General features: G+C 42.5%; 3 protein-coding genes across 4 annotated transcripts in view; 1 reads left to right on the top strand and 2 right to left on the bottom strand.

Annotated features, from left to right (window-relative positions):
* The window catches only part of LOC147904616 (coiled-coil protein), a 19388-nt gene extending 296 nt beyond the window's left edge, over nucleotides 1-19092 (top strand). The window contains exons 2-7 of the mRNA XM_087394947.1: nucleotides 1-254; nucleotides 514-617; nucleotides 12785-13033; nucleotides 13222-13380; nucleotides 13652-13744; nucleotides 18662-19092. The exon at nucleotides 1-254 is cut by the window's left edge and continues 112 nt beyond it. Of these exons, the coding sequence (XP_087251073.1) occupies nucleotides 1-254; nucleotides 514-617; nucleotides 12785-13033; nucleotides 13222-13380; nucleotides 13652-13744; nucleotides 18662-18867 (1065 nt within the window). The 3' untranslated portion in view covers nucleotides 18868-19092. The remainder of the gene's footprint in view (nucleotides 255-513; nucleotides 618-12784; nucleotides 13034-13221; nucleotides 13381-13651; nucleotides 13745-18661) is intronic.
* A 20079-nt stretch (nucleotides 19093-39171) lies between these two features.
* Nucleotides 39172-86989, bottom strand: LOC147904615 (Glutamyl/glutaminyl-tRNA synthetase, class Ic). Its single transcript, XM_087387592.1, has 7 exons — nucleotides 86888-86989; nucleotides 86034-86203; nucleotides 85762-85858; nucleotides 56582-56735; nucleotides 41454-42544; nucleotides 40908-41375; nucleotides 39172-40578 (listed from the first exon to the last, which is right to left on the bottom strand). The coding sequence occupies exons 2-7, from the start codon at nucleotides 86180-86182 to the stop codon at nucleotides 40345-40347; spliced, it is 2193 nt and encodes a 730-aa protein (XP_087243718.1). The 5' UTR covers nucleotides 86183-86203; nucleotides 86888-86989; the 3' UTR covers nucleotides 39172-40344.
* A 23162-nt stretch (nucleotides 86990-110151) lies between these two features.
* Nucleotides 110152-139434, bottom strand: ALF4 (aberrant root formation protein). Of its 2 annotated transcripts, none has more exons than XM_087394928.1 (13): nucleotides 139090-139434; nucleotides 138861-139010; nucleotides 138711-138780; nucleotides 138450-138616; nucleotides 134167-134226; nucleotides 133913-134066; nucleotides 133724-133780; nucleotides 133312-133592; nucleotides 126555-126626; nucleotides 113451-113531; nucleotides 111174-111377; nucleotides 110985-111036; nucleotides 110152-110814 (listed from the first exon to the last, which is right to left on the bottom strand). In XM_087394928.1, exons 1-13 carry the CDS (start codon nucleotides 139270-139272, stop codon nucleotides 110591-110593), a joined length of 1755 nt encoding a protein of 584 aa, XP_087251054.1. In that variant the 5' UTR covers nucleotides 139273-139434; the 3' UTR covers nucleotides 110152-110590. The 2 variants fall into 2 exon arrangements, with proteins under 2 accessions (XP_087251054.1, XP_087251061.1); XM_087394935.1 differs by having other exon boundaries at nucleotides 133441-133592.
* Nucleotides 139435-144179: the final 4745 nt, after the last annotated feature.

Below are 144179 nucleotides of genomic sequence, written 5' to 3'. Positions count from 1 at the left end.
GATTGGACTACAAAACTAGAGGACCTTCTGGATGACGGAGACTCCCCTGGGGCTAAGAAGTTGCTGGAGAGCATCATCTCTCATTTGGAAAAGCGGGACGACGCGCCCACCAATCTTCGATTGGCTGCTGCCCTCAATGATCTAGCAGCCTTGTATTGCAGCGAGGGCCTTACCATCAAAGCGGATTCTCTTTCCAATTCGGCTCTGCTTATCAAGAACAGGGTGGGAAATTTAGCAGGACCGGAGGAGCAAAGGCAAGCAGTCTCCTGTAAATTCCCTATGGCCGGTTTCCATGTGGTTTCGTTCGCTAGAGCTCTAGAGTCGTGCCTTGAGTGTGTTTCAAGGCTTTCAAAATGTCTCACAACCCCGGAGTTGAACTTCAGAGAGACAGTTGTTTTGAGTAATCGAATGTTTTTTGACGAGATTAGGGTCTAGCGGTTCCATTTTTGCATTGGAATTTCCAGAAAAGCAAGAAAGAATTTCTGTTGATAAGTTAGTGTTTTGGCAGAACAGTGTAGCCTTTTCTTCGGTCAATTCGTTAGATGTCGAGAGGACATCCTGTGAAGCACAAAAGAGAGCGGGAGAACCGTCTACATCTGCGGCAGGTCACGAGGAAGGTGATTTTTTCCCCTATCGATAAACCTAAAATTTCAAGGCCTGAACTTAGTACTTGATAAGAGTATCTCCCTCCAAATCTATATAGATCCAACGGTACGGTGCCTGGTTTTTGTTAGAAGATTTTGGCACATTTTGAGTTCTGTTCTTGAGACAATACTTGTTGAATTATGGGTAGTCCTCTCGAATTTTAGCAGTTAAGCTGTATGAGCGTAAGCTTTGTCCCAAGGATTAAGGTTTGAGCATGGGGAAGTGAGGTGGCTGGTCTGCGGTCACTTGTCAATGTTGTTTGATCTGTCAACCACCAATATTAGAAGAGTCAATGCTTAGACTTTTGTTTAACAGGCCACGATGACTTGTTTTGGGGTAATGATTTATTGTCCCTTTCTGGTAATGTCACTGCATCCATCTACATCATCTCAAAAGAGGGCTGCTCTGCAAGTTACCTTCCAGCCACAGGTCTCCCAGAGAGTTATCCTTTGTTGAGTTCTCTCCTTCCAACTTTTCCTCAGATGGATTTCTCTCTAAAAACCTCCCCCATGCCTAGTGCTTGCCACTTGGCTCGCTCGTTTGGTGCCACATGTCCTACATGAGCCTTCCATTAAAGCCCTCTCAATGTGGCTTCTGAAGATCAATGTTGCACAATATACCAGCGACACTGGAGTCCAATGATGAAGTGCACTATGTGTGTCTCTATCTTCCCTAGTATCAGAATTTAAAATGAATCGATACAACTAGATAAGAGTCTGGTCATAAGTGTCATGTCAAGGAGTATTTGGTAGACGTCTGGTCATAAGTGTCATGCCAAGGAGTATTGGTAGACATATCTTCTTCTTTCTCCCCCTGGCCAGCAATTCTACTAATCCACGAAAGCTGAAAGAAATAGCAGTAGCTCATCTGCATTGTATGTGAACCCCCTTGTCGAGTTCTCTCCTTCCAGCTTTTTCTCAGATGGATCTCTTTCTAAAGACCTCCCCCATGCCTAGTGCTTGCCACTTGGCCTGCTCATTTGGTGCCACATGTCCTACAGGAGCCTTCCATCAAAGCCCTCTCAATAGGGCTTCTGAAGATCAATGTTGCACAATACACAAGCGACACTGGAGTCCGATGATGAAGTGCATAATATGTGTGTCTCTATCTTCCCTATTATCACAATATAAAGAATGAATCAATACAACTAGATAAGAGTCTGGTCATAAGTGTCATGTCAAGGAGTATTTGTTAGACAAATCTTCTTCTATCCCCCCCTGGCTAGCACTTCTACTAATCCATGAAAGCGGAAGGAAATAGTAGTAGCTAATCTAATCAAGTAGCCACATACTTTAGTAGAGCTATCTGATGGTTGCCATGTCTCTCATCCCAATGGAGAGGCATATGAAGAGATCTGCCACATTCTCTGATGTGGCACATACATTGTATCCACCTGTCCAGTATCAATCATCTCCCACATATAGCAATAGTGAACATCTATGTGCTTCGTCCTACAGCAATAGCACTCTGACTGTCACATAAAATGTATGTCACTCTATCTTGCTCGTGAAGTGTGCTACCAACAAGCCTCTTGCCATATACACTCCTGCGTGGCTGTGAATAAAGCATTGTGTTCTGCTTCACATGATGATGTGGATACCGTTGCTTTCTTCTTACTGCCCCATGAAATTGCCGAAGATTGAAGCAAGAAACAGTACCCTGTAATTGGAGTCGCTAAAGCCATCCAAGTATGGCTCATCTTCTCTACCGTAATGCATACTCAGCTGTAGTGCTCCCTTCACATATCGAAACACTCTCTTCGTAGCTGTCCAATGTGATTGCTTTGGGCTGGCCATGTATCTGCTCAAGCATGACACTGCATACTGAATGTCAGGCCTGGTAAAACATAGGTAAAGCAAAGAACCCACAGCCTGTCTATGAGTGTAACATTTGCATCCTCTTCGTTATCACACAACTCCAATGTGTGACCAACCTCCACAAGTGTCTTGACAGGTTTATAGTCCAGCATTTGAAACCTCTTCAACATTCCAAGTGCATACTTATGCTGTGACATAAAAATCCCTCATCGCCATGCATAAATTCAATGCCCAAGTAGTGAAGCAATCCCATATTTGTAATGTCAAAAGACTTCTGCAAATGCCTCTTGACTGCTTCCACTATGTTTTCATTGTTGCCCATGACAATTATATCATCCCATCTGAGTCCAAAATGACTCTTTGGCACGAAAGGCATACTCTGCTCTTTAATCTAAAAGTGGCTGTTGCTGGTCTGACATGCAAGTCAAGATCCATCCAATGTCCCGGGCTCACACATGGCTTCTCCTCATATGGGGGCCTTACAACTTGAGCACCTTGGACCACTGGTGGTTACCAGGAGGGTGGGGCATTGAGCATATGTAACAGTGGAATCTTAGCCACGATAGACATTGCTGATGATAGCCACCACCATCGGGCAATAATTCCCACAAAAGTAAATCATGAAGCCTAATCACCTCTAATCCCTCATTACCATGCACTCTAGTACTCTCCTGAGCATGCAAGCCCGGTGACTGGTAATTTACTGCACTTGTAGTAATCATGCATGCAAGCCCGGTGGTAGTTACTGGAAGCTGAGTAATTGCAGGCCACTATGATTGTTGGTAATTACCTACATGCCTGGTGGGTCTTAGCCACCACCACAGACGTGGCTGGGAATCTTAGATGCCACCACCATCCCTTGCAATCGGATTGCAAACTCAAGCCTCCACTATTCCATTTTCTTCACTGTTTCATCTTCTATCCCTCTCAACCATATCTATCTCCCTTGCACTCTTCCTGCAACTTATATCCCCTCTTGTAATGGACCCTGCACAGTCCGGGAGCTCCTCACACAATCTTTCCTCCCCCTCTGTAGCACAGTTAGAGAGCCCCTCCTCCCCTGATCTTGAAATCGTGACATATGGGAGATCCTCTCTCGTTCTTCAAAAGCCCAATTTGGATGCTCTCCAAAACTTCACCAGGTTGGTACAAAAGGTGAATGTGAAGGAGGGGCAACTAGTGTGTCAAGGTCAGAAGATTACCATCAATGAAAGCATGATTGAAAATGGTCTAGGAATTTTTGGAGGCATTTTGCAAGCACACTTTTTCGAGAAGCAGTGGAAGAGACAAGTTATTCTCGATGTATACCCCAACGCTCAAATTAGTAAAGATGGTGGAGTGATTTTGAGCTTGCAAAGAGACCTCCAAGATGTGCTGAAGAAGACCATTTACTTCTTTCCTGATACGAGAGGAACCTACAAGTTATGGCAGGTTCAAGCAGCAATATATCTTTCTCAAGGGCGATCTCCAAGAGTGTGTTAACCAACTTGAAGAATCGCATGGATGGCAAATCTCAATTATCATCTCAATCCGCTGGAGTTGCAATGCACTTGATAGTATCTACCCTGAAAGGGATTTTGCAACATCACCATCAATGAGCACATAAAACGTGCTCTCCGTTGGACTCTGACGGAATCCAGGGTTCCATAAAATGTATATGTATCCACTGATAGGCGCTTGTTTTAAACCATATAATGCCTTTCTCAATCTACACACCTCATCTTTCATACCCTGTGCTGCATAACCAGGTGACTGCTCAATGAACACTTTCTCTTCCGACTATCCATTTAAAAATGCTGTCATTGATGCAGTAGTCATCTGTCTAGTGGGAGCAGCAAAGTCTGATCATAATCAATGCATTGTTTCTTTGCATATCCCTTCACCACGAGTCTAGCCTTGTATTTGTCGATAGTACCATCTGCTTTGTACTTGGTTTTGTAGACCCATCTAGTTGCAATGATGTTCTTTCGTGATGGTCTATTAGCAAGATCTCAAGTGTGATTTCTAGCAATGGCATCCATTTCTGCTCTCATAGCATCATTCCACTGCTCATGTTGACATGCATCCTCGTAAGAAAGAGGATCATTAGGCTCCTCCACGTCAAGCAAGGCATACTCCATAATATAAGCATGGTGTGTTCTGCCTTTCAATGGCTCTTGCAGTTTGCTATCCTTTGTGGTTTTTGCCACCCATCCAGGCATGGATTTTCACGGTGTGTGCCCATTACCATTCCTCTTATCTGGCACGTGTACTTACTCCTTTTCTTTCTCTTGTTCTACACCTCTTACATAGACGGCAAGTCATTGCTATCATTGAATGGATCATAAACATCCTGCATCTCGAGGTTACCAAACTCATCAGAGACAACATCTCTGTGATGAATAGCTTCCTTGTGTCAGAATCGTAAGGCCTGTAACCTTGTCCATCGGCGCTCACCATAAGGTGAATTGCACTCTTAGCATCCGACTTTTTTCTCATCTGATCTGGAATGTGAGCATAGCCCTTACTTCCGAATACACGAAAACATCCAACATAAGGTCTCGTCCCATACAGTACCTGATATGGTGTCTTGTCCTGCAAAGCACGTATAGGACACTTATTAGTGATATGCGATGCTGTCACAATGGCTTCTGCCCACAAAAATACCCAAAAGGCCCTGAGCCTTGAGCATAGTCTTGGACATCTCCACTAACTTCTTGATCTTTCTTTTAGCAAAACTGTTCTGCCACGGGGTATGAGACATGTCTTCTCTTCATCCCCCTATCACACATGAACCTTTGCATATCATTAGAGAGGTATTCCCCCCTTCTATCCGATCTCAGAACCTTAAGCTTCTTTCCAAGCTGATTTTCTGCCACAGCTAGCCAGTTTTGGAACATGCCAAATACATCTGACTTGTTCTTAATTGGAAATACCCAAGTGAACCTAGAGCAATCATCGATGAATCACAAAATATTTTGATTTTCTAATTGACATTGGCAATGGACTGACAGCATCTCTATGTACCAGCTGTAATAAATCTCTAGCATTCACTTCCTTATGTAGCTTCGGGAATGGGAGTCTATGCAATTTTCCTCTCATGCATCCATCACACGTCCTGCTCATAAGCTTAGATTACAGCGGGAGTTTAGCTAACCCCCTAACCATATCATGCTTTTGCATGTACAATAATCCGTCATAGCGCAAATGACCAAACCTTGCATGCCATAAGGACATCATGTCATCATCTGTCGCTGCCATAGCAAACGATTTCAGCTCAAGCCAAAGCAAGCCTAAAGCTTTACATGCTGCTTCCTATCTCTATCTAGCAGCTGACAGTCCATGTTCTCAAAGTATACCCACAAATTTGACTTCATCAGACCATTCACAGACACCATAGATTGCATACGTGCAGTACATCATGCAATGCTAACTGTTTCCCATTCGTGAGGCAACACAACCTCATGTTTCCCCTTCAAATGCATGTAGGGATCCATTCGCACATTGCATGTTTCTATTCCTGTCATCAACTACATCCATAACCTGGCTATCCCTCAATGGTTACAATTCCCAAATTCTTGCCATCTTTCTTCTTTCTCGGTGAACTCATGGAATCATTACCCTTCTTGCTACTGCGTGATGCATCCCCATTCTTCGGCATATAACCTTGAAAAGGTTTGTTGCCTTCTCAAGTTTGTACCTACTTGCATAGGCTTGTTTCCCCTCCCCATGGGAAACATCGAAGTTTTCATGTGCTGCTCTTCTTGTAGAAGCAAACCAACCATGCGATCAAAACTCATTGCATCATTGTCCTTTTGAATCACCATAAGGCTGAGCATTATCACAAAGGTAGAAAACAATTGCACGGTGTTATTGAGCATAGTGGAAACCAATGTCTTCTTGTCTATGTCCTCACACAATGAAGCCAATTGCTCTACCAAGTCATGAATTTTTGTAACATAATCCGTGATACTATCATCCTCAAGGATGTGAGTGTCCGGGAACAACTTGTTCCACAAGTACACAGTCTTGATTCCTCATTTTTTACATGAAACATGCGTGCTAGCGTGTTCTAGGGATCCCTTGCTGTTTTGCTTGATCGGATTTGAGTTTTCTCCTGTCCCACTTTTTCCGCTCATCTGTAAGCCTTGCAAGCACGGCTGCAGCTCTTCTGCCTTCACGCGCAGGAGTGCTAACACTAGCAGCCTCTACAACCAGCCTAGTCTTATCTCTGGAGACTAGATCCCATAAACCTCTGCCAACCAATACATTTTTCACCATGAATGACCACGTTGGGTAGTTCGAGCCATCCAGTTTATCCTTGTTTTACAAAATTGTATTAAATACATCCGACCCATCCTTTGCATTGCACAAAGTGACAAATCATGGCCAACAAAATGCACAAAAATATGCCCAGAAATTGGCAGCAAGCTGTCCAAAAATGCACCAAAAACTATCTACAGGATGCTAAAATAACATATGAACAGCTAACATGTCTCACGCATCCAAAATCCTGTCAAAAAATAGCATTTTCCAGTTGCCAGCACATGTGACAATTGCTTCCAAGCGTTTGATACAACAAATAGCGCCACAACTGTAGACCTGCAATGACACTCAGCCTGTAATGCAATAAAAGTGCCAATGTGGCAATCACACAAAGTATGTGTCAAGTTCCTGCAAAAATCTCGACTTCCTGCTGTCTGACTATCAGGTATAATTCGGCGTACAAGCTATGTTCCCATGACTCAGCATATGTTCATCACAATGTCCTGGCGTCAAGTACTGCAACACTGCTAATCTCAATTGCCTCAACCGTTAATCGCTATCCAAGCATCAAGGACTGCAAACACTACCAATCTCAATTGCCTCAATTGCCAATCGTTATCCAAGTTTAAGTACTGCAAACACTCTCAGCTGTCCACTATATTTAGATGTAAATCAGCGTCAAGCCGCCAAGGGCATATGTCCAGCCTCGGTGTAACAATCCCTGCAATGTTATAAGCGCCTAACGAGGCAAAAAAGCAATCCTGTCTTGATGTCAAATCCCACGAATCTGAGGTTCTTTGCCGTAATCACAGATCAGTGACTTATTTCAGTCGTCATGCTGTTTGAGCTTTGAAACTATATCGCAGCTCGAGATTGCATCTGCATTACCCGTTTGCACCGGATTCGAGCAAAATGCCTAAATAAAATTTGGATGAAAATGGGTTGATCTTATGCATTGAGGAGTAAAATATGGATGAAAAATGAAGAGATTCTTCACTCACCTTACAGCCGCTTAAATCTGTTCGTCACTAGGACATTTCCTTGTGCGTCCCTGTAATGGCTCTTCTTACGGATTATCAGAATGTAAAAAAATGAACCAATACAAGTAGATAAGATACACCTAGATAAAAGGATGGTCACCAGAGGCTGGTCATAAGTGTCATGCATGCCAGTCATAAGTGTCCAACGAGTATTTGGTAGAAATTTCTTCTTCACCTTTCCCTTGTTGCTTAAGCGTAGTATTAATCCTGGACCTTAGTCCTCTAAGCCCCCATTAGTGGAAGCATTGTCGAGCCCTCTGGTTTCCTGCCTCAACACAACCAAGCCATGGGCTTCTACGATTATGGCTGACGTAACATTCCCTTTCCCTTAAGGATGCGTACATCCTCGAAAACAAAATTGGGAAATTTCCTCCGGAGATTGCTTACCCTTCACCGTATTGAACTCTTGCCATATCTATGTTTCCACTTATCCAGACATTCTTGATACATTGTATGTCTTGTTCTTTTTCCTTTTCTATCTATATTTTTGTGTGATTAATTTGGTAATGGAGCAAGCTTAATGAGTTTAACTAGGACTTCATTTGCAATGGGATTGTCATCATCTCCTCACTTTCTGTTTAGCCTATTACATGAAAACCTGGATGTACACTACTTTGGATATTTACTTGTCTTTAGGGTTTTTGAAGATTTGAATACCCTAAGATAGACTTGCTTGTTTTCTTCAAACTTTCTATAGCGTGGGTTTTGTTTGGTCTATCTTGAGTCTTTCTAATGCTATCTTTAGGTAATTTAAGCATTTGATTAATATCTTCAAGAAAGTCTCTGGTTGCTTGAATCTTCTCTTTTTTGAGTCCCACTGTAGTTAGGACTCTAGGTTGAAATCCATACATCATCATGAATGGACTAATATTTGTAATTGAATGATTGGCACTATTTATGCAAATTCTAATATGGGCAAATACCGTTCCCAATTAGTTTGCCTTTTACTTACATATGTTCGAAACATATCTTCAATGACCTGATTTGACCCTTCTAGTTTGACCATCACTTTGTGGGTGATCTGCAGTGCTCATATTCAAAGTAGTTTCGAACCTCATAAATACAATCCTTCAAAAATGACCGTTAAATTTGCTATCCTAGTCACTAACAATCCCGGTTGGTAGCCCACACAATCTATAGATGTGCTCCATATATAGCTTTGCTAATTCGAGAGTGTTAACCTCTTCATTCTTTGGAATAAACTGAGCCATCTTGGTAAGCTGATCCACAATTACCCACAGAGAGTCGTGCCTCCTCTGCGTCCTAGGTAATCCATGGAGATACTTTCCCATTTGCTAGACAGGATCTCCAAGGGATGTAGGAGACCACCGACCTTAGGATGTTGAACTTTGTTGACTTGGCATGTTTGGGACTTTAATACATAGTCTTGGATGCCCTTATCTATTCAAGGCTAAAAGAATTGTCTTTTCAAAAAGTGCATGTCTTTTGAATTCCCGGGTGTCCAGCACTAAGACTATCATGAAACTCAAAAAGAATTTGGTACTTAATGTCATTATTATTCATGACACATACTCTACCTTTGTTGAGTAAGTAGCCATCTGGATACTATATTTTTCCACTTGATTTCTTTATCACCAACCTGTAGTTTGTCACTAGTTCCATGTGACTTTCAAGGAAAGCTCCTCCAATGATTGGATCCCTCCCCATAATTGCTTTCTATATTGTAGAAAGTGAGGATCAAGCTCCATTTTCCTTTTAACAGCTCTAGGAAAGCATTTTGGGATTGTGTAAAAGTCAATTCATAACCATTGGCATTCAGCTTAGGGTCTTTGCTGCAACATTAAATTTTCCTTTCCAATATGCCAATAAATCAAACTCCTATGTTATTTTAGCCCACCTTAGGTTTTTTCATTTAAGCTCTAGCTGATTGCAAATCGATCTGATACATTCCTAAGAAAGAATGATCTTAAACTTAACACTATACAAACAATGCCTCCATTTCTTTAAAGCATAAACTATAGCATACAGATCCTTTTCATATTCCGAATAATTTCGTTGAGGGTGGTCTAACTTTTTGCTTTCAAAAGCTATCGGTGGATCCTTTTGTAAAAGTACTGTCCCAAGAGCAAAATCACTGTGTATGTTTCAACCACGAATGGTTCATTGGGATCCACTATCTTTGAGATAGGAGCTGCTGCTATAGCTACTTTTAACTTTCCAAATCTCTTTTTTAAGGTTCATCCCATATGAAGGTATTTCCCTTTCGCTTAAGCTGGTCCGTCATCGGAACAACAATTTTTAGCATACTCTTAGATGAATCTCTATAAAATCCAAAAAAACCTAAGAATATCTGTAATTCTTCTAGGTTTGTAGGATGTGGCCATTCCAACATTGTCCTTACCTTTTCAGGTGTCACAAGTACCTAGCTTGTTTGCAAAGAATATCTTTTCAGGTGTCACAAGTACCTCACTTGTTTTGCAAAGAATTCACACTTGGATACTTAAGCAAAAAGAGAGTTGTCTCTAAGCACTTTTCTCAAATGTTTCATATGCTTTTTTCTTGTTTTACTATAAATAAAGATATCATCTAAGAAGACTACAACAAAAATTCCTAAATATGGCCTCAAGACACTATTCATATAAAAGTTGGTGGAGCATTGGTTTTAAAAAATATTATCAATCTAAATTGATAATGCCAATACCTAGTACGAGATGCTGTCTTAGGAACATCCTCTCCTCTTATTTGAAATTGGTGATATCTTGATCTTAATTCAATTTTAGTAATATACTTAGCTCCCTGCAAATGATCAAAGAGCTCATCAATGCGAGGCATAGTTACTTATTTTTTTAATTGTGATTTTATTTAAAACTCGGTAATATATGCATAAAGACATAGTTGTGGGAAAAAGATGGTTAATTCCCCACCTTTGAGCTCCCAAATGAGGAGAGTGAAGGGGGCTGACACCTCACCATGTATATAGGACCTGTAGGGGGATGGACTAGGGCTGCCATGTGGGCAGTAAGATGGCTGCCATATGGACAGCAGACAGGGATCTTATATAGGATTCATATGGGGCAGATCAGAGGGCCTCCAAAGATAGCCTTCTTGGGTTGGCTGTGGAGCTGCAAAGAGCCCAGCCGTGAGCCCAGATGGAGGGTACAATGTCTGCAAGAATGCACAGCAGCAGCAAGATTGTGGCTGCAAGAAAGAGAGCTCACATGGTGAACAGCGGAGGCAGGATCAGGTGCAGCAGTACGGCAGTCTGTACGGGTTGTCACAGGACAGTGCAATGGACTGCAGCACACTGGCAGAGGCTGGAGCAGACAGCAGAGTAGCAGAGACAAGACGGGCTGCAGTCCGGACAGGGTCCAGGTGTGCGCAGGGCCTATTTACAGGATGAACGTGCCAGAGCAATGCAACAGACTGGTCGGCCCAGTCTGTGGGCTGGTCGGCCAGCTCAGCCGGCTGATGGGGCAATTCCAGGGGCGTAGTGCCCTATAAAAGGGCTCCTACAGGGGGTATTCTACATTCCATTGTTCTAGGGTTCTGGTGCCTCAAGTTGAGGGAGGTCCAGATCTACAGCAACAAGCCTTCACAAGTGGCTGCTTAGCCTCAGCAAGGGAGGATGGAATCTAGGGAGACTCATGCATCATCATTGGCTGTCGACACAGCAGAAAGGAGGTCAAGGATCATTGGAGCAAACACTGCCTTACGATAGGCTATCCAAGGTAGCAGCAAGAAGATGTGTGTGTGAGGGACCATTATGAGGTCCACACAACCTCTAGGAAAGCAATACAGGCTGAGTGTTTTGAACGTGCCATGAGGAGGTAGGAAAACAAGTTGTGTGTGTCATAGGGGTCCATATCTAGTTATCTCCTTGCTGTTACAAGGTCACAGCAGAAGGATCCATGAACAAGCTCAGACTGTGGATGGCAAGTCCCAAAACAAAGACAAGAAAGACCTGCATGAGCAAGAGAGTTGGTGCAGGGCCTATAATGAGCACAGCCGTCTAGGTTCTTATTGGGCATCTAGCCTTGAGTCACAATAAAGTTCCGACTGTGAACGCTACGTGCGACGGGAGCCAAGATATCTCGAGTCTAGGTGATTGTCTGACTTGAGGAGCGATACGTTTAGTTGTGACATAGGTGTCCGATTGGAAAAGCCTAGTGACCTTGAGTCGACCTGAGGGCGTGGTGGTAGACCAAAGGCAAGACGATGAAGCCCAGCTCCACTTTGAAATCCTGGAATGCCACTTTTTGATGAGCTGCACGGATTTTGGTTTAGATGCTGTAGCCTCAAGGCTCCTTGGTCTCAGTTGTTTCACTTTGGCTCATTAAGGGCTCCAAATTCTGCCTCTAGTATTCTCATAACCAGATGGCCTACCCTTTGGCCTGTGCCTAGCCGCGGGTTGTGCATGTCAGCAATCATCACTACGGACATGCTGAGAAAGGGACCCTTTAAAGGTGGTCAATTTATACTTTATAACTTTCCCAGTGTATGGATGCCATTAAGTTAGGTACACCCCTAAGTGAGTCTTTATATTTGAGCTGAGGGCTCATTTGTGGGGTTTTGTCTCTTGGATTAGAAGGCCTAGGTGCTTCGATACAACATTGGGCTCCCTTTTCTGTTTTGTTTTGTCAGTGAGAGTTTCATCACTATGTGCAAGGTATACAAAGAGGGATGTTACATTTGGTGGGCTTTGGCAAGTGCATATGTGTTTTTTGTAGTGCACTTGATTGGCTTTCTAAACAAACTAACAATATTTGATATGTGGCGGGTGTTCTCTATCCTTAAGTCATGAGGTTCTATTTATTGTTTTCACTTTATTATACTTATCTTCAATTGTGTTTCTTACCAGTTTGTAGCATACATGTTTCAGTTTTCAACGTAAAATATGATCTCTAACTTTCCCATTAGTCAACAACAAAGTCCTGGTGCCACCGGTGTGTTATGGTAGCTGTAGTTGCTCACATTACAGGGCGAAACCAACCATTTTTCTTCTTGTTTGGCATGAATTGTGATGTCCTTTTACATGCGATGTCTTGTTTAATTCCTCATTCATCATTCGGGGGGCAGAGTGGGAGGCTGTCTTATGTGAAGGTGTAGTAAAGCTTGATGGCCTTGCTACTGTAAGGAGAACTCCAGAGCTGGTTCGTCAAGAGAAGAATGTTCCCAAACAACGTGGACGGGGGGCATTCACCTTTGGAGACATGGGCATGTACAGTGACAGGGTGAGCACGTTTCCATCAAGTGAAGGATCACAAACAGACTTTTCATCAGAAGAAATTGAGTGTGAAGAGACTCTTGTAGGTGCTCATTCTAAAGGCAAGTCCTGTAACAATTAGCATTGGAATTCATACCGGGGTATTAAAAATTTTGATGGTTAGTTTATATGTTTTACGAGTTTCTTCTTGTAAAACTAGGATTTGGTTATTTGATTTATCATGAAGTATGAGGAACCATTTTCTTACATGGTCTACTGACTCTTTAAGAGACTTTTGGTAAATGTGCAGTGATCTTTGGTGTCAGACATGTGCTTGTGATTAATTTCCCCCCTAAAGTCACTGCCAAAGATCTGGAAGATCTTTTTGAACCCTTCTCAGTAGATGGAGTTGTGATACGCTGGATTAATGACACTACCGCTTTGGCAGTGTTCCGAAATCCAGACACTGGTAAGTTTTTTCATCGTGTGCCATTCCAAACGTAGTTATTGTATGCACCTTAGATTGGCTTTAGGGGACTTGTTCATATCTGTAGAACGGCATAGAGTTCAAGTATGAAAAGGAGGAGTTTTCTTAAGATTAGGGGAACCTTAGGGCAGTTCTACATTGTGCAATCTCAGCAAACATAGCGAGATGGAAGCATGAGAGCGGAAATCTGGTCTTATGCATATCAAGGGTTATTACCAAAGGTCATTTTCTCACCTAGACATATTTTCTGCAGCCAGAGAAGCTTTACGATGTACTCAGAATCCACAGTTTAACCTTCAAGAACTGGATGAAGACAGCGAGTTGTGTGGTTTATATACTGAGAAAGGTAACGTGTGGTTTATTATTCCATGTTGTCAAGTTATTTGATAAATTTTGATTTTGTCATTTCAACTAAAGTGTTCTGTAGAAATGTAGCAAGTTTTAAATGGCTAATTTGGAAGCTGTAAGTGAGCCTTTCTTTCATGCTCTTGTTCGAGTGGTCCCTTCTTACCTGGGGCTGCAATGTCGCAAACCTTGTCTGTGAATGAGGAGACCAACATAGCTGGTGACGGTTTTTCATGGGGTTGTAGAATTTTTTTTCTAAAAATAAGCAATTAGGCTATGTAGCTGGTGGGAGGAAGTGACAAGGTAATGCAATACCTAACTTGTGACACTATTGCATAGCAGCAGAAAAAAATTCTAAAACATATGGAGGCCATTTACAACCGAATTTACTTTATTATTTATTTGATCAGAAGATAGTGATGCAAGGGATGAAAATATTAAGTGGATGGAGAAAATGCTGAAAGGAATGTAATGCCATATGATGAGACCAATATTAAGTTTTTCAAGGGATTTTGGGACCACAAACGTGGATCAGCTGCAAAGAGTCATCTCAGGTGGGCAACTTCACAAGGATACACTGTGCATATGCATAGTTAGATTTCTTGGAGGACGGGTATATTGGTTTGATGAATGTCAGGATTTACTCTGTAGGCGAGGGTTATGGAATAGACCTTTGTAGAAGGATAAGCTGTGCATATGCATAGTTAGATTTCCTGGAGGATGGGTGTAGTGATTTGATAAATGTAGGGCTTTACTTTGTAGGCAAGGGTTTATGGAGTATACCTTTGTCGAACGAGGTGGTCATCTCCAAGATCTCCTGCAGTTGGTTTGAGTAAAGCTGTCCGTCTTCCAGTGTTTGTGTCCTGTCTTCCTTTCGAATCCATTGGGCACGGGATGAATGATACGAATACTTTGCTCGTCCAGCCTATATGGCCTGCTGAACCTCCTCCTCCTGATAGAGTGCATTCAGAATCTTCACTCCCTTATGAGGGATTCCTTGGCATGGATGCTCCAAGTGTAAGACAATGGGAAAGTGATCTGACATCATTGTACCTGTCAAAATCCTAGTGGACCCTCCCCTGTGCAAGGCCCGATCATCAGTATAAAACATATCGAGTCTCTCCAAGAATCCTTTGTGGTGGCGCTGGCCAAAGGAACACTGAGGCTCCCTGGGGTCCTAGTGAATGTTGCCTCTCATTAAGGGTCCCTGCCTCAATGGAAAAGATGAACTGCTCCCATTTTCCCCTCGAGGCAGGCCCCACCTTGCTTATCCTCCTGGAATTCTATGTTCTTGGAGTTCCCTTCAAAGAATCCAAGAATCCATATCTTTTGAATAATGTGTGCTGGCGCCAAAGGGTCCATCTGCTAGTGGCACACAACTGCATAAAGGATTTGGCACCTGGTTCCCAAAGACGGAGGCCAATCCAAATGGCACCGCCTCTAAGAGCTCCCTTTGATCATGTATCTCAAAGGCCTGTCCAATTGAAATGCATACCCCACTTCTCTGTCCCACAACCGGAGACCATTTCTCATGGCCACGCTCAATGACTCATCGCAACTCTTGTCTCAGGATCAATTTTTGTGGCTACTGATGCACATACTCATGTAGTCCATGCATGTTCGCACACACAATTGTCCAGCTCATGGGGAGGTGAGATGGGTGGAGAATGGAATCCTTTAGAGTTGGGGGTCTATGAGGAAGATTCTGAACGGCTGGTCTTGTCAGGTAGTTAGATGACGAGTTCTCCCATTTGTCTAGCGTAGCAATAGAGGCTTCACACGCGGCTCTCCAAACCTATGGACCCATGTCAACAAACTTGTGTAGGAGGTACTTAACAAATTTGTGTAGGAGGTACCCAACTATGCAGCTACCACTTGTAGGAGCCAGAGCAACACAAGGTTTGAGAATGGGAAGGTTCTATGTGTTGCAAAAGGAAAACTAAGGTTGGGTGGAGCTCTATGTCATCCAGCATGTCATCCTTCTTGGGGAGAACACACTCATCATAGCCTCTAGTTTGTGCGGACAGCTAGGTGGAACGCCCATGAAGTTCCAAGAACCAAATTTCTAGAACTAGGGAAGGAGACCCAGAATGTGGCCTAGCAATTCCTCCCCTTGGTTGGGAGGGAGAGGAGGAGGGGGGGAGGAATTAGTGGGGGGGAGGGGCTAGAGGGGAAGAAGTTGGAGGGGGGGAGAGGAAGGGAAGTGGGGAAGCCACAAGGGTGACTATTGGATCAGAGCGAGGGGGGGAGAAGTGTCTTTGGAGAGGTAAGGCACATGGATCCGCATTGGTTGGCCGGCCCAATGCCGATTTGGGAGCTAAGAAATAGATTTTGAAGTGGTTGTCTTGTAGGCTGCCCAAGACCCTTAGCAGGCTGAGGGATTATCTGTCGTTGAATGGGGCTAAGCGCCTAGCGTCTCTTCTCCTCATGTTGGGGAGAGGTCTCAACGGAAGACTCACCGCATTGCTTCAAACTATGTGGGGATTCCATTCCATGGATGTACTCGTTTGTTCATGATGCATGGCTGTCCTCATTGCACTCTTCTTGGCATGTATTCTCTTTTCTTGTTAGGACAAGTACCCAAGCCATAGTAGGAGGGACATTGTGGTCTTGCGTTGTACGGGTGGGGATTCTGAAACGGGAGGCTGAGTAAGTTCTTGTTGTTGTGATCTCCCCTCCCTGTTCCTCCACTTGGCATTTAACAAACTTTGGGCAAAGCCTTGGCAAGACGACTATCTCTTGAAAACAAATTCCTTGGAAGGCCCGCCACCTCTACCGGCTCAAGCACGTGCCCTCCAATGTAATCCACGAGGACAATAAGGAGGGATCCGAAACAACCATGAGGGGCTTTTACACCCCATCATCCAAAAGGTTTGATGCTGTCATCTTGGAGGACCCAAGGCCACCACAAACTGAGCACCAATTGAAGAGAGGATGCATGTATGCTCCTGTGGCAAGCTTAGAATTGCAGGGTCACTGGGTACTTGGGGCTCTAGTAGCCTGTTTCCATGTCACCGGCATGGTACCGGGGGATAAAGGGAGTAGATCAGGGATCTCTTTGTAGCAACATCTGGCCCGTTTTGATGCTGGAGCAAGGCTCAATTGTACCTAATCTTGGGTGTCTCTTCAACTAGAAGTAAGACCCACAAGGCACCCGATGATGGCTTTGTCATTTAGTTCCTGAACCGCTTTCTCAACTTGCTTCTTGCCTTCAAGTGAAAGCAAGGTGTGATAGATACAGGATTCAAGGATGCTGCCATTTCAGCTCCTTTGACCAGACCCTAGGGGTCACCTATTTATTTCGAATCCACTAAGGTGCACATTGCTAGTTCCAAAGAAGAGAGGATGGAGGGAACTGAAAGGGGAAAGGTAGTGCAAAGGAAAATTAAGGACAGGGGAGAGAAGAGAGTCTTGAAAGAGTCAAAAAGGGTTGGCAAGGAGGGGTGGGGCTGAATTGAAGAGAAGGGAGGATGAGGGAATCCCAAAAAGGGCTGAGGCACAGACGAGGAAGTGCAAGGAGAGAAGTTGGCTGTCAATGACAGCCTGTAATCTGCCAAGGAATGGGAGAATTGCCCCCTGCTAGCATTAGACCTGTTGACCCAGAGTAGCAAAACCAGGCCAAAACGGGCCAAGAAGGTCTGCAGACACGCTGAGGAGAAGAACAAAAGTGTCGGAAAGAAATCGTCCAATAGGGGAGGTAAAAAAGCCAGACCTGTGAGCAGTAGCTCATGGGTTGAGCCAGCAAACAGAAGAGGGAAGGAGGTCAACAAGGAAAGGGATCTCAGGTTTCCCAAAGCCAGATGAGGGGCTGGTGAGGGCCTGGAGAAGGAGCTGCCTAATGTGGAGCTTGAAAGAGCTTAGACGAGCTGGAAACAAACAGCAAATGAGCTTAAAGGTTGACAAATCAAGAGGCGAACCTTCGGGCAAGGAGGGAGGAGTGGAAGATGAGGGAAACAGAAGCGATATAGAGAAAAAGGAGGGAAGTTTGAGGGGGAGAAGGGACAGGTGCTAGAAGGGAGTGGAGCGCTCTCAGCAACCTGCAATAGTCAAGCCTTCATTTTTACTGGTTCTACCTTTGCCTGCCCCCACACAGGACTGCTGTTGTGGTAGGATACCTATGTGGCAGCCAACTCTTTCGATTAGCTGCCTCAAGGCAGCATGAATGCTTGCTCTTGCTGCTTGTTAACTGGCTGTCCATGTGGCAGCCCTATGACATGGCATCCATGCGAGGATGCATGTGACAGCTTATGAGGAGCAGTTATTGCACTGGGATGCACAAGATGCAATGTTTGTATTTCCCAAAAACTTTGGTAAGTGCCTGAAATGCCCAAACACTCAGGCCCAAAGGCAAGATAGACAGAGGTGTGAAGTAGTTATGGCAAATTGCAGACCTGAAAGATCTTAACCAAGGGAAAGGACATGATACTCAACCTCAACCATAACATGTGTCAAGTACAGAAGCCCATGCAACTAACAGTGCCGCCTCACTCTACTTTACCAGGCATCCACTCGGATGTCATAGCCATAGCATTGACCTGGCACTATTTCATTAAACAGCAGACGTATAGGGATACTGTGGTTTCAGAACAGAATTTATGAGGCTCCAGGCGCCACTTGTATAATGCTGGTGTTATAAGAGATCTACTCTTCTCATGGTAGGACACATGGGTATCACAAAGACTAATGAACGTTTCAAGCAAACCTTGGCGTTAAAACTTTTGAGATGGCTTATTGTGCAGACCATTCCAGCGTATATCCATGGATTTTGTCTAATGGATTAGTAGTAGAGGTAAAAGCTGTGTAAAACCTTGTTAGAAGCTATGTACAATAAATGTTGCAGGCTTCAATTGTGGTTGTGTTAGGCTTTGGGTATTTACATCTGGAAGGTAGATAAATATTGATAATTATTTCTTCACAGATCTTGAGCCACCGGCTCCACGACCTGCAACCTCCTCACATGCAGCACAGAGGATGATCATGGGTGCACTTCGAAAGCAGGGGCTTAACAAAAAAGTCCCGTCAAAAGGCAGCTTTCCGAACCTGCAGAAACAAGAGGATGAGAGGAGGCAGCGGTTGCTTACACGGCAAAGACTTAAAGATGAAGCATGGGGACCTGATGGCTGAGATCTGCAAGTATTTCCTTGAACCTACCATCTTGTTGAGGATTTGCCTCATTTTCTTTCTTCGATTCTCTCTTGTTATCAAAATCTTTGAAACTTCACTAGATCTCTACTGTGCTGAGGCCATTAAAATTCCTCATTTGTTAATACTAGCAGCATGCCAATGAAGTACAGAATGTTTGAATATTACACCAGATCTCCCTCCTTGTATAGGAAGGCAGTTGCAGTCAATGCATGATGAGGCATGATAATTAAATGATATAACTTGTGATCCTACTTGGGTACAATGTGAAGTTGATTGGTGTGCTAGGCCTTTTTCTCAGGAGCAAGGAAATGAACTTCTATTGACTATGACCAAAGTACAAATATCCTATGAGAGCCTCACACACAATCATTCAGATAGGAAAAAGGCTTTCAGGATTTGAAACGAGCGGAAATGCCATGAAACCTGAAGTCTCTCTGAAGGAAGCTTTTCTGGCTACTACGGTGCATGAGGAACCCGAATCTTGCCCCAAGTGGTCATGACGGTGTGAATAATGTCTTGTTGATAACTGGGAGGCAGAAGTATTGTTAACAGAAGTATGTGTTTCTAGCAGAGGTTTGGTTCTTTTGGTGAAAACGATGGGTTTTCCATTGCCAATAATATGGTGCCTTTCAATTAACAGCTTACGGGGCTATTTATAGAGGTACTCATCAGTGTAATTTCAGTACTTATTCTTTAACTTTTTCTGATTTTTGCAAGGCGAATGTTCTGAATCGTAACACAAAAATAGATAGATACAAAGGATGGAATTGTTTTCTGGCTGGCCTTCCTAAGCTTGATAGAACGCTTGATGAAAGGTATTTGAACTCACACAACAGTGTTGATGGATGGATTGGTAATAAAATAAGAATTGTTGCTGCTTGTATGGTAGTAAGGTAAGAGAAAGGGTTAGGAATACACAAGGCTCTGGTTTGTTTAATGTGAATGGCTGATTCTTAAATATTGTACTTAAAATAGTTATTAGCACTACCTCACTCCAGAGTGTACTGCTTGAGGGAGGGTTTAATACCTGTTATTGCATGTTAATTGATTGCCTTTTACCCTTTTCTAGTTAGTATTTTAATCTCTCTCTCTCTCTCTCTCTCTCTCTCTCTCTCTTTCCCTCCTCCCTCCCAAAAAAAGACTCTCCCTGTTACCCTGAACCCTTGCTCTGATCCCACCATTCTTATACTCAATAGGACCTAGTCATGCCCATGAGCTTTATGTTGTCTTGCTTAATATGCCATCAAAGGAAGAATTTTGTTTTTCCAGCCTAGATTCTTCAAAAGATGAGAACATTCGCTATCAAAGGAAAATTGTGTCGAAATATCCTTTTCTAAAATGAATCAGGTGTTCTTATATGACTCATTGATTTTTGTTCCCTTGTTCTTGAAATATTAGCATGTATATGATAGATTAGTTGGGAGAAAAGTCTAAGCATTTTCTTACATGAGTACCTACACCAATATGATGGATCTCTTTGGAAAAATGGAGAATTCATTAGCATGATATTATTTTAATAAAAGGAGCAATCTTTTATGTATTACCAAAGTAAGGTGGAGATATGTTCATCAGTATGCCTCTTATCACTTACGAGAGTGCTCAATCTACAAGGCTGACATGCGGTTCTTGGGGTATGTAAGAGAAAGTGACACTTATTTTGTGTGTTAACAATGAACACATAACTTTAGTGCTACAATGCATTCATATGGAAGGTAATGTCAGGGGTGGCGAAGTGCCCTTTGTACTAGAAAGAGGATTGGGATTGAGCTTTGTAGGACATTGATCATCGCTTTACACAAATTTAGTGACGCACAAATGTGTCCATATCTCCAAACATAATTAAGATTACTTGACATTGAGCTATGGTTTTGAGCTATGGTTTGACTATGTCGATCCGTTCTATTGATTAGGAAAATTTTAGTAGAGAAATGCACGTCAATATTATATAAGTCATCCTAGGAAGATATGATTCAAAGAGCAAGAGGAAGATTAAAAAAACCTTTGACAATTTTATCACTATATCGGAATGCATGATAACAATTCTTGGGGTGCATATTTGCATCCAAACTATTTGATGCCCCATCAAAATTTGATTGGAAGTCTCTCTCTTCCTTTTACTATCATTTTTAAATGATGAAGTTGTTTTTAAGTGAAAAATGATGATCCACACACAGTGATTTCTAAGATGCAAGATCTTTTTGGGAGGCAAGCATCTCGTTTGTTACGAATGAAGAGGATTTATGTAACTATTTTGTTTGCCCATCGTCATGACATTTGACAAAAAAGCTAAGAACGTGTCTTGTATGAACTTGGATCACAATCCTTGAAAATGACCCCATAATGGTCGATTTTATTCATAGAACAAATTGAGAACTTGTCAGATGATGAAACATTGTTACACTTATAAGAGGGAAATGGATAAACACACAAGGTCTTTGGGACCACAATTAATCTTAATTAATGTAGAGTGGTGCATGCAACCTAAGAATATGATAATGTTAATGATTGGTAGACTTATGAACATTTGTAAGGACATTTAACATGCATAGACAATAGCTCAAATCCTATTATAAGATAGTGTAGAAAAGATTTTGTTGACAATAGAGTGATTATAACCATGACGCCAAGCTACATATTCATATTACTTAAGAAGCAAAGCAAAGACATGCAAGGAAATGAAATGAAAATTAATATTTTAAAGCCTAAAATCAAAGTAGGAAAGCTCAATGTTGTTTCTCTAATCATAATTGACCTTTAACCACCAAAAATTGAAATGACAATGCATGGTATAAAGGCAACAACTCTATCTTATGATTGTAACCACTACCAAGAAGCCACTTTTAATTATTCTCGGTGCCAAGCTTTGAAAAAGCTAGAATGTTATAGAAAGTGATCACAAAACCCAAGATAGATTATTGTTCATATGACTTGCAAAGCATCAAATCTTAAAGCAATAGAAGATGCTTTTATCAACTACATACCTTATCATACTCGTGACAAAACTACACACAATTGCATTGCAACATTTCCTAAGGCACTATAATATGACATTTGAAGGATGAGGCCTCTAATAGTGACAAGCTTGAATGCTCCAATCTAGTTTTTTGTGTATCTTTTTTGTATTGCTTTAGAGACTCTGTGAGCATGGTAGAAGGGCTTATTTTGTTTGAGGGAGTGAGGAAACTAACTAAAAATATATGTATGTATGTATGTGTTTTTCATCAGACTTTTCATGAGAGAAGAAAGGAAAGAAAGAGCTTAGTGGATGTGAGGAGAATATGTGATTAGGATTTACATAACACCCTCAATTTTTAATTCAAAGAAAACCCTTATGTAAATATTACTTTAAATTTTGTAATGGCACTAAAGCTTAATAAGCCACTATTAGCTCCATGTTATTTCAATATCACCTTGACCTTCACAACAACAATTGATATGAGAAAATTTGTTGGTGTTTGTTTCGTTTTAAAAGCAATAACTCAGCGTTTCTTCATTAAAGGTTTCAATAAAAATAATTATAACACAAAAAATTTTAATAATAAAAGGTAAAAGTTTAACTTTACTAGTATTGCAAAACCTTTAAATTTTTGGTGCATGGTATACCCGATTTTATATAAGGAATATTTTCACTCTTTTTCTGATATTTTTTCCTCTTGAAATGCTAGATATTTCTTGCAAACATTAGAAGCTTTAAAATAAAAATTTCCATGCACATATCTCAAAACCATTTCTATTACTAAGTTCTAAGAAACAAACCCATCATAACTATTTCCAACAAATATAAAATCCTTGTCTTTCTTCTCTTCATGAACTACCAAAAAATATTGGATGCACAAGGAGTCTAATTGTCATAGATAAAATAATATTAAACCTATTTGAACAACAATTTTCAAAATAGTGCTACATGCATATTTCTTCTTGTAAGTGTAATTATTTATGAAGATACAACTTTGTAATAAATATGGAGTTCTTTAATTTGGCCAAAGATGTTTTGACTTGATATTTTCCATTATCACAAGTAATGGATTTGCTATGAATGGATTATTGCTTTTACAAAACCACTACATCAGCAATTATGGAGCTATCATTGTGACTCTTCTAAAGATTTAGTTGTGAGGTCCCACATAATGGATTGAAATCATGCTTTAATCGACTTTTGCCATTGTTGGACATATATCTTGTGTAATTCGGACATTTCAATATGTAGTCTTCATAAAATCTTTGCAACACAACATGATGCCCTCTCCTGAGTAACATAATCTATGCAAAATACCATGTGGAAATATACAACACTCAAACTTTGAGCATCAAAGAAGGACCTATAGAGAAATAATAAAACAAAGAGGGTAGATAGGGAACAATGACATTTAGGGATGCTATGAGTTGGGGCTTCCTAATTCTAAGGGAAGAATGAAATTTAGGGATGTGGATGTTGGGAAGTTGTGGGAGAGAAGAGATGCATCATGATACGAGTTGAGGATACAAGAGAAGACCAAAATGTGTGTTCCATTGATTGTGAGAGAGAAGCCTCTCATTTATAGAGTGGGAGAAAGGGTGTCCTAGATCATAGGCACCTCTTCTACATTAAAGGCAACCGATCCTGCATCATAGGGATTTCCTAAATATTTGGCTCCTCCTCAAGAGGGCGCCTTGTACTACATCACCACCTATGTCATGGTTATAGACACCTCATAGCACTAAGTGTGCTATACTACACACACACACACACACACACAAAACATGTGACCACTATGTAAATAAGATTTTGGAATGAAAACCCCCAAATTTAAGTTGACTTGGTCAACCATAAACAAAGCATTCTTCTAAAAAAGTACTTGTAGAAATAGCATCAAAGTGAAGAGCTCAATTAACACTGATAAATAGACCATTAAAAGGGGATTCTTATGTAGAATAAAAGGTCTTATTCCAAAGAAGAGCCACCAGAGAGGAATTGTGCAATGTTGTGCCAGGTCACTTAGGAGAGCTATGCCATGTTCAACTAATTTTTTGCTTATTTCTCCTCATCCACTAAAGCATTTGAGCTCCAAATTCATTAGGAGCTTTGTTATAGTGTCTTCCAACTTCAAGTAGGAGGGCTCATCAAAATTCTGCGTCTACAGCTTGAATTTTGAAAAAGTGTGCCAGATAGAGAACGCATTGGTACGAGTAGTAGAAGGACAATTCTATGCCAAGCTTGGAGCTGGAGGTGTGACCTAATGAGAAGGTTCTTCAGCCTAAAGGGCACGTAGAATGGTTGCCAGGTTGAAGAGAACAAGCTCTCACAAGAATTTTCAAGAAAGAGGCAAAATGGAGAGAAGGAGGTGGAGGTGAGGAAGCCTAAGTCACCCTTGTGAGACCTCATATTTTTGTTCCTAACCATACAACCATGCTCATGTTTTCCTTGTAAATTTCTTAGAAATTTGAATCCAAATAAATATATCTTAGTCTCCCTGCATTTGAAAACATTTTCATCCAATACACCTAAAAAGTGAGCTCTCGTCTCCACCTTGTAAGTTATTTTGATGTCACCTCACTTTTTACTATTGGTTCATGCCTTTTCTCTTTCTTCTTCACATATATTTGTTTTCTAAATTTCACATATCTTTGTCTTAGTTGTATCAAAGCTCTATGTAGACATTTTGCTTCTTTGTTAAGGTATCATCTCTCTCTCTCTCTCTCTCTCTCTCTCTCTCTCTCTCTCTCTCTCTCTCTCTCTCTCTCATATTCTATAAATGCATCATTATTGACACCCACTCCCTATGCAAAGACTCATTTGAAATAGCACATCATCTCAGACCCATATTAACATATCTATTACTTGCAATAAGAAATTAGAGAGCTCTTGAGCCCTTGGGAGGAAAGTGCAGGATATGGAGAGAAATGGAAAATAGGAAATCATTGCAGAGGTCATACACAAATGTAATGCATCTCCATTGGCACCAACACTTATCTCTATGTTTAAGAATATGAAGGGAGCTTAGTCAAGTAAGGAATGGTATAGTTGATACCATCAACAAAGGCAATAGAGTGGATCTTTATGTGGAGCTAAAAGAGAAGGAAGCCAGAGTATGCATCAAGACAATCCTCTGCATTAGGGAGCTAAAAGATGGTTGCCTTCATGATGATGAGAAGAAAGACATAGATGGCATAATGATGTATCTTAATAAGGAAGTACCATAAGTTGAATGGGGCTAAAATAATATATGTAATATCAATCAAAATGACACACAAGCATCGGTTTGCTTTAGAGGGAGGGTAGAAAGAGTTAAGATCCTTAGACAAACACATAAGTTGAAGCTGAAGGTCTCTCTCTCTCTCTCTCTCTCTCTCTCTCTCTCTCTCTCTCTCACGTTAAGATGCATGCAGGTTGCAGGGTGTTTGTAGGGTAGGGGTAGGTTGTAGGTACTTAATCTTCCAAGATTTGATGGGTGGGAGGTGTGAAATTTTAAAATTTGCAGGAGTAGCAAAATTTTCAGCCGCCACCTATTTTCCCCCCTCCGGTGATACATGTTAGCAGAATTGGATATCCCAAACAAGTGCAATGTGGCCTAAAATGCCTCAAAACACAAATAGGCCAAAAGACATGCTATCGGGTTTGATGTTGTGCATTATGAAATGCAATGACCTTTGGCATGCTTATGAGCCATATAGCAACAAGTACATGCATGGAAAAAGAAACAATTCAAAATTGTAAATAGTGTTGGATTTATTAAAAGACCTTTGCACATACACAAATTGCACTTTTTCAACTTCTTCCATTTTAGGGTGAATCTAGATACCAATACCAACACCTATTAATTTTTTAAGACCACCATGCAGTAGTTCCACTAGTTTGGATTCCAAATTTTTAATCCATTTTGGTTTTCAAAAAATCAAAATAAAGTTATGGAGCGTGCCCTCAAATGGGTGTGCATCACTTTAGCACAACATTGGAGGCCCATTAATCCATGCCTAATGTTCTCTTTTAGGTGTACCCTTGGGTTGAGGAGAGCTCACATAGTGTACTTTTGAATGATCACTTGGTTGCATGTATGTACATAATAAAATTTTGATGTTTTTGAATAAACTGGCTATATCCTATAGTCTTTAGGATGCATGCTTCACATGCAACATAGCATTTATAATGCTTTAACGGTCTCGTTACAAATCTTTATTCCATAATTTTTTGGTTTCATGTTCAAGTTTGGAATGTGTACTATAACTTGAAGACAAATTTTGTCGAATTCCATTGAGCAATGCATAAGTTATGGGTCATGCAAGATACCTATATACAGAAAATTCCTGAACATCAACAAAAATGGCTACACCCAAGCAAACAATGACCCTTGGCTTGCATGGGCAAATCCGCAACAAAGGGCGGGCTTTGGGAAGATAATTTTGTTGCTATGTGAATATCATCGTTCTTAAAAAGCCCACTATACATATGTCATTCTCAAACAAGAGAATTTGTGTAAAGCATGGGGAAAACTTCAATGCACGGCCAATGTAGATACTATATGAGACCGCCCTTCACATGCACCTCACTTTGAGCCTATCGTTAATGTGAATCCAAATAAAGCAAATGTACCTCCAATTACACTCCTAGGTACAAATATCCATTCTATAATTGAAGAAGAAGTCATAATAACGAATGTAACACACCCTCCATCAGTGGAATCAGATATCAATTGAGATCAAATAGTTGATGCTATGTTGTATGAATAACATTTACATCGCATAACAAATTTTAACTACGTTCCAGGTGATTTCTTATCATAATAAAGTACTTGGTCAACCTACAATTGACATTAGAGCAGCTCCCTAAAGCAATAGTCCAACAATTCCTGAGTTCTTTGAGCCATAATGAAAAGGTAGCAATAGATTGCTCTTGGATATATCTATCATTGGATAATTTGTGGACTCTACATGATGTGAGAACCTGTGATGAGTACTTGACTCAAATGAGCAAGTCAGCAACACAAAATGGCCATTGGGGAGATCATTTTGATATTTTATGGGCATCATCCTTTTTGCAAAGGCCTATTTATGTATGGTCACTTTTGCGTAAAAAGGTTTATGCAAAGTATGGTAGCCACTTCAGGACATCACTGTTGTAGCTTCTATACAATGAAAATGCATTGCACTTTGAGCCCATCATTGAAAATAGGGAAGCACCTACTTCAGCTATAGATGTTGGCCTCACAATCATAAATTACATAAAAAACAACACGATAGTTAATCCATGTACCATTGCAACCAATCATCAATGTGAAACAATTGGCGACGTGCTATTCAAACAAAACTTAGACTGTGCAATGGCTTACAGGTATATACCTGCTGGTGATTTCGTGTTTGGTATAATAAAACATTTACTTGAAATCAAGCTAGCATCCAGTGAACTTTAAAAAGCAATTGTGCAGCAATTTCTTACTTGCTTGCATGGTAGTGAAGAAGAAGCAATATAGTGTTTGGAAACACACTTGCTACCCAGTACTCTCTAGTCTCACTACATGGTGTGCAAAGCTATGACGAGTATTTATCATGCATAAGCAAACTTGTGACACAAATGGTCTTTGGGGGGATGAGTTTGCTATTTTATGGGGTATTGTTTTCTTGCGAAGACCTATTTATGTATGGTCATCATTTTACAAAAAAATTTGTATTAGGCACATGGCCAACATTTTAGCACTTCTCCATTGCAATTCTTTATGATGATGACCCCTAGCACACACCTCATTTTGAGCCCATTATTCAAACCAAGCCTGCATCTACAAATGATGATTAGGCTTCTGATCTATCCTCCATCACATCAGTTAAACTAAGCATGAAACCAAAACTTAAACATGCAATAGCTACTACACAAATCTTACTTAAACATGCAATAGCTGCATTCACAAATGATGCTTAGGCTACCGAGCTATCCTCTATCACATCAGCTGAACTAAGCATGAAACCAAAACTTAAACATGCAATAGCTTAATTTAGAGAAGCAAGCAACATGTTTGGTTAACAGAACAAAATTGCTTGATAGAAAAAAATTTGGATGAAAAGTCCACATTAATAGTAGACATTAGTAGAAAATACTAACATGGAAAATGTTCAAACTATGCTACCATAACAACTAGACAATTGCATGACCATAGGAATTGCGATAACAAGGAAATTGGAAGGCCACACCACAATGGAGGCACTAAAATAGCTCGTCAGAACATCCTTGTATAAGCAAGAAGGTGTGACAATATTGCGCCTTTGGCTCCCACATTTCCATCTCAAAACACAAGCATAGCAAGACGATGATGACGTATGGCAACTGCTTTACAGATAATCAAACAACAAAACAATAAGATGAAATTGACGATCCATTTACAGATACATTAGTACATGGATACATAGATGCAAATGAAATTTTTTATAGAGCCTCAAGTGTTACGGGGCGATTGCTCCTAGAGAGAACCAAAAACCTTTAGTTATATACAAAGACAAATACTGCGAACAGTTAAACTACCCAATGTTGTTCTTTGGCCAATCGAGAAAAGAGCACATGCTTCAAATCCTAAGCTACCAAAAAGTTACACAATGGAAGATAATGCAAGAGGACCGGTGCTTTGCAATGCACATTCAAAATCTTTTCTTCAAAGAAACAAAAATATTAATTCATTTCATTGCTAGTTCAGTGTGGGATCCGGATGCAAAAAGCACAATTACACGATAGAGCTATAATTGTTGTAGATGTTAAGACTAAAACCAACTTGAATTTGATTTTACAATCATACGTGGCTTATTGTGAGCTTAAAAGCATTAGAACATCTCTGCACTACTTGCAATGTCAACATAAACAATTATTTAGGTCAATTTGCCAACTGGACCCCCAATATTCTTCGTGACATTCACAAGCAAAGAAAGTAACTAGGTGGCACTAACAAATGCATTGAAAAAGTTGTTCCCAACCCAACGCGGCAGTATTAGCGACAACACCCTAGTCCCCCAACTTATACTCGATGATCTTGTGATGTATGCATGTTATTACGATCACCATATCAAAGCATTAAGGAAACTCCTAAAAAATGATAGTCAAATTTTTGAGCAAGTACAAGATTTTTACTTTGCAATTGAATTCCAAAATTTTGGGAGCGAGCACGACCATCGTTTGCTATGGATTAGAAATTCCCCTACTTATAACAAATAACCAGATGTTGTTACAAATTTGGTTGACCAATACATATCCTATGATCTCACATTGCTCCTTGAATTGTTACACGTAGCACAGTGTCAAACACATGCGTACATGTAGAAAAAGGTGAAGAGAAATCTGCAAATTCCATTTTCCATTGCCACGATAAGAACCTGACAATTTCTATAGAGAGCAGCTCATGCTTTATACACCTTACCGTAATTCAGAAGAAGCCCTAAAGAAAATGGAAGAAATTGGGCAAGATGCTTACTATAGAGCTGCAGACCAGACTTCTAAGATCAGAGAAAAGATGCTTATTGGAGAGCTGCAGACCAAATTTCTAAGATCAGAGAAAAAATCAACTTCCATGTAAACTTTAAAAACCAAGATGACGAGGCTTGGCAAAACTTAGAGAACCAAATAGATGAGATGGCTACAACAGCAAACAATGACATATGGGCCAAAACATTTAACAACGCTATTTTGCTAGATCATCTGACATGGCCGACATAACACACCACAACTACTCAAAAAAGCGATCAATCGACATCTCATTACCCCAAGCTCAAAATAGGCTAAAAAGAGAAACTCATGCTCCCTTTCAGCTCCTGCAACCTATAGTGAAGTTGATATTGGAAGAAGAACACTAGTCACAAATGTGATTACTAAACCCAGAGGAACGGCATATATTTGACAACATAATGTGGAAAACAAACAACCGTGACAAGCCCATCTACATATTTTCAACAGGAGGAGCTGGAACAAGTAAAACAACTATCATGCATGCTCTCAATCAAGAACTACTACATTGGTTTAACAAAAAGCCCAATTTAGATCCACTAAGGACTAAAATATTAAAAATGGCATTCACAGGAAGAGCTACATACAATAGAAGTAGTGAAACTCTACATTCAACATTAGGCATACCAATAAATTGCAAAGAGATAACGGAGTTATCCACACTGAGAAATTAGACTCACAAAAGAATACATTGAGGTTCAAACAATAATTATCAATGAGATATCACTAATTTGTGAGAAGATGTCCAGCTTCATCGACAGTAGACTCCGCACCATTAAAAATGTTCATAATTTACCGTTCAGTGGCTTGAATGTCATAATAATACGTGAATTATATCAATTACCTCATGTACATGACAAATGGGAGTTCCAAGAAGAAAACCCTTTGAAGCAAAGTTTTTGGAAAGAAAACCTCAAATGTTACCAACTCAACATTGTTATGTGACAAGGCCTTTTCTTCTTTACTAGCATTCTAAAACAGTTTCAAACAAACATGCAATAGTCAGAAGACATTAGCGCAGTCAACTCTGTATGCTTCGACAAGGTGCCACCGGACTTGACATTACCTTACTCTATACTCTTTTGCAAGGTGCCACTAGACTTGACATTACCTTACTTGTTCTATATGAACAAATTAGTATGCATGCACAATGAATGCATATTCCAGCACATTGACGGTGATGTTTACATTTTCCCTACCATAGACAAGAAAAACAATAATTGTCCTCATCCATTGTCTCTCTCGGATGATCCCAATAAAATTGTTGGGCTCCATAAAGAAATAAAACAAAAAGTAGGCATGGGTCTCGTAAATGGAGACAGTGGGCAATTCAAAGCAATAACAACGTCTAATTCACTTATAGTTGTTTGGATACAAATTTCAAATCTCAACATAGGAGCATGGGCACGGTAACAAACTCGACATCTATACAGGAATTCTATCAAACCAACAATGGACTACGATACTTCCAATTACAAAAGAAATCTAAATAGGAAATAATAAAAACCGTGTTGTAACACAAATGCAGTACCCAATCCAACCAATCTCAGCAAGAACAGTGCATCGTGCACAGGGTTCAATGTTGGAATCACTATGCTTCGATCCCATGGGCAAGCCACATCTCGGCATCACATACACATCACTTTCAAGAGTCCATGCCAAGGAGAATCTCAATCTCATAAAACCCCTAAACAGTACTCACTTCCACATAGATTCGACTGTTGCTATGGAAATACAAAGACTTCTTACATCTGCAGCTTGGCAATTCGATGTACTGCAGAGTAAAACACATGTTCATTGTAATTACATGCAGCCAATTTAAATGCAAATTATAACCTCCAAGCATTTAACTTGCTCTATCTTACAAAACTAGAACTGCATGGCCAACAGACTACATAAACAAGCAAAAGTTGACTGTAATAATGACATTCCAAGGAATGGGTACATCGCTCCTATACAAATGCAAACTTTCCTTGTCCTCATAAAATTTTCACAATCCCTAGCCTCAAAATGATTACATCGAATTTCCAACCAAATCTAAGGCAATCAATGGTCAATCTTTCAATATACCGAACTGAAATGTGCCATCTCTACACTTTCTTAGGTCACTTACCACAAACATTACTCACAAAATTGTCTACTTATCCGACTTTTGCTTTAGGAGATTTAACATCAAATGGAGCAAAATTATATACCACTGGCAAACAGAGACCCCAATGACAATCTATGGAAATTATCACAGAGACCCCAAGTACATAGTAAAGAAATTATCATAGGTTTAAATTTCCTTTTGAGCAAAAGCCATTTCTTACGTGCACTTGTGCTCTCTTGTTATTAGTACTCCCCTATTCTATCAGTGTTGTAAAATTGCAATCCAAATGCATTGAGCATAAATTCAGGTTGAATATGGAATTGAATTCTATGCACTTTTGTTGGTGCTTCAATTTTCTTGTAAAATTACGATCATTTTGCCCTCCCATTTGCAATCAAGGATGGACTGTTGAACATTAAAATCGTAGGTCCTTGCTACCAGCACCAGAGGAAACGACCAATCATGCCCTCAAGCCAACACCAAAGAAAAATGAAAGATGAAGAGACCAACCGAAGGAGACCACTCCCTAGGAGAATGGATGAGAAGCTCGAGCCATTAAAATGAATCACCCACAGAGACCTCATAGCCACAATTCCTGCAATCCTTGGGAACTCCACAGAGAGCCGCACCAATGGGACACAGAACTTTGATGTGATAGAAAATATGATAGCCTCAAAAAACTCAACCAGAGAAGAGGAGCACCTAGGTCTCCTAACTCAAGAACAAACTTGTCTTTGGTAGATAGCACAGGAAGCACGAAGGAATGTAGACTTGACAAGAAGCTCTGTTGACGTTACGAACTATCATGCTTCATGGAAGACCAGTGGGGGAAAAAGAACGGTAGGAAAACAACCATCAAGCCATGGTAAAAACTAAAAGACGTCCTAATTGCTCCCACTAGATTCATCTCAAATTATCTATAATGTTCTTATTGTCCATTCCATTAAAACATATTCATTCAAGCATATTTCCCCACACATCATCAAAGAGTAATCCTTTCCTAAAAAGGAGCATCTATTTCTACACTAATTTATAAAAGGATGTAAAGAAAACCTAACCAAGGAATCAATATGCAAATTGTCTCCACTTAAGAATTAACTTTTACACAAAAAACGTTTGAAGTTAGGACCTAATAGCATGTCAAACACTCCTTAATCTCTCTAGATTTTAATAATTTAAAATCTTTGGAGATAAGAGCTCGTAATCTAGCTAAGCATAATATCAATACTACTCCTTAGTACCCACCTATCAACATTTCATTAGGCAAACCAATTTGACCCTAATTCCCTCTATCTACCATAGCAAGAAAATCATCTCATTAACAAATAACCACCTTCCCCTCTTAGACTAACCCCTCAATCTTTTATACTACGTGAACAACATACCACCGTTCATTTTATTAAGCCTATAACTAGAGAAGAAGAGCAATGAGTTCCAATCAACACGCGCCAACAATCAACAAGCAATTGTTACTAAGATTCAAAAATCTAATTAAAAAATGCCATAGGATTTAGACTTATTAGACCTCACACACATAAGAACCAAAATGCCAACCATATAATATCTCCATGTAGTAAATCGTGGTGTAGTAATATGTAGATGAAATATGTTTTTAAAAATATGTTTATGGAGCAATATGTGCAAATTATCTGTCATTCATGTAGTAAGCATGAAAGTTTGTTGAACTTTGCAAAAATTCATAGGGTGGACTCTAATCCTTCATACCCCATGACACACACTCGGTCATGGTCTTTTGTAGCTGCATTGTAGTCTCCACATTTTTTTGGCATATCAGTTTGAAGTTAGTAGTATCCTGGTATGTCTTTATTTTTTAATCTTGGCTTGTGTGTGTGTGTTTGTCCTAACCATATCTACATTACTCACAATTACCATTCTCATTGTCATTTCACCATGCTCCTTGATGGGATAACATACCCTCACCAAGCTGTCAATGTGCCAAAACCAATTTAATCTTGAGCAAGACCCCCCATTTTCAAGTATCATCTTACAATAATAAGTGCAAGGAAAATCAATCTTATAAGGACAAAATGCCCCCCATAAGGTACTCTTCTCCATGTTTATTCCATATAAGTAGCTATTTGACACCTTGCAAAAACAACCTTTAATCCATAAGATCCCCATTCTCTATATAATTTTAGGCCAATTCTTTTTCATGATTATTGACTGTGCAGAATGTAAACCAATATTTATAGCCATAATCATGTCCAAAACTAATAGTAAATAGAAAAAGTAGGCGCACATAATGTGATCCATAAGTTCACTGATCTTTTGTTGCCCCAACTAAGCTCTAGTAGAGACCACCTTTTCAAAGTATAATAGTTTTTTCAAAAAAGACAAAAAATACAACACAAAAACCCTTCTAAGGGCTATTCCTTCAGGGAAGACTACCCCATCCATATTCAAAAATTTCTAGTCATGTGTCCTTATGAAAGTCTTCTCCCATTGATGCCAAAAGAGCTACCACCAGCGTTTTCAGAAAACCTTGTGGAAAAGTGCAAGGACTCAACTACCACCATCCAAAAAAGACATCATCAGTTAGCCCTTGACGGGAAGGTAGGCTAAGGGCTTCACAAGCCTTGCATAGTTATTATCCATGTCATTCTACAAGATCACTTAAAAACATCCTAAGAGCTCTATGTTTCTCAAATAGGAGCATAAACACTTGACTAAGAACGACGGAGACACAATCTCCAAGTCAAATTATTATTGTGAAAAGATTGAAGTGGTCCATGTTGAATTGTTAAAAATGCAATGTTTGTTGAAAATTATTGAATTAATTAACTTGGATGCATTGATTGTTGAAAATTATTGAAGTAATTAATGTGGATGCATTATTATTGTCATACTTTGAAGTGGAATTATAAATAATGCAACGACTACTCCACTTAAATAGGGTCCACTCGAGAAACTTTAATAAGAGATCACAGTTTGCAAATGATAATTTTGTAACATCCTTCAGTCAACTTGCAAAACTAGGAATAAGTGCAATTGCTGAAGTAATTATTATGAGAATAATTTAAAGTGAAATAAAAATCCAATGTTAGTTTCACCATATTCACCCTTTGCAAAATCAGTTTCACCACCCGTCTGTCGCGGTTAAGATTCCACCGGGCTGGTAGTTAATTACTAGCCACCGGAGTGGCCTTCTCACCCAAAGACGGATGTCAAGTGGGAGTACATATCCAAGCAATGCAAGAAAGAGGGAGTCTTCAAGACCGGCCCCGAGTGCCTCTATCGATGGAGTAGGATATCCATCCCCTTACATTACAATTGGATTTGCAGAAAGAACTGAAAGACCTGATAATGCAGATCGGAGCCCTCCCGCCCCCCCTCCCAAATGCGGCCAAGATGACGATGACTTGTGCTTTACAAGTGGCTACAAAAGGAAGCAGCTAGGCAGAGTTTCAGTTGTTAAGAAAGAATTCAAGGAGACGACAAAGCAATTGATTGGTTTTTTCACAGACGTGGACGACTCCCGAGCCAAATAGCAAAAAGGTAATTTATTGGTTTTGAAGTATGAGAACCTTGCCAACCTACATGTTGAGAGATCTTGGGGGCCATAACTCTAGTGGAAGAGAGGACTTAAGTCAAGATGCATGTGCTTCCTCATGAGGATGTGTGTAGGGAAGAAATAAAGTCCAATAAGTTGATTCACTCCCTTGCCTAGTCATTTACTCCCCATGAAAATTGTTCTCTTACTCATGACTCATTGAGATTCAATTATTCATCATTTATAGTCTTTTCATAATGTGCTAAACTCAAAGCTTAGAAGTCCAATAATAAACCTCCTTTCACACATAAGTTAGCAAGATATTTATGTTCTCACCTTTGTATTAGAAAAAGAAACAAATACGATGTTTTATTAGAATGTGCATGGGGCTCTAAGTAAGTGCCATAAGCCTTGACTACTTATTATCTCGGTCAAGGGTAAAACTAGCTAGGACCATGCTGAAGAGAAAAAAAGATGAAATGAACACTATGGGAAATTGTTCACAATGCTGATGGAAAAAGCAAATTCTAGGCTCAATTATGATGCATATCATGCCATTAATAGGTAGTGTGTTGACCAACCAGGTGCCCTCTCAAGCAAGCAACACATACGAGGATCATGTAGTGAAATGACCTGTTGACTCTTAAGTATATATCCCATTTTATGAATGGAAGTCCTAGTAGTCACATACAATCTCATTTAAAAAGTCACATATCAATGCAAGAGAGGCTATCACATGATGATTCCATCCGTTGGGCTACTGTGTGAGAATAAATAATTAAATGGGGATAAGGTTTCTCCCCCCCATGTGGGCATGTGAGTGGGAAAAAAATAATGGATACGGATAAGGTTTCTCTATTCCATGTAGGCATGTGAGTAGGGAAAAAAGATGAAAAAAATGACAAACTAGAAAGACATTTCAGCTGACAAGTAGATAAGAGCAAGAAATTAGCAAGCACATGAGCGTGAAAAAAGAAATGTTTCACTATAAACCTTTTAATATAACACTAGTCTTTATGAGTCCTGATAAGCATTAAAAATAGACTTGTAACAGTCAATCTCTAGCACAAAGTACCACTTTTGACTTTCACACGATAGGTATAGGACTCATTTTGAAGCAAAAAGCAAGCAGATCGAGCTAACAGTGATTGGAACCACACACACACACACAAACCAATCATGTTACATTTATGCAATGTTGAGTTGAGATATACTTCTCTTGAGTCTCACTAGAGCCAATGTTTTTTACTATTCTTCAATGATCTGCCATCCTTTAATGATCATGAACAATTTTTAGGTGAGTGCTTTTATTTGCTATGGTAGCCCAAGCATATGGTGGGGGGGGGTGCATGTTTAGGTGTTCCAAATGATGGTATCCTAGACAGAGCACTATTAGTGACTACTACTATAGAGACTTAGGGTAGCTGCAACATAAGTTGACACAAATAATTGTCATTTCAAGAATATTGTACCCAATTGGTCCAATATGCATATTTCTTCCTGCAAATTGACAATTGAATGTCAATAATTCCCATTATTGGATTGTATTCTTGTATGATTATGCCAACCTTTATAGCATGCTTTATAGCACTAAGACCGATACCTATAGGATGTATAACTAGTAGTATCTACATTAGAACAAAAAGGATGTATTAACATACCTAGCACCAATTCATGCATACATTTGTAAGATCGCATCTGTCTCAACACGTAGCACTTTACAAAACCACTCATAGGAAAATTCATGTCATCCCAATGGCCATCATTCAATTCTCCTATAATCTAGGCATGGAAATTATCCACACAAATCATGTTTCCTAATTCAACCAAACCAGCATAGTCTGTGCACCAGAAGCACCACCACAATGCCATATAAACATTTTTGTCACCTATAGATGGTAGACACAATTGTAGTAAATTTGCAACAAAATCTAACTAGTGAAAAATTTAACTAGAGCCACCTAGTAGTCAAACCACTGCAGCCTGCATATCATGTCAACACTGAGATTAGCAATTGTGGAAGTCTTTATATGAATGATCACGAAGCTAAATTATTATCCTTTGAACATAAAATTAATAAAGTCTACATGATAGCTATGGCTATGATTGAGAGACTTAGGCTCTCTCACATTCTCTCATAATGAATTTGCAATTTTGAGTTTCGGGGTAGGCTTGTACAAAGCCAGGCGTGCACAAGTGACCTTTTATACCTCTAACCCTATGACCAAGATACACATAGATATATAACATTTATCACCAACCTTTTATACCTCTAACCCTATGACCAAGATACACATAGATACATAACATTTATCACCATATGTACATGACATATACAACTAACCAATTACATAACAAGTGTGGTGATTTGAATAGATAAGGTGAACAAATGGAAATGTGAGAGGAACATGAAAGTATCCCATCTCTATGCCCCTGCCCCCCCCCCCCCCCTCTCCGCCCCCTCTCCCCCTCCTTCCCTCTTCAACTTCAGCACACCTCTCCTTTCTCCTCCCCATGATTCTCCTCCTGCCTCCCCTCGCTTTCTCCTCTGCTCTCACCTCCAGCCTGCATTTATGCCTTCTCCTTCCCTGCTGTCACGCTCTTATGACTACTTTCTAGTCAGCTGTGGGAAGCAATAGCAGCCTTCAACTTAGGTCTTGCTGCTGCACCTAGTCGTGGGGTTCTAGTCAGTTACAGAAATAGTAGTAGCCCCCAGCCTGGGTCTGCTGTTGCGCCTAGTCATGGCTTCTCCAGAAGCTATTCTCCTCGCTGTCTGTCAGCACATATTCTATACATGAAGGACTGCTCTTGCTGAGCATAAATAGCATTCAAGCTGGAGTGAAAACTGGCCTCCAAATCACTGCATATATCATGCATTCAACAGTGCTATGCTACAATGTCAATGCATTCCAAAATCATTCCAAGGCAGGCTTATTGTTTGAGCATTAACTATCCGAAAACTACGAGTGCAGCATGAACCATAAAGATATACAAGGGTGCCTGTCAATGACCTCTGAAAGATGTATTTGCTCCAGCCAATATGTTTGACCTTCTTCAAACCTGAGTTTTGACTCCGTGGAATAACACCAAACAATTTTTAGACAGTACCCAAAACAAACCTCCTCCTGATAAAAAGAGCACTTTTAGTATTGAACTGTAAAAAATAGTATGCACGAATTTCCAGCCAGCACTTATGTGACTAAAACTGCGATATGAACCTCCTTCAAGGTTGTAAAAATTCTCAAAATTATCGGGCAAGCCTCCAACTAACCTCTAAAGGTTTTGGACAGCTCAAATAAGCTTCTACATGCACAATAGAGGGCTATATACCAAATATATTTCAAGTGCAGTACCTTACGTACAGCCTGGATTCTCCTACCCCTCTTGCTCCTCCTGCTTTCCCATCCTTTGCTACTGCAATGTTGCTCTTGCTCAATCTACCTGCTGCCCTTGCAGGGCCTGCTGCTGCCAGCACCTCAGCCCCAATCCAGGGCCCTGTGCTGCTCTCAGGCAGCCCTTGCATGCAGTCACATGCCCTGCTCTTGATGCCCACATGGCAGCCTGCACGTGTACTCAGATATGCTCACATTGCAGCCAATGTGGACTCTCTCAGATCCCAAAAAGAGTTGAGTATATGTAAACTTAACAATGGGCCGGACCATAGAATTCATCTCATGAAATGAAATGACGCCCTAGATCTGGTTCCTGGGTTCTGGCCAGAGTGTTCACACATCAGAGCTGTCTACCATGACTTGCAACATTGCATGGATCCATGTTTGACTCATTGGGCCCCATAGAACACATAGAAAGGGCCTTGTAATGGACATGCCTTGGAGCATCCTATCTACAGGCATTACTAATAGAAAAGATTTTAAAAAGACACCGCATCTCACATGCTTTGTTTTCCTCACTTCTATTAACTGTAAAGTGTGGCATTGGATGGGTTAAGGATGAATGCCCTAAGTGCTGAAATTTTAGTACCAAAAACCTTCATATTATGAATATTACTCATTCCCGATTTCTTATTTGTACTTTTTCACAATTCTACTCAAGCTTCAATATGGGGAAAATTTTGTAACATGCATTTACCACCATATGACAACAAAAAGATAAGCCAAACAATCCTAGAATCGCGTTCGTTGCATCTATATTGCATGTTTCAAGTTTTGTCCTCAAAAAGTACACCTAATTAGCACCAGATATGCACCATACTGGGACAGTCACCAACACTTGGCATTAATCATTGTCAATTTTATTTGATGCCCAAATACTGAGAAAATGTCAAGTTTAATGTCGATTGGAAAATCAGATGGAAATAGTAAAAGATGCTTAAATGTAGTGGAGAATGTTTTTGTGGTATGCTCTCTTGGCAGAAAAGTGTGAAACACAATCCATCCACTAGACGGGGAGCCTCTAAAATTGGATCATCTCAATATCTAGAAATAAGTTCTTTTTTAATAACGGGATACTTTAAACCCTGCTTGGTTCAATAGGAGGAAAAGAGGGTCGAGACTTCCATCAAATGGGTTGCGTGTTCCATCAAATGGACGTTTTGAGATACAGGCCTTGGGTTCCAACAAGAGAGTTACGAGTTCTGGGTTCCATCAAATGGGCTTCAAATTCCAGATTTTGGGTTTTGACTAGAATATTTTGGGTTCCTGGTTCCAACAAATGGTTCCAATTTACAAGTTCCAACAGGAGTGTTCCAAGTTCCAAGGTCAAAACAAATGGGTTTCACATTCCGTGTTCTAGGTTTTGGGATCTGGCAAGAGGTTTACGGGCTTTGGGTTCCATCAAATGGATTCTGGGTTCGGACAAGAAGCTTCTCGGTTCTAGCAAGGGAGTATCAGTTTCCAAGATCCACGCGCTGGGTTCCAACAATGGTTCTCGGTTCCTGGTTCCAGTAGAGGTTATTGGGGTCAGAATCCCAATATTATGAATTCCTGTGTTACTGGTTTCGGCTTTCTGAGGTTCTAAGCTCCAGTGAGAGGGTTCAGGGTTGTAGGAAATGGGTTCTGAGTTCCCATTTTGAGGCTCCATTTCCCAAGTTTCGTTTATGGACTCCATGTGACAGCTTATCCTCTTGACGGAGGCCGCCTTCCGAGATTATGTTGGTTGGCAGTAGTTTGACATAAGTTCATCTTTCTATTGACTGATCCAGCTGCATAAGTGAACCAAAAGTGTCACCTATATAATAAAAGATCACTCTTTTATGATCCCCCCCAAAAAAAAACTTCAGAGAGCCAAAATGAGTTGGAGTATATGTAAACTTAACAATGGGGCAGTTCAAACAAATCAGTCCCATGCTTTTCCATGGTAAACATTGCCGAGACTATTTCACCAGTAAATATCTGGAATGGCAGAAGCATTTGGAGTCATGAAACACGCATCTTTATCCCAGCATCATTTTGGCATACATTGTCCAGGAGGTGGCCGTTGCCTTCCATCAGGGATTGCAAGAAGAGAAATCGGCTTTGATGAGCGCAGGAATGGTGCATCACATATGTAGTAACCTTTTCTCTCCAGCTGTATGATTTCACCTCGCTTGAGATTTCTCATGTTCGCATCACCCAAAGCTTGTATTTCCCATCGAGTTGTGGGGTTCAGGACTGAAGTAAAGTCATCCTCTTCCTCAAGCTGCACAACAAAAACATCACCAGGATCCTAAGGAATTTATTTCCATATCAATTTTTAAAATAATTATAGTTTCATTGATAAGCGTTTGTTAAGCAGAGAACAGTACTTGTACAACAAAAACATCACCAGGATCCTAAGGAATTTATTTCCATATCAATTTTTAAAATAATTATATTTTCATTGATAAGCGTTTGTTAAGCAGAGAACAGTACTTGTACAATGCATAAGAAAGATGAGATGGGACATCAAAAAATCAAAATTTATAATTTATATAGACAGTATGTGAGGTGCAAAATGGAATTACTCATGCAATCTAAATCGCTTTGTACCTTTTTCTTCGTAATCAGATAGTCCAACTCAATAAGAGAGAGGTTCACAAGCTCAGGGAAGTCAGGCAGCCAGGTGAGTTTTAATTTTGTAGTTTTCACAGATCCTTGCAGGTGAAGGACTCCCACCAAGCCAACCACATTCCCCTCTTTGTCCTTCTCTACTGTTTCAACTATGGCGTTTCCCCAATCCATGAGAGTAACTTCCTCTCCTTCTGACACAGTTGCTGCATCAGCAGCATCTAGCCATATCTGTCTAGTAAAAGTTGTTGCCTTTTGCCCTGCACCATTAAATTTCTTGTGCCTTGGGATAATGCGCACAAAGGGATTTTCAGGCCCATTTTTGAGATCAAAGAGCACACGTCCATCCTTTACAACAGCAGTGTGCCGAGGACAAATCGGATCGATAATCTTCTTATTTATGGTCCAGAGCTTGTCCCACTCCATTAAATTCAGATTTTTTGATGCGCCCTGCAGAGACAGTCAACGTGTGAGTAGAGCAACACAGGAGAAAAACTTTGCTGGAAAATATTTGAGACAGAAGTTCACCTGCGATAAAATGAATTGTCTCAATGCTTCCACTGTTAAACCCCTTCTCAAAATCCCCCGCACTGTTGGAAATCTAGGATCATCCCAACCTTCCACCTTCCCGTTGTCTACAAACCATTGTAGCTTTCTTTTGCTCAGCAAAGTGTAAGTCATATTTAGCCTGCTGAAATCCCACACATGAACCTTGCGTAGACCCATGTCCTGCAGCACTGTATAATATTGCTCCTGGCGATCATGATATTCACTTGACCGGAGGGCATGTGTAACCCCCTCAGTGCTATCTACATATGGACATGCAAAATCATAAGTTGGGTATATCTTGTAGTCCGCACCTACTCTGTGATGGGGAACAGGATTGCACCTATAATACACGGGGTCACGAAGAGATTTATTCACAGCTTGCATGTCAAGCTTTCCTCGAAGGCAACACTGCTTCCCCCTTTCACTTCCAACAACCATTTCCTTCCAGAGGTCTAAATTTTCATGGACTGTCTGATTCCTGCATTTGGATTCAATACCTTCCATTCTCTCCTTCCGCATCTCGTCTCGTGGAGTATCATCCACATAAGCTTTACCCTCTTGTATCAATTTCTCTGCCATTTTCAGTAGTTCTGGAAAATAGTCAGACGTGTATGTCACAATGTCAGCTTTTATTCCTAAGGTCTCAAGATCCATAAGAATACTTTCAACAAACTCATTATTTTCTTTTGCAGGGTTGGTGTCATCAAAGCGAACAATAAGCCGCCCCTCATATTTCTGAGCAAAATACTGATTCAGCAGGGCGGCCTTGACATGCCCAATATGGAGATATCCACTCGGCTCTGGTGGAAATCTAGTGCAGACTTTTCCAACCTCAGCATCTATCAGCTCAATATCAAAAGAGCCTTCTACTTTATCCTTTTCACTCTTAACTGCCCCCTTGTCCTGGTCCTTGATCGTGTTCACATCAATTCTACCAGAGTTTTTTTTGCTTGCATACTTGGAAAATATATCAAGAATGATTTTATTCTCATTCAAGATAGAATTATACCATCGTGTAAGATGTGGAAACTTCATGGCCTTTCGCAAATTGTCCCATCTTTGTCCAGAGGCTGTCATTTTCCAAGTAAACACAGGCAAACATACCCAAAGAGAGAATCAGAATGCACCCAAAAGCAGAGAAATGCTATGATTAAACTATGAATAAACACAAGCAAATGTACCCAAAAGAGGTAATAAGAATGCACCCAAAAGCAAAGAAATCCTATGATTAAACTAAACACGCCAAAAGATCTCATATACAACTGTCGGCCTAGCTCTACCTAAGTAATACACAAGGAGATTGTTCCTTAGAAACATTGTGCAGTTTTATTGCAATTTCTTGAGATCTTGAAATCCAACATTGACATATTCATCTATGTCTTTCAAAAGTGTATTTTCTTTTCTCCCACCTCCCCTGCCCCCCCCCTTGCCCCCATGTTTCCATGTAGGAAACATGGTGGTTTTGAAATGTTTCTGAAAGAGAGAATCAACTATGAATAAACACAAGCACATTTACCCAAAAGAGATAATAAGAATGCACCCAAAGCAACAAAATCCTATGATTAAACATAAACTCAAGCAAATGTACCGAAAAGAGATGATACGAATGCACCCAAAAGCAAAGAGATCCTATGATTAAACAAAACACGCCAAAAGAGCTGAGATACAACTGTCACTCCCAACTATGCATAACTTCTTGCAAGACAGGACTTCCCCCTTAAGGCCAAGCTCTGGCTGAGTACAGTGAACAATACACAAGGAAATTCTTCCTTAGAAACATTGTGCAGTTTTATTGCACTTTCTTGAGAACTTGATTCACTCTTGAAATCCCACATTGACATATTCATATGTGTCTTTAAAAAGATCATTTTCTATTACCCTCCCCCCCCCCCCCCCCTCCGCCCCCAAACACACACACACACATTTCCATGTAGGAAAAGTGGTGGTTTTGAAACATTCCATTTAAATTAATAGGAAACGGCACAGGTAGGTTAAAGTACATTTCTAATCACATACACAAGCTAGCAAAAACATACACGGATGTAAGCTCAATGTGCGCAAGATAAGTATGCATGTAGGTCACCAAGAAATTGTGAAAACCATCTACCATCCAATTGTTGATGGATTGAGAGGGCGATATGTTAGAAATGCAATTATTGGAGAGCACCGACCAATCAATGGTTAAGCAACTGGATTCTTGGCGAACATGGAACATATGATCCTTGAATATGCAATTCGTATAGTGCATTATGAATCAATCATCACCAATGCAAATACTTCTCAAGCCTTGACTATGCACCCACCACGATACCTCTGTTACATGCGTCACCATTGTAGAGGAGAGCTTAATTGATGCAAAAGCCTTCCATCATCTCTTGTCAATACCTATTCCCTTTTCTTGTGGCGCAATTGTAGATCAAGCATTTCCATAACGTTTCCGTGTTTCGAAAACACCCCAAATGTTGGAAACATTCGGAAACATGGTTTCCTAAGTCTTTTGGATGTTTCTTGCAACTAAGGTTTCCAATAGTGCTAATGTGACAGCCCAAACCATTTACCAGTTCAATTTCATGTAATATTATTAAGACTTTTAATAGTTGTGCAATGGTACCAACACTTTGTGTCACTTCTTTTGGCCTTAATATGCATAACAAGGGATCACTAGGAGAAGATTGAAGATATGAGAAATCTATTGAAGACAGACTTTGATATGATTGACCTCAGTCTTCTTCATTACTTTTTCGGCATCAAGATCTAGGAGAAGCAGGGAAGGGCGTTCATCTTGCAAATTAAATATTTCCTAGAGATATTTAAGTAATTATGGAGGATTGCAAGACAGTAGGCACTCCAAAGGAGGTGTTGAGCATGAAAGATGTTACTCAGCCAGTAGACTCGACTAGGTTGGGAGTATATTGTATCTCGCCAATACCCATGCCCACCATCGCATTCTCTATCCAATTGCTCTCTGCCAAGGAGACACATTGGCAAGCCTGCTTGGGTGCTCTCGTATTTGAAGGGTACCACTCGATATGGAATCACCTACCCCAGTGGAATCGATTTCCACGAGTACTGTGATTCGTACTAGGCCGAAGATATGGACACGCAGTGATCCACTTCCGGATATTGATTTGTGTGAAGCGCAAGGGCCATCTCATGGCTCAACAAGAAGCAGGCTATTGTTGTTCTGCCCTCAACAAGGGCGGAGTATCCATGCGGTATGGCTCACCTAGATCCTCGAAGACATGAAGGTCTTCCAAAGTGATGGGGCAATGGAGATCTATTGGGCAAGGGTGATAGAGGATAAGCCATATTGGCAGATGTGAAGGTGTTGCTAATGGACTTGGGCTTGATGATGAAAAAGATGTATTCTGTAATTAGTTTCATTTTGCTTATGAGGTAAAATCTCTCTTTTGCTCTTTTTATTATTTGGCCGTGCGCACCAAAGTTGCGCAGAGATCACTAAGAGCCCAGTCTCACACACTAGGACGAAGCACGTCCAGGAGCATTAACACTTCCTCAAGGAGCTAGTTAAGGATGGGCTAATAGAGTTGGACTGACAAGGAAAAATGCCCTGATATTTTCACCAAGGCTCTATCTTGCATCTCATTTGAAGTTTGGCATAGGCCACATTGAGTCGGTGAGAGGGTCTGTTAGAGATCACACCCTCGTGTGAGCCCCATATGAGAAGGCAGGTGATGAAAGAGGCTAGATCTAGAGTGGGAGGCCAGATTTTGGATAGGCAGCCCAATCTTCGTTCCGTAGGAAACCCAGAGTTGATTACAGAAGGCAGGAGTCCTAAATTGGACCTAGATGACACCTAATTTTGTAGGCATCCTTTACTTTAGAGTTGACTCACTAATGTGAAATCAAGGGATAGCATCCATGATTACTCAGAGTGATTTGAGGGATCAGTCAATGGATTGACATGATCGCCGTTTACAAGACGACAAGCAAAGAAGAAGCTCGACTCAATACGAAAAGATTCATACAGATCCTAAAAAGATGAGGATCATAATACAATGACTACATCCAACATGACTAGTGCCAAGTATGTTATCACTTGTAACATAGTCGTAACTCCTAGTCCAAAGCCAAGAGCTGCTACATCATGAAGAAGTTATGCAGCAAGAGCAAGAAGCAAGATGCTACACAACATGGAAAGGTCCAACAACTACAAATTTGAGAAAGCACGCGGATCCCACTGAAGCCCTCTTTGGAGGCACACACGGTCCACACTGTTAGAAATATTTATATTTCCTAAGGCAGTGGCCAATGTATGTAATAAGGGGCTAGGGGCACTTTTTCCCTTTATTAAGGTTTTTAATCCCTAACCTCAGTTAGAGGTTGAGTTTAAGGTTTAGTTAGTCACCACACATTTTAAACCTAGTTAGGGTCCACTCTAGGGTTTCATCTCTATGACCACCCTAGCTTGGTAGTTCACTGTTTTTGCTGCAATTTCATTCCAGCTTGCTTTAGCTCCATTATCGTGTTCATTTTCAACATTTGGTATCAAAGGAGGTTCCCCATCGGTCCCACACCTCTCCCCACGCCTCCCACGCCCTCTGGCTTCAATTTGTCGTGAAAAACTTCACTTTTGTCACGAAGAACTTGATTGCCACTCAATTTTTTCTTGAGACAAACATGGGGTATTGTGTAAGTGATGAAAAAAGGGAGCATGCACCGCTGGCAGCCACCTACTACTACAGGGTCCTCTTGCTTGGGCGCCACTTCTAGAGAAGTTCTAGTGCCCTTTTGGACCTGAACGACCATTTTTTTGACGGTTTTCTGCTGATTTCGACTTGGTTTGGACCAGCCACCGCCTCTTATTGCAAGTCCAAGGCTGGGTGACTCTTTTTAAGCACTTTGGGAGCTTCTTCAGGGTTGAACGACCTCATTTTAAAACCGTTTTCGACAAAAACGGCCACCTGAACCTGTTTTTTGTGGGATTTGTTGCTGCTTTTCGAACGCAGCAGTCATTCCTAGACTGGGCACCTATTTCTTGAGGATTGGACACACTTTCCAAGGTATTTTTCAGGACTGTTTTTCTGTTTTGCAGCTTTTCTATAACTCTCAGGACTGCTTTGGGGATTCTCCTTGCTGTCTTGAACCTGTCTCAAGAGTATTGTGCAAGGAAGGCCCATATTTTGCACCTCCAGGTGCATTTTCAGTCCTTGCAGTTGGAGACGTGCTGTTTCTTTCAAAACAGAGATCAAAATCAGTCATTTATTGCTTCCTAAGGCAAGCTTACTCCAAGGAAAGCACATATATTTGTGGGAGATCATTTTCAGTTCATCTCGGAGCTCTTTTTGGAGGTATTTTGCAGCCCATTTGCTTAATTTTTGGTCTACTAAACTTTCCATTTTGTCAGTGCTTGCATTTGTTGGCCCTCGTGCCACTGGGGTTTGCCTTTGCAGGTACAATCAAGCCTTGTTGAGCCAAGCTTTGGCTGGTTTTTTAGGAAAATTTATGACATTGCAGCACATATCCAAGCTTTGGCTGGTTTTTTAGGAAAAACCTGTGTGTGTGTACATACAGTGGTGTGTGGTTGGTGGAGCGTGAGAGAGCAACGTGAGAGAAGAGGTCGACACAGAGCCAGGATCCCGTTCACCTCCCTTTCTGTCCGTACGTCTGTACGGACGACGTACGGTTGTACGGCGTTGAACGTACTATTCTGGCTAATCCCTGCGATGACTGTCTGAACCCGCTGCTGTCCTCCTTGATATCGAATTTCTCCTTCTCAACTTCCTTCTGTTCGTCCGTACATCTTTGCTTCTTCCGTACAGTTCCGTCCCTTCGTATCAAATCAGCCTCTCTTTTTCGTACATTTCTGCTTATACTCTCTGTTTCAGTATTTCGTACGGGTCAGTCTTCGTCATATCTCCGTACACGGCCACCGTACATCCGTACATCCCTTCCTTCTCCGTACAGCTATAGCCCCGTCATTTCTCCTCACCCCCTCTGTTCCGTACAGTTTTGACAGTTCATCTGTGTCAATTTTCCGTTCTGTTCTGTTGCCTTTCCGTACATCTGTATGTACCTCACTCCGGTGTTCCTCCCGTACAGTTTCTGCCTGCTCCTCCTTTCGTCAGTACAGTGCTGCAGCCCTCTTTTTCTCTCATCGTTTGATATTGGTTGAATCCCTCAGCCTCCATGGCAGAAGCAACCAAATATTATGTCAAGAGAGCACTCTCTCTTGAACCCAAACGACAAGCACGGGAAACCTCTCCCCCCATAGCTCCTTCTTCTGAAGATGCTTCATATGTGTTTGATATGTTGAATGAGGATTTTCAACAAAGTAGAAGGGAATGGATTCAACCTGCTCCAGAACTCACTTACAAAATGAAGTTGCCTTCTCTTGTGCATCCTTTGAAGAAGCTCTCTCAAACTGCAGTGATCATCTTTTTCCCAGGCAAAATTCCCTCTGCTAATGATGTGGGACAATGGGTGAATTCTCTTCTAGGTGGATGCTATGTAGAAGGAGTCTATTTTGCCTCCCGAGGATTTTATGAAGTACATCTTTTGGATGCCCTGACAAAACAAAAGATGTTGGAAATGTCTCCTTTATTTTTTGGTCGACAAATGGTACATATCATGCCCTGGTCCCCTAATAAGGACTATCAGAATCTCATTAAGCATCACTGCCCAGTCTGGGTGGAAGTGGTTGATTTTCCAGATTACATGAGAACAGAGCTTCCAGGTTTAGCTATGACATTGGGACAAGTGATCTGTCCTCCTCGTCCCACAGGTAATAAAAATCGTTTTTGCATCTTGTGGGATACTGATAGACCGACCCCCTCCTCTATCGCAGTTGAGATTGAGGGTGTTAATTTGGGAAAAAAATATTTCACTTTAAAATGGGGTATTTTTGCTGAAGCTTGTTTTTCTTGTCACAAGTTTGGGCATCTTGCTTCAGAGTGTCCCTCTATCCTTCATCCACCTCCTCCAACGGCTATCCCTCTGCCATCAACAAATAAAGGAGGTCAGAAGACATATGTTGAAAAGATTGAAGTTAAAGGAGCAAAGCCTTCAGTTCATACAGGGACCCAGGCCATTTCAGCTCCAAATAAGGATAAAGGAAAAACCAGAATAAATGGAGGCTTTTATGGCATTATATAAATACAACTCATCCGGATGTTGTGTGTCTACAAGAGCATAATCAGCATTTTTTTAATGGCCAGCATGGGTTTTTTTCTGGATATGATATATTTTATTCAGGATCTGGACAGTTCTCTGGGCTGTGCATTTTAGCCAGACATGATTTGCAACCCTTGATAGCATATAATGATCTTGGTGGAAGATGGATGATTATCCAATGTATGATTAATGGAGAGAATTTTGAGATAGGATCTTTGTATGCTTCTCAAAATTCAGCATCAAGAGCTCAAATGTGGAACTCCATCAAGCAATATCCTTGGTCTTCAAATGCCTTACTTTGTGGTGATTTCAACAATTCTCCTCACTGGAAGGACAACACTACACATAAATCCCATATGCTGCCTTCTGAAATTCAGCAATGGGAACATATGACATCATCTCTACAATTTGCAGATTTATGGACAGCAACTCTCCCATCAGTTTTGGGATTTACATATCATCATAATGCTTTCACAGAATATTGGGCCAAGCTTGATAGATTTTATCTTCTTCATGCTCAGCAATATGATGAATATACATGTCAAATGCGGACTGATTATTCACAGCAATTATCTGATCATACTCCACTATGGCTCATTCTTTCCTTTGGTATGCCTTTGGATGACTTGCAGCCCTCTTCAGTCAGAAATTTACAGGTTAATCAATTATATCTCTCTCATGAAAATTTCCAGCATATGATCAGATTGGCTTGTAGGCCATTGCTTTCCCATGCTCAGGAGGATCTGGACTTTGCTTGGACCTCTTTCATACATCGCATTCAAAATGTCATTAAGGAATATGGAAGATGGTACTTGGCAGAAACCAGACAGCATATCCAGTGGGCAAAATCATACAAGCAATATTTGGTACAGATTAGTCATCAAAGATCTCTATCTGATTCTGAGCAGCATTTATTGTCGTGTGCTTCCTCCATAATTGATGCCAATGATAAACGCAAGTTGTCCAAATGGCAGACCCGGGCCAGAGCTAAACCTATGCTAGATAAGGGCTGTTCCTCGAAATCTTTTTTCCGGAACTTACATGCACATAGACAAAGCCAATCTATTATGAGGGTCAGAAATAAATAACCAGCCAATAAAGGAGCTTGCCTGGGGCTCTGAAATGAACCAACAGCTTGAGAAATGCTTGAATAAATGTGTCCAGCAGCCTGAAGTGTAAGAATGAGCGAATAGAAGCTGGAGCAGATCCAAAATCCTCAAGAAGGTAGCTGGAGGAGCGCCAAATGCAGAAATATATCTTGAAATGTGAGAATGTTTCAGTAGACCAGCTCCAAAATGATGAAGTGGCTCTCTAAAGGGTTTCGAAATGTTACAGCAGGTCACTAGTTCCAAAAGCAGCTGTTCTGCAAGACCTGAAAGTTAGAAACAGCCCTGAAAATGCGTCTAAAAGAGGCGGTTCTGCAGCAGCAACCTCTACATGGTGCAAAAATGCAAGAGCAGCTCCAAAACAGGTCAAAAGACCTCCAAAAGACCGCAAAAATCTGCAACCAATGCCCATAGATGGTCAGGGCTTCTGCTGTAGCAACCTGCAAACCCTAAAAACGGGGATGAAACAACTCCGAATCAGCTTGTATGCAAGCGCCTTTTGCAAACGGGCCAGCCAGCAGGCTGTGGAGAGGCTAGATGGGCTGAAATGGCACAGGAAGCTACAAAACAGAGGCGAAGTGGAGGGAGCAGTGAAGGCGGCTGAGTAAAAACCCTAAAAGGGTAGAATTTGAGGCAGAATGAGGCAGCTGTAGGCTACCGGAAGAAGGGCTGAAGCAAAATTGGGGTTTAGGGTTTTGGCTAGGGTGTGGCAGCTACGGAAGGTGGCTCTAATACCATGTTAGAAACATGGTGGACAGAGACGGAGAGAAGGTTAGGGTGTGAGGAAATGATATATGAATGAAAACATAATGAAAGGCTATCTTATTAATAATCATGAGAAGTACAAGCCTTATATAGGCTACTCATTCGCACACTAGCACCTATAGTGCATATGGGATAAGTCCCATGATGACACTAGCACCTATAGTGCATATGGGATAAGTCCCATGATGACACAAGGCACTCACACAAGACTCACACACATAGACTAGTACTAGATCACCTAGTACTACACACCAACACACTCTTTGACTATGATATCTCCAACAGGATTCACGTTCTTGTAGTGGGGAGCATGCTCTTTCAACAAAGGATAAAGGCAAAAAGAAAGTTCAGCCAAGTCATGCCTCTGGCAATGGTTTCGGACATACACATGCATGTGAGAAAAGGATGCCTCAAAGCATTTCAAGAAAGACAAGTGCCACTATTGCAAAAAGCCTTGTCATTACTATAGGATCGTTGAATGAAAAGAGAGTGCAAGGTACAAAGAGTCGAAGAGTCACAGCCGTCACGTCAATCTTGAGTAGTGTGTGAAAAACAAAGTACATAGTACTTGTACCTAGACCTAGGACTAAGTGTCCTAAGTGTCACATAGGACTAAGTGTCCTATATGGCCTAAAAGACACACAATAAACTAAGTGCCTATACCAATGCCTACAAGGCACATACCAGGGCCTATAGGGCATCACTAGAACTAGGAAAAGATGGCCTACAAACCCCCCTCCATGGTATGGGCTGAAGTATTATGGAAACGTCTCAGAATACCTGGTATTTTTTAAACATGGTGGCACATGTTCATTCAAAAGGATATAGCCACCTATGAATGTACAAGGTATGTTAGATCATGTAACAAAGGGAACCAAGTGTAAAGCCTGGCGGAAGACTTCAAACTTGGGACGAGGAAGTGCCTTTGTAAACATATCTGCTATGTTGTCCTCTATGGGAAGATAGGACAACTCTATGTCTCCTACTGACAACCGCTCCCGAACATAATGATAGTGAACTTCAATATGCTTGGTACGCGCATGAAACACTGGGTTATGTGCAATGGCCAAAGCACTTTGGCTGTCAGTGTAGACCATAGTTTGGCGAATACCAAGATTTATAAGTAACTATCGAAGCTGAACACACTCTGCTGTAGCAGTGAAAGCTTTCCTGTACTCAGCCTCACAGCTAGATGTGGCAACTGTTGGTTGCTTCTTGCTGAGCCAAGAGATACATGAATTGCCAAGCAAAAAACAATTGCCAGTATGTGACACTCTGATGTCATAAGATCCTGTGCAGTCACTATCCATGTAAGCATGCATGGTAAGTGAACCCTGATCACCATAGAAGAGGGCTAAATCCCGAGTGCCTCTGAGATATCTGAAGACTCTCTTCACTGCCTGCCAATGCTGTGAACTGGGCATGTGCATGAATCTGCTGAGCTGAGATACTGCATACTGTAAGTGAGGTCTGGTGTGACATAAATAAATAAGGCATCCAACAGCCTGTTAATAAAGAGTGATATCACATGGTGGGCTCCCATCATGATCTGAAATTTCAAGCCAGGGTCCACTGGAGTAGAGATTGGCTTGCAATCCTCGAACTGAAAACGATCAAGGAGCTGTCCAATATACTTGGACTAAGACATCATGATACCCCCCTCAACATCAGCAAACTGAATGCCCAAATAATAATGGAGCTGTCCCATGTCTGACATTTCAAAAATCTGCTGCAAATCAGCCTTGAAAGCTGCAATTTGCTGAGTATTTGGGCCCGTGATGAGCATATCATCCACATATAAAATCAGCACTAAAAAATCAGATCCACTCCCACGGACATAAAGAGTGGGTTCTGTGGGGCTATTCTGAAAACCAAGGGATAGATAGTAAGTGTACATAAATTTTGGCATACCATGCCTTGGGTGCCTGCTTCAAACCATATACCAGTGAGAACTATGGCATTGTCATCACGAAGATCATAAACTAGGCATCTGTAGCCATCAAAAATAACTTTGAAACCTGAAGTGGCAATTGCTAAAATTGAAATCAAGTTGACTTCAATTCCAGGCACAAAAAGAACATTTGTCAGAGTGACAGGATGGCTTGAAATGGATGTGAGCTGAGTCCCCCCTCGACGTGCATCAGCTAAAGAATGAAACAACTATCTGCAAGATGTGACATGCTTGGAAGCCTCACTATCAAAGTACCAGGACTGAGCATCATTAGCAGTAAAGAATGCATCAGCTTTGGAGGGATCAAATGAGCAATGGACAGCCCATGCCCAATCATCTTGAAGAGCATGTGCATGTGAAGCATCTTCTGGCTCATGGGATTCAATAGCATGAGAGGCATTAACTGTCAATCCTGCTTTCTTTTTCTCCGAAGCAATGCACTTCTTGCATTCTGAAATGTCATGTCCAAGCTTGCGACAACAGTTGCATCTTTTCTTCTTTGACTTATCTGCTGTTATTTTAGATGCATGAGAGGAATTGCAAGTGCTATGCGCAGATTTTGGCTTGCCCATCTTGGAAGCCTTGCCTCTTCCTGTTTGTTGTGAAGCAAATGCATGATCATGAATAATGGCTTGTCTATTAGCTCTACTTTGCTCTTCCTGCAAAAGCAAAGTAACTAGCTGATCAAAAGAATAGTGGTCTGGATTACCCATGGCCACTAATCGAAGGGTTATAGCAAACCCTTGATATGTATCTGGCAGTCCATTCAATGTGTTACTGACAAGCTGTGAATTTGGCACCACCTCATCAATGTTGGCAAGTTGTTCCATGAGGTCCTTGACCTTTGTCAAGTATGCATCCATAGAGTCACCTTCATTCATGCTGACTTCCTGTAATTGCCTTCCCAAATATGCAACACGTGCCTCATTGTGAATCTGATAGAGAGAAGCCAATTTATCCCAAGCATCCTTTGCTGTCCTACAAGACCGGATGTGTGGAATAATGATTCTCTTGCATGATAAAGCAATACATGAATGTGCATTTGCATCTCTTGCATCCTATCTTGTCTGTTCCTGAGTTGGAAGAGTAGTAGCAGGAGTGCTAGAAGATGAGGCATCAGGAGTAGAAACCCCTGCACAGGGACCAACAGTAGAGGCAACCACTGTAGCATTGGCTGGCCTCAGATCAACCCCAGAAACAATATTCCACAAATGCTTTGCAACAAGAATATGTTTCATGAGATAAGACCACATCGGATAGTTGGTGCCATCCAACTTATCATCTTCACGAAGAATGCCAAATAGATCTTGATTGTTCCAAGCCATAGCAAATGTGATACCCTGAAAGAGACCTGAAAACCCAAAAGCCTCAAGGCTATCACTGCAAAAAGCTGGCTGTCCAAAAATGACAGCAGATATCTGCAAATTTCCGACCCAAATCAAAGGGCAAATGCAGATCTGACCCAAATGTGACTATGGCAGGCAATGTTAATTGCAAAAACAGCAAATTTGGCAAAAGCCCCAAATTTATTGAGGACAAATAGGCAAAAAAGAGGGCAAATGCAGAAAAGCCGCAAATTTTGCTGAAATTTTTGCAAATGTGACCCAATGTATACGAATCTGACTCAATGTCCTGCAGAAAAGACTCAATGTCTGAAAATCTGACTCAATGTCCTGCAAATGTGACTCAATGTTCTCGAATCTGTCCCAATGTATTGCAATCAAGAGCGAAATTGCAGACCAAATCCCAAAAATAGCCTCAAGGCTTGCAACTGCAAAATTAGGACTTGTTGTCCACAAATTATCTGCAAAAGTGCACCTGTCCCAAAGTATGGACCTCAAAATGTAGGCTTTCCAAGCTGTTGAAATGGCTTGAGAAGATTTCAAACAGTAGAAGGAAGATAAGGAGAGCAAAAGCCCTCAAAAGCCCCAAATTTTGAGAATGTACTGTAATATACAAGCTGTACGGACTGCAGGTACAACGTGCTGAGCAGGTACGGACTGCAGTGTACGGAACAAGTACGTGCAGTGTACGGATGCAGGTACTTGATTGTACTGGTACATATACGCTGTACGGATGCAGGTATTATGTTGTATGTTGTACGGCTGTACCGTGTATGACTGTATGGTGATGTAGATTCGAATATATACGACTATACGGTAGCACAAGTACAACGCAAGTACGATGATGCAAGTACAATGCAAGTACAATTGTACGATGATTGTATGAAACGCACAACAAAGGTACAAAGACGTACGTAGTGCAGTACGAAAATAGGTACGGAGCTATACAGCGTAAGTACAACGCAAGCACGACTATACGGAGCTGTGAGAACGGTTGTTCGTACCGTACGACTGTACGGATGAAGGAGGCTGGTGCAAGTCTGGGGGCAAGAGACGAATCTGAACGTGGCTCTGATACCACTATAGGATCGTTGAATGAAAAGAGAGTGCAAGGTACAAAGAGTCGAAGAGTCACAGCCGCCACGTCAATCTTGAGTAGTGTGTGAAAAACAAAGTACATAGTACTTGTACCTAGACCTAGGACTAAGTATCCTAGGTGTCACATAGGACTAAGTGTCCTATATGGCCTAAAAGACACAATAAACTAAGTGCCTATACCAATGCCTACAAGGCACCAGGGCCTATAGGGCATCACTAGAACTAGGAGAAGATGGCCTACAATTACATCAGTGAATGCCCCAAGAGGCTTGCAAACAGAGAAGAAGAAAGAGTGGCAATTTCAGGCTCAATGCATAATGCAAGTTCTAATGATACTTCTCCCCATTTTGTTGAGTATGATTGGGCCTTCTTTTACTTGTAGCTATGATGTTTCTTGGGAGACATATTTTCAGCATGAATGAGACGGCTAAGACATGGAACTTTGATTGCAATACTTCCCACCATATTACCTCACATAAATATTTCTTTCATAAGTTATCCAGTGCACCGATTGGCAAGTCAATTTCTTGTGCCACCGATTCTTCATATCCAGTTAAAGGATTGGAGAACTTTCACTCACAGCAGAGGATGGTTTAGATCTTTGCATCCGGGATGTTTTGAATGTCCTTGGGATTTAGAATGTAATACTTCCTGTCCCTTCTTTCTCTCAAAGAGGTTACCAAGACATCTTTGAGGATGACAGATGTACGGTCCGTGACAAGGAGAGAGATTAAGGCTAGGTTTTCACCGATACATTATGTCACGGGTTACTTCAGCTTAATTGAAAATCTGAAAACAGCAACTTCTGCTTTTGTGGCTTCTACCTCTGCCATGCAAGATGCAGACTTAGGGCATGCTAGGTTTGGGCATATAAATTATGGCAGCATTATGTTATTGCCGAAGCTTAATATGATTGATGCTTTGCCTCGTTTGAAGACTCCTCCAAACAAAACATGTGAGGGCTATATTTTTTGTAAAATGCATTGTTTTTTCTTTCCCAAGGATGGTGCAGTCCGGGATACACAAAAATTATAGCTCATCCATACTCATGCTATTGGACCCATGCACACTCCGTCTCGTGGACGTCATCTTTATTAGGTTACATTGTAGATGACTTCACAAGTTGTACTTAGGTCTTTGCTCTAAAGCAGAAGTCTGATGTTTGCAATGTGGTCATACACTTTGTTGCCTTGGTTGAAAATCAATCTAAATGCCGGTTGCAGACCCTTCATTCAATTTTTTGAGGGGGGGAATATCTGTTCAAGGGATTGGAACAATTTTTTTCTGAGAAGGGCATTACACATCAGTTTACGGTGAGGAATACTCCTCAACAGAATGGGAAGAGTCATAGGAAAAATCGGTCACTTTCGGAGATGGGGAGATGCATGCTAAAAGCAAAAGGGTTGCCATCACAAATTTTCGATGGAAGCCATCATGTGCTTTTTAGGAAAATATGTTATCCATAGAGATCCGTATGACTGTACCATCATTGCTGCCTCACAAAATCGGGATGTAAATACATACACTTGTGTGCGTGCGTGCATGTGTTTTGTGAGTTTTTTTCAGGGCAGTACCTTTCAATCCCAAAGTAAAGGAAAGTTTATAGGGTGTGAGAAAGTAAAGGAAAAACAAAAGATGTTGACACGAAGTAAAGTAAAATGAATTTCTCAGCTCATATCTAAAAATGCATGTTGCCAAAAAGATGTTTACCAGCAAGGCCAGCAAGAATAGTTATGTCCGCAATACTGAGGTTGTTGCCGACCAAAAAGGTGCGTAATGTCAGATACGAATCAATGAACACACAAGCCTTCTCAAAAGCTGCCCCTACTGAAAGTGATGGGGAGTAATCAATCCATTCATCCACCTGTATATAATAATTCATTCATTTAGTGGCCATCTGAAATTCACCTCTTTTCAAGTGAAAATCTTGACACATCACCCATGGAAAAGATTCTGTTTTAAAAGTGCAAAATATCTGAGAATCTATACACAACAGGTTAACATAAGATTTAGCTTAAAGAAAGCATAAAGCAGAAACTGTACAGTCACACCCTAGTCCTCAAAATGGACGCATCTATATCACTATGGAAGATTTAGCCAAAAGTTTCAGAACCATTCAATATGAAACAATTCAGGGAAACCCGGAAACGTTTGCCTGTGAAATGTCTATTAGGTTATTTATATATTGTATGTATATACATATACCTTTGTAAGACTAGAAATAAGTCCAATCATACATTTAGAATATATGTATGTATGTACAAACATACATATATTCTGAAATTGATATAATATGTATACATGTCTTCACAATGACGCATAGCTATCTGTGAGAAGTCGTGTGATCTCGAGGGTTGGCAACAAGTGCACATAGGGTGCACTTACCCATGTGCAATTCAAGTATATCTAAGGTATTCTGATTTCTTATTCAAGGAAAACATTTATTACTGTCGTTCTTATTGTTTGCTTTGCTTGCTTAAATCTGGCATGCACATAGTTTGCTGAAGCCTCTAAATCTGGTCTGTGGGAAACAAATTTAGACAATATCCGTATTCAACCAACGTAGCAGTATATTGGCAAGTCAGCCACACTGCCTTATTTACCTCAAAATATAACTTTTTAATATTTTGAACTCAAACATGTTAGAGAATCTTTGCCCTCTGAATCAATGATGATTACATACATTATAATAGGCAGTAAGCATCAGAAACGCTGTTGTGATGTATTATTTGTGCTCGTCTTAAGCATGAGTCCATCGTCCATAAAAGACACGCTTAGGCAAAAGCATTTCAGTCCTGAAATGTTTGAAACACAGATGTTTGAGGGAACTTCCTTTTGCCATACATACATACATATTAATATATTATATTTGAAACATCTGAAATGGTATACATACAGCTTATTTACTTTTTACATACACATGAGACATTGGGGCCCAACCACTCAGACACGCTTAGGCAAAAGCATTTCAGTCCTGAAATGTTTGAAACACAGAAGTTTGAGGGAACTTCCTTTTGCCATACATACATACATATTAATATATTATATTTGAAACATCTGAAATGGTATACATACAGCTTATTTACTTTTTTACACACATGAGACATTGGGGCCCAACCACTCACTTCTAATTCTTCAAATCAGGTACGACTGTTCCTTCATATTTTTTCGTCTCTACTGGTTATGGCATGTTTAAGGACAGACCCAGAAGACAAGTCAGTCACATATCATGACATTTTCTCCAACCTAAAACAAAGTAGTCCTCCAAAAGAATGCTTCTCAAATAATAGATTTAACGATCACTATCTTTAACTCGCTTGACATCATCAGTTTAACAGTCTATCACGGGGCAGGCACACAGATGTTCCGCTCCAGCCTTTGGTGTTAACCAATTTTCACAGAGAGCTTGAGTACATTTCTTGCACCATGTCTACGACTAGCAACCTCAATCTGGAGGCATCTGCTAAGCTAGACAACTCCAATTACGGCACATGGAAACACCGAATGGAGACCATTCTTGTACTTAAAGACAAATGGGAGTATGTCGATGGATCTACACCCAGACCATTGGACGACCCAACCAAGCAGTAGCTCTACTCCACCTGTTATCGCAGCTTCAGCAACACGATCTACAGCAGGATCTCCAACTACACCAACAGTTTCCGCACCTGTAGCAGATCCTGCCATTGCCTGAGCACAGGCAGAATGGGACAAGAAAGACAAGTACGCATATCATATGATCAAGTAGAATGTGCAAGATGTCATGCTAGGACAGCTCAACACAGTCAAGACATCAAAAGAAGCATGGGATATGTTCGCAACTCTCTACGAGTCCAAGAACACTTCCAAGAAATGGTTCAAGTCATCCTGAATGGACTAGAAGAAGGATACGAGAATCTAGTCCACAGTATTGCCATCCATTACAAAGACAAGATTAGGGGAGCTAGTGAGCTCACCACCCCACTCTAGATCCACTATAAAGGATCACCCCCTGAGCTTGAGGTTAGCCAAGCACCACGCCCCAACCCTCGTGTCCCATACCACAGAAGTCCACTAGTGCAGGTCCTCTGGACTAAGCGTAGGCCTGCTCAAGGTCCCTATATCCCAAGGAATCCATCTCAAAGGATCCTTGTAAATGAGCCCACATGTCATGTATATAGACTTACACAAGGGTGTCCCTATCCTCAACGCATCTGTACACTAAATATACTAACTTACCCCTTTTAAAGAGTACATCGCTTGGACCTAACCCCATCATTGATGTTGGGGTAAAGGCACATTGCCACCCTTTAAATGTTACGACTGCTATGACTGTCCTAAGACAGTCATAGGGTGAATACCTAATCCTAATAAAACCTTTGAGTTTGTGGTGTGGCTCAACACATTCTTACACACCCACACTCCCTAGTGTCGACTGTCTCCTACCGTTCCACCCCTCTCTTTCCCTCACAAGTGGTATCAGAGCCACCCTCTCTCTCTCACTCCGGTCTACCCATCCCCTCTCTTCCAGCGTTTCCCCTTTCGGTGTAGGCAGCAGCGAGCACGCACGTGTGCTTCAGGGCGGCAACAGCAAGCAGGGCGAGCTCTTTCAGCTTGCAATCACTGCTCAAAGCAACAGCGGCCGCGCGCAGCAGGTGCGCGAGCAGCCATAGCAGCAGCAGCAGCTAGCTGCTACCAGCAACCGGCGGCCGCAGCCTACCAGGCGGCCGCAACCAACCAAGCAGCCAGTCGACTGCAAGGCGACCAGTCGCGATAGGCAGCCGGCCGTGCAGCTGTTAGCTGTTGGCTGTTAGCTGTTGGGTCGTGTGACCAGCAACAGCCGGCTGCACACAGGCAACCGACCTCCATCAGCGGGCTGTGAACAGCCGTGCACAAACCGGCCACGCACAGATCTCCTGTTCAACAGCGTCCTCGGGACGCGTGCACGTACAGGTACAGCCTGTACCCTCAGCCAAGCTTCGAGTGTTTTTTTTTTTGAGAATTTTGATTTTTTTTTGGGGATCCGTGCCCTCACAGGTACAGAAGGTACAGCTGCACAGGCACAAATAGACTTTGTTTGGGGAAGAAGGAAAAAGTGAGAGCACTCTGCTCTTTCGCGTGGTACTTGCAAGTACACGTAGGTACAAAAGTACAACGAGTTTTTTTTCTTGATGCATTCCCGGAATTTTTTTTTCAGTTTTAAAACTGTGTGTTTGAGGTACAGCAAGTACACTCGTGTTTCTCGTGCTTGAGGTGACTAGTGCCACAGTGTGTGGTGGTTGCACAGTTATTTTTCGGGAAGGTCAGATGCCTTGATTTGCAGAGGGCTTTTATGCTTACACTGAGTAAAAATCTCAGTTTTCGGGTGACTATTACAAAGGGCTTTTGCCTGGAAGTGTATGCAGTGTATGCCTTGGGGCAGTGTGGAGCCAGGGTGCCCACATTGGTCTCGTTTTCCGCAGTGTATCAGTGACATTTCTTTGCAGGTCACAATTTGTGTACGGCACTTAGAAAATCTCAGTTGAGCCACGCTTGGACAGGGCGCATCGAGTTTACTCGGTCCCTAACTGTCCATCGTTGACAGTGCTCAAAAGATTTTTTTTCGGTGTTTGTACGTTGGGATCTGTGTTGCTACTGTGCACACAGGGCAGTTTATGCATTACATTGTCAGGTGATTGTGCCAGAGAACTGTATTTTGTATGCTACCTCAGTGTTGAGGTGTTTTTCACTTGGTACAGGTGTCAAATCAAGGGGCTTTTGCCCAGATTTTGCTTGTGAACACTTGAGTTATTGTTTGAGAACTTCAGATGCCTTTTATCCCCTTGGCAGAAGGGTGATTGGTTGGGATTTGTCCCATGCTTTGTTGCAGGTTTGTGACAGGCTGAGGTGTTTGGAGCTTTTTTTTCAGTGGACAAAACAGTGTATGCCAAGTGGTTTATGCATATAAAATCAGTGCAATACCTCATCTGAGGTGGGAGAAGTGTCCAGGACAGCAGTGTTTTGTGCTTCGTCAGATGATGATGCACTGATAAAACACTTGTGGAACAGCTGCAGCAATTCTGTAGTTACTGTTTTATGCCTATTTGAGCACGGTACAGTGTGTCAGAAGGTACAGTGACTGGAGGGAAAATTTTCTGTTTTGCTGCAGGATTTTTGACAGTAAAAAATAGCACTATTGTGAGTGCTCCTAGCTCTTGATAGAGCAGGTTTTCTGAGAAATCAGAATTTTATTTAGTCATTTTTTGACTTACAGGGAGTCAGGCACTTTCCTTGTCTGATATGGCATCAGGGGGAAGTGAATCCTCAATGCTGAACATAAAGAAATTGGAAGGGGCACACAATTATGCATTATGGGCAGAACAGTGTTTGAATGTACTTCTGTTGAAGAAGATTTCTAAGCCCATAAGGTTGAAGGGTGTCCAGCCATCTGGGATGGCAGATGATGAGTGGGAGGAGCTTGATTTGTCTGCAAGGGCGTCTATCATGCTTACTCTCACTGATTCTCTTGTGTTCAATGTTCAAGCAGAAAAGACCTCTTATGGCCTATGGCAGAGGCTAGAAGAGTTGTATGCCCAAAAGAGTTCAACCAGTAAGGTTTATTGGTTGAAGAAGCTTGCCGACCTTCGCATGAAGGAAGGTACAGCTATGACCTTACACTTGAGTGAGTTCAATGCCATCTTTACTCAGCTTACAGCACAGGGTTTGAACTTGGACGAGGAGTTCAAGGCTGCATTTTTGCTGTGTACCCTCCCTGAGAGTTGGGACACTTTTAAGACAACTTTGTCTAATTCAAATGTCACTCTTATGTATGTTGATGTGGAGAGCTCTCTCCTTATGGAGGAGATGAGCAGAAAGAACAATATGGGCAGCAAGTCTTCCAATGCTTTGTAGGTGCAGGAACGAGGTAGGACTCAGCAGAAGGGGAGATCTGCTGGCAAGTCCAAATCCCGCAGTCAGTCCCGTGGCAAAAAGGATATTAAATGCTTTTACTGTGGCAAGAAGGGACACGTGAAGTCTAAGTGCTTCAAGTTTATACGGGATCAGAAAGCCAAGAAGGCTGAGACAAAGGATGCAGTGGAAGCAAAGGCAAAGGCAAGGCCAAGGCAAATGACTTGGATGCAGTCAATGTTGCAGCAGCGGACAGTGATGGAGATAGACATGATGTTTTATGCTCTTCTGCTGTGATTGCACATACCTTGGTTGTTGATGGCCATGACATGCACACCTGGCTCTTGGATTCAGGTGCTTTCATGTTACACCTCATAGGGAGTGGTTTACTTCCTACACAGGTACTCATGGAGTTGTTCACCTTGGGAACAACTATGCATGTCAGATTGCAGGGATTGGCAGTATACAGATAGTATTCCCTGACGGACGCATATTTATGCTTGATGGTGTTCGCCATGTGCCGCAAATCAAGAAAAATCTGATTAGCACTGGCTTATTGGATGACAGTGGTTACCACACCACATTTGGAGATTCCAAATGGGTAATTACTGATGGCCAGGTTGTAGTGGCTGAGGGTTATAAGAGTGATACCTTGTACCCTCTTTATGTTTCCAGTGTAGGTAATCATGTTGTTGCCATAACCGAGCTGCTGAAGGTTTCATTGTGACATAGCCGGTTGGGACACATGTCCGTTAAAGGAATGCAAGAACTATCACGTTTGGGTTATCTGCCGTCTCTTTCATTTTCAGATTTGCCTACTTGTGATCATTGCATTTTTGGAAAGCATTCTATGACTCCTCATAAGAGGAGAACTCCCCAGAATAGAGCACCGCTTGATCTAGTGCACACTGATTTGTGTGAGATGCCACAGCTATCACTAGGGGGTGCAAAGTATTTCATTACTTTTATTGATGATGCCACACGCAAAGTGTGGGTCTATTTCTTGAAGCATAAGAGCGATGCATTAGATGCTTTCAAGAAGTTTGTCGCTCAGGTTGAGAATCGGACAGGATGCAGGCTGAAATGCCTCAGGTCCGATAATGGGGGTGAGTATGTGTCACATGCTTTTGTACCGTTATGCGAAGCTAAGGGCATTAAACAGGAACTCACAGCCCCTCATAATCCACCTCAAAATGGTGTGAGTGAGCGGATGAATCAAACCATTCAGGAGAAAGTTCGATGTATGTTGTCTTATGCTGCATTGCCCCATGGCTTTTGGGCAGAAGCCGTGCAAACAACAGTTCACCTAATTAACAGGTCGCCGAACAAGGCTTTGGAGCTGAAAGTGCCAGAGGAGGTGTGGTCTGGCAAGCCACCTTCATACAAGCACTTACGTGTGTTTGGCTGCGAGTGCTTTGCTCATGTACGCAAAGAACTGCGCACCAAACTGGAGCCAAAGTCTTTCAGATGCATCTTCATGGGTTACGGTGACGAAGGTGAAATGGGGTACAGGTTATGGGATCCCGTCAAACGGAAGATTATACGCAGCAATGACGTCATCTTTAAAGAGGATTGTGTACACAGAGAACCCGTGCAACCTGTGGAATACAGGAGGGTTGTATATGATGATGTCGGACAGCAAAGAATGCCCATTAATATGCAGCAGCAGGCTGCTGTAAATAACCTTGTTCAAGAGGGTATACAGGCTGAAAATCAGCTAGACAATTTTGCCAATGATGCACCACTGGATATGCCAGCAAATGGCGCTGTAGGACAGCCAAATATGGTGGTACAGCCACCCGTCATGCATGACGAACAGGCTAGACAGCAGCCTAATACGGAGCATTTTGTTAGGAGGAGCAACCTTGTACAACGGCCTCCTGACAGGTTTGTTCCAGGAGCCAATAATGTGGCTGATTTTATCATGCTGACAGATTGTGGTGAGCCTTCCAGCTTCAGGGAAGCTATGGGAAGAACAGAGAAAAGGAAGTGGCAGAAAGCCATGCAATCAGAAATGGACTCCCTACTTCAAAATGATACATGGGACTTGGTGCAGCTACCTGCAGGCAGAAAGGTTTTGCCATGCAAATGGGTTTACAAAGTCAAAGTGGATTCAAATGCTTTACCGAGGTATAAGGCCAGATTGGTTGCCAATGGATTTAAGCAGGAGAAGGGCATTGACTTTGATGAAATCTTTTCCCCTGTAGTCAAGATGACTACTTTGAGAGCCATGTTAGCTCTTGTTGCTCATGAGGACATGGATTTATGTCAGATGGATGTGAAGACTGCTTTTCTTCACGGAGATCTCCGTGATGAGATCTACATGAGTCAGCCAGAGGGATATGCTGTTAAAGGGAAAGAGCAGCTTGTGTGTAAGCTCAAGAGGAGCTTGTATGGACTCAAGCAGGCGCCAAGAGAATGGCACAAGAAGTTTGATGCCTTCATGCAGTCCCAAGGGTATCATAGGTGTGAGACCGATCACTGCTTGTACACCAAACGGGCAAAGGATGGCAGTTTGATGATACTCATTCTATATGTGGATGACATGCTGATTGCCAGCAAATCTCAGCAGGAGATTAGTGCTTTGAAGAAGCAACTGCATAAGTCTTTTGACATGAAAGACTTGGGTGATGCAAACCATATACTAGGTATGCGGATTACTCGTGACAGGTCTAAGGGACTTTTGTTTCTGTCACAGAAGGAGTACATTGGCAAAGTACTGCAGAGGTTTAAAATGGAGGGGGGGAAGTCTATTAGTACCCCGTTGCCTCCACATTTAAAACTCAGCAGTAAGGACAGCCCCAGATCAGATGATGATAAGGCTGAGATGGCCAAGGTTCCGTATGCATCTGCAGTTGGTTCTTTGATGTATGCAATGGTTGCCACTCGTCCGGATATTGCTTTTGCGGTGGGAGTCATCAGCAGGTATATGGCAAATCCAGGCAAGCGGCACTGGGAAGCAGTGAAAGGCGTCTTGAGGTATCTCAAGGGTACCAAAGACTTGTGCATATGCTATGGTAGGCAGGATACATTGGTGCATGGTTTTACAGATTCCGATTATGCAGGCAATGCAGATAACCGGAAGTCTACTACCGGTTATGTTTTCACATTTGCAGGAGGTGCTATATCATGGGTGTCTCGTTTGCAGAAATGCATTGCACTGTCAACCACAGGAGCTGAATATATTGCAGCCACTGAGGCTTGCAAGGAAGCAATATGGCTTACTCGGCTGGTGGGAGATTTGGGCATTACAGGAGATATACCAGTTTTGCATTGTGATAGTCAGAGTGCTATCATGTTGGCAAAGAATCCGGTCTTTCATCAGAAGACCAAGCACATAGATGTGAAATATCATTTTATCAGGGAGGTACTGGAGGACAAGCAGCTTGAGCTTGTGAAGGTGCACACTGATGATAATCCTGCAGATTTGCTCACTAAGAGCTTGCCTACAGAGCGGTTTGCACATTGTCGCCGCATCATGGGATGAGACCATTCTTATTTTATGGTCTTGTATACAGTAACTGTATATTGCTGTAATTTTTATTCTTTTCTCCCCTTTAGGCACATTGGCCTTTAGGTGGGAGGTTGTTGGGGTAAAGGCACATTGCCACCCTTTAAATGTTACGACTGCTATGACTGTCCTAAGACAGTCATAGGGTGAATACCTAATCCTAATAAAACCTTTGAGTTTGTGGTGTGGCTCAACACATTCTTACACACCCACACTCCCTAGTGTCGACTGTCTCCTACCGTTCCACCCCCCTCTTTCCCTCACAATTGATGCTAGTTGTTCCCCCTTCCTGAAAAGTCGGAATGAAACCACTTTCTCGGAACATTTGAAACATTCCTCCAAAAAAAAAAGAGCTCTCAAAAAAATTTCCGGGATATTGGAAATTGTATTCACATATTAGGGAAGCATTTAGTTATCCACATACTAAAAGAATAGATTACGAAACGTTCCAAATGTGTGTCTTTAAAAGTTATAGAGCTGAAATGGAAAGTTAAAAGCTGTAAAACGTTACTTTCTTTCATGTTCTAGTATGGTTTTTAGGTCAGATGATGGCATGTCATATGACATGGCATTTTCGTTCCCGTTCCGACATCCAATGTTCTTGAAACATTCATGTTCCCTAGTAACTCTAGCTAGCTCATGCTATGACCTTGGGATCGTAATAGTTGATCTAGCATGTTTACTTCCTAGCCATAAATTCATTGTTCCAGACCACCCCTGAACATGAGGGTTAGACATTGCCGAAAGCTAATCCACTTGAGCGTCACATCATACTTCCCATAACATATGCCCCTTCCATCAAGTTACTACTTCCAAGCCAACCAACGTCTCAAAGAATCACTAGCTCTCGAATGCCCCATGGACTAAGTCCCTGGCTTGCATTTATAATGCCTCGCTCCAACTAATAGTATCTATGAACACAACAATAGAAGCCATTAATAGCCTGCTTTACCTTAAAGCCTAGCTTTTCCCATATTGGCCTTTCCTAAATTGGCCTTGCCTTCCTTGGATTAGCTCTATCACAAGGTCAATACTGATCCTTGGTTGGGCAAAGCTCAATAAACGTCACTACATGTAGTTCTGCTCTCCTTCACGCAGTCTCTATGCAATCTCTATGCTGCCATAACGATTCTGATGGTTAGGCCCTAATTGGTCCAATTAAGGACGTAACAGATGTGGCTCATTGCTACAAAGTACACGGAAGTCAACCATACGAAGTATGAACAAAAACAAAGCTGATTGCAAATAGAACTTTCAAGGCACCATGTTGCCTATAAGTATCTATACTAGACTTGTGACTAAAGAATTGCACAAAACCAAAGCCCCAATAGTCTACAAACAAGACTACTCTTGCAACACTGAAGCAAATTGTTATTTCTCACATCTGCAAAGAATTAACTAAAATCTTTGACAAGTAAAAACTTCCACAAGTTGCTCTTAGGAGGTGCCTACAATAGATGAAGAGTCATCCTCAATAGATTCTTGAAAGCGAAGGAAGTTGCAAGCACAATAAGAAATGTAAAAGAACACATCCAAAGCTACAAGCACTTCGTGCATTATAGATAGCAAGATTTGGAAGTACCTACAGCTTGATTAATGCACAACACACACACAAGTTTCCTTGTTTGGTGTTTAAGTAACTATAGAATCGCGAAAAGACTAGCCCACCTAGTCAACAAACAATACCACTCTTGTTGCAACACTAAGCCTTTTCGCACCTGCAAACAATCAATTAAAATTCCATTGTAATATGTCCATCCTTTCTTTGTTTTCATCTGCTAGAGGTTGTTCCCTCACACTAATAGATGTGCTTGGAGCAAAGATGTCAAGAGAAGCATCAACTGTAGGCCATCTCCTGGTGGTTCTAGTGATGCCCTATAGGCCATGGTATGTGCCTTGTAGGCAAAAATATAGGCACTTGAAGTGTTAGTGCCTTTTAGGCCACATAGGACGCTTAGTCCTATGTGACACCTAGGACACTTAGTCCTAGGTCTAGGTACTTGTACCTTGTACTCCTTTTTTTTTCATTATCTTAGTTTTGACGTGACGGCTAATCTATCGACTCCTTTGCAATCTGCACTCTCTTTTTCCAATCGATCCTACAGTGGCATTAGAGTAAGGATTTTTCTACCTACGCACCCTTTCCGTATAGTCCGTACAACTGTACGGACATTCGTACAGACACGTACGGATTCTGCGTCAGATCCAATATGCTTATATCTGCGTCCCCGTACATACCTGTGTTGCGTATAGTCGTCGTACGTACATGCGTTGCGTACAGGCGCCGTACATACCTACGTTGCGTACAATCGCCATACAACTCCGTACCTACGTCGTCGTACATTTGTACCCGCTCTGTACTGCACTACGTACGGCTCCGTACAAGCACTGTACTTGCATCCGTACCTACATACGAGCCTCGTACCTACATCTGTACAATCTCCGTACCAACGTACCAACCTCGTACTTGCATCAGTACAGATCGCACTATTTGTACCGTACAACCATACGTTGGATTCAGCACCTGATCCATACAGTTGTACCTGCTCCGTACAACTACCGTACATTCATACATTATATCAGTACAAATCATACTATTCCCGAGATTTCAGTATAGGTGCACTTTTGCAGTCAATTTGTGGACAGCAAGTCCTAATTCTGCAGTTGCAAGCCTTGAGGCTATTTTTTGGGATTTGGTCTGCAATTTATCTTCTGATTCCAATACATTGGGACAGATTGGAGAACATTGAGTCACATTTGCAGGACATTGAGTCAAATTCGCATACATTGGGTCACATTTGCAAAAATTTCAGCAAAATTTGGGGCTTTTCTGCATTTGGCCTCTTTTTGGCCTATTTGCCCTCATTAAATTTGAGGCTTTTGCCAGATTTGCTGTTTTTGCAGTGAACATTGCCTACCACAGTCACATTTGGGTCAGATCTGCATTTGCCCTTTTGATTTGGGTCGGAAATTTGCAGATATTTGCTGTCATTTTTGGACAGCTAGCTTTTTGCAGTGATAGCCTTGAGGCTTTTGGGTTTTCAGGTCTCTTTCAAGGTATCACATTTGCTATGGCTGGAACAATCAAGATCTATTTGGCGTTCTTCATGAAGATGATAAGTTGGATGGCACCAACTATCCGATGTGGTCTTATCTCATGAAACATATTCTTGTTGCAAAGCATTTGTGGAATATTGTTTCTAGGGTTGATCTGAGGCCAGCCAATGCTACAGTGGTTGCCTCTACTGCTGGTCCCTCTGCAGGGGGTACTCCTCCTGATGCCTCATCTTCTAGCACTCCTGCTACTACTCTTCCAACTCAGGAACAGATGGGATGCAAGAGATGCAAATGCACATTCATGTATTGCTTTATCATGCAAGAGAATCATTATTCCACACATCAGGTCTTGCAGGACAGCAAAGGACGCTTGGGATAAATTGGCTTCTCTCTATCAGATTCGCAGTGAGGCACGTGTTGCATATTTGAGAATACAATTACAGGAGTCAGCATGAATGAAGGTGACTCTATGGATGCATACCTGACAAAGGTCAAGGACCTCGTGGAACAACTTGCCAACATTGATGAGGTGGTACCAAATTCACAGCTTGTCAGTACCACATTGAATGGACTGCCAGATACATATCAAGGGTTTGCTACAACCCTTCGATTAGTGGCCATGGGTAATCCATACCACTATTCTTTTGATCAGCTAGTTACTTTGCTCTTGCAAGAAGAGCAAAGTAGAGCTAATAGACAAGCCATTATTCCTGATCATGCATTTACTTCACAGCAAACAGGAGAAGGCAAGGCTTCCAAGCCTATGGGCAAGCCAAAATCTACGCATAGCAGCTGCAATTCCTCCCATGCATCTAAAAATACAGCAGATAAGTCAAAGAAGAAAAGATGCAACTATTGTTGCAAGCCTGGACATGACATTTCAGAATGCACGAAGCGCATTGCTTCAGAGAAAAAGAAAGCAAGATTGACAGTTACTGCCTCTCATGCTATTAAATCCCATGAGCCAGAAGATGCTTCACATGCACATGCTCCTCAGGATCATTGGGCATGCGCTGTCCATTGCTCATTTGATCCCTCCGAAGCTGATGCATTCTTTACTACTACTGATGCTCAGTCCTGGTACTTTGATAGTGGTGCTTCCAAGCATGTCACATCTTGCAGATAGTTGTTTCATTCTTTAGCTGATGCACCTCGAGGGGGGACTGTCACATGTGCTAATAATGCTTCAAATGCTATAAAAGGAATTGGACATGTGCAGCTCACATCCATTTCAAGCCATCCTGTCACTCTGACAAATGTTCTTTTTGTGCCTGGAATTGAAGTCAACTTGATTTCAATTTTAGCAATTGCCACTTCAGGTTTCAGAGTTATTTTTTATGGCTACAGATGCCTAGTTTATGATCTTCGTGATGACAATGCCACAATTCTCACTGGCACTTTTTGCAAAAAGGGCTTTATCACCTTGATCATCACTCAACTGCACTTTCTATTGAAGCATTGGCTATTTTAGATTCACAGCTTGCTGAAACTCATCTTTGGCATGAGAGAATAGGCCATCTCAATTATAGAGCTCTTGTAAAGCTACATTCATAGCAGATGGCAAATGATGTACCTCAAACTCACACAGTTTCCAAACATGTGTGTGAGGGTTGTCTTTTGGGTAAGATGCATCGATTTCCTTTTCAAAAGAATTGTCCAAAACTCTCACACAGGAAATTGCAGCTAGTGCACAGTGATGTCTATGGCCCAATGAGGACAAATGCCATTGGGGGGTACAAGTATTTCATGACTCTCATTGACGATTTCACAAGATATTGCTGGATATATCCTTTAAAAGCCAAATCTGAAGTTTTCTTATGCTTTCAGAGATGGCTGAATATGGTTGAGAATGAATCAGGATGCAAGCTTGTCACCCTCAACACAGATAGGGGGGGAGAGTATATGTCAAAGGAGTTTGATGCATTTCTGTCTTCACGGGGAATTATTCACTCATGTACTACCCCTTACACTCCTCAGCAGAATCCTGTTTCTGAAAGGAAAAACAGGTCCACAATGGAGATGGCCAGATGCATGCTTAAGCCCAAGTCTTTGCCCAATAAATTTTGGCTTGATGCAGTGATGTGTGCCAACTATGTGCTGAATAGATTACCTACACAGGCATTGAAGACTGTTACACCTTATGAAGCGTGGAAAGGCAGGAAGCCTTCACTTTCACACATGAGAGTTTTTGGGTCTCTTGCATATGTTCATGTACCATCTCAGCTGAGACATAAACTTGATGATAAGGCAATCAAATGCATATTTATTGGTTACAGCCAGGAGAGCAGAGGGTATCGGTTATACCAACCAAATACTGGGAAGATTATTATCAATAGAGATGTAATCTTTGCTGAACATTCAGCTTCTCCTCTTGTGGACTGCAAAGCTAAGCCAGATGTTGACATGTTTGATGCCCTTGAATCTAGGAGGGATAAATGGGGGGATAGATATTTTGCCGCGTGTCCCGAAGGGACTTTTTGGACCGCCTCGAAGAAGATATATAAACACATGACCCCATAGTCATCACCCACAATCCCGTCCTCACCTTTCCAGACTTCACAATGGTTCGCATCGAAGCGGCCCCATCCATGGTGAAGGCATCATGCACGTCCCTCCGCGTCTTGCACTCCACCTTCCTACTGTGCCTACATCCCCTACATCTTACAGTCCACCGTCCATGAATCGGCTTTCTCGATAGCCAAGGGTGGGGGTGGAGGCAGATTGGCACTTAGATCGTAGCGCACGCAAGAAAGATAGGGGAGAGGTGTTAGAAACCAAGAGAGTGAGAGAGCAGGAAGCAAGAGAGCTGAACGTAGTGTTTGCAATAGAAGAAGTGACTGTTACAAGAAGTAGGATGGGTTTTGTCTAAGTGACAAAACCTTATCCTTATAGGGGTAAAAACCTCTAAAATGAGGAAAAAGTGCCCCTAACCTACTTATTACATTACATTGGTCACTGCTGAATTATAATAATAATTCTAACACCCCCCTGCAGTGCCAATGTCATGTACAAGGAAATGATCAATCACCAAAAGGATATAAGTTCAGGGCACTACGAAATGCCTCAAACTTTTCACGTGGAAGTGGTTTGGTGAAGATGTCTGCAACATTGTCATGTGTTGACACATAGATCATACTGATCTCTCCTGCATGCAACTTCTCTCTGACATAGTGATAGTGAACCTCAATGTGCTTCGTGCAAGCATGAAACACAGGATTCTTTGCCACTGCTATAGCACTCTAACTATCAATGAGAATCGGATAAGGACCCTCCAATGAAAGATGAAGATCATTAAATAAACGACACAGCCAAACACATTCAACTGTCGCTATGAAAGCTGCCCTGTACTCAGCTTCACATGAGGAGGTAGCCACTGTAGACTGTTTCTTGCTCAACTAAGAAATGCAAGCATGTCCTAGAAAGAAACAATTCCCACTGGTGGACTGCCTGGTATCATAGTCTCCAGCCCAATCGGAGTCACTGTAAGCATGCATCTGCAAGTCACCCCCCTAGGAAACATCAAGCCAAAAGACTTCGTACCTTGCAAGTAACGAAAGATGCGTTTTACAGCCTGCCAATGCATAATCTTTAGGCTGTGCATATACCAGCTCACCTGAGAAACTGAAAACTGAATATCGAGTCGTGTATTGCAGAGATAAATAAGGCATCCAACAGCCTGACTATAGAGTGTGACATCAACTGATTCACCCGCATCATGCATTGTAAGCTTCAGCCCCGGCTCCATGGGAGTGGACATAGGCTTGCAATCATGCATGTTGAATCTGTCCAAGAGCTTTTGAACATACTTGGACTGAGACATAACAATGCCACGTTTCTCTTGAATAAACTGGATCCCCAAAAAGAAATGTAACAAGCCCAAGTCTGACATATCAAATGTAGCTTTCAATTGGGCCTTGAAATCTGCAATTACTTCCTCATTTGATCCGGTGAGCAGCATGTCATCTACATAAAGAATGATGACCAAGATATCCCCCCCATCCTTCTTGATGTAGAGGGTGCTCTCAGTTGGACTATTGTGCAGCCCCTTGCTGGTCAGAAAGGCATCAATTTTGGCATACCATGCACGTGGGGCTTGTTTCAGCCCATATAAAGCTTTATTCAGCTTGCATACCTGAAGTGCATTTCCTGAAATTTCAAAGCCCGGAGGTTGTTTGACATAAACCACTTCCAACAAGTCTCCATTAAGGAAAGCTGTTTTAATGTCCAATCGATGAACATTCCATTCAAAATTTGCACCCATGGCTATAACTGACCTGATGGTTGTCATTCTGGATGTAGGAGCAAAAGTCTCCTCATAATCTATGCCCTTTTTCTGAGCATATCCTTTTGCAACCAGCCTTGCCTTGTACCGATCAATGGACCCATCTGGTTTTCTTTTGACTTTGAAAACCCATCGTGTACCTATGGCATTCTTACCTGGTGGCAAATCCACAACATCCCAAGTCTGATTTTTATGAATGGACTGCAACTCATCGTGCATGGCATTCATCCAATGCACATTATCTTTTGCTTCTTCAAATGTCTCAGGCTCCTCCTCATCAAGAAGAGTGCCTGCATAAGCTGATTCAACTGAATGAGCTCCCTCCATGTGCCTTACTGCACTACGAGTCTTGCCAGGCAATGGAGCTTCAAGCCTACTCTCCCTGAGAGTCTGAAGCAGCCAATGCGGGACTGTTTTGGCTGCGTGTATCTCTTGAATTTCTTGCCTGACAACTTCATCCACACCCTGAGGTTGTACCAGTTCAGCTGGGGGCTGAATCTGTACTTGTGGAGCTGGCGGAGGTTGCTGTAAATTCTGATTTTCAGCGGGAGAACCAAATGCTATAGGAAGCATCCCCTCAAACACATCATCTGAAGAGGCCGGAATCTGAAATTCAGCATTTGTATGTGCAGAATTTTCAGAGAATATGACATCTCTACTGACAAAAATCTTGCGTGTAGCAGGATTGTAGAGACGATAGCCTTTGCTTTGTGAACTATATCCCACAAAAATGCATTTTAGTGCCTTATCTGACAACTTGTGCCTGAACTCCACAGGCACGTGGGCATATGCAATACAACCAAACACTCTCAAGTGGTCCACTGAAGGCTTTCTCCCATGCCATGCTTCATAGGGAGTGATTGTCTTCAAAGCCTTTGTAGGAGCCCGATTTAAAATATAGTTTGCACACATGAGGCCTTCCAGCCAAAACCTGTGAGGCAACTTCTTACTTGTGAGCATGCATCTATCCATTTCCATGGTGGTGCGATTTTTCCGCTCAGCTTTGCCATTCGGTTGAGGTGTAAGCATCATTGTAAGCTGATGCATAATGCCTTTTTCTTTCAGAAATGTCTCAAATTCATGAGACATGTACTCCCCCCCTCGATCTGTGCGAAGTGTCTGCACCTTGAGTCCTGTCTCATTTTCAACCATAGCCACAAAGTGTTTGAAATGCATAAACACTTCTGATTTTGCCTTGAGACCATAAACCCAAGTGTAGTTGGTAAAGTCATCTATGAATGTAACAAAATAGAGATAACCCCCAAAAGCAGGTGTCCTCATGGGACCGCAAACATCACTGTGAATAAGCTGCAATTTTCTTGTAGCTTTCACTGCACCATCCTTCTTGAAGGGAAGCCTATGCATTTTGCCAAGAATGCAACCTTCACATGCATGAGGAGGAGGCGACTCCAAAGGAGGTAATGCATCAACCATATCATGCCTCTGAAGTGTCATTAAGCTGCCATAGCTCATGTGCCCATACCTGACATGCCATAACTCCGCATTGTGCATCGCAGCAGTGGGAGTGCTAACTGATAATGCAAGATGGGATCTTTTTTCATATAAATCAAGCTGAAAAAGACCCCGATACAAAGTGCCAGACAACCTCAAAGCATATTCATTTTCTTTGTCTCTGACTGCACACTTGTCATCATCAAAAACCACCTGAAATCCTCCTCTATTGAGTGAGGACACTGAAAGCAAATTCTTCTTTATACCTGGCACATAGAGTACATCTGATATTCTGAAATCTGTGCCATCAGTGGATGTGAAAATAATGTCTCCCACTCCACACACTGAATGAGAAGAATTATTTGCACAAGTTACCTTCTTCTTGGTGGGTGAAGAATGCAAAGTTACTAACAGATTTTTCTTGGAAGTGATGTGCTTTGAAGCACCACTATCAAAATACCAAGTATGTAGTGTCTCATCAACACTGAAAGAGCATTCATCCTTTGAAGGATCGTAACTGCAAGTCAAAAAAGCATATGGGTCATCATCATTAGTGGCTGTAGTATCTGAACTACCCACTAAAAAATCTGAAGTGCAAGTCAAACAGGCATAGTGCTCTTCAACCAAGTTGGCTGCAACATCTCCTCCATCATGGCAATGTGGACCTGATGCATCTGATATAGCCATACTGGAATCCCTTTTCTTTAATCTGGCTATGCGCTTCTTGCACTCTCCAATATAATGACCTGGCTTCTTGCAGTAATGACAGATGCCCTTCTTTTTCTACTTGTTTGTATCACCCTGTGCCTTATAAGAAGGCTGTCCAGAATCAGCTTTATGCTGATGTGTGGGTTGATGGGCATGTGGCTTATGCTGCCCTTTACCCTTGGGCTTGAACTTAGAGAGCATAGCATGCTCGCCAGCCCGGGTTGCCATATTTTTGCGTGTTTGTTCCTCCTGTAACAGAAGTCCTACCAACTCGTGAAAGAAGAGAGGATTGCTGCCCCCCCTCAATGACAAATTCAGCGAGGTGTGGAAACCAAGATAGGACTCAGGAAGAGAGTTCAGAGTGATGGAGATCATCTCTGAATCCGGAATGACTTCATCAATGTTCAGCAATTGTTCCCTGAGATCCTGAAGCTTCGTGAGGTGAGAATTCATGGAATCTCCCTCCTCCATATGTGTATGGGAAAGTTCTCGCTTCAGAAAGGAAACTCTGGCATCGTTTCTTGCTGCAAACATACTCTCCAGTATTACCCAAGCTGCCATAGATGTCTTGCATGACCGAATATGAGGTATAATGAACCTCTTGACAGAAAGAGAAATTACTGAAAGAGCTTGTGCATCTCTAGAGTCCCATCTTTTCTGCTCTGCTATGGGAGCTCCTGGAGCGGCTGCTCCAATCACCTGTGCTCTATTTGTACCTCTACCCCTGCCTTCAGTTGTAGAAGTGATAGGTATAGGCGTTGTATCTGGTCTTTCTTCATCTCCATTGACATAATCCCAAAGATTTCTGCCAACTAAGATATTGCGAACCATGAAACTCCACAAGGAGTAGTTGGTGCCATCCAACTTATCCTCCTGTGTGAGAACCCCGAACACCTCATTTGAGGAGTTATGTGCCATTTTTGCCAGATAATCTCAGAAATACAGCAAACTGAACAAGTAAAATCCCTTCCTGGGATGTAAGATGCACAAGTAAAATATGCCCACAGTGACAAATACTGTCACAGCCTGTCAAAGGCTAAAAATGCACCACAATGCTCTGCTCAATGCCCAAAAATCTGCAAATAGAATCTGCAAAAGGTGGCAAAGTCTGCAATTTGACTCGTACTGAGTCCAAAACTGTCTGCAAACTTCCAAACTGCTCTTTTACTTGCAAAATTGCAACCCAAATGCAAAAGCCCCAATTTCTTATGGGAAATTGCATACAAAAGAGGGCAAATGGTCTGAAAGCCCCAAATGTTGCACAAATTGCACTCTGCCTGCAAAAGCCCCAAATTTCTGCAATTCTCTGCAACAAATGCAAAAGCCCCAAATTTGCTCCCAAAATGCAGGCCAAACAATGGCTCTCTGCACCAATGCCTGATAAAAAACTCCTTCCAATGTTCACCTGCAATGAAAGCTCTGCAAACAACCACCTTTCTAGAGTACCCTGTAAAGGCATCCTGACCTCAAGAACAGCAACAGTCCGTACAGTACATACTGTACAGTTGTACGGACAACTGACGTCAGCTGTATGGCAGATGTACGAACTGTACGGGCTGTACGGTGCTAATGCAACAGGAATAGAGTTCGCACGTGTGGAGCAGCTGTACAAATGTACGACAGCTGGTACGGACCTGCTGTGCAGTGCAGTAGGGCACAGGTACGGACTGTACAAAATCCGCACGCTGATTGTACGGAAGGCGCTCGATGTACGGCATCTGTACGGAAGGCGCTCGATGTACGAAATCAGTACGGCGACTGACGACGTTGCAAGTACATACAGCGACATAGTACGACTGACTGTACGGCCGATGTACAGAATCAGTGAGCAGGGAGCATGCGTATGGCGCAGGGTGTACGGCACCTCAAGAACTGAAGCGTGGGCTGCTGTACGGACGGGAGCTGAGAGCAGATTGGCACTGGTACGGAAGTTGTATACGGAACAGCCAACTGTGGCTGTACGGAATGATTCGCAGGTAGGCAGCTTCTCACGCTTGAGCTGAAGCTTGTGGGGGCTAGGAAGCTAGGAGCAGGATCTCGCTCTGATACCAAATGTTAGAAACCAAGAGAGTGAGAGAGCAGGAAGCAAAAGAGCTGAACGTAGTGTTTGCAATAGAAGAAGTGACTATTACAAGAAGTAGGATGGGTTTTGTCTAAGTGACAAAACCTTATCCTTCACTAACCGTAGTTAGTGTACTAACTGTGGTTAGGGGGAAAAACCTCTAAAATGAGGGAAAAGTGCCCCTAACCTACTTATTACATTACATTGGTCACTGCTGAATTATAATGATAATTCTAACAAGAGGGACGAAGGCGGGGGCGGTGAGGCGAGAAGGGGGATGACCAGGCCAGGCTACACAGAGGGCAGCGAAGGGAGGGTGATAAATTAGGGAGTTCAGATGGCAGCGGTAGTCCAATAGGGAAAATTTGAGAGAGAGTTTATTAAAGTCTTCGGAAGACCAATGGGTTGGGCACAATGGAACAGTGGTCCGGAAGGGTCCTTTGGCCATTGGAGCAAATTACCCATGGAAGCAGAGGCGAGGCTTGATGCCCTAGCGCATCTGCAAGGGGCACGGTGGCAGATGTGCAAGATTGACTTAGCCATTCTGAGTCCTAGTGGGAAGGACTTCGCGTATGGAGAGATAGCAGATGGTTGGGGCAGTTTTCCCATACGAGTGTTCCCTTGAGGATGTTGATGCAGCGAGGCAGCACACACCCGCCGGCTTCTTCCGTGTAGGACCTGGAGGCCTACTTCAGCCACTCACGGAGAGAGACCCCAAGATGGATGGGAGTCTTGATGGGATTCACTTGCAGATGATCAGAGTGGTGGGACGTCTGGGGAAGGAGTGGCACATTGACCCTCCCAGTATCTCAAAGCAGGATGCCCCTAGATGGTGCCTTTGGCTGTGCGAGGGTAGACCCCTGAGGGAGGTCCAATGGGATCCAGGAGAGTGGTTCTGGCCTTCTAGGGGCGGTCTGGCCGAGCAAGTGGAGGAGGTGCCATTCTATTCCCTACACCACGCGGATTGGAAGGAAGCTTCAGATGGACTCGTCGAGGTGGATCCCCTCGAGGGAGAGGCATTGGGTGACCGAGAGAGTGCCCTGGGATGTTCGCTCCAGGTTTTGGACGCGGTTGTGGTCCAATTTGCAGCCGAGGAAGATATCATACTTCTTCTGGCTGGCCGCCCACGGAGGCTTGCCCATCGAACTGTGGTTAGAGCAGATGCAAGTGGAGGAACAATGCCATTGTTGCTCCGATGGTGTCTTGGAGACTATCCCGCACTGCCTATGGAGCTATCGTAGCATAGCGAGGATTTCGATGGGAGCCCTCATAATCATGACACGTATGCAGAGTCTTCAGAGAGACTACACCTGGGAGATGGTGGCCTGGTTGACAGAGGGAGGACACGTGTTCAAATTGATGAGATCTCCCCAACCTACCGGATACAAGGTCAAAGCATCTAGAGGATAGCACTCCACGAGGCAGTCCCTCCTAACAGCCTAGCTCCTCCTCCTAGGGAGGACAGCGTTTGGGAGGTGGTAGCCAGCATCACGGCACGGAACATTTGGGTGGCTTGTTGCAGTCTTGTGATGGTGAGCATCCGGTTCCACCCTCGGCTACCCTAGTCGCCATCTGGCAGGACATCATAAAAACACTACGGTCCACCTAGGAGCGTGGGACTCCAGGTTCCAAGACGACTATCAAGAGGCGTGCTCGTTTCTGCAAGGCTTGGCCTACATGAGTTTTCTACATATTCACCCCGCGAGCAATTCGCTAGTTGTATAGTCCCCCCACTTGGTTGTTAGCCCCGGTACCAAAGATCCCCTAGGCAATGAGCTGGGTTTCTCTGGAAGAGGCCGGTTCTTTCTTTCGAAGTATCCTCTCGTGATCGAAGTATCCTCTCGCGGTGCCTAACTACCTCATGAATGAAGCCTGCTAAGCATCTATGATCTAAATAGGAGAGGAATCCGGACAGGGCCCCGTAACTATCTCTGAAGAGTCAGTAGAAACGCTCGCGGATCTTATAATAGATGGGACACCTGAAGATGAAGTGCTCGTCTCAACCTCCTGCATATCGCATAATGTGCATAAGCGCCTCTTCCTAGGTAGAAGCTCTGCCCTGCCCCTCTCTATACGAAGTCTGTGTGAAGAGACCCAGAATTGCCTAATAGAGATCCTCAATGAGTGGGGTAAGTGGATCCGCGTGTACCCTAGTGGATCAATGAAACCCTCATCTGTGATATGTAAGCAGTGATCTCTATAGAAGCTAAGCTTCAATGGGAGTTCGCTCAGTGCCAACCAGGTCCGAAATGTGTGTAGCTGTAAGAGATCCTCACGGATCACCTGGTTGACATCGTGTGACATGAGGGGGGAGAAAGGCGCATCCAAACTGTACTGGAAGGGAGGGAGTCTATCCATGTGGAGTCCCAACCTCTCAAACCATCTCTCTATGTGTGCATACCAGCATCTTTGGTCACCTCATGCTGAGAGTGTCATAGGAAGACAATGCCAACCATGGCAACCTCTTGCGTCCGGAAGGGTAATCCCCATACTCTCTGACTCGGTACACATATTTGATAACCTAGTGGAGATAACCCAAACTCAACTTTGTATGATCTGGTGAGGAATTGATGGCTTGCTGCGAATCATCTGTGATAGCATGAGCACTTGTAGTCGCTCCACCCGTGCCCACTCTATATCGGATAGATCTCGCTCCCAACAAGGGCTGCCATACATGCCCGCTGGGCGGACCAAGTAGTCAAACAGCAACCCCTTGCTCTGTGGATCCTAGAAGTGTGAGCGGAAGCACTGCCTCTCTAGTCTGGCTAATGATGCGTATCCTCTACCCAAGCGTGCTTGCATTGCGGGTCTCATAGTGAAGATAGGCCCGGAGAAGACCCCAACCGCTCCACCACCCGTCACCCCCACAAGAGGTGACACATGCAAGGCCACTATTCTCAACTTTCCCATCCCCTCTCCCTCATACCACTGGGATTGCTTCGCCACTGTATTCAATTGGGACCATTGAGACCCGTGTATTTGTACCTCAAGTATCCGCCATCTTTGCTCTGATGGCACGACCACCACCCACTATCTTGCCACACCCCCTACCTTTGTACCTCAACCCTTTCAGTTTCAGCTAGGACAGGGTCTCATTGACCAACCGGACAGATGGAAGACTTTACTCACAGAGGTACATAGTATACGGGTCAAGAAAGTGGAGTTGACATGCTACGCCCGGGAGCAGGCTAGGTTCACTCAGGACTTGGCTAGAGTGGTTCAGGAGCAAGCTCGTCATATCCAGGAGCAGGCCAATATCATCCAAGTGCTGAGGCAGAACATGGTTCAGCTTAGGAGGAAGTTCCTCGTATAGTTACAGGGAGTACACTTGTACAATTATAGGGAGTACACCGGTGGTAGAGGCCAGATTGTGAGCATGCAATCTGTGATCGAGGAGACTTACAGATGGGTCGACGCAGCCAAATGGGAACTCGCAAGGGCCACCGTTTCGGCTACCTCGTGGAGTAGCAACAGAGATCCAATAAGGCTCTCAACATCAGAGTCCGTGGGATCCCACGCACTGAAGCTACGCCGATGTTAGATGCGACGGCTTTCGTGGCCACTACTCTACGTGTAGTTGAGCACGGGATCGAGAGGGCATGGACGATGGGGAGAGATCCCGACTGAGAGCAGCCCTTGATCATATGGTTTCATGATGCTCAGGCTCGACTTTCGGTTTTACGACGCAGGTCGGTACTACGAGATCAGCCAGGGATCTCCGTGGATGAGAAACTCACCCCTCTACAGCTTCTTACAAGCCCCCGTCGGGCATCACTCCCCCCCCCCTCCACATAGGGAGGCGGGGTCTATGAGACTCAGATCTCCAAGACCCTATTCTGCACCATTTGGACCTGTAATGGTACCTTATGGTCAAAATTTTCTCGGAATCCTATACAAGCCGCGACATATTCTTTTACACAGAGACACATCAAAGTCCAGAGCGCCCCTTACCAGTAGTCAGTGGGTACACACGGGAGTCTGCCTACAAAGATGAGACTAGGGACACAGGGGGGTACGTGGATCAGGAGGGAGGATATGTAGGTAAGTTATACTTTAATAGCTCAAACAGTTCTAGCCATTTGACGACTCCTAACGAGTGGTTTCACAGCTTGAAAAGATGTCGTCCATAGAAAAACATAAACAAGAAGTTATCGTTGTGTGAAGCTTGACAGTTTGCTTTCAACTTTAGGAAGAAAATGTCAGACATGGGTGAATGAGAGTCTAAATCACACGGAAAATACTATGCAAATAGTGCAACATAGTATAAAACAAATATTAAAAAAGCTATATCCGGAAATGTATCAAACAAAGGTTATGTAGGTAAGTTATACTTTAATGGCTCAAACAATTCTAGCCTCCTCCTAATGAGTGATTTCACAGCTTGAAAAGAGAAACCACTCATTATGATGTTAAGTTGGGAGTTTCCTTAGTCCAAATCAAAGATATTGATAAGGTACAAATGCAAATGAATCCGGGAACAGGTCCGAACTCATCCTCTAAAAACACTAGATTTGTGATTAAAGAATTGCAAGAAACCAAGCCCAAACAATCTACAAACAAAATTACTTGAGCAACCCGTACTAGCTCACACCCGCAAACAATTGATTAATATTATTGAAAGCGAAGAAAGTTCTTACACACACTAAAATATGTAAAAGAACGCAGACAAAGCCACAAACACTTCGGACAATATAGCAAGCAAAGCATTTGAAAGTACCTACAACTTAATTTATGCATAGCTAAGCTAATACACGAGTTTCCTTGTTTGGTGTATAAGTACTATAGAATCGCAAAAAGACTGACCCACGTATTCTACAAACAAGACCACTCTTGCAACACTAAGCCATCCCATTGGTTTTCAGATTTGCAAACAAATCGATAAAATTCAATTGTAGTATGTCAATCCATTCTTTTGTTTTCACCTGCTAGATGGTAGTCTCTCACACTAGGAGACGTGCTAGGAGCCACAGGACAAGCTCTACCTCTTAATGAGGTCTCAGATTGATGTCCATGCTTCTCTTGACGTATTTGGTTTACTACTACATGCATCCAATTCAAAAAGGACTTTCCTCATTTGCATGTGTATACACCCTTATTTGCTAGCAAACTTCAAAGACCTTATTATAGCCCTAGACTTGGACAACGTGATAATTCCATATGTCAACATGCTTTCATTTTTAGGAAGAAAATGTTAGACATGGGTAAATGAGAGTCGAGATCATACATGAAATATTATGTAAATAGTGCAACATACTAGAAATGAAATACTAAACAAGCTTTATCATTGTATATAACAAACAAAGGATATGTAGGTAAGTTATACTCTATTGACTCAAATGATTATAACCATGTTACTCCTCCTAACGAGGAACTGCTGATTATCATGTTGAGTCGGGAGTTCCCTTAGTCCATCAAATCAAATATATTGATAAGGTACAAATAGAAAATATATCTAGATGAATCCAAGAATATGCCCAAGCTCATCCTGTAAAGACGCAACACATAGTGCGGTTTCAATCTCATGATAGTCACCCATAAGGTTGAAAACCATGGACTACATCACGCATAGCGGAGACTAGCTACTATGACATCCCTAACGACGTCCTTTGAGCCTAATGGTGGATATAGACCATCGTATAAACATATGCCCTTACACATACAAATTCGCACACCCACACGTACTTCAGCATCCATTTATACAAATAAAAATTTTAAACAAAGATCTATGGAACATGAATAAATCGTTATACATCAAGAAAAACCTTCTATTTGTCAGTGCTATAATGAAAAGAAATAAGAAGGTAAAGTTTGATGAAAACATATATGCTATGTCTCGTTGGAAACAAAGCTAAAGAGTGATGACGTCAAAGTCATAGCTAAAGGTGTAGATAGCTCTACAACTTTTACATTAAACTTTAAGACCTATTTTTCTCAATTGAACAAGTTAATCATGTGGCGTGAAAGATTTCATCAAATGCACAGAGCCTTGCCCTAATGAATGGGACATGTTTTGTACATGGTCAACCGCATCTTCAACAAGAGTATAATAGGTAAAGGATGTCTCATGGGAAAGCATCGTCATGAAAAGTTTCCAAAGAAAGCCTCAAGGAGGAAAAACATCCTTGAGCCATACATTCAGCCCTTTGACATTCAATCAATGTTCACTCTATAACTGGCAAAGCATATGTTTTGACATTTACATATGACTATTTTAGAAATCCAATGCAAGGCTTATCACCGTCCCAAAGCCTCATCAATATGGTGACGGGCTTGAACACATGATACACGTCCTTCCAAAGGTATTAGATAAGAAAATAGTCTTGCATCCAAGCATAGTCGCCAAAAATTGTTCGAAACTACGTTTCGGAGCTTTCAAAACTTTCAAAATAGGGCCCAATATTTCGAAAACCAAAGTTTCCTCTATGTGCGTAAAAAGATGCCAAATCCAAATCGTATATCCCATAGGTCCTATAAATTTACAGATATGACTTTGAAGGAATGGACTAAAAGAAAGCTAGGGATACCCTGCCTTGAAAATCGGACATTTTGCCCATCAAGGTTTTCACTGTTGGAATACTCACCTCGTAAGCCCCCATTTGAGGAGAGCGTGGGAGAGGTGGACTTAGGGTTAGGGTTGCCATGTGGGCATGTCACATTGGCAGTACCTAGGCTGCCATGTGGGTAGCAAGCTCACAGCAAAGCATAGAGTTGTGGGGCTGCCACATGGGCTGCCATGTGGGCAGCACAAAGGAGGACTTACCTGGCAGTGTGGAGCCAGCATGTTGGACTGCAGCAGGCCAGAAGGAACATGTGGCAGTACAGATGCAGATAGGGGGGCCAGAACAGCATGGAATCTTGAGAGACCTGTTGCGGAGGATGTACGGACCTGCAGTGATGAATCAGGGGGCTGGAGAACGTCAGATCAGAGGCGGGGTACATGCAGCAAGATTGCGCCTACATGGGGCACCTATAGGGCCTGCAATAGGCCTCGATTTGGGGCAGAAAATGGCCTGGGCCACTGGCTGTATGCCACATGGCCAGGCGCCTATTTTGAGGACTGGTTGGGCTCGTCAAAGCCAGCCAACCAGGTCGGTTGGCCATTAGGGCTGACTGGGTCAGCCATTAGGGGGACTGATAGGTCAGTTGTTTTGGGGGGCCTCTGGGCCTATTATAAGGAGCCCCTCTAGGGGCATTACATCCAGAGTTGCAGGCTTCAGAGTGCAGATTGGAGCAGGGCACAGCCAGCCAGAAGGGCTCCCAAGAGATCAAGGGAGGTGGCAAGGACCTGCAGACAAAGAGACAGGAAGAGCTGCACCCTTGGCTGTCCTCCAGGGCAGCAAGGTACAAGGATCAAGGGAGCAGACTGGAGCAGCAGAGCAGCAATGCTTGGGGCCTACATCCAGGAGGACCAAGAGAGCTGTCTACTGCAGACAGAGCTCAAGGTAGGGTTGCACCCTTGGCTGTCATCCAGGATCTTAAGGTACAGGGATCAAGAGAAGCTTGGCCTCACCATTGGCTGCAGATCGGAACAGCAGCAAGGTCAAGTCTTCTAGGCATTCACTGCCTCATAGGTAGCTGTCTGGAAGGATAGCTTGGAGGTGTGTTTGTCGGCACAGGTGACTAAGCCTACAAAAGCTCATCAGAGAGCTTGCGGGCTTACAGATCCAGAAGTGCCATGGAGGAAGTATTGTCTAGGCGGATGGGAATATATTTTGGTCAGTTCTACATCTCTTGTGCAGCATTGTTTATTTACTGGCTTGCATATACACACATGTTTGTTGAGTACACACAAGTAAAGAAGTATTGGATCCCATAGTTAAACACTTCCACATGTAATTCCTGGGGTGCTCTATCAGTCTTCCGCTGCAGGATAACCTCTGTCTGGTTCATTTCTAACATTTACTATTTGTATTTGAGTTGGATGACATGCAGAGGCCCCACCTAATCAATTGCCTCATTGTGGGCATCTAATAACCTCTCTACTCTTCAAAGTTGTCAATTGACTTCAGAAGCATGACTTGCCTTTGCGGTATATATGCCCTAAATAGACCAGCTTTGTGTATCCTTCGACTCCTCTCGCCATCCAAACTGCCTTAGATAGTCCAGTTTTGTGTACCCATTGACTCCTCTCCCCATCCAAACCATGGTTCTCAATGCCTCGTAAGGTCTATAGAAGAGAGAAATGCTAATGGCACCATTGTTTCAAATTGTTGTTACCACTAACTAAGGCGGCCCTTTGAGTCATCCACCTACAAGGTGTTTGAGAGAGCAAGCGACATTGTTTCAAATCATTGTCCCACTTTCTTAATAAAGGCTGCCCTTTGAGTCATCCACCTTTACCCTCCTACCAAGGTACCACGTAGCTATAAGGCTTAGCCTATCTCACTAGACTCTTAACCACAGCAAAAGATATAGATACAATGGTAGAAACTCGAATACCTATAGATATTGCTCTTCTAATGCATGTAAGTCACATACAAATCGAGGACGAGGTAAGTGTATGATATTTTCTATCAATTTATCAATTAGCTTAAGAAAGTCGGGATATCATGGCAGCCATGGCATTGATTTTTGTGAAAGATGTGCGAGCATTGTAGAAAGCGTTGCCTTAGCCTTACCAAGTTAGAAACAGACTCAACTTTGCCCACACTGAAGAACTGGAATGCAAGTTACCACATCAAGCTTCTTTAAGTTGATACACAAATTAGCTTAGACAAAGCCAGGCAATCATGCGGCCATAATTTAGATCATTAAGAAACGATGAGTTGACAAGGAGTTGGTAGAGCCTAACAAGTGAAAGGCCTGTTATGGACACACAAATAGCGCATGTGTTCCGTGAAAAAGACGCCATATTTGCTTGCCTTGCAAGCTTTATTACAGCAACCTCAAAGCTTGAAGATAGATCTTGTATCTTTTATGTCACAATGGTTAAATAGCAAAACGATACAAACCTGAGAGGCAGTAACCGGATCCTTGCCATAGAATCCCTGAAGACTGCTGGCTCGGCCAATGTATCTCAGCAAAGTGCTGACACCATGCAACTCTTCCCTGTTACACATAAGATAGAGAAAGATAAATCCATTGACGAGGCAAACGAAACCTATCTGATTGCTGCAGCTTGATTGAGTACTATCAAAGCAAAGTCAGCTTCCACACACGTCAACCATAAACTTCCCAGATTGACTACCTTACAAAGTGGAAGAGGAGCATGCAAAGAAGTTACCCTGTGGAAAAAAAGAGAAATGAAGCGCAGCCAGTAGTGAGAGTAGGGCTTAATACAAGTGATATGCCTCCCACAGCTGCCGCTACGATCACTGCAACAGGAGCAGCATCAGGGCAGTGAAACAATGTCAATGTCTCGACCTCCCCCATCTCCAACAGCTGTCAGTTCTCCTGCAAGCACCAAAAGCAATTAAAGTTTTCAAGCTTTCCATTCTTAGAATCGTGTATGGCTAAGCCACACAAATGCAGAGGCAGGATGAATGATTGCTAGATATTTCGGTTGGACTTTTGAGTTCTGTATCTATTGGACATCAGCATACTTTCTTCTCAGGTAAGGCTGGGAACGTGAATCCACCTTCCTTGAAAAACGTTCCCCCTTCTCAAGTAAGGCTGGGATAAAGCCCAAGATTAGAGGAGAGTTACGAGGTAACCCCAATTCTTTTGTTCGTACAGCAGAAGCTGGGAAGGCATATCACTCCCGGAGTGCTAGGGAACCTCTGGAATGACCTTTCTTAGCCCGCAAGCTGTCTTTCCTTTGTATCCTCACAGCTACCATACAGTGGAACGAACCATGTCCACGGGCTGATAATGCTAGACTACAGCTATGTGGCTGAAAATACCATTGCGTCAACAGAGGCGTGATCGAAGGAAAGAAAGTATGATAATTCTAGAGTCCAGATACTATCATGGCTAAAAGTACAATTCCATTTACAGAAACATGATTGAAGCTACGAGTAGAAGCGAGCAATACTCTTTAAGAATGCTGAAGCTAAGAGTAGATGAAGGTTTCTGCAAGGATTCAGGAGGCCAAGCTTTGATTCCCAAGCGAAGCAAATGAGGGAGAGGCAAACATACCACACTGTGCCTGTAATCGATCAGCACTGGTGTTGGAAAGCTCGTTCTAGAGAATCTCCACGATTTGCTAAGAGCGCAGCTGAATGCAAATAATAGCTTTAGAATCTTTGACAATATATAAGGTTTAATAACAACATAGTGGGAATTAGGGTGGTTTCACACCACCTTTCCACTAGGAAATCTAATTGACCAGCCGCCTCCGCCGCCGTTTGCCACCACTGGCCGCTCATTTATGTCATAACTTTGGATTTGTTTAGCATTCGGAGGAGATGGAATGATCCTATCGTGTAGCAGTTGAAGGGCGGCCTTCATGGGCCAGACATAACATCTTTTGTTGCCAATGTCCAAGCCCTATCCCTCCTGATTGGGCCAACTAGGACAACAGTCCTTCACACCGCCGTCGCTTGGTGTGAACCTAACCTAAAATAGAAGCTTCCTCATGGAAGCGTGCCTTTACTGATGTTCTTTGCTTCGTTTGCATTTATGTTGGCTGTTAATTCACCTCCTTCTTTTGCCTCATGAATGACAAAAAAGTAAAACCCTAAAGTTACGCTCTTTTAACTCACTATCTTTGATTGATTTAACTTCTACCTTTCGTCATTTGTGATTTTACATTTCAGGCAGGCATTATGAACCTTAGGGACGTGGGTGAGGAGTAATTGTGAACTACAGTGGCCATCTTCGCTATATGGGAGCAAAAGTACATGACGATCGGTTGAAGGAGAGCTTGCGCACCATTTCGCCATTCTCCAAAGCTCCCAAAAACCTTTATAAAGGGCCACGTCATACAAAGGTTTTTAAACCTTTGAAGAAAGCCACATCATCACTCTCTCTTTTTACCCCTCTTCACCCAAGCTCCAAAAATCATTTTTCACCCCCTCTTTCTTCCAAGCTTCTAAGATCCTTTTCACCCCCTTTTTCCAATCTCTTTAGCCTTGCCATAATTAAAAGGAGAGCATCGGACTTCGAGATAGAAGAAAGTGGAAGAAGCGGAATCGAAAGGATCATGAATCAAAAGAAAGCGAGAAGTCGTGGGTCGAAGAAAGCATGAAGGCGAATCCAAGACCATTGAATAAATACTAGGGAAGTGGCCATTGCATTTTTCTCTCTAGTACAAAGCATTTTTCTCTCTAGTATAAAGCATCGCCATAACCAAGTTATTCAATTCTCAATCAGTAACTCCTATGGAAAAATCACCGACTCCTCCTAATCAAGTTGAGAGGTCCACCTCTCGACTTAGAGAAACCTCTAACATTCTTAAGGACTGAAACCATCCATTTTCAACTGGGACAAAAAGGAGCATGATAAAGATGCGATAAATACATTCCTGCAAAAGTGGCGAGACTTCCATTGACTCAAGAATACCTCTCCTGAAAATCAAGTTGTGGAAGCAAGTCTTTCCTTGGAAACAAGGCCTATAAATGGTGGATGAGCCTCAGAGAAAATGATAGAATTCCTAGGTATTGGGATGAGTTTTGAACAAGCCTTCTTAAAAGAGATTTGACCGAAAATTAAATTAAAAAGGGCATGGGAGGCTTGGGACAATTGCACTGTGGGTAAAAACACTCTGGTCCAGTATATAGCGCATTATAGGGAGGCAGTCCTTAAGCTGAAAGGAGTTTCATGAGAGGTCTCAAAGACACTTATAAGGTTGAGGTGAGAAGAGTTTCTCCCAAAAGCTTTGAAGAAGCAATTAAATATGCCCAAATATATGATGATACAACTGGGAAATCCAAAGCTTGAACTTCGGAACAAACATGTTTTATTCTTAAGTTCAACAAGTTTTCCAATTTAAAAAGGAAGGAGCACTTTAAGAAGGAGGCTTCTTAGGCACCACCTAATAAACCTCAAACACAAAATTATCCTTTCTTGATGAAACAAGAATATGAAAGGGCCCAGTAGGAAAACCTTTGCTTCGAGTGTTTCGGCAAAGACCATGTTGCTTGGAACTGCCCTAAAAATAAACAAGGAGGAGCTAAAGCCCCAAATAGACCTCCACAAAAATAAGTACATTCGGTGCAGGTGTTACCACTTAATGGTACTGAAAAGTACAGTGAGGTAGAGGTCTATCATGAGGATAGCACACACATGTGCTATCTATCATCAGCAATGTGGCAGCCCACCTTTGGTCCTCCTGATTTAATGAAAATGCATGGAAAAATAAAGGGGCAAAGGGTAAGAGTAATGGTCGATGATAGTGCAACACATAATTTCTTGAGTTACTTGTTACTTAAGAAAATAAAATTGCCTGAGAGTCCAAGTGCCCATAAATATCTGATCTCTTTGGCAAAGGGCAGATGATAAGAAAGTTTGGGACACCATGATACATGGTGTAGAGGTGCATATTCAAGGCTATCACGATGCCTTACATTTCCAAATTATGCATCTTTTTCGTTTGATTTGCCTAATGGTTTACCCCCTGAGAGAGAAGTAGATCATAAAATAGATTTGATTCCTGGATCTACCCCTGTTTGTAAACCCCCATATAGGCCTAGTTAAACAAAGAAACTTGAGGTCGAGAGACAATTAACTAATTACCTTAGGAAGGGCCAAATTCAACCAATTTTGCTGGTAAAGAAAAAGGATGGCACTATGCACTTATGCATAGACTATCGAGCATTAAATAAAATCACCATAAAAAATAAGTATCCTATGCCTTGCATTGATGAGCTCTTTGATCAATTGCAAGTAGCAGAATATTTTACTAAAATTGATTTAAGGTTAGGATATCACCAAGTACGAATTAGGAAAGATGATGTCCCTAAGACATCATTTCATACTAGGTAAGGGCATTATCAATTTAAAGTAATGCCATTTGGATTAAGAAATGCTCTAGCAACTTTCATGACACTTATGAATAGTGTCTTAAGTTTAGGGAAATTCATTGTAGTATTTTTAGACGATATCCTTATTTATAGTAAAACCAAAAAAAAGCATTTGGAACATTTGAGAAAAGTGTTCAAACTACTTAGAGATAATTCACTCTTTGCTAAACAATCCAAATGTGAATTCGTTGCAAAAGAAGTGAAGTACTTGGGACCATATAATATCCCAAGAAGGGGTTCGTATGGATCATGAAAAAGTAAGGGCCATTTTGGAATGGTCACATCCTACAAACCTAGAAGAATTACACATTTTCTTAGGTTTGTCTGGATTCTATAGGAGATTCATCCAAGATTATGCTAAAATTGATGTTCCAATAACGAGACCAGCTTAAGGGGAAGGAAAGCATGTTCATATGGGATGAACCTCAAAAGAGAAGTTTTGAAAAATAAAAAGGTGGTGGATCCCAAGGGAGTTTTACTCAATTTCATAATGTTTTCCTAGAGTCCTTAAAAGGGCAATGTGAGTTTGATCCTCACTTGTCTAAAATATGGAAAGCAATAAGAAATAGGGATCCACCTAATCTCGAGAGGCTTTCACTAAGGAGTTGCATGGAAATAGTGACACACCACGGGTTGGCAATAAAGGACTCAAGTGGGAAAAATATGCTATTGAGGATGGCTACTTACTCTACACGGGCAGTGTATGTATCCCAGATAATACTGACATTAGGGACCAAATTCTTTTTGAATGTCATGATAGTCTGAGTGCTGGACACCTGAGAATTGAGAAGACATAATCGCTTCTAAAAAGGCAATTCTTTTGGACTGGAATAAGTAAGGACGTCCAAGACTATGTATTGAAGTGCCAAAAATGCCAGGTCAATAAGGCTAAACACCTTAAGGTAGGAGGTCTTCTACACCCATTGGAGATTCCATCTGGCAAATGGGAAAGCATCTGCATGGACTTTATTGTGGGATTACCTAGGACACAGAGGGGGCACAACTTTGTGTGGGTAATTGTGGATCGGTTGACCAAGATGGCTCATTTTATTCCGGTCAATGAAGATGTTAAAACTCTAGAATTAACAGGCTATATGTGGAGCATATTTATAAATTGTATGGGCTACCAACCGATATCATTAGTGACCGGGATAGCAAATTCAATAGCCATTTTTGGAGGGTTGTGTTTATGAGGTTAGAAACTTCATTGAATATGAGCACCACACGAATCATCCATAGAGTGATGGTCAAACTGAAAGGGTCAATCAGATCATTAAAGATATGCTTCGAGCATATGTAAGTAAATGACAAACTAATTGGGAACAATATTTGCCCATATTAGAATTTGCATATAACCGTGCCAAAAATTCGGCTACAAGTTTTATTCACGATGATATATGGATTTCAACCAAGAGCCCCAATGATAGTGGGACTTGAAAAAGAGAAGGTTTAAGCGGCCAAAGTCTCTTTCTTGAAGATGAAAATCAGATGCTTAAGTTAGCTAAAGATAGCATTAGAAGAGCTCAGGATAGAGCACAAAGTTATGAAAACCCTTACCATAGAATGTTGGAGTTTGAAGTAAATGAGAAAGTGTATCTTAAGGTACCTAAATCTTTAGAATGCTTAAAGACTGGTAAATGTCCGAAGTTATCTCCTAGGTATTGTGGACCATTCACAATACTTAAGAGAATTGGAGCTTGCTTACAAATTAGCCTTACCTAAGGGATGTAGAGTACATCCAGTTTTTCATGCAATTAGGCTAAAAAGAAAGTTGGGAGATGATGATAATCTCATTGGAAATCAAGTCCTCATTGAACTCATTGAACATGCATATTTACCACAAGAAAAAAGAGCACGACATACAATATGGCAAGAATGTCTAGTTAAGTGGAAAGATAGACCTGAAGAGAGTTCAAATTAGGAAAGGGTAAGCAATATATATCCAAAGGAGGTTTCCCAATTTTGTTTTTGAGGACGTAAACCATTCTTAAGGGGATGTGAATGTTATGTCAATTGTAATACTGAGGTCATGATAGAAGATGGGAAACCAAGAGGGCTTGACAGTGCTTGCATCAATGGGAGTGTAAAGGGTCGGGGACTAGGGATTACCCCAGGCCTAGGCAACAATATGGAGTGCATAGTTAAGGCCTAAAGGGGCATAAGGTTCTAAGGTCCATATGGACACATGGCACTCAAGAGGACACCAAGTGTTAAGCAATGGGCTAGGAGGGAGGATTCCAAAAGGAACTTTTGAGAGAGCAAGTTCATGTGAAAATGGGATCCATGGCAGGGTGGAATGTCATCGGAGAGTCCTCTATGAAATTGAAGATGTAACACGTAAGGTCATCATACTAAGAAGTAGTGCTTTACTTTACATATGTTGTTGTTGAAGAATGATGCTATAAACAATTTGCCCTTATGTCCTTGCTTAGTCTTGAAGAGCAAAAAGGTCAAGAACCTTTAAGACCTACAATTGGACAATTGCACAATCATTAGAGATCTCTAATTGAGAATAGAAAACTACTAAAGTGATAGTATGTAAATTGGACAACCAAGCTTGATCTAGTTGAATATCCTATCTAGCTCATTGACATAGTAGCCTAGGATCTACCATGTTGATTAACATGGGCTAGGCCCATAACTATGCCTTTCATTCAATCACTTGCCACCAAATCCTCCAACCCTTCCACGTGCAAAACTACTAGCATTGTGAGAATGTATTGATGCACATGTGATCATCTTTTCATTGCCCATTAGGTAGATCTGGATACTGTATCATATACTACTACATATTGCCTTGAATACAACCATGCATGCTTATGTTTATGCTATTGATATGTCAACCTATATACTACCCATATTTTAGCCCATATGTTGACATCTTACCCTCTAATAGCAACATTGATAAATTAAAGTACTTTTCTTAGTATGATGACCTTATGCCCCATCACAATGACCCCATTGGGGCATATCTAGATACTGCCTTACATGTCACTACATATTGCCTTGAATACAACCACGAATGCTTATGTTTATGATGCCAATATGTCAACCTATAGACTATCCATATGTTAGCCGAGATCCTAACATATTAGCCCTCCAATATTATGTAGGCTTCATGTTTATGTGATCTGCTTATTTAGGGGCTTATGGGTTGCTCCTCTTTTGCCCTCTAGTCCTATGTAGGTCATATCCTAATGCTCTCATGTTAACATCCATAGAGTACAGTCACAAAATGCAGGGTAATGAGTGATTAGAGGTGATTAGGCTTCATGATTTACTTCAACGGTTGCAGCCATGGAGGGAGTACAATGCAAGCTTCACAGGGTTTGAGCCACAAATAACCCAAGCGATTCCAGGCCTCATGGGTTTTGAGCTATAAATAGCTCAAGATCGGCCTCGCCACTCTAGGTTTTGAGCCTCATATATAGGTTTTGAGCCTCAGATGGCTTAGGAATAAGAGGCACGAGGCTAACACAAGCGCTATTTGGTGCTCTTATATGGTTAACACAAGTGATATTTTTGAGAGTGGAATAATAGAGGAGTTATGAAAAGGATAGTAAAGATGCCTTGGCACCCTACGGGCCCAAGAGCCTTATGAATGTAAAGAAAGGGAGAGTGCAAAAAGGAAAAGGGTTGGCCCTCCCTTCAAAAGGGGACTTGTACAAAAGGCCAAATGGTTGACTTTGGTCTTCATTGTTGTATGCACAAGTTTGGAATACAAGCTGCCTCTTCTCTTCCAAGAGTGTCTTTGGGTGTTGTCTTATTTCCCTTGTAGTGCCTTTGTGTTTGACACTCCATCCCTCTTGACTCTCTTCTTCCCTTCTGCTTCTCCCTCCCTTCTCCCTCTTCTCTTCCTTCTCCCCCTTCCCTCTTTCTCTGGTGGAAACACATTGCAACAATCCGGGAGCTGCTTGAGTGACACATGCGGAGGATGGCTCATGCTTTGCATTGCTCTCAGAAGGAGTAGCTTGGAGTGGAGGCTCCATGGGCATTCCTTCAAGATCCCCACGACATGTGAGTCACCGTTGAGACTACACATTTTTGGCACCACTGCCGGGGAGTTCAAGGTATGCTTTTGCATTGCATTTGCTTTCTTTCATAATCTACCCATTGCACTTGGAGCTTTGTTAGTGGAGTTTTAGGAGAGGAATGAAGAAGGAAGTATGAGTTTGGATGGAAAAGAGAAGGAAAACTATCATTTTTTGTGGGAAAGCATTTTTTAGTATGGGAAGCTTGTTATTGAGGTTTGTTAGTGTTTTGAAATGATAGGAAGGTAGATTCTAAGATTGCTAAGGAGTGTATGGTGTCAAAAACTCACAAAAAACAACCAAGAATGATGAATCATGCTGAAAATTGAAGTGGTTTTGAGTGTTGACAGTCACCTCTTTAAGAAATCTCTCATTTTGCATTCAAATGTTGTTTTTCTTTCTTGTTTTTGCATTGAGTAGGTAGACTAGGTAGTTTAGCATCCCTCCATCACAAAAACCTGTAACAGAAACTCCAAAATTGTTAAGAATCATTAAAAACCAGTCGGCGACACTGTGCATTCCTATCCCCACGGGTCATTGCCTTAGCGCTATCCCCACCACGGTCGTCTGCCATAGCACTAACCCACTACCCATGGCCTTAGTCCTTATCCCCATGACCTAACTTTTGACCATCGTCTAGCGCGTTGCCCTAATTAATACGTGTCAGAATCAGGGATCCTACCAATCTGATAGTCATTGACCCGTGACCTTGAGCTCATGCCCACAATCGTTGCCTTACAGTCAACCCCACGCCTGTCGCCATACTCGTAACCCGCTAATCGTCAATGCCTAAAGCTCATGCCCACGATCGTTGCCTTTTGTCATATAGTATCCCGCCAATTCAAATATCCCATAGACCGGTGCCTAAAGCTCATCCCCACGACCGTTATCATATTGCCAACCTTGTGCCCGCACCCGTTGCCATACCATTATCCCGTCGACCTTATCATCCCTCCACCCGTAGACTTAGCACAGGACCTCCAAGTCCATCTCATCTACTGCCTTGGTCGACCTCTTGAATGAAGCCCTCAATATGCTACTCAAGTCAGCCCATTTTGTACATACGTCCGCTGCCACGGTGCCCACAAGGACAACGGATGAGGAACCAATGCCAATGGAAGATGATGAGGTTCCTCCAGCACCTCCCTCCTCCCCGTCAGAAGATGTACAATGGTGATCCGACCTGCAATCGTTCCAAGAACTGCCTGACAGTGCACTCATGGAAGAAGCAACTCGAAGGCTTTTGCCTCCACCTCTATGAAATCCTAGAGGTGCGCCTCCTTATGTAGTTCATCACCTAGTCCTTCAACAACTAGAGGCACACACTTTTGAAGCGCACACGAGGAGGTTACCATCTCTCGTTTGATGCTCCGATTACCCTCACTGATGCCGACACCGGGTCTCCAGCCTCACTGGCGCATCCCCTTCTTAAAAAAGGAGCAACTTTGGCGGTACTACCGTAGTGCCGAGGTTGACCAACGGATTCACCCCTTGTACATGCCCATGGAATGTCGATGGACTTGGGCCAAGTTCCGTGAGCTCTAGCAAAAGGACCCCAACATTTTGTATAATTTTCCAAAGTACAATTTTTCGAATAAGATGACGGAGGAGGGATTTGGCTTCCACCTCCACTCCTTCAACGACACATTGGGCTCCATCCCCCAGCTCGCCATCATTGAGTGGTCCACTTCAACCACCTTATTCTCTTACTCGTCCGCAATCTCCCCACCCACAATCGACCGATTGACAACAAGCTCCACAATCTCAACAGGCAGATTGTCTTCAACCTTGACATCGTCCCAACTCAGTTTCAAGACCTCCGCCTCTACCTTTGAGTTTGCGATCTCCATGGCCATCACATCCACACATACAAGAAGATGCATGCCACCCATTTTTAAAAGTTCTACTTGTACCTAACTCGGCTCACTCCCCGCCAATTGGACCACTACACAGTCCTCCAAATGGTCCTCTCTACCCACCTCCTCTAGTGCAACTGATCTGAGGGTGGCTCAGCAACAGGAAGGGGGGCATGTTAACATCCATAGAGTACAGTCTTGCAGAATGTAGGGTAATGAGTGATTAGAGGTGATTAAGATTCATGATTTACTTCAATAGTTGCAAGCCATGGAGGGAGTACAGTCCAAGCTTCACAAGGTTTGAGTCACAAATGACCCAAGCGGTTCTAGGCCTCATGGGTTTTGAGCTGCAAATAGCTCAAGATCGTCAGCCTCGCCTAGGTTTTTGCCTCAGATGGCTTAGGACTCGGAGGCGTGAGGCTAACACAAGCGCTATTTGGCACTCTTATATGGTTAACACAAATGCTATTTTCAACACACAAGAGTGGAACAATAGAGGAGAGATGGAAAGGATAGTAAAGATGCCTTGGCACCCTACGGGCCCAAGAGCCTTTGAATGTAAAGAAAGGGAGAGTGCAAAAAGGAAAAGGGTTGGCCATTTCTTCAAAAGGTGACTTGTATAAAAGGCCAAATGGTTGACTTTGGTCTTCATTGTTGTATGCACAAGTTTGGAATACGAGCTCCCTCTTCTCTTCCAAGAGTGTCTTTGGGTGTTCTCTTATTTCCCTTGTAGTGCCTTTGTGTTTGCCACTCCACCCCCTTCACTCTCTTCTTCCCTTCTCCTTATCCCTCCCTTCTCCCTCTCCTCTCCCTTCTCCCCCTTCCCTCTTTCTCTCGTGGAAACCATTGCAACAATCCGGGAGCTGCTTAAGTGACACATGGAGACGGCTCATGCTTTGCATTGCTCTTACAAGGAGTAGCTTGGAGTGGAGGCTCCATCATCATTCCTTTAAGATCCCCACGATACGTGAGTCACCGTTGAGACTACACATCTCCTCATTTGGGGGCTTACACATAGGACAATGAACCCTCTACTCCAACTACTATACTGTGGAATTAGTAATAAACAACCTAAATGCTATCATACATAATTGAACTCTCAAGGTTATCTTGCTTGGGAAAGGGCCCTTTCATTGGAGGACAAAATAAAAGAGAGCAATGACTTTGAAGGCATTGATTACAATCACAACATTTTGGAAAGGAGTGGAGCATGCAATTGTTTTTGGTGACCAAGCATGTTTGCACCAAGAGCCTTTGATGCCCATTGCCAAGGTTGACAAAATAGGAGGAGTGTAGAGAAAGGAGATAAGTCATAGCTTGGACAAGTGACTAACTGTACAATAATGTTAGTTGAAAACAAAAAATATATACACCTTTATTAGGTTTAGGGTTAGGGATGGGGTTGACCCTATTTGCCTTTGTACCACCATTTGAGTATCATTGCAATTTTTATTGCACAAAGTTGAGATCTCTCAACTCCTTCCTTCAAGATTAGCATCGTGATCATGAAATGAGGTCTGTACATAAATCTCCCCTTGATTGAATTTTATGGTAGTGAGTTACAACCTTCAACTTTGCAGTTGAGCTATTATCAATGTTGCTTTTACTTGTTTACATTGAGCCACTTTGCATGTGGTATTTCAACCTTTTGTGGTGTTTTTTGTCCTCCTAGATCAAAGATCTATTTGATTTTCATTCTTCACCTATAGATTGCTTGTGTCAATTGTATCTCAAAGTTGATTCTCACCTTTAGATAGTGATGATTGTCTCTGCTAATTTGGATGCCATCATCATGGTTGGATGATCACATATGAGTGTACCACTAAGGTGGATCATCACACATGAGTGTACCACTAAGGTGGAAGATGTAGCAATTCAGTGGATGGTCCATAAATATGGCTTCATAAGGCAAGGATGCTGCCAAATCTTAATGTTGTTTTGCCTTGCATTGTTTGATTAGAAGGTACTTGCATCTTTTTGTCTGTTACACTTTCTCTGATGTGCTTTGCACATTGCTCTTGGATATTTTCTGAAGATGTCCGTAGCATTCTCTGTAGTCGAACAGTACACCAAGTCGACCTCTCCATCCATGATGAGCTCACATACAAAGTGATATTGAATCTCAATGTTTTTTGTGTGAGCATGGAACACAGGGTTCTTTGCAATCACCATGCAACTCTGATTGTCACATGATAACTATGTTGGCTTGTTTTGCACTGCACCCATGTCCCCTAAAATCCTCCTCAACCATATTGCCTAACAAGAAGCAAAGCATGTTGATTTGTACTCATCCTTGATAGAAGACAAAGCAACTGTGGGTAGGAGAGGAAATGGGCTAAAATCCCATAACTATCTCTAAAGAGGCAGTGGAAACGTCCTCGGATCTCATAGTACACAGGACACCTAAAGATGAAATGCTCCTCTGTCTCAACCTCTTGTATGTCACATAGTGTGCATATGCACCGCTCCCTGGGTAGTCACTCTGCTCTGCCGCTCTCGATGCGAAGTCTGTGTGAAGAGACCCGGAACTGACCAAGAGAGATCCTCATCGAGTGGGGTAGGTGAATATGTGTATATCTTGGTGGGTCAATGAAACCCTCCGCTATGATATGTAAGAAGTGATCTCTGTAGAAGCTAAGCTTCACTGGGAGTTCACTCGGTTCCAACCAGGTCCGAAAAGTGTGTAGCTGTAGTAGATCCTCACGGATAACCTGGTTGACCTCGTGTGATAAGAGGGGAGAGAACAGAGCATCCATGCTATACTAGAAGGGAGGTAGTCTATCCATGTGGAGCCCCAGTCGCTCAAACCATCTCTCTGTATGTGCATACCGGCACCTCTCATCTCCTCCTGCTGCAAGTGCCATAGAAGAGGATAAAGCTATCCATGGTAGCCTGCTATGCCCTGAGGTATAATCCCCATATTCCCTAACTCGGTACAGATATGTGATGACCTGAAATGCAGCATCTAGCTGTAAAGGGGGTGACCCAAACTTAGCTTGAACTTACCACGAATCATCTGTGATAGCACGAGAACTTGTAGCACTCCACATGGGCCCACTCTGTAGCTGACAAGTCTGGCCCCCAACAAGGACTGCTGTACATCCTCGCTGGGTGAGCCAAGGAGTCAAAAAGCAACCCCTTGATCCTGAAAGTGTGAGCGGAAGCACTGCCTCTCTAGCCTGGCCAATGAGGCATACCCTCTACTCAAGCATGCCTGCATCGTGGGTCTCATAGTGAAGCTCGGTATAGAGAAGATAACCCCAGGATAAGTGTATGATGAAACTATCTCAATAGATGACCCCGCAAATGTGAACTGCTCCTGACGCATGATGGCTCAAGATGTATTGAAGATCATGACCTTGGTTTTACCCAGGTTGACCTTCAAATCATGAGACTTACAAAAGGACTGTAGTGTGTCTAGGTGTCTCTGAAGCCCCTCTGCTGAGGAAGACAAGAGAGCCATGTCATTTGCATAGAGCAAAATCTGGATCAACGTGCCTGCAAGAGAGCAACCTACACCCCCCTGTGTCTGCATCACTGTCTCAAGCTCGTCAATGTAGAAAAAAACAAGGTAGGCGACAAAGGACACCCTTGTTTGACCCCGACGGTACTCATGATCTCGTCTGTCCACCCGGATCCTACCCAAACTCTGCCAGAAACTCTCTCGTAAAGTGCCATGATAGCCCAAATGATCTCCTGGTCATAACCCAAGTCCTGTAGGTGCCGTATGAGGTGAGCTCTTAGGACTTTGTCAAATGCCTTGCGAAAATCCACAAAGCAACAATAAACCCTCTGCTTTCGTGATCTCGCCTCCTCGATGATACATCTGAGCGTTAGAATGTGGTCCATGGTTCCATGATCATGCCGGAATCCGGCTTGTCCTACTACTCTGAGTCCTTGACACTCTGCAAGTCTGCTAACCTCGGAGTCAAGTACTGATGCATAAATCTTGGACATGACATGTCCAATCATAATGGTCTTGTAGTTCTCCGAGCTCATGGGATCCCCTGCCTTGTGGATGGGTGAGATAGTGTTAATGGTCCAAGTGTGTGGAAATCCCAAACAAATCGCTTCATTAAAAACCTTTGCTAAGATCGGGGCTAGGAGGTAAATCCCATATGCAATGAACTCAGTACATAGTCCCTCATGATCCTTCGCTCGGCCATTATGAAGTTTCATTACAGAATCCTTTACCCTCCTCTAGTGAAGAGGGTGCATGATGTGGGACAAGGCATGTGTGAGAGGCTAGGGACTGGATGATTTGGGATGTCAAAGTGTGCGTGCATAATCAAACGAGATCTGGGTGTCAGTGAGTAGCGGAGGGGACCGTCCTTCTAGAAATCTCCGCCAAAAGTCCTTAGAGTTATTACTAAACAAAATGTTTAGTAGCTCCTCCTCGTTTCGATGGTCTAGTTTCTTCCTTTGTACCAGTCTACGGTATTCACGTAGCATATCTGGTGCGCTTGGAAGACTGTTTTTGGTTTCGAATCTTAGTTGATGGTGTAAGGCCTTACACTCATCATCGTACCAACTATTACAGGGTACGAGTCTAGGGGGTGGTTGGGCGGGTGGAGCGGGTGGTGTGGAGAAAGGCGTGAATGGCAGCCTCGTGTAGGGAGCGAGTGACAAGGGCTGCACGATCCTCTAAAAGGGGTATGAAGTTAATATAAGCGAGAAGTATGTACAGACAGCCAGAGTAAGAAGGTGAGTGGTCCCAATCAAAGCGTATATCGTGGTAGGTGGAGTAAGCCCTGAGTGGGGTGGAAGGTGCTGTGCGAAGGGAGGTGGAGATGCGAAAGAAAAGGTATGTGTGATCAGCCCCTGGGGGGAGAGGTGCTACAGTGAAGTCAGTAATGCGAGATGTGAAGACAGGGGATCCCATGATGTAATCAACAACACTGGAGGCCCCCCCATGTGGAAAGCATGTGAAACCACCTGAAGCGGGCCATCTGTCAAGACCATTATAGATAATGAGATCATTATTCTGCCCAGGTCTAATAGGGCCTGCCCATAGGATGAAAGTGGACCTCGCCTGTCAGCCGAAACCCGTAGCATACCTGCCTCCTCAAGGTCAACATCTGCCAGTAGAGTGGAATCATCTCTAAAATCAAGAAGTGGTACCTGACGGGTCCTTGTCCTCGTGTTGAAGTCCCCCAATAGAAGGACTTCTCCGCGGCTAGAAAAGTCAACGATGGACTGATAAAGGGCAGCAAATGGGGATGTCTCATCATCACCTCGAATATCTTTGGCAAAGTGGGAGGTCTCCGGGGGGAAGTAGCAAACTGCGACAAATAGATCCTGGCTATCCATGTGTCATATCCGGATCCAAAGAAATCTGGAATGTGTATCTCTCTGCTCTACTGAAATGATCTCCCGAAGTGTGGATCTGAAAAGGACTACAACTCCACCTAAACCTTGAACTCCTCTTGTACCCCTCGTCTCATCTCTGTAGGCAGACTCCCATGTATATCCGCTGACTATTGGGAGAGGGTGCTCTGGACTCTGATGTGTCTCTATATAGAAGACTATGTTGTGGCCTATATAGGATTTCGAGAAGTTTCTTGGTTCTGACCATAAGGTACCATTATAGTTCCAAATGGTGCAGGACAGGGTCTCGGATATCTGAGTCTCATAGGCCCCGCTTCCCTATGTGGGGGAGGGGGCAGGTGTCCTACGGGGGCCTGTAAGAAGTCGTCCCTCTCGTACCACTGCCCACTTCCCCTCCTTTCGGGCCTGATCCCGCTGCTGCAGCAAAGAGCGCCTCTCCTCAACTTGTAGAGGTGTGAGATCCTCATCCATAGAGATTGCTGGCTGATCTCGAAGGACTGACCTGCGTCGTAGAGCTAAAAGTTGTGCCTGAGTGTCATGAAATCGTATGATCAGGGGTTGCTCTCGATTGGGATCTCTCCCCACCCACCATGCCCTCTCTATACTGTGCTTAGCCACACCTAGGGTAGCCACAAACGCAGTCGCATCTACCATCGGTGTAGCCTTAGTGCGTGGGATCCTGCGTACTCTGATGTTGAGAGCCTTACTGGCTCTTTGCTGTTGCTCCATGAGGGTAGCCAAAACGGTGACCCTTGCGGGTTCCCATTTGGCCATGTCAATCCATCTGGAAGTCTCCTCAATAGCAGATTGCATGCTTGCAATCTATGCCTCGACCACCAGGGTACTCCCTCGGACAATGTGTATGGCTATGACCTCCTGTCGGAGCTGCATGATATCCTATCTGAGTCCCTGTGAATAAGACCCACCTGCTCCCGAATGCCCTAGCCTGCTCATGTATGATGCGGCTCTGCTCCTGGTTGAAGTGGACCTACTCCCATGCGAAGCGAGCCAGCTCCATCTCACACACAGAAATTATGTATCTCCATGAGTAGGGTCTCACGGGCCTCTGGTGTGTCAGTCCACCCATGTCCATGCTAAAACTGTGGTGAGTGTGGCATGAAAGAGTGGGGCTGAGTCCAAAAACTAGATGGTGGTTGAGTGAGGAGTGAGGAACAAAGATGACAGTGGAATGGGTGAGGCAGTCCCAATGGGGTGTGGGAGGATGGGCTGACTGAGAGGGAGAGGGGAGAGTGAAGCGTAATGCGGCACAGTGTATGACACCTCGAAAGTAGGTGTCATAAGCTTGAGAGCTATAACAGGAGAAAGGGAACAACCGCCGACGCCATGGGCATGAGTATGTCACTGGGCATGAGTATGTCACTGATCGTAGATGTAGATAGAGCTGAGATTGGAACTAGAGCTGGGCCTAAAGCGGGGACTGAAGTCGAAGTAGAGATAGAGATAGAGGGAGCTGAGGTTGGAGCTGAAAACGAAACTGACACTGTAGTGGGAGTTGAGGTTGAGGTTGAGGTAGAGATAGATGCTGAAGAAGCTGAGGCGGGTCCTAACTTTGCCTTGCTGTTTACCCCGAGTCCACTTCGGTTGTAACGTGTGTTCACATTCTCCAAATTCAGTTGTGTCGTTTGCTTTTTTTTGTTGTTGTTATTTTCATCTTTCTTGGCTTTGTCCCCCATTCTCTTGGGGTGCGGGTGCAGATCGTAGTGTTAATGTTCAACCGGGAGCGGGAGCACCAGTTCCCCCCCCATAATGGGAGGCACGTTCAGTGCGAGATGGTGGAGAGGTAGTGTGGAAGCCTAAAGTGGAGAGGCAGCCAAGAGGTGGAGGAGGAGAGGCTAGTTTTTTTTTTTTTTTTTTTGCCCCCACGGAAAAGAGACCCAAAAAAAAAAAAGGGTGGCTGAGTGAAGGGGTAGCGGGGAGTGAAAAGGGCGGGGGGTGCAATTAGTTGCGCCCATGGAGGGCTGAGTAGGGGGCAGCGGGGGGGGGTAGCAGAGGGCTGAGCGGGGGGTAGCAGAGGGTAGCGGGGGCTTAGCGGGGGGGCTGAGTGAGGGTGGCGGAGGGGTAGCAGAGGGCTGAGCGGGGGGGGTTAGCAGAGGGTAGTGGAGAGAGAGAGAGAGAGAGAGAGAGAGAGAGAGAGAGAGGGGGGGGGAGAGAGAGAGAGAGAGAGAGAGAGAGAAGAGAGGGGGGGCGGAGGGGGGGGGAGGGAGGGAGGCAGGGAGGGAGGGAGGTTTATAAAAGCACTTGTGAGACCAAGGAACCAAAATACATCATGAGAAGTACACCACCATGGGGGGGAACTAGAGGTCTCCACCACCACACCTCCAAAGAAAAGAATACTACTACTAATGAAATGATGCAAGAATCAGCGCAGTGAATAATAGGGACTCAAAGGGAGACCTCCATAAGTCAAGATTAAATCCTATCATGTCATGTCATGGCTTGTCCCCTGTATTTGAGGTGCATGATCTGAGATCTTTGTGGGCTTGCATCTAGAGTCCTAATGTCTCTACAACATATCAAAGATCTATCTATAGGATGATGTGATGCTACCTAATGTTGAGAGGCTACAATGATAGTACCGCAAATGGTTCAAGTGCTCGTAGGGCCCATATCCAACCTCCTGCTAGCTTGATGAATTTGAAGTTTGGGGTCAAGGTTACAGCATCTTCCAGTCACTTCTTCTCTCATGAAGAAGAAATCTGTAATCTTTTGTTGTCTAGGGCCATGTGGCATAGTATGTCCCATGAGCTTGGACCTGTGTTGAGTGATCTTGTGTACAAAGAGTGCAGCACACCATTCATTTGGGTATTCAATTACTCAACTCATGTCAACAAAACCATTGGTGAAAAGGCAATGGTACTACCCTTGTATCTCATAGGATCACACATTGCATCAAGGTATGCTCCTTGTCTCCAACTCTTGTGTGTTGCATGGTGTGTAGAACCTCATATCTCTATATATTGTGTGGCTACAATGTTGCACCCTACCTTGATTTGGAGTCTATGGCATGATGTCCTAAGTTGTCCAATGGCGATCCATACTACATGAGAGTGGTGGATCTGTAAGTATCTTAGTGCTTGGATAACTAGCATCATCAAGAGGAAGGAAATGCTCTTTGTATAAAACAATCTAATTGCATGTGGGTGATAGGGGGATGTCTATATCCTATGGATGTTAACCTACCCCGTAGGTCATCACAAATGATCTTATGGATCTCCTGCTATGTCAAGCGTTAGTGAGTTTGGTATGGTGGTAGGTTGCCAGGAGACATACCCTACAATACAAACCATCTAGATACTTGTGTGTACCGCCACCTCTAATTTACCTTGGTTGCTCACTATACAGCTAACTAAAGGGCAAAATCTATTCACCTACATTTATCCAACCAAATTGTGTGACATTGTCTAGGTAGGTGATAATGTCAAATGATGTATCTGTGGGTAGGGGTCTCGTTGCAAATTGGACTAGAAAATATCATGTGGTGTGGACCTCTTTGCCCAAATCATAAGAGATAATATTATCACCTGTAGTATATGAAATCATATCCACTCATCTTCCCAGAGAGAGAGAAAGAAAAGAGAGAGAGAGAGAGAGAGAGAGAGAGAGAGAGAGAGAGAGAGAGAGAGAGAGAGCTAGGAGCACACACTCAAGTGACTCATTGTACACTTGTATTAGTTGAAAAGAATGAATATTACACCTTTTCCCAATCTTTTTAGTTTAGTATTAAAGATAGAGTCAGACCCTATTGCCTTTTTGCCACACTTTGACTGTTAGAGAAACACATATGATGTTCCTCAACAAAGGTATCTACTTTTGGAACATCTTACACTATACCGTGGAACTATGAATAGGCTTTACTTGGAATGGGATGAGAGATAAGGTGCACCTTCAGTACAACTACATGAGAACTATTTCATTTTTGTTTGAGAAAGTGTATGAGGATGCTGGTCCATAAATCTCTAAATAGCATACGATTGCTACAAGATCTTCACTGTTGCCAAATATACAACAAGGAGTAAAGAAGGTAATGGAAAAGTATGACCTCGTGCATGCATACTTCTTAGACTCCTCCAATTTTTAAAATGTGGATGGAACATGCTATGTATAATATAAGGGGTGGGTGTAATTGTGAGAAGTTTTAACCTCTTACCCCAAAATTTATCGCAAGAATGGCTACCAATTCTAGTAGTGAGTACAATTGTAGCATGTATATACTTATACATTGCACCATGTACAATCAACCTCTAGTGAACTAAGAAATTGATGTACTTGTATAAAAATAACAAGTTATTGAATATTTAAAGATTTATACATTGCAGCATGTATAGATTTATACATTGCACACGTACAATCAACCTCTAGTGAACTGACAAATTGATGTAATTGTATGCAAGTAACAAGTGGATATGTTTTAAATTTAATCTATAATAATCGTGACGAGTTTGTTCCTTAAAGTAATTGATGTTTTTTTGGTGTCTTGGTGCTAGTAAGCTAGGGTTAAGCCTGGGCCACTTTTTCCTCACTAGGGGGTTTGTGTGTGGGTGTGAGTGTGTACTTAAGAGTGTACTTTATGTATGCTTGCTCTCATTCCAAGATAGTTGAATACACTCATCTTGCACAGTCACATCCCCAAGTACTTGCAATTGGCCCCGTTTCCTTACATGGATTTGTTAGTAATATTCTTTGAGGCCTTTCTTTTGCATTACTTTTGTAATTATAGGCTAGTGAAACGAGTTGGTATAATGAACCTTGTGGGGTTAGTTCCATTTTTTGTTGGTACAATGGCTAGCAATAATATGATTGGGATGCTTGTTTTAGAGGGTACATTGGATGGCACCAACTATCTATTATCATGTTCACTCTGTGGCCACGAGGTTCAAAAGTGCAGTCTAGAGCAAAGAAGATGAGATCATTGTGTATAGAGTAGTGATAAAGCTCCGCTTGTAATTTCTTGAGTGTGAAAGATGATATGATGAATCTAAAAGGATGAGGATAGCCAAAATCCAATCATACTTGCAAAATCAAGATCTAGAGACAGTAAGACTAAAACTAGAGAGTGAAAGACTAAAAGCCTACACTTTTTGAGGTTCCCCCACTTTGTGGAGGGACTCAAAAGGTCCCCCCGAGAACAAAGTGGGGGGACCTTTTGAGTCTCTACACAAAGTGGGGGAACCTCATGAGTCCCTCTACAAAATGGGAGGACCTCAAAAAGTATAGGCTTTTAGTATTTCTCTCTCTAGTTTTAGTCTTTCACTTTATATAGAGACTCAAGAGGTCCCCCCACTTTTCCCTTTTGAGTCTCTACACAAAGTCAGGGAATCTCATGAGTCCCTCCACAAAGTGGGGAGACCTCAAAAAATGGTAGGCTTTTAGTCTTTCTCTCTCTGGTTTTAGTATCTCTCTCTCTAGATCTTGATTTGCAAGTATGATTGGATCTTTTCTAGAGAGGATTTTGGCTAGCCTCATACTTTTAGATTAATCATACTATCTTTTAGGATCAAGATATTACAAGTGGAGGTTTGCCACTACTCTACACACACAATGATCTCATCTTTATTGCTCTAGAGTGCACTTCTGACCCTTATTGTCACAAAGTGAACAACAATTCATTGATGCTCACTATTCTCAAAGAATTGCCAAACACTCACTTACCATAGTTTTGCATCTACCATCTGCTCACGATGGAGGGTAATCCTAATGCCCTCATATTTGATGAGCTAGTTTTCGTGCTCTTATAGAAGGAAATCAAGACAATGTTGCATGTTGGGATCAAGCTTTTTTTGCTGCCAATCAGAGAGGCAGGGGAAAAGCCTCATCAAATGGGGGCAACAAGCTCAAGGGTGATTAGCCCTTTCTTCTAGTAAGGATGCCAAGAAATTATGATATAAGTTTGGTCGCCAGATTAATGAGTGTAGAAAGAGAAGAAGAGGGATGTTGGCATGGTTGTGACAAATATAATAGCATCTAATGGAGAAGAGAATGAGTCAGCTAATTATGCCTTAATTGTGCAATGCACTTACAATCCTTCTATTTGTAATGTATGCCTTTCAATGTTAGATGCACATGTTTAGTATTTCAATAGTGGTGCTATCAAGCACATCAATTGTTAGCATGATTTGTTTTCTTCTCTTGGTTCTTCTCCTCAAGGAGATGTCATTATCTGTGCAAACAATTCCTCTTATCCTATGACAGGAGTTGATAAGGATGAGCTCACTATTGCAACAACTGCTGGGACAATTACACTCTGAGATGTTCTTGTCATGCATGAATAAAGAAGAACCTATCCTTAGTTTTAGCAACTATTGCTAGGATAGGTTTAGTGATGAAATTTATAGATGACAAATGCACGCTTCATGTAGTGATGGTGATACCATCATTGCCTTGGCTGCATCATGCCAATCCCCTTTATGCTTGCCAAAGAGACTAGCATGTGATGCATGCCCAATTACTACCACACATGTTGTGATAGATGCAGAGCTATGGAATGCTCACTTTGGTTACTTGAAATTTGGTAGGTTGCTATGTCTAAAAAGGAACAATAGTTGCCACAACTTGAGATCCCCCATTAGGGCAAGGGGTGCATTTGGGCAAAATACATGGGCACATTTTGAGGAGAATGAGCAATGGATGTCTGCCATGCAAGATGAGTATGAAGAATGATACGATTGGTTTGCCTTATGGCAAGAAGGGTATTGGTTGGGTATACAAGCTCAAGAGGAAGGCTAATGGTAGTGTTAACTGCTATAATTGCAAAGCATTATGCTCAGTATAAAGGTATTGATTTTGATGAGACTGTTGCACCCCCATCTCGTATAATAAATACACGTAAAAGGTTTGGCAAGCCTACAATGTAATGCTTTATGTGGCCAAAAAGTCCCTACCCTCGATTGTTGCCAACAACCGATCTAGAAGGTTGGAATATTATACTACTATCAGCAATCATGCACTTGATAGCACACCATGGATGGGAGTATGTTTGTGCACCTCAATCTCATGGTTTTGTGTTTAAAGGGCAAGAAGCCAAAGTTTATAGACTCAAAGAAAACTTTGTATAACATGCTTCTAGAGCCTCATATAAAAAAATACATACTTTATTGCACATGGTTTCTACAACAGTCCAACTAAGAGTACCCTCTATGTCGAAAAGGCAAAACATGATTGGGGGTATCATAGTTCATCAGGCTCATGCATAGCCCAAGAATTAGGCATTGATAGGCTCTAAAGAGGATATTCCATTATTTGTAAGAGACTTATCACCTTGGATTGTTTTCTTGATGAATCATGCATATCATGGCTTAGTAAAAAGCAACCTGCAAGTAGCCACCTCCAATTGTGAGGCTGAGTGCAGGACAACTTTCAATAATTGAGTGTTTGGCTCAAAAACTTTATGTTCTGATTTGGGTATGGGACAACCATCCACCGCTCCTATTTTCATTGAGAAATAGAGCAGATTGCTAATTGCGCGGAATGCAATGTTTCATGCTCACACTAAGCACATTGAGGTGCACTATCACTATGTCAAGGAGTGACTCTTTGCACGAGAGATCATCATAGTCTATGTTATGTGTATGGTTCCATAACCATACCTTTACACCGAGTTATGCACTTAAGTTGCTCCTACATGCAGAAATTTATATGCAAATCGTGACTATGGATCAAGGTTACTACAACGTGAGTTGCTAGTATGGAGACCATGTGTAACTAGTATAGGCATCTGTATGTGCAATGGGAACGTTGCTATAAGATGCCACGATGGGTACTTGTCGTAAAAAAATATTTTACATACTCTACATAGATAAAAGAATGAAAAGAGTGATACATAAGTTTTACTCCATCACATTGCATAAGTCAGGCATCCAGATTAGGACGTCGTGAGAGGTTAGTTTTACCCTACTCATGAGCGATGCTCCAATAATAATCTTAGTACGAGAGGAACCGTTGATTCACATAATTGATCATTGCGCTTGGTTGAAAAGCCAGTAGCGCAAAACTACCATGTGTAGGATTATGATTGAATGCTTCTAAGTTAAAATTCATGCTAGATGCGACGCTCTCTACCTCCCCGGTTGCTACTCGATTCATAGTAGGGACACTTGTGCGTCTCCAAGAGCATGTGTCGAGAGCCTCCCTTGAGATGACCGAAGGAGTCGCCTCGTGGACTCTGAATGGCAATTCTAGACGATCGAGGAGATGAATCCTTTGCAGACGACTTAAATATGTGGCCAAGTATTATAATGGCAAAGCCTTGCTGCTACGATCCATTGAGATTCAACCTGCCGCACTCCACAACTCCCCCGTGGCCCATCTCCTCGTGTCTCTCTCTCGAGTGGGATTTTCTGCTTCCCTACCTCCCTTGTGCGCACGTGCACCTCCCAACCCTCTGCCTGCACACCCTAACCCCCCTTGAGTGCACCCTTGTCCCCTCGAATGTATGCATAATCCCCATTCCCCCTTGCATGCGCCCGCACCCGCGCACCTCCCTTCTCGCGCATGCGCACACACACCACCTTCCCCCGCATCTCCCTTGCCCTTGCATGCATGGGCACAACCCACCCCCCAACCTTGCACCTCGTCCTAGATGGAAAAAAATTAAAGACAAACACATTTTACCTTATCGTTGGGGATTAGCTTCCTTTTTTTCAATCCCATGAAATGAAACTCCAAAGTCCATTCACAAGATTTTGTTGGCCTATGTTGCACTCCATGTTTTGACATTGTCTCATGTGTAGTCTCATCTCCTTTTTGTTGAGTGTGATCATCTTTTTCAATTATAGGTGCCATTAAAATCTATATCTAAATGATTGTAGTTGTCCTCATTTTGTTTGAGTTGCGATTACTTTAGGTGCAATCTTTTCCCTTTTTCATTTTTTCACATGACATGGAAGCAATTTTCGAAGTAAATAACTTTTCAATACATATTGTTGTATGTTTTGTGGTGATGTAGGAATGATTGAAATGGCTCACATGTGTTGATACCACCCCCCCCCCCCCCTTCATTCACGATGCAGACATCATCCTTTTAGGAGAAACTTGGGAAAGTGAAACATGCACGATCCCAGAGATACCGGGATATGTGGTGCACTCAATATACCAACGGCAAGTGGGGAAAAGAGGGCAAGGAGGTGTTGCATGCATGATAAAGGAACACGTGACAGAAAAAGTTAGCCTTCATAAAGTGGACAAATACAAAAGATACATGTGGCTGAAAATAGAACTTGGCAAATGCCCTGTCTTTCTTGCAGGTTGCTACATACCTCACCATGAGTCACCCTTTTACAGTAGACACGGAGTGGACCCTAGGGCTGCGTTTGAAGCACACTGTCTTGATGTGGCTGAACTCAGAGAAAAGGGCCGAGTCATAGTGATGGGAGACCTTAACGCAAGAATTGGTTAACGTTACCTTGCAGCAGTATTTGTACAAGCATGATGTACAATGCCCATACTTAGTTGCCGTTGAGTTCTCTAGAACAAAATTCTCACTCTTCAATGGAGTAACGTTACAACTACAGCTCTTTTGACACAGCATAAAACGAGGCCATCTGACTTGAGAAAATGCTTGCCCTTACACTTTTGCAGAACATGCCCAAAATTGAAGGAATGAATCATGCTTTAGATAACAAACTGCAAGGGATTCCTTTTAAATAGTTAGGTCGAGTACTGCCTCATGGCTTCTTCAACAAGCTCAATACAACGATAGAGGACGCCTTCCAAGTTAGCCAAAGAAAGCAGCATGTACAATTTTGATTCAGAATCATCACCACTTAAATTTTGCCTTAGGCCTTCAACTACAGCTCGGAGAGGCAAAAACCAGTTGGAGTATGCTTCTTGGAGCTTTGATTTAAATGAAACTCCGGTGTAGTTGGTTTTTCCTGTAACCAAAGACACAGGTTATATTGAAAACAGCTGTTACTGGAAATTTATGAAAAATGCATCTTCTGCATCCCATTGCTTTCTTTCCTAGATAACTGAGATGGAGATGGTCCCAAAAGCATATAACAATGCAGTGGAAATTACGTTCACCTGAGTAATATATAAGTACCTGTGGTTTCTCTGATTAAAAGAAAGCGATAACAGTTGAGTACAGCTACAATCTGCAGAAGATGAAGGAATGGTGATCCCAGAAAAACCTACTTTAGGAGAAGGTGCATTAAAGCATGCTCAGAAAAATTGGATCATTGATGCATGAAATCCCAAGAAACACGAGGGCAGGCTAAGGTAAGAACAGTACCGCATCGATCTGGTCTGGAAGGTCAGGAGGCCCCCCAGCAGGAGGTCGAAGAACATATTCAATGAGCTCAATTACTTCCGGACTTGCAAAAGCCGACTGTGAACTGGGATCGTTTCCACTTCCTCCAGCTTCCAAGGCAGCTTCTTTCCTTGAATTTATAGCCTTACCAGCCTCCTCTTTAACTATACCAAACAGAAGAGAGACCTAAAAAGAAGCAACCCTAGTGACAATGTAAATCACTCTCACTTGTCGACAGAAGGAAAAGCAAGTTCTCTGTGAACATTTAGAACTAGCATAAAGCAGAAAACCCAGCCCTACCAGCATGTTTTAGCTTTCATACCCTATCAAAACCACAAAAGCTATCAAAAACATGTTTTAAAAAAAGCACTCCTTTAATTACGATCCCTTCCGCTAAAGGACTGGAAGTTAAGACAGTAAGAATTCCAAGCATGCTGTAGAAAGAAACACAGGCTTGCTTTCAAACCAAGGGCCAAATTCCTGGCTTTATAAAGAGTGATATACTAAATTCTCTTTTAACAATCGTTGATTAAAGACAGGCCCTTGGTTAACAAACTTTTAAGACAAGAAGTTTATATGGGGGAATTTGGAAATCACGCTATATGACACCTTTTGACTTCTCTAAATACAGTAGGTTATAGGTTGCTGAGCTACAACTGCATAACAGCATAACTCCAAAACCTACAACAGGATAGTTACACATCGAACAAAAATAGGCCACTATAAGGTGTTCATGGAAAGTCCTACTTGCAAGTTTTGTGGGTTGAAAATTAGCTCTTGCAATATATATATCACGGTGGTTTTTTCTGATGCTCATGATGGTCATATCAATGTAGTTCAAATCATGATTTTAGTAGAGATCAGGCTAGAAATGTACATAAAGTTCGTGCAATGATGTTCCATGATTTATGGTCTCGTACCTCCACTGTTTTTTCCCTTTGATATAAAGGAAAAGAAATGGTGAGGAAGGGCGGGAAGGACTAACCAGAGGCATCCAATTCCCTAGAAATATTAATTGTATGCTCAACTCCGAACAATTTGCTCATGCTTCTCATGTGGTGGACCCATACACTTATCCATAACATTGTTTATGTGAGTCATTTGATGAAGTCTAGGATCTAGGAGCATTGAGGTCACAATCTGGTGCACGTGCCATTTGGTGGCATAGTCCATGGTGACTAAAATGTACCTTGTTTTGTGCTGGTTGGGTAACAATAAGGCAATTTGCTTGGCCAATTGTCTCTTTTGCAATACTTATCCCCACCTAGGATTCAATAGCCTTCAGCAAGAGGAGCACTTAGTTTTGGAGAGGATTCTTGTCCCAAATTGCTTCCCAAAAGTTGTATTGTCTTATAGCAACTCTAGTTCAATTCTAGTTGTTAATCGCTTGGTTGCAATTGTTGGTGTGATTATTTCTTCATGACACAAGGATTCAAATCTCCAATTATCTTTTGTGATGGATTTGGGTGATCCATCAATGCGACAAGCTCGGGCTATTCTCGCGTTTGCTTGGGTGTAGCCAATCGTAGAACTATTTTCAGCTTGCATATAGAGATCCAACACTGTGGATTTTGATACCCAATGGAATGCTCAACCCTACCATGGACTTAATTATTATTTGCAATGTAACCCCAGCATGAACATTCTATGATCCATGTGTGTGCTTCATGTATTCTCATGAGGTACATGGCATAGCCCACAAAGGAGTGTTGGTTTGCCCAGAGAAGGGACTGAACATAAGATATAGGCACATTCACATGTGTTTTTCTCATAGTCTTGAGATCTAAAGATATATGCCTGTCCTGATGTCTAGCTTTGGCAACGAGCTTTTACTTTATCCATAGCACTTTTTATGGATAAAATGGCACATAAGCCACTTACCATCATGTTATGCATTTAGATTATGGTTTCGCTTTCCTACAATTGGAGAAAGCTCAAAGCACTAGCCTTGCTCATTAATCTCGATTTTCTCCGTTTGAACATGTACATCTCTCAAAATTTCACTTTTCACTTTTAATCATTTGCAATGTTCTCCATCTGTTGTTGAATTTCATGTGCATGTCCATACATGGGTGCCTGGCATACACATAAGCGCACGTGCATATGTCGTTGCTTGACATCCATCTACTTAGATGCAACCAATGTTACATACAACATTAAAAAGCCAAAGAATATTTCATGAAATACCAAATTATATAAGGTTCACAAATAATATCCAGATCTGCTCATGGTGCACACAAAGCATGTTTACGAACCCACCATTGATGGATGCTTGCAATTCATAATAAGAACTTTCAAGAGAGTGTATCTTTCTGAGGGCGGGAGGACTTGTGTGATAATCTGCATTCATCCAGATAAAAAATGCATTACCATTGTATGTTTCCATACGATCTTGGAAAGGAGGCAATATATAAATTGTTATTTAAGCATGGTAAACAAAGTGTATAAGCCATTATGGTAAAATGTTACTTTCCTTCCTTTCATATTTCAATCTTGTTACTCGAAAGCTTAAGAGTAAGACTTTTGGGACAGTGGCTCGCTTATATGAATATCTACAATACAAAAGAATACGATCAGCATACAGATTGCTTCCCTACTTGATAGGCATCATGGTACTAAGTTATGCAATGAGCGAGTATGAAAGATATTACGAGAGAGCAAGGCAGTGCATTGGTCCAACTGGACTCTTCTAGGAAGTTTTTCTTGTATATTTCTCATACAACGAATACTTGGGAAGCCATCTACATGAGGCACTGCTTGGAGATATTTCCAAGATATGTTTAGAGAGATTTGAACATGGCCTACTGTTGGCCACACCTGAACTTAAATCAGAACTAAGAAACCAGTCAAACCAGTCCCTGCAAACGAGCTGGGCGAACTGATGAGTCCTCAACTTATGAGGCTCTTCTCTTCATAATAAAAAATCCAAAAACCAATCTTTTGGACAATTGATTCATTACTAAGTGATGGGGTGCAGAGTCTAATGAGACAAAGTTCTTTTGAAAATGTACCTTTTCAATTAACCATTAAAACAAACAGTCCATCTCTCTGCTGCAAGTGGCTATCCTTATTTTAGAGCATGCTTTGACAAAGAATGAGACCTTTTATTGTGATTCCAAACAAAATAAAAAAGGTGTAAAACACAACAAGAGTGGATAGGTGAAAAACCTCGCCGCTTGGGGAAAAAGGAAGGAAGTGGGAAGATGGAACAAGCATGGAAACAAAGGCTTTCTACAGCACAGTGCTTGAGATCGAGATCGATTGATCCAGCTCAAGATTGAATTGAGTATAGAGTGGTTCCTGCTGCTGCCCTGCCATGGTTGCAGAGGCACCTTTCCAGCCAATCGATCCCATCCTGCTCACCTCTGCCTCTATAGAAAACTAACCTCTGATCGTCGCACAAAGTCAATGGATTCCTGAAATTCCTAGGTTGCCTGTCTCACCTCCCCAAAGTCTGCCTAATCTCTGGAGCAAAATAGTAAGGAGAGATCATAAGCATCGAAATGATAAGACTTCGCTGAGACATGTGGAAGATTGCTGAACTGCTGGAATTGGTGATTGTAAACAAGCAAGATTGTCACAAGTTCGCCCCCATTTGGAGCTGCTATTCGCCGCCATTTGCAGCAGCATTGGCTGGCTGATTTGCAGCTCCACAGCCCGGCATGTTACTGTTGGAGTAGCCCTTGTAGCAGTTGCCCGTCACTGTTTCTATTCTTGAATATGGGCTAGCCACCTTGGTGTACCCCCTTGTGGCTTGGATGACAAAGGACTGAAACGTCTCCTTGTGGCACGTGGATTTGTGGCTTGCTAATTCCATAAGCAATGTTGGGATACTGTGAGCCTTGGACATAAGTAGGACTTCAGACTCCTCTCCCATATCCCGCCAGCCCTTTTTGGGAGTGGGAGAGGGCTTGGAACTGCTATGGGGTAAGGGTGTAGGACACCTTGTACCCGGTGCCCTCCTTTAGACAAGTGGTGTCTTCTGCAAGTTCCTTCATGGTATCAGAACCAGCGATGACCACAGACTTGAAGTGTCGCGATTCGTGTCAAATTATTAAGTGTGACTCTGTCTTCGGGGGGGTCCAGCCCGACAATTGTCCTCGGCCCTAGTGTATCTGTAGAGAGAGGGAGAGCATTTCAGAGTGTTTTTGCTGTAATTTATGAGCTGTCGTAAGATTGCACCAGCAGGAAGGTTGAAAACCAGCGGGACGATTACAAGAGTCTTTTGCATGTTCCTTCATTTGTTGCCCACAACTTGCTGCACTTCGTTTCCATTCTGTGGCTCAACTATAACCTGCCACAAAATATAAAGCTATAATTTTGCTTGTGGACATGAATTATATTTAGGTGGTAAATGATTCGTTTGATGCAAGTAGATTATTGCTGGTTGATAGATAAATTATTTTTGCAAGTGCACTATGTATAAAAGCCAATTTGGGACATTTTTTTCATGTGAGGTAAACAATAATCCGTATCCTTGAAGCAATTTTAAGGAGATTGCTGCATCAGCAAGGTGAAATGGATTCATTTTATCTTCACCCGTAGTTGTTGTGAATGGAAGCTCCCAATGCCTTTGGTTGGGCAGCTTCGATAGTCCCCGGCAGTAACAGATGATCCAGCACAACACCAGCCAAGTTCTTGAACCTTTGCTTTGTCTTTGATATGCGCTTTGAGGCTTCGTTGTCGGCATGCCAATCATCTCCTCTTTTAGTCATTGCAAGTGATGAGCACTTCTCAGTCGTGAGCACTTCTCTGTGATGACATTGGCAGCTTCTAATTTGGTCCTTCCCTCGACTTGTCATCTTCTTTCTTTTTATGATCCGCCTTCTTCTTTAGGTACTCTTTTTCTTTGAATCTCCTGACTTGTCTTCTTTGGAGTCTCCATTGGATTGGGACTTACCCTTGGTTTTTCCCTACATGAGAAAGGCATTGTCATTGGATCCGTCAAACTTCCTCTCCCGAGCTTCTTTCTGTAGCTCTTCAAATGTAATCGGTGCCGACCGTTGACACTATAATCATGGTTGTTATGAAACCTTTGTAGCTCTTGGGGAGCATGACAAGCAATAGCCTGGCTATTGTTGACCAATTGTAGAGTGTTGATCCCTTACTACATTCATCTTAGTGATGTAATAATGTATCTAAGTCCTCATCCAACTGTCCCACTATTTTTTCAACTGGCTGCTCCAAACTCAAGGTCTACCATGAACTGGAAATGCCCGAAGACCAAAATAAAAGGGACAACCTGTAGTAAGGTATTTGACAAACCAAAAGAGCAGTCGACTTACACCTGCTGCCCCACTATTTTTTATATTGGCAGAGATCTTCTACGAGCTAAAAATGCCCAAATGTGGTGGAAAGGCCGACAGTAAAAGGATGACCTGCAGCAAGGTATTTGACAACCCAAAAGAGCATCGACTCAACAAAGTCGACTCATAGTGGTTAAAACCTTAACCAATGTGTTTGCTAATGCTCATGCTGTTTGCTGAGTAAGGAAATTGACGAATATATTGAGTTGTCCCAAAGAAGTTTCTCAGAAATAACTTTATTTCATAGACTTGTGATCAACAATGATGGTGCTTTACCTGTGAGTTAAGTACCACAGGCAAAATAAAGCCATCAATTTTCAATCCTACAGATTGATGGCTTGGCTTAGGAGCTTGATACATCTAAGGGTTATATTTGCAGTCAATATACTCACGACAAGATTCAACAAAGTGCCACTCATAAGACCACCTGGGGCTCATATGTACGCCAAGCCATGCTCTTTGGGCATGCTGATTTTCTCTATGATATCCTAATTCATAGCAAGAGCGAGGATGAGGAATTAATTCATAGTCAGAGAGGTGGCCTATATTTGTCACATTGCACATTTGATAGGATTAGAGTGGAGCCTACCAAGGTTCATAGGCCTTAATGTTCCTTAACGGGGCTCATAGCACAGGTTGCCCTACTTCAACACCCCTCTCAGTCCTTGGCTGTGGGCCGATAGCCACAAGCTGAAGTAGATACTCCAATTGCTTCCAAAAAAGTACTTGAGTAAGAAGATCATCTACATTCTCTTTTGTTGGATAATGAAAAAGCTCCACCATGCCACCCTCAATTAGCTACCACCTCAATATGCTTTGTGCAATCGTGGAGCATTAGGTTGTATGCAACCAACGATGCAACTTTCGCTATCACACTAGATTGTATGCTTACCAACGATGCAACTATCGCCATCACATGGAATCAATAAAGAATCATTCTGTGTGCGCCCATCGCAAATTTGCAAACAACTATCTAAGTTAGACAGCCACCTGGTAGATTGTCATGAATCGACATCTCCACCACAATCTGAGTCAATCATCTCCTACAGATTGATGGCTTGGCTTAGGAGCTTGATACATCTAATGGTTATATTTGCAGTCAATATACTCACGAGAAGATTCAACAAAGTGCCAATCGTAAGACCACCTGGGGCTCATATGTACGCCAAGCCATGCTCTTTGGGCATGCTGATTTTCTCTATGATATAGAGCGAGGATGAGGAATTAATTCATAGTCAGAGACGTGGCCTATATTTGTCACATTGCACATTTGATAGGATTAGAGTGGAGCCTACCAAGGTTCATAGGCCTTAATGTTCCTTAACGGGGCTCATAGAACACGTTGCCCTACTTCAACACCCCTCTCAGTCCTTGGCTGTGGACCACTAGCCACAAGCTGAAGTAGATACTCCAATTGCTTCCAAGAAAGTACTTGAGTAAGAAGATCATCTACATTCTCCTTTGTTGGATAATGAAAAAGCTCCACCATGCCACCCTCAATTAGCTACCACCTCAATATGCTTTGTGCAATCGTGGAGCATTAGGTTGTATGCAACCAACGATGCAACTTTCGCTATCACACTAGATTGTATGCTTACCAACGATGCAACTATCGCCCATCACATGGAATCAATAAAGAATCATCCTATGTGCGCCCGTCGCAAATTTGCAATCAACTATCTAAGTTAGACAGCCACCTAGTAGACTGTCATGAATCGACATCTCCACCACAATCTGAGTCAATTATCCTTAAAGCTTAGCGCTTTGGGAGTAGAAGATGCCAAAGTCATGAGTACCTTTCAAACACAGGAGATATCTAGTTGAATCCAAGAACATGCCCAAACTCATCCTCTAAAAATAACACATAGTGCAGTTTCAATCTCATGAGTCAATCATAAGGTTGAAAACCATAAACTGCATCACACATAGCAGAGACTAGCTACTATGACATTCCCACTAACATCATTAGCGCCCAACAATGGTATTTGTACTAAGTTTCTATCAGCACTCTAGAGGTGAAAGGTAGACTTAGTTGTGACAAAGGCTAGCACTAAACGAGAAGGCTAATCAAAATATAGTCCACATTCCAACTGCTTGTGAAGACTATATAGATACCTTTGTAAGACTAGAATATAGTCCACATTCCAACTGCTTGTGAAGACTATAGGATTTCATTTTAGTCTCTCCTAAACTAGCATCCAAGCCAAAAAATGCTTAGATCTTCTAGCAGATACGAAACACACACTTAAGATAGAAAGAATTTATCGTAATATCAGCAAGCCGTAACATGGACAAAAACTTGACAAGGTGAAATTTGCATGTTCGCTAATACAACAGAATCATATATCTAGATGAATCCAAGAACATGTTTAAACTCTTCCTCTAAAAATACGACACAGTGTGCAGTTTCGTACGCAACAGTGATGACTGGGCACAAGTAAAATGAGTGCCGAAAGAAGATTGCAGATGAGAAGAACGGAGTAAAGAAAGAGTCCAGCAACAACGCACAGGCAGTACCAGTAGAGCTGTTCGTAGCAATTGAGGAGATTTACACGGAGGCAGTTTATGTACCTGCGGATGAACCTTGGATTATTGATAGTGGTGCATCGCGCCACACAACCAATCGGAAGGATTGGTATACCTCTCTACAGCCGGTAGGGAATGACATCCTGGTAGCAGTCGGCAATGATGTAAAATGTCCAGCAAAAGGAAAAGGTACGATTGCTCTCAAGTCAAATGGAGTTGTAAAACAGTTGTCCGATGTCCTTTATGTGCCAGAAATTTCAAGAGGAACTTGTTGTCCGTTTCTGCAATCACGGATCGGGACCTCAAAGTTCAATTCGATAAGAATGGCGCATAGATTTTGGATCTTCAAGGGAAGGTCGTTGGTAAAGGTACACGGTGCAACAACATCTACGAACTCTCAGCTTTCAGTACTGGAGCCGATGTGAAGAACACTAAGCTATGGCATGAGAGGTTTGGTCATCTAAATTCTAAAGGAGATGCATAAAAGTGGAATGATTGCAGACCTACCAGAAATTATAGATCTGCCCGATGTATGTGAAGCTTGCATGATGGGCAAGCAACATCGACAGCCCTTTCCTAAAGAGGCCAGCAAGGCAAAGGCTCCTCTAGAGCTCGTTCACACGGACCTTTGCGGAAAGATGGAGACGAAAGCTTTGGGTGGTTCCTACTACTTTATGACGCTGATCGACGACTATAGGATAAGGATATGGATATACTTCCTGAAGACTAAAGACGAGACTTTTAGTAAGTTCAAAGAATGGCATGTCATGGTCGAGAAAGAAACGGGGAGGAAGGTGAAAAAGTTGAGATTAGACAGAGGTGAAGAGTTCACATCAACTGAATTCGAAAGTTACTGCAAAAGTCACGGGATCAAGAGACAGAAACCCTCGCTACATACATCACAGCAAAATGGAGTAGCAGAACGCAAGATGCGCGTCATTTGCGAAATGGGCAGGAGTATGATGAAAGGGAAAGATTTGCCAAAGACTTTCTGGACTGAAGCATGTAACACGGCAGTTTACATTCTGAATTGTAGCTACACGAAGGCTATGAACGGGATGACTCCACTGCAGGCCTTTTCTAATAGAAACCCTCAGCTGCACATTTCAGAGTTTTTGGATGTGATTGTTTTGTGCATGTCCCTGATGCTAATAGGACCAAATGGGAACCGAAGAGCCGGAAGTGTATTTTCTTGGGCTACAATAAAGAGGCTAAGGGTTACCGTCTCTATAACCCTGTTACCAAGAAGGTAATAGTAAGTCGCGATGTGGTCTTCTCAGAACAGCCGCATCAATTGGAGGAGGATGCTTCCTTCCTAGACAACCACGACCAGGATATCCATCCAGTACACCACCAACAGCAGACCGAACTCCCCCAACGGTGCTTGGGAGGATTCAAGATAAAGAAGAGGAAGAAGAGCCTGCGAAACCACAACAGCAATGGCCATTCCCGAAGTGGGTAAAGCAGCTTTTGGACGGTAGAGAACCTCCAGCCATTGAGGAGGAACCATCCGAACACCGCCGGTCCAAGAGATTAGAGGAGCAAAGAAGGACGCAGGAACACTTGATCAACTATGCTTTGATGACAGAGGTGATCCGTGCTGATGAACCCAAGTGTCTTGAAGAGGCACAGGTGGATGGAGGCTATGCAGTCGGAGTATGGCTCCATAATAAAGAACAACACTTGGGACCTTGTGGATCGACCACCAAAACGCAAGGTAATCGGCACCAAGTGGGTATACAAGACCAAGTACAAGTCCGATGGCACGTTGAATAAGTACAAGGCTCGGCTCGTGGCAAAAGGATTCACACAGATACATGGTTTTGATTATCAAGATACTTTTGCTCCCACAGCTCGACTAACCACAATTCGTAGTGTTTTAGCTTTAGCAGCCCAAGGAAGTTGGCCCATGTTTCAGATAAATGTAAAATCCGCCTTTCTGAATGGAGATCTCAAGGAGGAGGTATACGTGAAACAACTACTAGGTTTTGAGATCCCCGGTTCAAAAGGTAAAGTCTGTAAACTGAAGAAGGCACTTTATGGACTGAAACAAGCCCCACAAGCATGGTACCAGCGGATTGATGCCTACTTTTTGCAAAACGGGTTCAGGAGGAGCCCATCTGATGCAAATTTGAATATCTTCAGAGAAGGAGGCAGGTGTATGATTGTGGTCCTTTATGTGGACGACCTTGTCATAACAGGGAACCATGAAAAGAAGATCTTGCAGACAAAGAATTTGCTAGGAAGAGAGTTTGAAATGACAGACCTCGGACTGATGCATTTCTGTTTGGGGATTGAAGTTTGGCAAGAGCCAAAACAGATCTTCATCCCACAGCTGAAGTATGCTGGAGAGATACTGAAGGCATTTGGCATGGCTGAGTGCAAGACAGTTGGCACCCCTATGGAGGTTAACGTGAAGCTCTCAAACGAGGATTCATCACCGCTGGTGGACAAAGCGAAGTACAGAAGGCTTGTGCACAGTTTGATTTACTTGTGCAACACGCGGCCGAACATCAGCTTTGCGACTGGTGTACTAAGCAGGTTTTCCAATAAGCCCCAGGAGAACCATTGGAGGACAGGGATGCGGGTGCTGAAATACATCAAAGGCACACTTGATTATGGCATCACCTATACCAAGGGCAACATCTTGACCGGATTCTGTGACTCGGATTGGGCAGGAGACGTGGACAGCAGGAGATCAGCGACAGGTTATTGTTTCTCACTCAGATCTGGAGCTGTGTCATGGATCAGCAAGAAGCAACCTACAGTTGCTCTTTCTTCTACCGAAGCTGAGTACAAATCAGCATGTTTTGCTTCTTGTGAGGCAGTGTGGTTGAGGAGGATTTTAGGGGACATGGGTGCAGTGCAGAACAAGCCTACGCAGTTATCATGTGACAATCAGAGTTGCATGGCGATTGCAAAGAACCCTGTGTTCCACGCCCGCACAAAACACATTGAGATTCAATATCATTTTATACGCGAGCTCATCATGGATGGAGAGGTCAACTTGGTGTACTGTCCGACTACAGAGAATGCTGCGGACATCTTCACGAAGGCTCTTGGAAGAGACTTGCTGGAGAGGCACCTTCATCGACTTGGCATTGGGCCGAAAAAGTAAGTTCACTTGCGGGTAGACATTGAGGGGGGGTGTTAGATATCAATGCTCTACTCTCGTGTAACTACGTGGGAACCAGCTAACTCTACTTGTAAGCCCCCCATATGAGGAGAAGGCATTTGAGTAGCTCGGTTATCCGGTAGGTCCTGGTTTGGACACCAGATGGGGGCCATGTGTGGCCTGATGGCTGGACGGAGTTGGCACACTGCCAACTAGACTACATGCAAGTGCGGGAAGGCATCCCATGATTGACCGCACTGAGGGTAGACAGAGCATTTCCCGAGACAGCCCACTCTCGGGTTGCGGGGCCCGTTTGGAGCCTCAGATGATCCCGGATGGCTCTGGGCTGAATGGCGTCCATAGGTCAATTGCTCTATTTTGCGCCACGGTTCTATTGTGTGGTCGGTGGCCTATTTCGGGACCGACCCCCAATCGACCGTTTTGGGCGAACTGGGTCGGTGACCCAATTGGGTCTAACCGACTACTAATGGTGGCTATATAAGAGCAAGCCCGTGAAGCCCATTTCATCACTGGCTACAGCAACCCTGATTCCTAAGCATCCAACCTCCATCCTCTACTGTTTCTAGCACGCAATCGAAGCTCCTCACACAGGAGCGCACGGTTGGGAGGCAGTGTCATCTATTGTATCAGTTCTACAGTAATCAAATTTTTGATTCTCCATACTATCTGCTTTTCTCTCTTGCGTACGAGATCCTGTTATCTGTTGAGCACAGACGTTGTATTGTTTTCTTACATCAACACCATAACTCCAAAAGAAATAAATGGGCGTGTGTTGATAGGATAAAGAAGACATTTCATCAACTGATGATATACTGTATCATCAACCAAGGGGGATGAATCATGTTGGAACGTCTGCTCCTTGGATCCATCCAGGTAATTGCTAGTGTTACACCTAATTTCTTGGGGCGTCCAAGTACAGAACCATCACCCCACCTTCATGTATGAATCAACACGGCTGCTGCATTTTTTCAATCACCCACTTGGGTATCTCGGTTTTTTCTTTAACCTCATGCACGTGCAAACAGATATCTCTAATTTCCTAGAAGACTCCATAATAAATTCAGCCTCTTTGCTATTGTTTTAACCCCTCAGTCTGCATAATCATTTTGCCCTTTTGGTTCATTTCTAAACGACTCACCCTTTTGGTTCATTTCTAAACGACTCATCATTCTTTGCCGCTAGGGACTTGCTCCTTGCAGCATGGCTAATGATTTAGGTACATGGGAGTCTCGAAGACTCCTAGTCATCTCAGACCTCGATCACCAAAGACCTTGACAGCCAAATCCTTGACGAATCCTTATAACATATCAACACAATCAACTTAGTTACATCTAGATACATCTCTAAGAATCTTTTGTCATCAATCTGTTCGAGATCATGCCATGTTTTGATTAGAACGTAATGTTCCTTCCCTCTTGAAGCATCAGCATCCTTGATGATGAAATCTGGAAATGCTCTCTGCATCTAGTACACCGATTGCCAAGTCACCTATGATAGAGGTAAACCATGCCATGCAACCAACACTATGGGTATCTTCCATTTACTTGCATTGTTCCTCGATCTAGAATTCTTGTTGGTTTGCAACTTGCATTATCCTCTATCTCTTGAAACAAAACAATACCCTCGATTAGTAAGTCGAATGACCCTCTGCTTGACATCATTCTAAGTAGGTACAACTACCTTTCCATTACGTTCTAGTAGACCATCATCTATGGTATACTTTGCATAAGGTTGGCACTTTCTAAATCCAGGTTATCTATTACCCCAGATTAATCACAATAACTTTAGGCCAAAGGCTTTGGATAAAATTGTCTACTTTCTGAGTCTCCCTTATCTCAGTCATTAGAGCACTCTCTAATACCACGAAACTCATATTATGCATAATGCATGACAAAGTATTAACAACCTTATTTTTCTTTCTTCTTCGGTGCTGAATCTTAATATTCAACTCTTGCATGAGCTTTGCCCACCTAGATTGGTGGCCACGCACGTCAGGTTGTTAAAAAAAATACTTCAGAGTATCATGGTCCACATCCACATAAAACTCTAAACCATACAAGTGATGTCTCCATGCTTTTAAGCATGAATAACAATGTACATCTCTTATTCATGAGTTGGCCATTTACACTGAGAGGGAGAAAGCTTCTTGCTTTCAAAGGCTATTGCCCTTCCCTCTTGGAGAAGAACTGCTCCTATTGCAATGCCACTTGCATTGATTTCTAGGAAACGTCTGTCCCCACACAAAAGGTACGTTATCTGAGGTCAGCTCACTTAAAGGCAACAGTGTCTCAAAAATTCCTTTGATATGCCTTCCATAAAAACTGGACGAATCCTAAGAATGATTCCGATGTGATCACACAACGGCCAAACTAATATCGCAGCCACCTTCTTCGGATCCATTTCAATCCCATCTGAAGCAATAATTAATCCCTAATACTCAAGTTTAACCATGCATAGCATGGTTTTCTTTCTATTAACAAATAGACTGGCTTTCCTCAAAGTATTAACACTTTCTGTAAATGTTCACGATGTTCGGCAATACCTTTGCTGTAAATAAGACTATTGTCAAAAGAGTACACTACGAATCGTCATCTTGTCGTCAGCTTTATCTTGAGAGTTGACGATCTTCTTTTACGAAGCAATGGAAGTAGAGGTTAGGGACCTTTCAAATTTTCATGGCTATGAGCTGAGTCTTTATCTTGAACTTCCACGATGGATACTTCATTCCGTCAAGCTTGCTGGCTTCTGTAAAGTTCAGACCTGCAAGTGATGATGCCATACTTGCCACAAGGAATATCCTATACTCCCCATAAAGCTCTGACATAGTAGAAAAGAGAAGAGAGGAGTTGGCTTTAAGAAATAGGCTGAACTGACTGCTACATGAGCACCTTGGGCTTTGAGTACCACGTAGAAAAACAAAGAGAGAACTTTGCCCAGGATAGAAAGTTCACAGGCATAAACTACCCACAGTCAATTTCTCTAAACAACTCAGAGAACGTACAGTAAAGCAAACTGTGAATATACTGCAGCATCCAAAATAGTGAATATTGAACAAGCAGTCATTGTAGGGTTCAATAAGGTGAAGTAACCTCTTCTGCACCAGAACTCCTGCTCCACGCACCTCGGGGAGAGGTTTACGTAGGCTAGGGTAGACAGAACAAGTATGGAGAGGCATGGGACGTTGGGGGGAACTGGAGAGGCTGGGGTAGAGAGGTCTATATAGGGGCTTGAACAGCCCTGGACTGACCTACTGCCACTGCAAGGTCATTTCCATAACAATGGGGGCTGCTGTACTGCAGCCTCCTGCAACTCATGCTGCACCAAAGCAGGGCCTAACAGCCCTGCTAAACTAATTCAAAAAGAATCCCTCTCCCCATAGGTGCCTCGCCCAAGTATAGGGCATAGTAACCTCTCTCCTGGGCAGGCCTAATGTCCCCTGATGAGGCTCACAGGCAGGTGCTGCCCTATTTCAACAGATCAGGCATCTTGGCAGCTGATGTCATATGCCTGGAATTGTTACACAGCCATCTACGATCCAGGCTTATCTTCCTTGTTCAACCATATTTGCAATGTTTGAGCTTACGCTCTACAATGTGGTGGGCTAATGGGAGGCTTTAGGCTTCTAGTGCTAGGACAAGAGTTAACGAGTTTGATAATAACCTATCCTGCCAGATTACACAAGGTTTGGGACACAAGCCTTTCATTTCAGCCAACATTGGGACAAGGGCTATACTGTTATCCTTACTTTCTTGTGGAAATCAATTTGGCATGGCTTCTCCGATGTCACTGGTGTTCCCATGTACATGTGAAAAAGTTCTGGCTCAGCCCATGACCAGAGCTGCTTGTCCTACAGCCATTTCAAACATTTCCTCCTTTTTGCACCTCTATTCTGATTAGAATTATCATCAAAAACTCGTTTATGAAAAATATATGCTTCCTTGACTGCTTGAAACTCCACTCATTATTACCATCAACCCATCTATTAAAAGAATGTGTTATGGCATCAAACTCAAATCAATCAGTGCCCACAACTAAGTGCAGGTTACATATATATTGTACACCTAAAGCACAGCAAGTTTCTATTGTTCATCTCTACCAGAAGGGCAGGATCAGCCATGATGATTAAATAAAATGATGAATGAAATGCAGCCCTTATTTCTCTTTCAACTAAACCAGTATGGACTATACTTCAGCAGGTGAAATGGTACTTTACACATTTATTTATTTATTTATAATCATGTAGGCCTCCCCACTCACTTTTTTACAGATGAGCAGAAGTTGAAATTTACATTTCTAAAGCTACTGAAAGAATAAATTCTAAAAATTAGCCCTTAGGAAGAATGTTTCATCATTCTTTGCCATTTCATTATGAACAAAATTTGCTCTTTTACTCACATTCACAAGGGTGACGTATGCCTGTTGCCTTGTCTTGGATTTTGGACAATAGATTACCACATCTTGAATCACCTACTTCCTCAAAAGACAAAAGAAAGAGAGTTTAAGATGGTCCATACTCACATCTTGCCTTGAAACATTCAATAGTGATAGTGCACGTCAAAAATTAGATATACTCAAAAAAATCCAAGACACATTTGAACTGCACTACACAAGTTGTGATCAGACTTCTAAAATCGGCTAACAAAGGTGTCTGATCTAATTTTAATCAAGATCACAGCATATATCCTATACGCAGCAAGATCCAGTGCTCAATCTAGGTATAGAAGAACCAATTTTAAACAGCAAACCATCCATATGCAATCATAAATAGATGAAACAAAGTAGCATATTCATATATACAGCTTCGGCACCCTTCCTAGAATTAGATAGATCTTGGGGGCATCATCCTGGGTGCTCATTCGCTTGATTCCTCTTGAATGGGTCAATGCACTTGATTCCTCTTGAATGGGTCAATGCACTATCTTTTGACTTTGGGTGGCAGGCTGTTTGCATTTGATGAGCTACAGATCTGTCCCACTTCCATATACAATCGTAAGTAGAGCCACACATAAACATCCATCTACACAGATTTAGTACCCTTCCTAGAGTAAAATCACTCTCAGAGGAGTGATCATTAACAGATGAACTAAAATTACGTGTTTCATCAGCCCCTGTTATCTTGACTGGCAGCAGTTAAACTGCACTATCTTTTTAAGTTCAGGCACAACTGATTTCAACAGAAGGAAATGTTTGTAAGACGATGTTGTATTGCTTTTATAGCATCTGCAGCAGGCAATATCACAGTAAAGAGTTTCATTTCAGATCATTGGCCCGTCATAATTGTAGTATGCAAAGTTAAACACTAATGGGTAACATGTTTTCCGGGGATTTACATCAAGGAAAAATATTGTTCTATTTCAATAGTACCTTAGTCAGAACTTTCCAATACTTACTTGAAAACCATTATGCATGAACCTGGGGCTCTTATGCACAAGGAATATTGAGCCCAACCTTCCCACCCACATACCGCTCACATCATCCTATTCGCAGTTATTTCAGGACAGTCAAAGACACTTAAACATTCCCTCCATTTGCAATAAATGGTCTCAGAGAAAAATACCTCTCTCTATCTCTCTCTTTCCCTCCCGTTGTCTCTTTCTTTCTCTCTCTTTCTCTCTCTATCCCTCCCCCCTTTCCTCACTATCTATAGAAATATGTGTTGCAATATGGTCTTTTAAACACCCCTCTAATGTAGTGGGAGATCGTATTCCACTCAAAGGGCACACCTAAATTATCTAGTTAGGAGACAAACGTAGAGGTTTCTTGCTACAGCCAACACTCCGTGCAGCGGAAGGTTATGAAAACGTTTGCCCAGAAATCACAACGGTGCTAATTCAAACCTCACTCCTTTCCTTGATGTGTAAGTGCATAGAGAGAGAGATAGACACAGACTTAGATCCTTGAACAGTGCGACAGTAGTGTAGAACAGTAGATCATGTATTATAGATCGCTCCAGACAAATGGACAAAACCTGATACAAAAGGGTGTGCTCATGTGCCACCATCTAACAGCCAAGATGTTGCCTAGATGTGGACCCCTGACCACTCAAAACTGTTATCTACCTCCTCCTGGCACCTTCAATCTCTGCCAGCTTGCGTACTCTCCTAGAGCTTCAGTGGGCTGCGAAATGATGCGCTTTTAGACACTCCTTACTGCTTCTCCTCCTGATGAAGATCTGCAGGCTGAGTGCTCCACCAACCTTGATCCTGGAGAAAGCCAATGGTGTAGGCATTGTTGTATGAGTCTCAGGACCTCCCTGCTGCTGTATGTGCAGCCCAAACTGTGGCACCAGAAGACTCCACACACTGAATGAATGATCTCCCCCTAGAGGGGCCTTAATATAGGCCTTGGAAGGCCCCGAATAGGTCGCAGACTGGCCTGATCTGTCTGCAGACACAAATGGGTCTCAAAACAGGCACCTGCCTTCCATGTGCCAGCCGTACACACCTGCGCCTTGTTCCAGACCTGTTTTGACGCTGCAGAACTGCTTACAGGGCATATAAGGCCTGCCCTTACACATGTACCAGACCTATCTGTGCAACCTTCTGCCCCAGGCATTGCTGCACCTCCTGCAATTCAGCATCAGCTCCAGCCATCTGTCCTTGCTGCTGCCGACCAGGTACCTCTGTTTGGCCCTGTACTGTCTGCCTTGCAGCTATAATGACTCCATACTGGTCTGCTGTCCTTTGCAGGTTCTACTGTAGCACCTAAGCCTGCTGTTCATGCTGTCCACACGGCACCCTGCAGGCTGGCCATGTGGCAACCCTGCACTCCATCTCAGATCTGCCGCTATGGCAGTCTCTCTCTCTGCCCACGTAGCATCTCTCAGACCCTTTTCTTTCTGCTAGTACACCTCCCCCATGTCCCCCTCATTTGGGGGCTCCAGGTGGGTAGGTGACTGTGATAATCCCAACCCCTCTCACCGACCCATTGTGGGCCAACATCCACGCATCGATGCAGATGCTCCATCAGCTACCAATGCGAAGCACTCAAGAACAAGTCCGAGACATCCTCAATCATCTGTCTTGAACCCACAACTCCTTCTCCAAGTCCAGAGCCGCACAAGCAAACCATCCCGGCACACAAGTATAATCCAGGTAGCACCAAAGGTCTATGGCAGCACCATTTTCGATCACAAACCTGCCAGCATTTTCAAGCAAGCTTGGCACAAACATCAGGTTGATCTAGCTGCACCCCTTGGAATCTAAAAGCAGCCTGGATCCTGCCAAGCACCACACTCCCAAGGTCTGTTTCAACCTGACACTTTGGCGCCATCCGCAACCAAGAGCTCCACCTGAACAATGAAATCCGAGTGGCAGATCCATATATATCTCCAAGGCCAAGTGTCTTTCCAGAAATCCTAGACCATGAGCTCCATATGAGCTCTCATATTGAATAACCCTCTCTCTCTCTCTCTCTCTCTCTCTCCACCTCTGATGTCTTGATAATGTTGATGATGTGACTGATATGTAGTCGACCAGTGACATGACTATGTTGTCCTCAGTACTTGGTACTACCATTCTGCATTGTTTTGCATTTTGCATTGGTGTGGATGCTCGTTTAGTAGCTCCACCCTCACAGCTCACTTGTATCAAGATTTTCACAGTCTCATAGACCCATCAGTCTTCCGAAGACTTTAATAAACTCTCTTTCTCTCTCTCTCTCTCTCTCGTTTAGTAGCTCCACCCTCACAGCTCACTTGTATCAAGATTTTCACAGTCTCATAGACCCATCAGTCTTCCGAAGACTTTAATAAACTCTCTCTCTCTCTCTCTCTCTCTCTCTCTCATAGACCCATCAGTCTTCCGAAGACTTTGATAAACTCTCTCTCTCTCTCTCTCTCTCTCTCTCATAGACCCATCAGTCTTCTGAAGACTTTGATAAACTCTCTCTCTCTCTCTCTCTCTCTCTCTCTCTCATAGACCCATCAGTCTTCCGAAGACTTTAATAAACTCTCTCTCTCTCTCTCTCTCTCTCTCTCTCTCTCTCTCTCTTTCATAGACCCATCAGTCTTGCGAAGACTTTAATAATCTCTCTCTCTCTCTCTCTCTCCCCCCCCCGCTAGCCCCTCTGCTCAGCCTCTCCGCCTCAGCCATCCCTCACCCGCTCAGCCTCCCCCCTCACCCGCTCAACCTTTCCGCCTCTCTCTCTCTCTCTCTCTTCCCCCCCCCCTCTCCCTCGTTCGTACCTCCCTTGCACGTACCTCTCCGTCCATACTTCTCCGTTCGTACAGCCCGTCGCCCGTCAGCAGCCCATCGCCCGTCAACAGCCACACTAACCCTAACCCAAGTTGGGCTAAACCCCAACCCAACCTGGGGGTTAGGTTCAGCTAGAGAGTTCAACAGACAGCCAATTATGGACTGGCCCACCCTCTCCTCCAAGTCCCCTTCAATTCCTTCAACCTCCATCAGGACTCGGTACTCTACAATTGCAGCCATGACACCCTCTCCTTATGCACGGAATTACCAACAAGAAGGCTCAAAATGACCCATCCTTGGGCAACAGGATCAGATTTTTTATCTACAGCAGGCAGTGAGAGAGCTACGATTGGAACTGGCAGAAGTAAAGGCTCAACTTCACATTCCGGAAGGGCCTGGTAAACAAGCAGTAATTGATGAGGCTGTAAAATCTTATAAGGATTCCCCCCCTACTCCGCAGCTAGTCTCTACAGTCAAAGATCTTGTTCACATTGAAGTACAAACTGCTAAGAAGGACATGATTGTGGAAGTGGATACCAAAGCAAGTAAGTCTGATATTCAAGCAGAGATCAAAGAACACGAAGCTAGAAGTGATAATGCGCTGATGATTAGAATAGGGGGACTCCCAGAAGATTGGTACAAAGAGGACACATAGTGAAATATTGACAAAGATCAAAGCAAGCTTGCCCAACATTGAATGGGTGGATGATGATGAGCAAGATGATGACAACTCCAGGCCAACTTCTATTATGCACTATAAAAGTCATGCAATCCTTACACTGAAGTCTAAAGATATGCAAATCAAGCTTCTTCGACAATCTTACAAACTGAAGGATACCAAAGTATGGATAGCAGAGGAGCTTACATAGGCTCAACTCAAGAATAAGGCAACTGACTTAGCTAAAGTCAAGGCTGCCAGAAAGGATGTAAAATGGGCAGCTTACCGTGAAGGCATAGCCCTAATCAGAGAGTTTAAATCAAAACTTAAAGACTCTCAGTCTTAAGCTGATGTATGGCTGTTTACTCTTTCAGACTATTATGTAGGTAATCTGAAATAATGTGGGTTGCTTTCTGCACTCCTTGGGAGCTGCCATGTGCCCTCCCTAAAGCAGATGTATTAGAGGGTTTCTTGCTGTCCCATAGACCTTTTGGTCCCCAGTGGATGTTAATAGACTTTCTTACTTTCTTTCTGGCAACAATATACACTTGTAATCTATAGATGTCCCCATCTCCACCATGAAGGCTTCAAAAGTCTCCCTCTGCCTACCAGGAAAGCTTTTACCCTCCAGTCCCTAAGAAAGACAAAGCAAAGTTTTGCCCAAAGCATGCTACTAAAGTCTGAATGTATGCACAAAGAATATACAAACGATGAATCCACCCGTTAGCATGCTTGCTTTGAAAACAAGCCAGGTACCACCCGGAGGCACGCATAACATACATGTTTAACCCTGTAGTGTCATCTTCAGTGTCCCTATATCCTTTTGACTCTGATCCTTGTGTCCTCTCAAAGACACCCCCCTTTTGCCTGTCAACTCTGTTCTCAGAGCAACCTAAGCAAACATTGTTGTCCTTCACCTTCACAAAGGTTTGTAGTCCCTTTGGCTCATCAGATCATCTCTCTTCACCCCGTAGGTGATCTGCAGGATGTACTGCCTGATTCCTGGCCTCTCTACCGCCCTGGTAGACAGAGGCACTGTTGTATGTGTCTGTATGTGCAGCCCAAACTGAGGCACCAGAAGACCCACATACTGAATGAATGATGCTCCTGGAGGGGTCTTTATATAGGGCTTGGAAGCCCCAAATTAGGCCGACCCAGTCAATAGACTGGCTGACTAGTCTGCAGACTGGACAGTCCTGTTGCAGACACAAATGGGGCCCCACAACAGGCACCTAGCTGCCACATGGCAGCCATACACATCTGCACCATTTTCTAGCCCTGTTTTGGCCTGCTGCAGCAGCCTGACTGTCACGTGGCAGCCATACACCTCTGCGCCCTGATCTGGCCTTGTTTTGACCTGCTGTAGCAGCTTGACTGTCTGTAATGACCCGCCCGGTACTGCTGCTGTCTGCAGGGCATATAAGGCCTGCCCTTGTGTATGTACCTGACCTACTTGTGGGAACTTCTGCCCGAGGCATCTGCTGCACCTCCTACAGCTCAGTATCAGTTCCAGCCATCTGTCCATGCTACTGCCGACCAGGTACATACCTCTACTTGGCCCTTTACTGTCTGCCTTGCAGCCATAATGACTCCATACTGGTCTGCCATCCTTTGCAGGTCCTACTGCAGCACCTAAGCTTACTGTTTATGCTGTCCCCATGGCAGCCTGCATGCTGCCCATGCGCAGCCCTGCACTCCATCTCCGATCTGTCCCTATGGCTGTCTCTCTGTCTCTCTGCCCATGTGGCATCTCTCAGACCCTTTTCTTTATACTAGTACACCCCCCTATGTCCTGCTTATTTGGAGGCTTACACGTGGGGAGGTGACCATGATAATCCCAACGTATCTCTTGTCAAGAAACCATATCGCCCCGATCCTGCAGCTCGAACACCCTCTTCTTATGCACATATATATGAGAGAGGAGGTCTTTTAAGCCACCCCATTATTGGATAAACTAGAAAGAAAGCAATCACTGAAAGACTCTACACACAAATCTTATATAGAAACCCTAAGAAAAGAAGTAAGACGACTATCTTAAAAAGATGATTTCAGGCCTGGCCAGTCCTTGCATAATCAGCGTTCTAATTCCCATAAACATCCATAGAGAACGAAACCTTTTGATCAAGGAAACACCCTATCCCAGATAGCAACCCCCAACAGACCACAATGAAAACAAAGCAAAAGAAAACTGTGTTAGCAAGGGTTAACTCCAATACAGCAGGCTGGACTGCCATTATTTCCATGATTGTGGCAGAGTATAGCTGAAAATTGCCATTAATAATGAAATAGAAAACTGAACCTGTAAAAGGCTACCAAGCTTCAAACTAGTTTCACTGCATTCCTCCAGCTGAATGTTATCCAAAATGTCCGCAGGTTTCAAAAATACGCCCAACACAGTTGACAATAAATCAATCCCATGTTCGACTACCTTCCATGACCCCGCTTGTGGAACAAGGAGGACCTTAACATTACACAAGACATCCAGCAACACGTGCTTTGAGCCCTTCATTCTGAGACACAATGAATCTATTGCCTTATGATCCTTGTCTGCTACTTCATCAAAACAGAATATCAAGTACACTGCTCTGCCACAGTGAAACAGATTAAAACAATAACGTATATCAGAGGGAAGGTATAGGGGATGTGAAAAAGACAGATGACGGAACAAAAAGCCCAATGCATGTTTTATGTTACTTTCTCTGTGGTCAAACCTGCAAAAGCAGCTCCTCTTTGTGTTTCCAAAAGGTCGATAGTCTCACTGCAATATTCTGCATCAAGAACCTGAAAAGAGTCAACTTTCTTCTGGCCAGCCAAACAGCTGTCTGCTCTGAATTGTAGGAACTATGCATTGCTCTTTTTAAAAAAAATCTCAATGTACTGGAACACATGCCAATGATTACCCTTATTCATTGAAACAACAGTATCTTCAAGAAAGGTTCCAGTAAGCAGATTAGAATAAGGAAAACCGCAAGAAGGTAACAAACTGGCGAGCCGTAGCACAACAGAGTGCATGACACTTGGATTGTCCATCTCGTCATGCTTACATGAACTTTCCTGAAAGAACACAGAGTTCAAAAGAACATAAATGCCTCTAAATAGCTCAATGGGAAAAAATGAAGAAAACTATCAAAATAAGGACACAATAGATTCGGACCAAAAGCAGAAGAATGAAAATTCCCAGCATACGTTGCAGCCTTTGTTTTTGGTTTTCCTCCTGCATTATCACAATTCAAACAATAAACACATGCAGTAATCCGTTTAATAGATCTTGACATGTAGAATGAGCGAACCAAGAAAACATATACCTTCACAAGAATAGAATATATCCAATCTTCCAAATTAATTTTTTTAAGAAACAAGCGAAGAACAAAGGAGAAAGAAAATGAGACAAGGGAAGAAGGGAGTTTGTAAGCGACAGTAAACAAAGTTATGACTAAATAAGATAAAAACACAAGTAAGCAAAGCTATGCTTAGTCATAAAGTTTTTAGACTCCTCTCAAAGTATAGAGGAGAAGCGTACTTACAACATTTGAACTTACTACATCCAGTATTAAGATATACTTGGAAGATTTGAACTCATGGATAGAAGGTCTCTTCACAAAACAAGTATCCACTTACTTGCTAAATTCATTTATTGCATATCTTTATTTTTTGAAATTTTAAGTTTCTTAAATTAGGATGTTTGCCAAAATGATACACATGTTTTCCTACTGTTCAGTTAGGTACTAGTTGTCTATGGTCTAGCATTTGAGGGTGGATCTCCATTGAAGGGTTACGGGCATTAGTTTCCATCTCTTAATGAGAAACGTAAAGACCACACCCCACTTGACGTGACCTGAGTACTCAAACAAATGCATACAATGCATACCAACCCATCAACTGACAAAATAAGCATGTCTCGGGATCAATGGAGTGCTCTAAGGTGGATGGAACCTATGTGTAAACACATGTACCTCAAGTCAATTAAGTTCCAAGATAGATTAGCTTGGACTCATAAACAGAATCTTGAGTGTATATGTATTTCTCTATTCTCAACAATACAAGATAGGCTTCTTATATAGAGAGAGCCTTTAGAATAGTCAATACTTGTGGGATCCTCTGATCCACATCTCTCATGGCACCATATCTCAACACCTCCCCTTGGTGCCATGATCCATTGGCTACCGCAAGGTGGTCAGATGTGAGTTAACATTCCATCTCCTCCCCTTAGTGCATACCTTGCTACATAAGGTGGTCAAGTGTGGCTTTTACATGTCAATACCTCCCCTGAGTGCTTACATGGCTACTTGCAGGTGGACAAGTTTGATTACAAGAATATAGGCTAAAGGTGGAAAGTCTTTTGCTTCTCAATACATGTTGTCTATGGCGTTCTCTTCTTTGCTTGATGTAGCTTAATGCATGATGCTTTGTTCTTCCGGTTCCTTTAATGCTTTATGTGAGGATGCCATGTTCTGTGATATGGTCATCTCACGCATTTGTGCTTTCGGCATGCTTTTTGCATTCATGCGTTGCTTTACCATTTGTTGCAAAGGTCTTACCATGAGCTTTGTTTTGCTTCAATGGCGGTGTCTAATTACTGATAATCATTTTGATTTGACAGGCGCGTAGAGCTCGAAAAGACGACCACTTTTCCTTTTTGGAGTGCGTGAAAATTCTTCCTAGATTGGAAGTTACGGCTTGTCGAAGTTTTATGAAGAAGAGGTGGCCTGATGATGTGGCACAGAAATTCATATGCTGCTTACAAAACTGTGCTTTGCAGGGGTTATGTCCTTGGGTGGTTGCATGATGATGTGGTGTTAACCTAACCCTAAACCTTAACCATGGTTATTATGGGTTCACTTAACCATTGATCAAGGTAAGATTGAACTAACCTTAGTCTGACAAACTTAACCAAGGGTGCTTTCAACTAACCCTGGTCAATTTGTATCTGCCACGTGTCTTTGAGAGAACCTTATGAAAAAATCTAAGGCCAGATCTACGATTGCGAGACGACGGCAACTCTTCTCCTTCGTCGCTCGCTTCTCTTCCCAACCTCGAGGAGCTGGTGATTTGGGGTACTCGAGGGTGAAATCCCACCTAATCTTTGCTAAGCAGCTCAGTTGAGGAAAGTGATATTGAACATCAACATCTTGACTGGCCCTATTCCAACCGCTATGGCGAATTGCAGCAACTTGGAATGGCTCTCTCTCCTCAGCAACATCATAAGCGGTGGTATTCATCCTGAGCTCGGTTCGATGCCAAATCTCAAGCATGCTGCAGCTCGCCAACAATTCTGTCTGGAGGCATTCCAGCGACGCTTGGAAACTGCACGAAATTGATATGGTTAGATCTGAACAGCAACCTTCTGGTCGGAAACATTCCTCGTGAGATCGCTCAACAGTCGGGGAATGAAGCAGCAGCTCATGCATTCTAGTTGCAAGGGAATGAGCTCGAAGCAGGCTGGAGTGTGCTGCTCGCTGCAATCACTGTGAAGCATTCAAATGCTGGAGGGGATGCATGAAGGAGTCACAGTGAGAGAGATGGACTCTGAAGCCAGGGAAGGATCCATGAAAGCTATTCATGGTAGAATGCTTGGGAGGAGAGATTCTTGCAGCGATGATGAGCAAGAGAAACGATCCTGCAAGCAGGAAGCAGAGTGTAAGGGAAGTAGAGAAGCGGACGTTGGCCTGATAACCCATGATATTGGAGCTGAGCAGCAAGCTCAAAAATTAGCATCGTCACTCAAGCACTCATCCAGGAGCAAGCTCGAAACTTAGCACTGGCACTCAAACACTCATTCAAATCAGAGACTCCTCAGTAAGGAACTCAAGCAGACCCTCATATGCCTCCTTTGACCAAAGAAAAGACATAAACTGACCGGAACTTTCAATGTGGCTTCTCCTACGCATAGCACTCCTCCAATGCACATGCAACTTTAGGAGATCGGTTCTCTGGCTTGTCTTTGCTCTCAATGGATTCTCCTTCTTTGAATCTTTGCAAGCCTCACTCAGCTGTAGATGAAAGGGATCAACAGCTTCTTAAAAGAACCTTCACTTAACATGGAAAACCATTGGCAGATGCACTCCATGAAAAATCAACACTCAAAAACTCTCAAGAGATGAGCTACCCCAAGCTCTGATACCATGACAAAATATGTGTGCCTCAGGATCAATGGAGCGCTCTAAGGTGGATGGAACCTATGTGTAAACATGATGAAGAGAGTGCTGATGACATGTACCTCAAGTCAATTAGGTAAGAGCAAGCCCTCATCTATAAATAGTGGGCCTTTGGTCAATTCTCCTAGAACCCACAGAAGCTCTAAGTAGTTTTGGAGCAGCTTTTAAGAACACGAACCAACGCAAGAAAGGAGAGTTGGAACTAAATGCAGCGAGCTAGGTAAAAGAGGAGCTTTTCATGGTGGCTACACCCAATAGCCCCAAGATTGGATATTTTGGCCAGGGTGTCACAATACTCATGTCCAATGTTGAGCAGTGGTAGATTCCTATGTAAAAATGGAGTACTGCAGAGGTTGCTCAGACTATGCTGAGAACAAGGCCGCTGCACTAGGGAGAATGAGGATGTGGTCACTCTGAGGCCGAACGTATAGCAGTTGGAAAGTTTGAGCTCAGATTTTCATGTTACTGGGTCAGACTTTCATGGTGATGCTGATCTGGTGGGTACTTCACGCAGGTACTTAGCTTGCTAGAACAGCAGACTAAAATAAATTTGAACCAGGGTATGCTTTCTCTTCGTGCTTGATTTCAATTTCAGTTGCATGCTTTGGACACCTTGTTCTTCACCTGGAGGGTGGAAGCCTTCCAGACAAACAAAGGGGGAGTTCTAATGGCAAAGGCATTCAGAGCCTTCTGCTTGTTGGTTGAAGAATCTGCAGAGATGGCCATGCTGATAGGGCAGCTGACATGGAGGACTTTCCATGGTGGGTCAAATGCATGATGTTGGACAGATGTGTTGGTGACCTATTTGAAGACTTTGTGTCAGAGATGAGGGAGCCACAAGAAGAGGAGGGATTGCAGGTACTCAGGAGTCAAGCCCGAGTGGAGCTCAGTGAGCTTTCTTCTAAAGACACCTGGGAGCAGTTCCAGGGTTTCTTATAGCTTGTGGACAATGCTGGATGTTGAACGGGGTGAGACAGACGCAGAATACTTGGTGCCTTGTCTTGAATCAGGGTTTAGGCTGTTAGAAAGCTAGACCCATTATTCTAACACTCTCATCATATTTAATAGAACAATAGCTGGCAGTATGCACCGCTACAAAAAGTGCATACTAAATGTCACATATGCCGTCCATCGACCAAGAATTTGTAAAACTGAGAAACACTAGAAACATGAAGTCAACATACAGAAATCTGGTCGTCCAAATGAATCAAATAGCTTCTGAAGTCCAAGCAAATGTGAACCGAATTGTACAAATGCTTAAAGATAGAACAATGTGTCAAACCTGCTCATGCGTGCTGACGTCCTGTAAAGTCGTAACAAGTTGAACCATCTTCTCAAAAATCTGCCAAGTTTCAACACCTGTATCCACAGCAAGCCTGGCTGTGTTTAAGAGACCTGGAATAGACTCTCGGAAGAACTCCACCTTACGTGCTCTGATGCGTGTGAAAACTGCCACAAGACAAGGGACCCGACAGTTAAATCCTGTAATTAAAGGACGATACCAAGAAAGGAAAGTGCGTAAGCATGATAATGAACGTCTTACTTGTGGCTAGACCATCCAGTATGAGAGGACACAAAGCGAGATTTCCAGGTTCAGAATGCAAATTCAAAGCCTGGTTAAACAAGCAGACACCATTGAAGTTGTGCAAATCAGCCCTGCGATAACAAGGTAACGACTACGAGAAAAAGATACCTCCATGTAGGCAGTAAACATATCACGGGGGTTGCAGATGTCAACTAAGTTCTTCAATATAGATTCTGACATCGCCAGGCAGGTCTCTGAAATTCGCGCGTACTTGCAAAGGATACACGGCAGCTCTAGTCCGATGCAATCGAGAAGAACCTAACAACAAATTTGGATGAAGATGCGTTTCCAAATTCGACCAAAAATCACGATTTCAAGAAATACGGTATGGACTCACCTGTGCAGAGTGCGTAGAGGGATGGAGCGAAGCGATGGCTGCAGCGAGCAAGGCTTCGCAATGTGCAACAACGTCGGAGTCTACGGAGGATGATGATGCATCCAATTGTGTGAGGGGAGCTGAGAGTTTCTGCAACAAGTCATGTGCAGCTGCTTCCAACTCCATGTCTCCCTCAATCTCCATAGCTGGCAAACACAAATCAGCTCCACAATTACTTCCCCTTCATCTTCTTCTTCATCATCACCATCATAAATCAGCTCAACGAGTTTGGAGGAGGCAGCGTTCGTATCAGCCTCCTACATAAACACTACCAAAAAGTGAGTACAAGTACTCCCTAAGTTCTGCCAGAAGCAAACGATTGTCAGGATGAATGGATGATGCAACCGCTTGCAAATGCAAAAAGATTTGGTAACTCTATGTTTTTTTTTGGTGTGTGTAATTGGAGAGAGTTCTTAAAACAAGGTGAATTACATTCAGGCCTGCCCTCTATGGAGATTTATGAATTGGTAAATAAGAGAGTGGTCCCACCAATAAATATAATTAGTGCCAACCTTGTTTTGCTCATTTTTTGTGTTCGACCATATATGGTCAATTGTGTATCCATAAATAGTTGAAGGTTCTTGAATCAATTGCAAGAATTTATTTTGTGCCATGTATGAGTTAAGTATTGTTGAGGTAGTTTTGGTGGGATCATAGTGAGCGTTAAAGTTATCGATTATTGTAGTCGGAATGTTATGTTTTATTTGGAGTAGTTTGTCGAGTATGGACACAAGAATTGAATGTGGTGTTGTGTGTCCTCTGTAGACATTAATTATTGCGATGTTGGATTGTTGTGTTGTTTTGAATATTGTAAGATAGCATTCGTAACTTCTTTCAATGATATATTGTTCTAGTTCCAAGACTAGTTCATTTTTATAACATGTTGCAATTCCAACTCCGTTGTTTTTTTGCAAACATGTAAATCTTGGCAATGTCAGGTAGTTGTCTTGTTTGGAATGCAACTCTTGGAGGCATAAGACAGTTGCATTTAGCATGCTTTTATCATGGAGTATATCTTCATAGTGTGATGTTAATGCTCTTATGTTAAGTGATTGTATTGTCATTGTTGTTATTGTTTTGGAATTGAAATGTATTTGTTTTGTCTTCCACCGTTAGCGTTCTTTAAGTCGTTTTATTTCTTGTAGAACATTGATATCAACTTTTATATGTTTTGGTAGGATTGAGTTGATGAGGAAAAAGTTATCTGGGTTGCGTATGCCTGATAGAGCTGTGTATGTAAGCCCATGAGACTTAATGGATGATGGATCAAAAGCAAGACAATCCATAGACAATCCTTGCAAATGATGGATGGTTCTAGCTATTGCTGGATGTATGGAGAATTGATTTCTTGAGACGGTGTTCAAGTAATTTTTCCCAATTTGGAATTCTCTTCTTATCAGTTGTATAGGTGTCCATTGAGGTGAAACATTATTGTTGTAGAGGTTGGCATTGTTGTATCGTGTTCTTTTGCCTGTGTTTTGATTGTTGAATAATATCCACAACACACATTGTGAAGAGTTATCGGTTGAATGTTTGAAATTTCCATCTGCTCTGTTGACTAAACCATCTTGGATGTCTAAGTTACCTGAACATATTTCAACTATCATTTTCGGCTTGAGATGTAAGGTTTGGTGTAATCTTGCTGTGTTTTTTGGGCTTGTTGGAATTGTTATTGTTTTGCTACATGTTTTGTTTCATTTGTCGATTCTTCTAGCAATCTAAAAACCTCTTCATTGTGAGCGTCTTTTGTATTATTTGTGTAGAATATGTGTGGGATATATTGTTTTTCTTTTGGTTGATGATGATATTGTTCGTTAAGGTAGGAGATATCTTTAGGAGTGTGTTCCCCAACCCTTATTCTATTGAGTATGTTTATGAATGTATCGTTTTGTTGATGCATGGGGGTTATTAATTCATAGAGGATGACATTTTCTTGCCAAAATGACCACATTGTTGTAGAATTGGAAGGTTTTTCCATGAAAATCCAAGCGTCTTTTGTAGGACCAGCTTGGCACAATCGCCACAAAGAATGATATCAAGTCCTCCAAAAGGTTGTAGATGATTGTGTTTGATCTCATGGAGATGCATGTCAGCTACAACCATAGTGTTGTGCATGAGTGATACTTCATCAAAAACAACAACTTCTAGGTGTTTGTATAGTTGAGATAATTCTTGCAACTTCTCAGAAGAGAGACTAGTGTAATGAGATGCCATTAGAGGTAAATGAAGAGCGGCATGTATAGTCATCCCCCAATGTTGAATGCAGCTTTTCCAGTGTATGCAAGCAAAAGTATTTTTGGTAATTTCAAATTTGTGCTTTGTTTGTGTGAGTAATGGCGTAGAAGCGCCTAGACTATGAGCAGCAACACAAATGTTTTACCCGTTCCTACATTTCCTATCAAAAACAAATGGTGTGGGATTGTTGGATTGCACCTTTTTTTCAACATTGTGTGTTCTAAAATCAAACGTTGTTCATCATTCATCTTTCTCAAGGATAAGTAGTAGTCATGGTTAGGTATCATCTTATATGATAGTAAAGCATTTTGTTGATTTGGAAAGATCTTGTATATCAATTGCAATGTCATATTTGTCAATATTTTTTAGTGTGGACCTAGTGTTTGAGGAAGAGGTTTTGGAGCTATTATTTGATTTTGTGGGGAATTGTGGAATGAGGTTGTTAAAATTTTCCCTATTGTCATCAATAGTTTCTCTGTTGTCAATGTACATGTCATGCCATGTACAATTACTTTCTTAAAGTTGTAGCTCAACATCATAATATGGAAGGAAGAGCATACACAACTCTCTGTAGTAGTTCTCAGGATCAATAATCTCACTATAATTATTGTAGTGAATGATCTTGTTCTTCTTTATCTTTTGTGTTTTGGAAGGTGAAATTGTGTATTCACTTACAAAAGTTGTTAAGCAAATGTTGTGAAGGTTGTTTCTACGTTTTAGGTATTTAGCTATGACATCATCGAAAAAGATTTCAATGCTTTCAGGATCAAGAGTTTGTAGTTGCTGTCATCGTTTGAATAAGTACGTTCGTTTGTCGGGGGGATTTGTGTTGATGTATTGATATTGTCTTGTTGAATATGTTAGGGGCAATGATAGTGCTAGATATACTGCTTGTTGAGAGCTTATGTGTTATGTGTTTAAGATTGCATTTCTGACCCTTTAGATGCGTTCATTTGCTAGAGCGTTATTGGAAATACCTTGTGTGAGGGTAGTTTTAAATACTTCAGTGGTCTCCTTATCCATTTTGGTTATGTAGGATGTACAATATGCTGCGGCCCCATGTGGGTTTAATATAAATTGTATATCTGTATTTGCTTCCCATAGTTAGAAGCACCACTATCAAAGAACCAAGTGGAAGTTGAAATTGACATACAAGCATCACTTGCATCATGCACAGAAGGATTGTAGTGGCATTGAACTATAAACCCCCAAGATTGATCTTTCGCAAAATTGGCATGATCATTTTTGGCATCATCATTACCAGAGGCAGGTACTAGGTAAGATGGGTCTAATGACATGGCACCCTAGATATGCCTGCTGCCATGTGGAGGATCTCACCTAGCTGTGGGTTAAAGTTGCAATGTGTCATTGGTTTCACCATTCCCAAGGAGTTAAGATAAGATTATTCAGAATCTTCAAAGATTTTGTCAAAATCTATGAGATTCTGTCAAGGTGGAAAAATTTCCATCGGTCAATTGACTATCTTCTCCATTACAATGAGAATAGTAAGTAGTTGCCACTAGGTGTATGACCATGAACTCGGTCATCAGAGAAGTGAGGATTTTATTCATGAAATGTGTTCACTAGTCATTAAAAAACTCAATTGGACAACCGTACCAGCAAATGATATAGTCATAGATTAACTTGGTTGTGTGTCAAGCTCTACCCACTTGGTTCTTAGCACCTTAGCATCTACCCACTTGGTGGCATAATCTCTGGCAATTAGTATATACTTGTTTTGGGTGTACCAGGTCACATTCTTGAATGGACCTTGTAATCCAAATCCCAATGTTGAAACACTTCCAAAGGTTGACCTTGGTTGGAGAGGCATGTGATGTTGTGGCAACAAGTGGACCATTCTTTCGCATAGGAAATGAGCATGAGCATCTCAAAAATCCTCCTTGCAATACTTTTTGGGCTATGAGTTCTCGACTAAAAGGTTCTCCCTAGTGAACCTATTGTGTGCCTCATTTAGCATGGTTGTTCATTCATGAGGAAAACCCCAATGACACCAGACCCTGCTACTCCTTGGCTGTAATTTGGTTGCGTCAACATGATACCAATTACATACCCTAAATTGTCCCTAATGCATCAAAATGAACATGGAAGATTACATCCACCTAGGTTGCCTCAGAGTTTTGCCTCAGAATCGGCATCTTAGTTGCTTGTTGTAGAGCATAAAAAGTTACTGACAACTCCTCATTCCGATTAAGCTTGGTGTCTTCCTTATTAAGCTCATAAAGAGGCACTGCAATCTTGGCCGAGTCATTTACAAACCTCTTGTAAAAACTAATAAACCCAACAAATTATCTAAGTTGTGTTACATTCTTAAGCTCTGGCACCAACTCAATTGCTTGAATCTTACTTTTGTTCTGTTTTGATTCCCTTTTCCGAAATGACATGATCGATTAATATACCAACCTTGACTTAAGAGACACACTTACTTGGCTTCAAGGAGATGCATGCTTGCATACACTTGGCAAAGACTTTCCTAGATGTAGACATTTTCAACTAAATATAGAAGCATACAAATAGATAGCAATAATGTTAATGCTCCTAAAGGTCTTGACCATGAATTTCTATAATGTTGATGGTGCATTTCATAAAAACTTTGCTGGAATATGCATCCCACTTGGTGATGTATGCATTCTTTTGTTGATCCTCAAGTACCATTGCAATCTGATTGTACCTAGAGTACCCATCCATGAGTGAATACAGCTCATGTCCTGCTACTTAATTAGTCCAAGATTTCATCAGTGAAAGGCATTGGAAATGGATCCAATATCGTTTTGAGCATTGAGATTTTGATAATCAAC

The sequence above is a fragment of the Dipteris shenzhenensis genome, chromosome 2 (genome assembly GCF_047967505.1).
Source record: "Dipteris shenzhenensis isolate YYH24624 ecotype China chromosome 2, Dip_SZ_1.0, whole genome shotgun sequence".
Classification (NCBI taxonomy): Eukaryota; Viridiplantae; Streptophyta; class Polypodiopsida; order Gleicheniales; family Dipteridaceae; genus Dipteris; species Dipteris shenzhenensis.
The sequence above is the reverse complement of the archived record's forward strand: the minus strand, read 5'-3'. Positions and strand labels throughout refer to the sequence as shown.

What these genes read in the sequence shown, in the direction of transcription:
- LOC147904615 (XM_087387592.1), bottom strand. Translation starts at nt 86,182, where the DNA reads ATGGGGGAGGTCGAGACATTGACATTGTTTCACTGCCCTGATGCTGCT. An exon ending in TATTCTTGCTGGCCTTGCTG is followed by an intron (nt 42,545 to 56,581) that starts GTAAACATCTTT and finishes GGAAAATGACAG; the next exon opens with CCTCTGGACAAAGATGGGAC. An exon ending in ATCTGATTACGAAGAAAAAG is followed by an intron (nt 40,579 to 40,907) that starts GTACAAAGCGAT and finishes TTTGTTGTGCAG; the next exon opens with CTTGAGGAAGAGGATGACTT.
- ALF4 (XM_087394928.1), bottom strand. Translation starts at nt 139,272, where the DNA reads ATGGAGATTGAGGGAGACATGGAGTTGGAAGCAGCTGCACATGACTTG. An exon ending in AAGAGGAGCTGCTTTTGCAG is followed by an intron (nt 133,593 to 133,723) that starts GTTTGACCACAG and finishes GTGGCAGAGCAG; the next exon opens with TGTACTTGATATTCTGTTTT. An exon ending in ATTGCAAGCATCCATCAATG is followed by an intron (nt 111,378 to 113,450) that starts GTGGGTTCGTAA and finishes GCTTCTTTTTAG; the next exon opens with GTCTCTCTTCTGTTTGGTAT.